Source organism: Stomoxys calcitrans, chromosome 5 (genome assembly GCF_963082655.1).
Source record: "Stomoxys calcitrans chromosome 5, idStoCalc2.1, whole genome shotgun sequence".
In the NCBI taxonomy this organism is placed as follows: Eukaryota; Metazoa; Arthropoda; class Insecta; order Diptera; family Muscidae; genus Stomoxys; species Stomoxys calcitrans.
The window spans coordinates 120,513,342-120,657,520 of NC_081556.1; the positions used below are offsets into that span (position 1 = coordinate 120,513,342).

General features: G+C 39.4%; 1 protein-coding gene across 1 annotated transcript; it reads right to left on the reverse strand.

Annotated features, from left to right (window-relative positions):
- Positions 1-25,311: 25,311 nt before the first annotated feature.
- Positions 25,312-91,852, reverse strand: LOC106087085 (protein Optix). The gene is made up of 4 exons (XM_013251991.2): positions 90,122-91,852; positions 72,509-72,627; positions 72,068-72,317; positions 25,312-26,268 (listed from the first exon to the last, which is right to left on the reverse strand). Exons 1-4 carry the CDS (start codon positions 90,412-90,414, stop codon positions 25,371-25,373), a joined length of 1,560 nt encoding a protein of 519 aa, XP_013107445.1. The 5' UTR covers positions 90,415-91,852; the 3' UTR covers positions 25,312-25,370.
- Positions 91,853-144,179: the final 52,327 nt, after the last annotated feature.

A 144,179-nucleotide genomic window follows, 5' to 3' on the forward strand; every position in this document is an offset into this window, starting at 1 on the left:
GTTGTCTTATAGACCGATCTGCCGATCTCTTGGGAATATAAGCTGCGCGTTTATTACCTGTCTATGGTTATTGGTACCCAAACTTTGGCCCGTCGAAACTTGGCATGTTTTTACTAATTTTGTTATAGCGCAAAAAATAGCTGATCAGATTTAGCAACAATAAATCTCTTATCATATTATGATTATATCCTTATGTGTACCAGCCTGATTGTTAATCTAACCACATAATTATGTCTATCCCATAGTTGGCAAGCTATAATTACCCTTTCCATATGACCTACTGTTGTAAAATGCCATACATTTTATTTTAAAACGCTTTCCTCTATGATAACAAGTGTCTCATAATGGCAACAATGAATAATTTTACCCGATGAACTTTGGCGTTTTGTGTGGACATTTGAAAAAAGGCAGACAGAAAGAATTACATGGTATACTCTTTTTACATTTGTTTGGCGAGGGGTGCATAAATTAAATTTTAGAATAAACCTTTTTACGCTTTTACTTTGTGGTTAAACTAATTGAATCGTTGAATATAAAGTTGAATCCCCAAAATAACGGAAGGGATGCTAAAACCTTATCACACCAACAGCTTCGTGGAACATGACCGTTGATATCAAAGGAGATGAGAGTAATGATGGTGATGATGATAAAACAGCAGAATTTATTCGCCTGACTTACTTAACAGACCAGTAACGAAGTGAAATGGTTAGATGCAAGCTGTTTTGATCAATGGTCCGAAATCTCAAATCACCACCCTCTATAGAAAGGAGTGCTGAGTGTGATGCAAAATATTATTCATGACATTAACCCAGCATTTACACGTGAAATAAACGATTTTTGTGACATACATACCCTGAATAAAAAAATATATATTTTTTTAAAGAATAAGTGTTCTTGTAGGTCTTGATATTCTACATCGATCTAGCCATGCCCGTCCAGCCGCCTGTTAAAATCACGTTTCCGAACGAACGACTAAGGATATCTGCTTGAAATGTTGCACCAATATTTCTTATTGATGTAAATCGTTGATGATTGAAATGAGACCAATCAGTTTCTTATTGGATATAGCTCTTGTCTTTTCAAGGATGGCTCCCGATAAGTAGCGCAACTGTTTGATGGGCCACACTTTTTCTACAAATTCATCATTTTAAACATTTTTTTAATGTGTGCAATGTTCAGTCGGCTGGAAGTTGTAATACCTGAACTTTTCATTTTTATACCCTACACCACTAATGCCACTGTGGTACAGGGTATTATAAGTTTGTGCATTTGTTTGCAACGCTAAGAAGAGAAGAGCTAGACCCAATGATTAGTATACCGATCGACTCAGAATCACTTTCTGATTCCATTTAACAATGTCCGTCTGTGAGCCCATGTCTTCTTGTAATCAAGTTACAGGTCGTATTTGTAGTCTAATCGTCACGAAATTTTGCATATATCACTTTATTGGCTCAAGGACGAACGCCTTTGGTTTTGGTGAAACTCGTTTCAGATTAAGATATAACTTTAGGTTAGGTTGAAAAGAGGGCGCAGATTAATCCGCCCCATGTCACTATGGACATACACCTAAGCCAGTAATCGGATTGTTGAGCGCTCTAAAAACTATAAAGTAACCCCTAAAAAGAAAATTTTATGTAAGGAATTTCGTGCTACTTACAAAATCCTTAATTGTTTTTAATACCACTCCCCTAAGTTGGTTCATGTCTGATATTGTGTCTCCACCTAAGTGCCGGTATCTGTTGGACGCGAAAGCCGGTCAATGACAAAGGAAATGCTCCAACGTTTCATCATCTTACCCGCATGCCCTACACTTGCCGCACCGATTTTACATAAGTGAGCTCGTAGTCATATGTGTCCCGTTATGATACCAATAGCTATACTGACCTCCTTCTTGCTTCCTTTCAGTAATAGTGTCGTCTTTTCACGATCTGGATCCCACCATAGGATTTTCGCCGTCCTACCGACCGTTTCGCTGTTCCACAATGTTGCATGCGCATTCGTCGCCCACTCCCTTAACTCGGGCTGCGTCGACCCGAAAGACTTCGTGTTAACCAAGTTTATTAACGGCATTCCTCTGGCCTTCACCGCCAAATCGTCAGCCCTTTCATTTCCCCTTACTCTGTTATGGCCCGGCACTCAAACGATGCGGATTTTGCCATCCTCAGAGAAGGCGTTAATCTCCTTCTTACACTGCAAGACTGTTTGTGACCTTACCGTCCTGGTTATATTGCCCATATGGCAATTTTACTGTCGGTAAAGATGTTCACACTCGACGTCCTCCCGTTAGCACCGCACCACTTTACGCCTTCCGTGATCGCCCGGATCTCCGCCTGCAGGACCGTATTATGGTCAGGCAGTCTAAAACAGACCTCAGTCCCTGGGTTCTCAATGTAAACCCCCAGGACCACTCTGTCCTCTAGCTTTGTTCCATCCGTTTAACATGATCTTCCAGATGGCAATACTAGGGTTCCGTCAATCCAAGACTGTGCCATCGGCGTGCCGTGAGTGCAGTGCCTCGCACTCGACTTCAAGGTTCATCTCTGGTATCCGATCGGAAACCTCTTCCCTTCCTTCCAGGTTTCCTATCGTCGCTTCGATTATACCGATTAGATATATAGATAGTTTATTAATGACTTACTCACTAAAAGATGCATTACGGCAGGCTTGGGATCTGTGGATCTAAAAAGATGGGTCAGCAGAGGAACACCACAAGGAGGTGTAATGTCTCCTCTACTTTGGAATATAGCCATTAACAATATATTATTGTCTCATGAAGAAAAATGCGTAAAAGTGGTCGCGTATGCTGATGAGGTGGCAATTGCGTTTAAAGTAAAGTTTCCCAGCACTCGAAGAGACATACTTCAGGAAGCTCTACGTGCAACAGCAAAGTGGGCTACCAAAAGAACAGACATCTCAGTCATTGTATCCATCATACGACTGTCGCAGATCTCTCAACAAAATGGCTGAACAGTTTAAAATTCACCTGTTCTGGGCACCAGGCCACAGAGATATCCCAGGGAAATGTAAAGCGGAAGGGCTTGCGAGACTAGGAACTTCTAAAACCTTCTGTGTGTGTGTCCCGCACCAGCAGTCAGAAGGAGTTCCACTTTAGGTTCTCATTTCTTTAAGAACATGTCTGATTTGGCGGATGTGAACACGCAAGTTATTGGGCTTTTTAAAGCGATCTGGATGGTTCAACAGTAGGAACTAGAAGGCATCTTTCTTCTTTTGTTTCTGTACTATCACAATGAATGAAAACGTCTAAGTGAGTCTGATAGCAGACTGTTACTTAAACGTAACCTAACCTAGATATAGCTCCCATATTTGTGTATCTCCCGATTTGTACTTATGGGGCGTAGTAACTAAAATTTTCAACCGATCTGCACAAAATTTGGCATGGATTGTTTTGTTATTGATCTTAACATATCTCCAAGATTTCATCAATATCGGCTCAGATTTGGATATAGCTCCCATATATATGTATCGCCGGACTTGTACTTATGTGGTCGTAGTAGGTGTAGGGTTTTATATAGTCGGCTCCACCTGACTTTTGCCTTTCCTTACTGGTTTGTGTCAAATTTGTTATGGATGGAAAACGCGCCAATTGAGAAAATGAAGACTTTCTGCGGATTCAAAAAATTTTACACTTTCTTCGGTTAACATATATTTTGCATTTTTGCGGGCTCAAAAGCTTTAGCGTTTCTTCGGCTAGTGTATGTTTTTTCCAGTGTATAATCTTCTTTGCTACAATTTCATCTACAACAATTGCATCTCGGAACAGATTACAATTTAAAACGTTTTTATGATTAACTAATTTTTTTCAAATATCAACAGAGCGCAGAACTCTAAGCGAAAAGTCACCTCTACACATGGTGACACAAAGCCCATTCCCATGAGATATGAAAGTGCTCAAAGTATATCCGGCCAAGTCAGTTAGTGAAAGCACAAGGCAATGAAAATTATTTCGAAATGGTGTTTTTTGTATGCCGCTTTTTTGCTTTGACATTTTCCATCACATTTAAACATATTCCTAGAAAATCTAGTGGTTTCTGTGACAATTCTATGTCTTATGGGTGATTTTCTAAGTTCGTCATTTCAACGACCTGTTTGTTTTATTGTCTGTCAGTCTGTGCTGATGTTGGTCGTCAAATTGGTATGCAATGACAACAACGACGATTAAATGTCGCCTTTTTTCCCTATTTAAATGTGTGAAAATCAATTAAATTGGATTACACAACAATAATCGGTTTGACAACTATCATTACATTCAAATTAGCGAGTGGTGATAGAAGCATTTCTCTTGGTCACAACAATTTGTGGTAGGAAGTGGGAAAATTTTGGGAAGAGAAAATAGTAGAAACAATTGTAGCCGTTCGTGGCTGGTAATGGTAAGGCGACTGATGCCTAAAACGATTCGAAGGGTAGCGGAGGGGGCCGACTGAAAGTAGTGTTCCTTACAAACAAACATTTTGATAAAAATTAAAAAAGTTGAAAAGTAACAAGAAAAACAGTACCTATTATTCCAGATAATATTTGTTTCAGTTTCCGAGATTATTATACAAGTCACAGTTTCGCCGAAATCGAGCAATAAATACGCTTATTATGGGATTAAGACCCTAAATTGGAGGAACGGTCTATATGCCAGCTTTATCTAAATATGGTCCAATTTTAACTATATTCGATTTGGATGAGGGTTGGCTTAAAACAACTCACTGCTTAAAATTTGATTAGACCAATACTTACTTACGCCTCAGTAGTTTGATGGACTGCTGTGGAGAAAAAGTGCAACATAAGGACCATGCAACAGGTGCAGAGAACATATTATCTTGGCATAGGCGGAGCGATGAGGACCACGCCCACTAGGGCACTGGAGACTATTCTAGATATCTGACCCATTGACATACAAATTAAGTGTGAGGCAGCCACAGACTTAAGGCGATGGGAGAATGGATCAAGGATGGGAGCAGCTAATACCATCCCAGTATAATCGAGGTGACGATAGGAAACCTGGAAGGAAGGGAAGAGGTTTTCGATCGAATACCAGTCTTGGATTGACGGAACCCTAATATTGCCATCTGGAAGATCATGCTATACGGATGGCTCAAAGCTAGAGGACAGAGTGGGCCTGGGAGTTTACATTGAGAACCCAGGGACTGAGATCTGTTTTAGACTGCCTTACCATAATACGGTCCTTCAGGCGGAGATCCGGGCGATCACGGAATGCGTGAAGTGGTGTGGTGCTATCGCGAGGACGTCGAGTGTAAACATCTTTACCGACAGTAAAATTGCCATAAGGGCAATAACAACCAGGACGGTAAGGTCACGAACAGTCTTGCAGTGTAAGAAGTAGATTAACGCCTTCTCTGAGGAAGGAAAAATTCGCATCGTTTGGGTGCCGGGCTATAACGGAGTAAGGGGAAATGAAAGGGCAGACGATTTGGCGGGGAAGGCCAGAGGACTGCCGTCATTAAACTCGGTTAACCCGAAGCCTTTCGGGTCGATGCAGACCGAGTGAAGGGAATGGGCGACGAATGCGCATGCAACATTGTGGAACAGCGAAACGGTCGGTAGGACGGCGAAAATCCTATGGGGGATCCAGATCGCTATTACAAGGCTATTACTGAAAGGAAGCAAGAAGGAGGTCAGTATAGCTATTGGTATCATAACGGGACACATAGGACTACGAGCTCACTTATGTAAAATTGGTGCGGCAAATGATAGCATGTGTAGGGCATGCGGGGAAGATAATGAGACGTTGGAGCATTTCCTTTGTCATTGCCCGGCTTTCGCGTCCAACAGATACCGGTACTTAGGTGGAGACACAATATCAGACATGAACCAACTTAGGGGAGTGGCATTGAAAACAATTAAGGATTTTGTAAGTAGCACGGAATTCATAACTTAAAATTTTCTTTTTAGAGGTTACTTTATAGTTTTTATAGCGCACAAAAAGCCGATTACTGGCTTAGATGTATGTCAATAGTGGCATGGGGCGGATTAATATCTGTACCCTCTTTTCAACCCAACCTAACAACTGTACTAAGTATGATTCAAGTCGGTTAATAATCTGGTATAGCTGTCATATATACTGATCTTGGATATTGACTTCTTGAGCCAATAGAGCGAGCAATTCTCATCCGAATTGTCTGAAATTTTGTATGAGGTGTTTTGTTATGACTTCCAATAACTGTGCTAAGTATGGCGCAAATCGGTAAAGAACCTGATATAACTGACACATAAATCGATCGGACTTCTTGAGCCTCTAGAGGGCGAAATTCTCATCCGATTTGACAGAAATTTTGAGAAATTTCGATCAATAGCTTGAAACAGCTCCCATATAAACCTATCTCCCCATTTTGCTACTTGAGCCCCTACAAGGCGCAATTCTTATCCGAATGAACTGAAATATTACACAATGAATTCTACAATGTTCTGCATTCATTTATGGTCCAAATCGGACTATAACTTGATATAGCTCCAATATCATAACAGTTCTTATTCAATATTCTTCGTTTGCCTAAAAAGAGATACCGCGCATAGAACTCGACAAATGCGATTCATGGTGGAGGGTATATAAGATTCGGCCCGGCCAAACTTAGCACGCTCTTACTTGTTTCTTGATTTTTTCGTGCTTTTTTCTTCCAATGTTAATTTTCCATACTACCCTCGTTTGTTGTTATTAAGTCTCCATGTACATGTCATGCAAGCATTGTTCTTTGTTTTTAGACTATGGGAACTCACTTTCAGGAGGAGTGTTTTATTTGAATAATCAAAAATTACATTCAAAATTACCACCTTAAATGCAAGAGAAAAAAAGAGCGTTGTCGTTGTACAATGACGGCGACAACAACAACAGTGGACGGTAGCAGTAGAGCGAATGAGCAATGGCAGCTTACTTTACATGGCTAATTGGGCAATGCTAAACAAATATTCACTCATTTCAAGTGGTAAACAGTCAATCCATCCATCCATCCATCCAACCAACCATTCAGCCTTCCATAGGCAGCAGTCACAGTCGTCGCCATAGCCAACACCAACTACCCAATTCATATGGGAAGGCTCAAAACAAAGGCACCCAAAATGACAAACACTCACTCAGTGGAAATTTGAACAAAACAAAGAGTCACAAACCTTCCCAAAAACAAAAGCGTCATCACTGCCACCGTTAGAGTGTGGTCGATAGAATGGAACGAAACCCCCGAAAAAAAAACATATGGAAAATGTCAAGTGAGCATTACAGAATGTATTCGAAATACGGAGTATGTCACATGTGCCTGCTGCCACCCCCTCTTGTAAGTATGGAACATTTTATCTCATCAAACACCTTAACTCAGTCACCTAGTTTCCTTCTACCATGGCATCTGTAGTTCCTGCACCTTTAATACTCTTGGCTGGGAGAGGGGTTTCTCTAATGCCGCCAAAAATACGACGTTCCCCCTCCACATATGCTGTTGGTTCTACCTTGGGTTGTACTCAACTTAGTCACAGACAAGACGCCACTCATACCCAAGCGCCTCTGGTGCGACGTGGCATTTTGTTGACGCTGTTGATATTGCCTTTGAGGGTTTCTCTTTCTTGTTTTTTTTTTTGTTACCTCCAAAAGTGTCACATCATTCGAATTGATGTGACTCTGACTGACTTGGTCATAAATGTAATGGCGTTTAAACAAAAATATTTTAAAGGTTGAGAAAAGAGGAGAGTAACATCAGATGGGTGCAAGGATGGACAGACACGGATTTTTAAAACCATACAAATGTTGTTGGCAATCATGAGGATGCTGATCGTTGTTGATGATGATAGAGACTATGAAGAGGATTCTCATGATGGTGAGAGGATGCACAGTGTCTTTTAAATCTGAAACAAAGAAAAAAAAACCGAAAACAAAATTTGTGGTGTAGAAATATAGCAAATAAATGAAAATTTCGTACCAATTTTTTGTTGTTATTAGATATTCAAAAAAAAAAAAAAAATATTATGTGAAATTAAATTTTTCGCTTTTCTTAAACAATTTTTTCGACATTGTATTTTTGAGAAAATTTCGCTCATATGTAATTTAAATGTAACTTAAGGCATATGTGACAGACTGCCCTCAGACTTAGTTAGACATTTTATACATTGTGTAGGAGAAGCAAATTGCCTTCTAGTTCCTGCCAATGAACCATCCAGATCACTTAAAAAGCCCAACCACTTGCGTATGTTTAATTCCGTTAATTAATTTAATTCCGTAAGAAATGAGAACCTAAAGTGGACTCCTTCTGACTGTCAGTGCGGGACACACACAGTAAATGTTTTATAGTCTTCTCTTCCTTGACGTCCAAACTACAATCTGACAGCAGTGACCTGTCATGACGCACATAATGAGTGAGACGTCTGTTCTAGCCAGAGATGGTAAAGTTGTAGATCTCTTTAAGTCTTAATTTGGCCACATAACCTTGGAGAGTTCACAAACCAACTTTGGGACCAAATAACATTCTTTGTCATTCGGGCTTGGAAAGTTTCGTCCAAACTGCATTTTCATGGCAAATTTCGACGAAATTTTATTTCAAAACATGATTTTCATAGAAATTTCAAAATTAAGGGGATAAATGGCCCCTTACGCTCCCCACCCCAAATTTAGATACCAAATTTTCGTTCTTAAGTAACTGTAAGAGTACAAACAAAATCGCTTCCATCGCTCCACCCTTCTCCCAGATATGGCGTTTTTGAGAATTAGGATAAGGGGTAGGGTCCGTCTCCCTTTAGATATCAAAAAATAAAGTACTCGTTTTCACCACAGGACTAAACTGCAACATCTGCAAAAATTTTTAAGAAAATCGGAGTCTATTCGAACAAACTGACAAACAAACAAACACGTATTCACTTTTGTACCTTCCATCATGGGATGGGGGGTACAATTAATCTTCGGATTAATAGTAAGACCGTTGCCAGATGCCCATAATGAATTTCTAGTCAGGTCCTTGTTTAACGGTCACACAATCATCAATTTCCGACAATGTGGTGCCGGTATATACTTGGACATCATCGGCATACATCCGAATGCAACAGTTCCTCAATGTGAGATCATTGATATACATCGAAAAGAGTAGAGATCCCAGTGTCGAACCCTGTGGCACACCTCGCCTGACAGGCCGTGACTGAGAGCACTTATCACCAATCCCAACATATTGATACCGATCGCTCAGGTAGGATAGCAGCAATCTTGCAGACGTGGCTGAGAATCCAAAAAAGTAATGTAATTTAAAACATAGCCATTCGTGATGTACCGTGTCAAACGCTTTGAGTTGTCCAAGAGAACCAAAACTACAATATTTCTCTCATCCAAGCAGTTCCGTACATCTTCGGCAACGTCTATAAGAGCTGTTGTAAAACTATTTTCCTCCCGGAAACCAGACTGCCTGCAAGACAATAAGTCATTCTCATTCAAATGTCCATTAATTTGATCCTTCAGAATTCTATCAAAAGCTTTTGAACAAAATGGCAAAATAGCTATTGGCCTGTATTCCCCATTCGTCTTCGGGATAGGCACAATCCTTGCAGTTTTCCATTGTCGGGGGTAATAACTGTTAATTATTATCTTGCTAAAAATTAATGTCAGGAATATTAGAAGTGGCCGCAATAAAATCTTGAAAAATTTTAAATGTAAACCATCTGCACCAACTGCGTTTGATTTTATTGACATAAAACTTGAGAAAACTTCCAACTCACTTACACCGATTAAGTAAAAGCGATCATCTAACATATCCAAATGAATCGTCAACATCACACATGGGAATGTCCAAAAACATACTGATAAGGCCATCAACGTCAACCATAGCATCGTCCTGTTGAGTGTTCGCCCTTCTACCAATGTCAAGCTCCGATTAAGTCGATTTAAGTCGATTTACCCTGTCCGTCCGCCTTTCCCTCTGTCGAAAGTACGTTAGCTTTCGGAGGAATAAAGCTAGTGTAAGTCGGTTTGGGATTGTAAATGGGCTATATCGGTCCATGTTTGGATATAGCTGGCATATAAAAAGATCCTGGATCTTGACTTCTTAAGCCTCTAGAGGGCGCAATATTTTTCCGCTTTGGCTGAAATTTTGCACCAAGTATTTTATGTTTTCTTCCATCATCTGTGCCAAGTATGGTTTAAATCGGTTCATAACCTTATATAGCTCCCATATAAACCGATCTCGGGTCTTGACTTCTTGAGCAGCTAGGGGGCACAATAATTTTCCGATTTGGCTGAAATTTTGCATCACGACTTCTGCTATGGCCTTTAACATACGTGTTTAATATGGTTCGAATCGGTTTGTAACCTGATATAGCTCTCATATAAACAGATTTTCTTATTTTATTTCTTGACGCCACTATAGGGCGCAATTCCTATCCGACGACATTTGCACAATGAATTCCACTTTGGTCAGCAAAATCTAGTATGGCCTCAATCGGTTCATAACTTGGTATAGCTTAAATAGCATAGCAATTCTTATCCATTATCCTTTGTTTGCCTATGAAGGGGTATCGGCCAAAGAACTTGACAAATGACATCCATGATGGCGGCTACATTAGATTCGGTTCGGCCGAACTAAGCCCGCTTTTACTTGTAAATATAAAACTAACTGAACCTGGCCCGCTCCATGGCACTTTCATTAACTCCACGCGAAAAATATGTTTCTTACTGACTACCATATGTATCTCTCCAATACAAATTGTTTCCCTATCCTAAATATCATTAATTTGTACCCTATATAGCCATTATTGGCAAATATTCACAGTTGGGGAAGGGTTAGAGCGGTCCCTTTCACTTGAACTTAATTTTTAATACCATATTTTTAATCTACTCCCGACTACCTTTCATTTTCAATTTGCCTATTTTAGGAGGTGAAGGGGACGAGGCGGCCCCCAAAATACTTGGATCCAATTTTTAATATCAAATTCGTAGTCTACTTCTGAATACCTCTCATACCAGTCCCATACTGTCGCGATCGATGTCCTTGTTTTGGGTGGGGCTTTTTCGTTAGGGGGAGGGTCCGCACCCCTTCCAATAAAAATGGATATAGCCCATTCGTAATCTACTCCCGAGGAAATTTCATTTGAGTCCCATTCTGTCATGATCTTCCATTATACCTATTTGAGTGGGTTTTGGGGTAGGGGCCCAATTTTTAATATAAAATTCGTACTCTACTCTTGAATTCCTTGCATTGTCTCGTTTGGTGTACTCTAATTTTTGGGTGGTGGTTTTGAAGTTTGATTTCAAGTATCCACATAACCCCTTAAAATAGGTTTTTTTGACGATCACGACAATGTGGAACTCAAATGAAAGGTATTCGGGAGTAGATTACGAATATAGTCCGGAAGTAGGAATAGGCTTTATAATTTATTGATATCGGAAGGGGGCGGACCCTCCACCGTTACCCCAAAAACACCAAACAAAATCTAAAGTGGACCGATACGGACAATATGGGTATCAAATGAAAAGTATGCGGGAGTAGATAACGAACCTAGCATACAAATTCATATCAAAGTATAGGGAGTCACTCCACCCCCACAAAAGCGTCCAAAATGGGCACATTAGCCAATCGCGGATATATGGGACTCGGTTTGTCTGTTCCGTATAGAGTGAAAAACGGCAGCACCGATTTTCTCGAAATTTTCACTTATTGTGTAGGTTGGTCTGGAAGGAAACATAGGCTATATAATTTTTCGGTATCGGAAGGGTGACGGACCCTCCCTCTTATGCCAAAAGCACTGCCTAATATTAAAAGTGGACCGATCGGGACAATATAGGTATCAAATGAAGATATGGGAGAGTAGAATACGAGTAAGGTATTAAAATTTGAGACTAAATACTCATCGGGCCGTCCCAATCCCAAAACTCCCCCAAACAGACATATTGGACGTTTATTTCAAAATGGGGCTCAAATGAAAGGTATTCGGGAGTAGATTACAAATATGACATTAAAATTTGCGTGTAAGTCTAAGTGGCGCTTTTCCTCCTAAAGATACGTCAAATGGGTTATTTGACCCATTATGACAATATGGGACTCAAATGAAAAGTATTTGAGAGTAGAAAACGAACTTGATATCCAATTTTGGAGCCAAGTGTTTTGGGGTTCGTCCTAAAGCACCCCCTAAACTGAACTTCATTTCCATTGGGAATAAATAACGAATTTGATATCAATATTTGAGTCGAAATGCCTGAGGTGCCATCCCTCCCATCAGGAACCGAGAAGGGGCAAATTCTCACACATCAATTAATGCTTTCCGATTCAAGTTTAAACTCAATGATAAGGGACCTTTTGAAGATAATTTTTTAAATGACTATGCATTGCAGTATACCTCGCAAATGTCGCCAACATTAAGTGGGGATACACACCGCTTTGTCCGATGTTCCCACCAGGATTCGAACGCGTTCAGCGTAGTAGGCTACAATGGCACGAATTCGATATCCGCATTCAGGGCGAAGTGCGCCCACCCTAAAAAGATATTAGAGAGTTATAGAAGGCGGAGCGGTTTTTTATATATATAAACGAGTTTATTTGGGCAAAATTTGATTTGGTATAAAAAAGACTTAAAAAAAAAATTCATCAAAAATTTGATTTTCGTAGATAAACCGGAAAAAATTCGATTTCATCGAAAATTTTACCAAAAACAGATTTTCACAAAAATTTCATATAAATCCATAAAAATTTTTGACCGTATTTTTTCTAAATTTCTTAATGCACTTTTTCCTCTTGCCCACTGTGCATTGGCAAGCTGGCGGTAATGGTGACAGCGTGAAGATGATGATGTTGGAAATTATTACGGTTGACGGTGATGCTTTCATTTGATGATAATTGCACCGAAAATTGCCTGCCGTCGCCGTCCACTGACACCATTTAAGTTTCAAATGCTAGGTAGTATCCTCTTTGTGTGTGTGTGTGTGTGTTCATGGATTCACCACTTGGAGCTGATGGTATTCTTTTGGTATTCATCACCGTCAAATAATTACTTGTCAGAGAGTGTTGTAGCTAAAAACAGGAAGAGGAGCTCCATATTGTTGTCTGTCTGTCTGTCTTTCGTCTTCATCATTGTCGAAATTTAGCCATGAATTAAGTGGCAGGAGTAATAAAAAGAAGAGGAAGATATAGAAAGACGGGAGGATGAAAATGTTGATGCATGTCATCATAGTGGCTGCTCAATGCTTCTCCCGCCATATAAATGAAAGAAACAATGACTGTCTCATCTCCACTCTTTAGGCAAGTTACCTTGTAATTTGAAACCGAAAACTTACAGCAAAATAAGTCGAAAACAAATACAAAAGCCAACGCATCACCTTATCACACCATACGAGTGTGGTGTATGAGGTGTTGGTTGGTGATGCCCCATATGCAATCATGTCATACTTTGGGAAAATAAGAAAAGCACTTAGCTACTAGAATCAGCAGTGTTAGCAGCCTTAATTCTTATATTGCTCCCCCCCTTTAGCTAGCTGGCTGGCTGGCTGGCAGGCAGACTGTCTGCCTGGGCCTCCCTAAAGATAATCGAGGCATGCTGTTGGAGAGCCTATTCCGAACCCATTCGTCAATAATTATATTGTTAAACATCAATGCGATAAGTAAAGCAAAGTGTTATGATGCTTGGGCATGTGAGTAGTAAAAGTACGTCTGGCCTGTCCTTCTGTCTGGACGCTGCTGTTGTCGTTGTCGTCATTGTCTTAGTAGTCAGTCGCCTCTTCATTTGCCAACTCATCTAATTGTCATTGATTTTAAAGTGAAGATATCCCATCCGTAGACATGTATGCCATACATACATTCAAGCATTCTTCCATCCATCCATCCATCCATCTAAGCATTCATCCGCACAATATGGTTCATATGTAGTCAGTCGTCTTCCCATCCCAGAAACCAACCAACCACTTATTATAATTATTATAATATGGACAAATGGATATGAGAACTTGGGCTTTGTTTGCCCAAGATATTCATCTTGGGATTTTCGTTTAGAAATTCAATGGATGAGTGTACATCATTGGAAATTCAGAAGCTACTGTGTGCTACCTACACCGTATAACTAACGTTGTGGATATATTAACACTATCGTGGCCATACCTTGTATGGGTATGCCAAACAAGTTAATCATACGCTACCAAGTACCTATAAATTGTAGGCTATTGCTTCTATTACTGTTTGACTCGTTGAGAGTGGTAGCCATAATTTTGGGCTTCTGGAGAATAGGAGCATTTAATAAGAAAAGTTCCCTAAAGATAGTTTTTGCATAGTTGTCGCGATGGCCTGCCGGAAATGGGTTGAGGACCAACGCATGGAAGACGGAACTGTTGCTCCTTATGCGTAGATATAAGATACCGGAGTTCAGACTCCCGTCCTTGGACGCGGTCATCCTGCGGCTGTCGAAGGAGGCGAAGTTCCTAGGCATAGTCCTCGCTTCGATACTATCCTGGAAGAAGAACCCAGAGGAAATGCGCTTTTTACTCCTGCAGGAGAATGTTCGGTAGGAAGTGAGGGTTGAATCCCAAGATGATTTATAGGATGTATATGGCCATCGTGAGACTAGTAGTGGCCTATGGAGCACTGGTATGGCGGGACGCCGTAGGGAAGAGGACGCGTGCCAAGGAGTTCGAGAAGGTCCAGAGACTGCCCTGCGTCGGGATCCCAGGGGCGCCGAGATCCGCACCGCAGGTAGGCCTTAAGGCGATGCTGGATATGCAGCCCATTGGGTCCTATATTTGGAACTGCGCCGCCAGGGTCGCTCTTAGGCTGAGAGAGCTCGGCATGCTGAAGGAGGATGGTAGCGGCCACAGTTCGATTCTGGATGTTATAGGTACGGAGATTAGACTGAGGAGGATCTCCGACTGCTTGGCACCAGTGGCAACTGGAGTGAAAGCATTCGCGATTCGTTTTCCTGAGAGGGACGAATGGAGGGCGGATGGTGTACTTGAGTAGAATGAAACCTCGATCTACACAGAGGTCTCCATGATGGAGCCTGGGGTTCGATTAGGCGTCTACTCTGATGGACTGAATATCAGTATGTCTCTGAGACTGCCGGACAAGTGTACAGGCAGGGTCTGTGCCTAACACCCTTGAAACTCAGAATTTATGTGGACAGTATAGCGGCGCTCAAGGCCTTGGGATCAAGGATGTTGAGGTCGAGATGCGTGGCGGACCGTTTGGAATCCCTGGATAGGCTCCGGGCCCACGATGTGACGCTGACGTAGGTTCCTGGCATGAGGAGATTCCAGAAAATGAGAGGGTGGACAAGTACGACAGGAGGGGTTCGTCTGCGCCGGGAGGACAAGTCATCGGTCTTGCCTACGTGCCATTTGTCGAGCCTCCTAACACAGCAGAGGGGATGGCCAGGGAGGCGTCGGTGGCGAGGTGAGACACGGTAGATGGTTGCCGGACTGCGAAGGCGCTATAGCCGGTCTTCGACCGGAGTAGGACGAGGGAATTGCTGCGTTCGATAAGAGATCGATGAGTACTTTGACAGGGGTCATAACTGGACACTGTGCCATAAGCCGCATGGCAGCGGGCATGGATCTTGACTGCTTTAGATATCAGAGGGCGCAATTCTTATCCGATTCGGCTGAAATTTTCTACGAGGTGTTTTGTTATGATTTCCACCAACTGTGCTAAGTATGGTTGAAATCTGTCCATAACCTGATATGGCTGTCATATAAACCGATCTGTGGTCTTGATTTCTTGAGCCTCTAGAGGGCGCAATTCCTATCCGATTGGGCTAAAATTTTGCATGACGTGTTTCGTTATGACTTTCAACAACTGTGCTTAGGATGGTTCAAATCGGTCAATAACCTGATGTAGCTGCCATATAAACCGATCTTGAATCTTGACTTCTTCAGCCTTTAGAGGGCGAATTTCTTCTCCGATTTAGCTGAAATTTAGCATGGCGTGTTTTGTTATGACTTCTAATAACTGTACCGAATATGGTTTAAATCGGTCCATAACCTGATATAGCTGGCGCTTTAAAGGTCGCAAATCCTATCCAATTGCGCTGAAATTTTGCATGACTTTATGACGTTATGACTTTTAACAACTGTGCAAAATATTCAAATCGGTCCACAACCTGATAAAGCTGCCATATAAACCGATTAGGGATCTTGACTTCTTGAGCCTCTGGAGCGCTCAATTATTATCCGATTTGGCTGAAATTTTGTACAACGCCTTCACCCATGACCTTCAACATACGTGTCAAATATGGTCTGAATCGGTCTATAGCCTAATACAACTCCCATATAAACCGATCTCCCTAATTTACTTCTTGAGCCCCTAAAGGGCGCAATTTTTATTCGAATTGTCTGAAATTTTACACAATGACTTCTACAATGTTCTCAAACATTCAATTTTATTACGGTCCGAATCGCACCATAACTTGAGATAGCTCTAATAGCATAGCAGTTCTTTTCTTTTATCCTTTGATTGCCATAAAAGAGAGATTGCCTGTCATATAGACCGATCCTCCGATTTAGGGTTTTATGCCCATAAAAGCCACATTTATTATCCGATTTTGCTGAATTTCGGGACAGTTAGTTGTGTTAGGCCCTTCGATATCCTTCTTCAATTTGGCTCAGATCGGTCCAGATTTGGATATAGCTGCCATATAGACTGATCCTCCGATTTAGGGTCTTAGGCTCATAACAGCAACATTTATTACCCGATTTTGCTGAAATTTGGGACAGTGAGTTGTGTTACGTCCTTCGACATCCTTTGTCAATTTGGTCCAAATCGGTCCAGATTTGGATATAGCTGCCATATAGACCGATCTCTCGGTTTTAGGTTTTGGGGCCATAAAAGGCGCGTGTCGTATATGGTTCAGATCGGTTTATTTTTAGATATAGCTACTAAAAGGCAAATATTTTGTTATACACAATTGAACAATGACTTGTATTTATTAGTATTTGGTCCAAATCGGAACATATTTCGATATAACTGCTATGGGACATAAGGTATACAATTTTCAGCGGATTTTGACAAAAGGTGGTTTACATATATACCCGAGGTGGTGGGTATCCAAAGTTCGGCCCGGACGAACTTAACGCCTTTTTACTTATTTCTATATGTCTGTCTACCCATATATCTGCGAAGAAAAAGATAGTAAAGGGATTTTATTGAAGGTTTATGGTTACCATATTGTAGTTGAAATCGTCAATTTACATTTTTAAGACGAACACAATCCCAAAGAGCCGCCAAAGCTTGGTGATAAGAAATTAGCCTCAAAACTCTTAGAAAATCGATTAGTCGAAGAAATTTTCGCAATACAACTTGAAAAACCACGCGATCTCCCGATTTGGCTTCTCGAGGACACAAAGGACATATTTGTCCGATAACGATGGGTTGGGGGTTTATAAATGTTGGGATTTTTATTGACCCACATAGGCCTTATTCGGCCTACCCTATCCTCCTAATTTATTTCTTGAGCTTCTGGAGGCCACCAATTTGCTTAATATGCCTGAATCGGTGGAGTTCTCATAATCGATGAATTTGACTTCTTTAGCATCTATATATCGCTTTTATTGTTCAAAATGATTATTAAAAATATTTTTTATGTCGTAACGATTTTTGACCCTGAGTCCATTTTTCTTTTCTTATAAGGCGCTCGATCTTGCTAACCTCGGCATATGGTTAAGTAAGTCAAAGCCTTTGTTATGTAATGTCGATTATGAAGTGAATATTTCCCATCTCCTTGAGATACAATGACTTTTACGGGGTTTTTTGCATTCTTCTCTTTTAGCCTGGTCATAACTGAACAACAACAACAATCAAAGTATTGACAGTGACATGTCATATTTTGGGTTTCTTCAGCCTGTTAAATGCGTTGCATATTCATAATTTTCAGAACAACACTAAACACAAAAAAAAAACAATACGACGTTGCAACGATATGCGTACCAGCACTCAGTTACACGTTCCATGGGCCACGTTAATCCTACACGGCAGTGATGAGGTGATATGATGATGATGCTATGCCTTCATATCCTCATCTCTGCTACCTTTGCAACACCCGCTCTCACAATGAATTGACTTCAGCTGGCGTCTTTTAATATTTTGAGGGGAGCGGGAACGTAAGCAGATATGGAATATGATCATCCGATATGATCTTTAAACAATTTTTTGTGTTTTGTTTTTAAATATTTTCTTAAGATGTTGTAACAACAACATGGTTTTGGTACATATTGTTGTTGGTGCATATAAAGCGACTTGCAGCAGTCGTCCATTCGCTCCCAAGTCGTCCGTCCATGATGCGTCCATTCAGCCGTCATCCGTATTTTCATAAGGCAGCTAAGTAAACCACTCAAGTAGGACATCATCTCGGGGAAAAATAAGCAAAAGAAACCAAAAGCCATCATAAGCATCAGCTTGACGTTGCGTTTTTTTTTAGTTGTTGTTGTTGTGGTTGTTGAGGCGTCGGTGTTGGTATTATTGCCGCAAATGCATTTGCGGTGTTGCATTTACTTTAGAGCCGGACGTGTCATCGATGGCGCCAGCGTTTTGTAGTTTTAGGAAAATTGGGCTAACAGTTGTCTTCTGTGTTTTTTTTTTTTGGTTTTTGCTGATCTTTTCCTGGGGACGGACCATTGCCAGAGTTGTAGTGGGTGTAGGAGATGAACTAGCCAGCCAACAATTGTTATTGTCATTGTCTGTCGTTTGCCTTGAGCATTGCTGTAGGTTGCCGCCTGCCTTCTGGTAGTTGTGGGCTGCTGTTGATCTTGGCCGTGTGTTTACACAGAAATTGATATTTCATATTTGGAGAACAAACACATAATGGATCGCAAAGCAAACACATGGGTGTAGATGGCGCCTGGATGAGTTGATCGAACCAGCTAACTTTCGACTTTTCGATTTGTGTTGTTTTGTGTGGTACAGGATTTCCTGGAAGTACTGAAAGATCGCTTATGGCTACAATTAATGTTTGAGTACATTTACATGGTGCACAATTTCCCTTTAGCTTTAGTTTGCTTATTGATGAGATATTGTGAGATGGTTGATGTACAGGTATACTGTTGAAAAACTTTGTTTTTCCAATATGTTCCCATTGCATAGAAACAGGCGGATGCCTTAAAAAGTACCTCTTTTAAGGTCTAAAACCTTAAATCAGAAGTTATATCAAAATATAGTCCAATTTAAACCATATGTGGGAGTGATGCTGAGGAGTTGGTCTTAAACAACTTTCTGTTCCAAATGTCATACCAGTTGGATGAAGAATTTGTCATTTAACATGTGGGCTCAAGAGCCCTAATCCGGAGACCGATCTACATAAGAGTTATATCAAAATGTTTTCCGATCGGAAGCATATCCTCAAAGAGTTTCAAGCCACCTAATACATCTCACTATTCCAAAGTTGAGCATAAACTATTAATTAATGAGGCTTTAATGAATCGGGGAATCGGTCTAAATGGCAGCTTTATCATGGTCCGTTTTGATTCGGTCAAGAATATCACCAGCGTGTTGTAGGTACGATCGATTCGATCGGATCATTACCTTGGAGCAGAAAAAGTTTTCACTTTGGCGGTGCGAGAAACATACGATCTGACACTGCACGGAAGTTGGGCGTCAATAAGCTGCAAACGATCCAATCGACTGACACGACTAAGTTGCAAGCATTTCTTATTGGCGGTATGACATAAGAACCCAACGCAACAAAGCCCCAAATGGAAAATGAAGTAAAGCCCCACATTTTTATGAATTTCATATGAAATAAAACGCCGAATTTTGAAATGAGACAAAGACCAGAAGTAAATTTTTTGGGTTTTATTTCAATTTGCTAAAATTGAGAAGTTTCTTCATACAGAGAGCAAAATATTATTTTACAGTTACCATTTATTGGGGCATTATGTTATTTAAAAATTGGGGCTTTATTTCATTTGAAATATTGGGGTTTTTTTCATTTAGTTGCGGCCTTATTTCATGTTTAATTTTGGGGTCTTATTTCATAATGATATAAAGCACCATTTTTGGGTCTTTATTTCATATTCTATTTGGGGCTTTATTGCATTGGGGCTTTACTGGATTGGGTTTTTGTTGCATTGGGGCTTTATTACGTTTATGTCTTATCACCTTCCCTGCCCTGTTGACAAAGCGGCGCAATGACGAACCAACGCCCATCCACAGAATATGCCGCAAAATCGATACTTTCGTATCAATAGCCCATGGTACGTGTGACCAGGAGTACCGAGATGCTACTGTAGCCAAGAACGCGTCGAACAGGGCAACTCCATAGTCAGTAGCAAAGCATCGGTCAAAGGAGGGGAAGCGAGAGAAGAAAGCAAGAACGCGTCGAACAGGGCAACTCCATAGTCAGTAGCAAAGCGTCGGTCAAAGGAGGGGAAGCGAGAGAAGGGAAACGAAACCACAAAAAGATAGAGGAATGAAAAAAAGAGTGCGAGCGAAACAACAGTCAGGAAAAAGTCTGAATATTCTTTCAAAGAATTTGACATCATATCAAGGATTTTGGTACAGGCAAATGTAGTAACAGAATCAAATGTAGAAACAGATGCAAATAATATGCTAAAGAAATGGAAAAAATATTCCTCCCAGCTACTGGTATCCGATAATGGGGGCTACAGAAGATTGCATAGGACTAATCACTGATGTAGGTATAATATGTCTGACTAGGTGGTAGTCAGAACGAGGTAGCAGTAACCCGGCTAAAAAACAACAAGGCAGCAGGAGCCGATGGGCAGCCAGATAAATGTTTTAAGACCGAAGGGGACATGCTGATAAGATGTATGCATCAGCTTATCTGCCGATTTGACAAGAAGAACGCATGCCCGATTATTGGAACCTCACCGTACTATGTCCTGTATGGCCTCTACAGTTTGTGCTCACTTCAAGGAAATAAGTCTCCTCTCCATCACATACAATATACTTTTATGAGTCTGTGTGGGGTATTAAAATCTAAATATAAAATTGAGCATAAAATTGAGCCCTAACAGCAAAAACATCAATGAGAGCCAGATCGAGCATTAACATATTTTCGTTGACGAAAAAGCTCCTTTCGACAGTCCTAGACGTTCACAGTATTTTAAACTATGTCTTAATTTGGTAGTGATGCTAAATTGATACGACTTTGCAGAATGACGTTAGCGGACACACGCTCCTCAGTTATAATAGCCAATCTATCCAATACTAAACGATGTTTCCGATGGCGAGGCAATGATATCATGTGATGTCTTTAATATCCGGCAGGTGGATCTTGTTTTCTGGAATGTTGGTTATGGTGGAATACTAAACTGAACTGAGAAGCCAGACGGAACCTTTGTAGAGGATATGCAGACGATATCGTCGATGGCTGGCCGGACTCTTACAGTTTGTTACCGACAACGCACAAGAGGAAGTTACGGACGTGGTACGATAAAGGTTTCAGGCCCCTTCGTTAACTACATTTGCGTTAGGATTAACGTTTATCTTACCGATGTTAGGGCTTATTTCGCTGCAAGAAATTTTAAGATATTCTTCGCTTTGTTTTCAGCCACAATTTCATGGTTGTCATGAAAAGCACCGCTGAGAGCTACTGTGTCCACAGGTTTCGGATGGTGGAATGAACCATAGTTATACTGGGATTCGAGCAGAGATCATTTTGCCTCGACACACTTCACCTGTTGTCTAACCAACATTTCATATAAAACAGTAGTCCAGAGGCTGCTGTATGGGGATAAAGGGGGAGGTATTGAAGTAAAATTATACCAAAGACTAGAGACAGGAGGCACGGCGTTGCGAGGCATGACCTGACCCACATGAAATGCGGACATGGTTACTTCCGGAAATGCATACATCGAATGGGATATGAAACATATGGAGTTTCAAGCGACACAAATTCACATTTCATTCTCTGCGACCCAGTGTCGACAGATGCGGTGAACTGGAAACAATGACTGGCTACGTTTTGCCTGGAACAATAGTCCAGTAGATGGTGGAGCATGACAGGAACGGGGAAGCTATGGTAATATACGCCAAAAAAGTACTGAGCAGAATGAAGATCAACTTGGACGTAGCAACACACAGTAGAATAGAATCCAAAAAAATTAGTAAAAAGTATGCCATTTGAGAAAGGATAGCGACCAACATGGGGCGTGAAATTTTGCACATGATCTCGATAACACCTCAGCTCCAACAATTTAAAATTTCAATGAGTGATCACGATCCATTCTCAAATGGCATATATTTCACTAGTTTTTTTTTCAAACTATGCATGAAAGTTTGTTTATAAATGGATAACACAGCGTTTATTCCATTTAAATATTAAAAAAGTTCATGCACAAATCAGTTTGAAATTATATTTTTGAGGAAAATTTTCAATTTGTCTTTTTTTAAATCATACAAGTCCAAAACGGAAAAATGTTCAAAGTCTTATTACTTTCACGAAAAGCCACATAACCTATGAACAAAATTAGGCATTGACGAAAAAATCGGTTTTCATACTTCGTTTTTATTAACAATTAAGTGAATGTACCTCATTTGGAATCATATTATGCTGAATTGCCCCTTGGGTTTTTTTATTACAGCCACTTCACTTACATTCAATTTAAGGAGGAAAAGGAATGTGCATTTGTTATTGATGTGTGTTTTCCGTTGGCTACCTGTTGGGGATGATTTTGTTACAGATGTTTTGAAAAATTTGCAACGTATACGTACTAACTCACGTAAATAGCTACCGTTACATAAGATGCGCCCATTCATAACTACCAGTTAGTAAAATATAGAACATATAGAACAGTCAAAATTCACCTGTTCTGTTATTTGTTTACTTGTCTGATTTAGTCTGGAACTGAAAAGGTCTACCGCTTTGCTGTCGCTAGCTAGAACGCCCGTTTCAGCCATTGTGTCCGTCATGACAGTTGATTGTCTGATCGGAAAACATGCCAACAGAATGGAGGTAGCTAGAAATGACTTTTGCCGAAGCTGTGAAGACGTCGAGGGAGAAACGACTATAGAACATCTGCTGTGTGTGTGTGTCCCGCACTGGAAGTCAGAAGTAGTTCCAATTTAGGTTCTCATTTCCTTGAGAACTTGTTTGATTGCGGGGATGTGAACTTTCGCAAGTTATTAGACTTTTTAAAGCGATCTGGGTGGTTCAACGTTAAGAACTAGAAGGCATATTCCTTTTCCTGTGGTTTCAGAATGGACGAAAACGTCTAAGTGAGTCTGATGGCAGACCGCCACTTTAATCTAACCTAACCTATGTGTTATGTCGGTGCGGTCTTTCCATTCTCGCCTTATATCCACTCATAGCACCGCCGTGTACAATGACATTGTTAAGAGCGGTGGTACATGAAGCTTAAAAATTAATATACTAGCATTCATACGATCGCCACTTGCATCAGTGTGCTGAGCATTACGCCGCATCAATTGTGGTTGCGATGGATATTAACATCGGATTTTTATGATCATACCGTTTACCCAACAAATACCACCATTCTCGTCTTATATCCACTCATAACACCGCCATGTACAAAGACGTTGTTCGGTGGTACACGAAGCATGAACATAAATATGCGTGTATTTATACAATCGACACTCATATCAGTGTGCTGAGCATAACACCGCATGAATTGCGGTGGTAATAGACACTATAATCGCATTTTTATGAGTATAGCGCAAATCACAAAAATGCCACCGCATGCAGTTCTCTGGTCATTTACCAATAACCATATAGAAAGAACAGTCTTTTCTCTCCAATTTCTATTTCAAAAATTACTAAAGGCCAAAGTCCCAATGCCAATTAATTTGAGAGAAGGTTGTATGAGGAATTAACTTGAATACCATTTTACTAGGGTCATTGTGGTGAAGATTTGAGGTTTGTTCAGGCCGGATCTAACATAGGTAATGAGTTGTAATGTGAGTCCTTCCATTCGCTTTTAAAATAAAACTCTTTTTCGATTATTTTAAATGTTTTCATATATATATTTATATATTTTTAACTGATTTATTTTTATTGCATTCTAATAATAAGCTTTCTATTTACTAAATATATTTTTTTTATTATTATAATTATAGATTCACGTTTCTTACGATTTCAGTTTTCCTCTTTCACTTTTATTATTATTATTATTTTTTTTTAATTTATATATTTATAATACGATAATAATCTTACAAACTATTTACAATCGAATACACTCAAAACAAAATCGATGTTTATGCTCATAAAAAATTAAAAAAAAAGAAAAAAAAAAGAAACAATAGTGAACTCTTAGATGGAGTACGAAAATTTTTCCAAGTGTTTCAGAAAATTAAAAAATAAAATAAAAATAAAAAAAAAAAGTCTTACTTTATCAAGAAGTTGAGAATAGATTCTTATTGATTAAAAATATACAAGTGCTGTGTAGGTTTTTATTTTTTTGTTTTTAAATGAATCTCATAAATAAGAGGTTTTAAAGTGCCAAAATGCTTAAGGTTTAAATTTTGGACAATATGTTATGAAAGGGTAAAGTTTAACTAGGATTGTGGGGAGGTAGAGAACTTGGGGCATACAGTGGCTCAGATTCGAAATTCAGTGTTCAAAAAGGCTGTAGTAATTTTTTTTGACGACTTGACAAGGACTTAAACCTTCTTTCCAACTATCAGTTGTACATTTTAGTAACACATTTTTCTTAACATTTCGATTCTGCTCCATTGGAGGCTATGGGTGGGGCTTTCTAGGCGATAGCAGGAGTTTTAACACAATGTTTGGTTTTAATATTTTTAGGTGCTTTATTTACTTACAAAAACTAAATAAATTGCTAATACAAAAATAATTATAAAAATTATTGGTTTATTTCAATAAAAAAATACAAAGTTGTACACAATTTTCTTTTTGTATTAGAAATAATGAAAATTTGATTGCTATTTAAAAGTATTGGTAATAAAAAAAAAAAGTTTTTTAAGGATTGGTTGCTTGCACCTGATTGTTAGATACAAAAAGACTGGGGTGGAGGGAAAGTAGTATTACTAACATCCCCTTTATTTCTGCTAAATATTGCTTTGAAGGTTTTTCTTGCTGCCTTGACGGCGATGACACGTGCGCCAAAATACAAAATTATAGGTTAGGAGCTTTTGCATTCTGGCCTTTCGGCTGAAATGAAAGATAATTGTTTTCGATTGGAACCAGAAGTTGTAGACCAAAACGTTTTTGATGTCAATTTAAATATTTCCTTTTTTCCTTTTGTTACTGTCTCTGCCCTTGCACCACCCCACCACTCTGCCCCTGTTCACCTTCTATTGACGGTTCTGGGATGTTTGAATTTTGTTGCCTAACATTTGATTGCTTTAAACTTTACGTATTTTTACATAATTACGGCAAATGGGCCGTACTGTTAAAGATTTTCTTTATACCTCAGCTATTGCGGCGCTGCCTACTGCCTGTCCCTGGACTTACTAGACCTTGGCTGTGCGTAGACATCATCATGTTATCTCAGTGGCACTGTGCTTCACAATGTCAGGCGATGTGGAGAAGGGCCGATGCAGAAATTGGGCGCCATGATGATAGGGTGTAGTCAAGGCGGTGGCCGCAGCAGCTGCCGCCGCCGCCGCTGCTGAGACCGATGTGGCAGAGGCGGTGGATGAGACACTGGTGGGGCTGCTGTTGCTGCGCTGGCTCTGAACCGTTGTTGGAGGTGGGTGTTGTTGCTGAAGCTGTTGGTGATGCTGCTGCTGGTGCTGCAGGTGCGCATGGTGTGCATGGTGGGGGTGATGGGCCACTGCCGCCGTTAATGTGGCCGCTATGCTATTCGCTGTCAGATTGAGTTTTTCCGGTGAATTGACTCTTATTTTTGGTGGATGACCCGCCGTTGTTTGGGCCGTCGAACAATCAACCACATAGGCTGCCGACGCATAATTGGGATGCAAATGATTGCCACCATTCAGACCGGCCAAGGCTTGCGGCAATTGGGGATGTGGCCGTATGACCATCGGTTGTATGGGAAATTGTTGTGTCATCTCCTTGAAGTTGGCAAAACTTTGCAAATAGCCCGCCGAGAAGAGACTTGTTGCAGCCGCATCCAGTTTGAACGAAGGCAGACACGAGGGTGGCAAAGTAGCCGTCGGATAAGCAGGTAAATTATTGGATGTCAGGGAGTTGGAAAGATCGCGTGGTTTGTCATCATCAATGCTGAGACTTTCGTCACGATCATTGGCCCCGTTCGAGGTGGAGCCAGGACTGTGTTGTAAATGCAAACTGCCCGGCACTGGGGAGTGGGTGCCCAGCGATATATCCGAATCCGAAGTGTCGGAGGGTGTGGGTGAGGGAGCACCATCGGGACGACGTCTACAACCCATACCAGAATTTTGATTGTGTTGCAACCTGGAAAGAGAAGAGAAGAAAAAACAGAAAATTAAAAATTTATTCTCAAAAAAGAGGAAGAAGAGAGAGAATTTAGATCAAATATGAGGTAGTTGATGGGGATAGGCCAATAGTGCAACTATGACAATAAATCTCTGGGTTCAAAACGAAAAATAATGACAGGTTAAAGTCGGGCGAAGCCGACCACATGCAGTTTTAACTAATATTTGCTTAATTTTTAAATGTTGAATTTCGACCAGAATCCGGACTATTTTGGGAGTTATAAAAAAGTAGTGCAAATACTGAGAAGATTGGTTAATAGAGGCTTTAAAAATGAAAATCGGGAGATACATATGTATGGGAGCTTTATCTAAATTTGAACAGATTTCTACGAAATTTACCAGTGATCAAAAGAGACATTAGAGAAACATAGTGACTTAGTTTTTTGAGAAACGGTTAGCAAATGGCCATATTATTGCAATATTAGTCAAAATCAGACGAAAATAAATATGAGAACTATTTCTAAATTTTAACAGATTTTCTCCAAATTTGGCATACATAGTGAAAATAATAGAAAAAGGCATTGAGCAAATTTTAGAGACAATCTGTTGAGGCTCTAAAAGTGAAAATCGGTTAATACATATATATGAGGACTATATCTGAATATCAACCGATTGTTATAAAATTTAACAGCAATGTCGGGAATAATAACGGAATCCATTGTATCCAATTTTTTTGAAAATCTGTTAGCAAATGACCACGTTATTGAAATATTAGTCCAAATCGGACGAATATATATATGAGAGGTATATCCAAATCTAAACGGATTTTGACCAAACTCCGCATTTTTTGTGGTAAATGTTGAGAAAAGCTGCAAAGCAAAGGTTTGAAAAGATCGGTTGATAAATGTGATTGCAAAGGCTCTTGAAGTCGGGCGTTAGATGTATATGGGAGCTATATCTGTATCTGAAACGATGTCTACCAAATTCACCAGTAATGTCGAGACCGATTGTGAGAATCGGTTCACAAATGACGATGCTAATGCAGTATTAGTCCAGATCGGACGAACATATGTATGGGAGCTATATCCAAATCTGAACCATTTTTTTCCAATGGCAATGGGATACGTCTCAAGGTCAAAAATGATGCCCGTGCCAAATCTGAAGACGATTGGATGAAAATTGCAAATTGTACTTTGTACATGAATTAACGTGGACAGACAGACGAACAGACAAACAGACATAACTAAATCAAATCAGAAAATGATTCCGAGTCTATCGGTATAGTTATGAATGGATCTAGCCCCTTTCCTTCTGGAAGAGAGCTAGATCGTCCGTTCGTCGAAAGCACGCTAACTTTTAAAGGAGTAAAGCTAGGGGGCTTGAAATTTCCACAAATATTTTTTGTTAGTGTACGTCAATTGGGATTGTAAATGGGCCAAATCTGTCCATGTTTTGATATGGCTGCCATATAAGCCGATCTTGGGTTTTGATTACTTGAGCCTGTAGGGGGCGCAATTATTATCCTATTTGACTAAAATTTTGCACGTGGTGTTTTGCTATCACTTCCAACAACTGTGCTAAGTATGGTTTAAATCGGTTCATAACCTGATATAGCTGTCAACTAAACCGATCTGGTCTTACTTTCCTCAGCCTCTAGAGAGCGCATTTCTTATTCTATTATGCATGAAGTATTTTGTTGTGACTTCCAACAACTGTGTTAAGTATGGTTCAAATCGGTTCAAAACCTGATATAGCTGTCATATAAACCGATCTGGGATCTGAACTTTTTCAGACTTTAGAGGGCGCATTTCTTACCCTATTATGCATGAAATATTTGGTTATGACTTTCAACAACTGTGGTGTATGGTCTAAATCGGTCCATAACTTGGTATAGTTGCCATATAAACCGATCTTGGATCTTGACTTCTTGAACCGCTAGAGAGCGCAATTCCAATTTGCCTGAGGTGTTTTGTTATGACTTCCAACAACTGTGCTAAGTATGGCGCAAATCGGTACATAACCTGATGTAGCTGGCATATAAACCGATCTGGGATCTTGACTTCTGAGCCTCTAGAGAGGCTCAATTTACATCCGATTTGGCAGAAATTTTATTCAACGGCTACTCCCATGACCTTGAAGGTGTCCAATATGGTCTAAATCGATCTAAAGCTTGCTACAGCTGCCATATAAACCGATCTCCCGATTTTGCTTCTTGAGACCCAACAAAGCGCAATTCTTATCCGAATGGACTGAAATGTTATACAATGACTTCTATTGTATAATGTTCAGCATTCAATTCATTTATGGTTCGAATCGGACTATAACTTGATAAAGTTCCAATAGCATAACAGTTCTTATTTATTATTCTTTGTTTGCCTAAAAAGAGATACCGCGCAGAAAACTCGACAATTCCGATCCATGGTGAAGGGAATATAAGATTAGGTCCTGCCAAACTTAGCACGCTCTAAATTGTTTATTTTTATACCCATCACCATAGGATGGGGTATACTAGTCATTCCGTTTGTAACACCTCGAAATATTGATCTGCGTCTCGACATTCTTAATCGATATAGGCATGTCGAAATCATGATAGCGGTTGAACGCGTAAAGCTAACCACTTGAAATTTTGCACAGATACTTCTTATTGATGTAGATAGTTTTGGAATGCAAATGGGCCATAACGGTCCAGGTTTGGATATAGCCCCCATATAAACCGATCAACGGATGTGACTTTTTGAGCCTCTTTAGAAGCCTTAATTTCATTCGACTTGGCTGAAATTTGGAACAAAGACTTGTGTTATGACTTCCAACTCAAAAAGAATCGATCTATAAACAGATATAGCCCCTATATTAACCGATCAACGGATTTAATTTCTTGAGCCCTTAGAAGCCTCAATTTTCATCCGATTTAGCTGAAATTTGAAACAAAGACTTGAGTTATGACTTCCAATATGTCAAGTATGATCCGAATCGGTCGAGAAACAGATATAGCTTCCATATTAACCGAACCCCGGATTTGAATTCTTGATCCCTTAGAAGCCTCAATTTTCATCCGATCGGGCTGAAATTTGAAGCAAAGACTTGTGTTATGACTTCCAGCATCCATGCCAAGTAGGATCCGAATCGGACCATAAACAGATATAACATCCATATAATCCGATTTGACTTCTCGAACCCCTAGAAGCCTTAATTTTCATCCGATTTGTCCGAAATTTGGAACAAAAACTTAGGTTATGACTTCCAACATCCATGCCAACTATGATCCGAATCAGTCTATCAACAGATATATATTTTAATTCTTGAGCCCCAAGAAGCCTCAATTTTCATCTGATTTGGCTGAAATTTGAAACAAAGATTTGAGTTGTGGCTTCCAACGTCATGCCAAGTATGACTTGAATCGGTCTATAAACAGATATAGCCTCCATACAAACCAATCCTCGGGTTTGACTATCAAAGCTTAGAAACCTAAATGTTCACCGATTTTGGTTAAATTAGACCCAAAAACCTATTTTATGACATCAGTGTCAAATTTATTCCTAATGGGTCAATATGGTGATATAGGAACCTCTAAATACCTATATCCCGATACGACTTTTTGAGACCAAAACAATTCAAATACAAACTCAGTTAAAAGGGTACATTTTTAGTGGAATTCATGGTGGTGTGTACCCAAAATCCACCGTGATCTCCGATTTTTAAACGTGATGATGCAATTACAAAAATTAGTTTTTTCTACTAGAAAATGAAAAAAAAGGACTAACCTCGATTTCCCTTCACTATTGTGTTTTATGTTTTTCCTTTTTTATACGTTGTAGCCCAAAACCCATGTGGGTGGGATTCACATTTTCTAAAAAACATTTTTTCTTTCTTTAAAAATCCTACTGGAGGAGACAATCGATAAGAAGAGGGTGGGTGGTATTTTGCTGTCTGGTTCATTGTTTCTTTGTAGTAGTATGGAATTTTGGGTTATTTTTATACGGCAGTTTCCTCCAACAATATATAGTTAACCCACCCAAATGAGTTTTAGAACACATAGAAATCTTTGGACCTGCGAAGGTTAAGGAGGCCTTTATCTGCAAAGTTCCAAAAAATATCTCTTTTCATCCTCTATTTCAATCCGCTCTAACTATTCAAAATTTCGAAGGGTTTTCACTTCCAATTCTCAAACGACTGAAGTTTTAACTGCTGATTCTAATGTACGTTGTTCAACTTGGCCATAAGGGAAAGTAGACGCCTTATCATTGAGCTGAATCTTGAATCGAACCACGCTTATGAATTGCAAAATTCTTGCGGTAGATCCTTAATGCCATGTTCGGGGGAATATTTGCCTTTGCATCAAACTACGAAAGTTAGCTTGAATTAAGTGTCAGTCACCTCGACTGGGTTATAAGTTGATACCTTGAACTACCTGTGCGGGGATCGTTATAGTAAAATTCGATATATAATACCTTCTTTTCATCAGTTATAAACAAAATATTCTTCACTGTTGCTAAGTTGATACCTTGAATTACTTGGTTACTAAGTTGATACCTTGAATTACCTGTGTGGACATCGTTCCATATAGAATACCTTCTTTTCAGCAGTTATCAAACAAAATGTTCCTCACAGTGTTATGAGTCACTTGTCCGAATCGAATTCCTTCTGTTTTGCCATTGAAAATGACTTTCCCACGGTTATTAATAGAAGTTGTTCTACAAACTCAACTTTCACAATTTAATCGCAATGTTACAGCTTATAATAATCAGGCATCTAATGTATGTATGTTGTAGCATTAAATTATGAGAAAATATTTTAAAGTAAAACAAATCTCTCGTCTCAGGCCAAGTGAAGCCTAATGCGAAATTTAATTTTAATCATAAAAGTGGTCATAGCGTTGAGCAACAAATGATGTTGTAATTTCATGTAATTTTGATTGCTGCTGACCACAATAGTTATTAGATACGCCTGGCGGAAATATTTAATGCCTATTTAAGCCACATTAAGCCTAAGAAGAGATTATGAACTTGCATCGTGGCAAAAAGGAGGAGTAGGAGAAAACTCAAAAGAAATATAACACCACATAAAATGGCAAAACACAAGAAAGTATGGCCAAAAACCAAATGCTAAGACAGACGGACAGGCGGCAGAACAGAAAATGAAGGGCTATCGACGAACATTTATAAATAAAGACCATGATCGAAAAAACACGCCTAAATGGTCGTTTTGCAACTCAATTTATTTATTTTATTTTTTTACAAATGCCATGGATAGCCACCAATCGCATACCGTTGGATGTTGTGGAAGGAAAATAACGCCTCTTACGAAGGTAGAATTTTACATTAACTTGAAACACTGAGAAAAAAACTTTCGGGGGATAAAGAAAAAGCGTGTAAAAACAGGAATAACAACATGAAATAATGCAAAGTGCTGCGATGACATATTTCACTGTTTAAAGTTAAATGAGGACAAATTTGTGATTTTTGGAGTTTAATTGTTAGAATTAAAATGGCAAAACATCAACAAATTGAAAGATGTGTTTCCTACCATATAGAGTGTATATATTCTAGATGGCAGTGTAAATCTAAACAAGTAAAAAGGCGTTAAGTTCGGCCGGGCCGAACTTTGGATACCCACCACCTCGGGTATATATGTAAACCACCTTTCATCAAAATTCGGTGAAAATTTCATACCTTATGTCCCATATCAGTTATATCAAAATAGGTTATGATTTGGACCAAATACTAATAAATATACTAGCTAAATCTAAAAATAAACCGATCTTAACTATATACGACACGGATGTCAAAAAGCCTAATGTAAGACACTGTGTCAAACTTCAGTGAAATCGGATTATAAATGCGCCTTTTATGGGACGAATACTTTAAATAGAGATATCGCTCTACATGGCAGCTATATCCAAATCTGGACCGATTTGGGTCAAGTTGCATAAAAATGTCGAAGAGCCTAATACAAAGCACTATCCCAAATTTCGGCGAAATTGGACAATAAATGCGCCTTTTATGGGGCCAAGACTTTAAATCGAGATATCGGTCTATATGGCAGCTACATCCAAATCTGGACCGATCTGTGCGATATTGCAGAAGTATGTCAAGGCCCTTAACCTAACACACTGTCCCAAATTTCGGCGACATCGGACAATAAATGAGCATTTTATGGGCCCAAAAACATAAACCAAGAAATCGGTCTATATGGCAGCTATATCCAAATCTGATCCGATCTGGATCAAGTAGAAGAAAGATGTCGAAGAGGCTAACACAACTCATTATCCCAAATTTCAGCAAAATCGGTTAATAAATGTGGCTTTAATGGGCCTACCACCATAAATCGGAGGATCGGTCTATATGGCAGCTATATCCAAATCTGGACCGATCTAAGCCAAATTCATGGAGGATGTAGATGGGCCTTACACAATTTACTGTCCCAAATTCCAGCAAAATCGGATAATAAATGTGGCTTTTATGGGCCTTAGGCCCTAAATCGGAGGATCGGTCTATATGGCAGCTATATCCAAATCTGGACCGATCTAAGCCAAATTAACGGAGAAAGTCGAAGGGCCTAACACAACTCACTGTCCCAAATTTCAGCAAAATCGGTTAATAAATGTGGCTTTTATGGGCCTAACACCATAAATCGGAGGATCGGTCTATATGGCAGCTATATCCAAATCTGAACCGACCTGGGCCAAATTAACGGAGGAAGTCGAAGGGCCTAACACAATTCACTGTCCCAAATTTCAGCAAAATCGGTTAATAAATGTGGCTTTTATGGGCCTTAGACCCTAAATCGGAGGATCGGTCTATATGGCAGCTATATCCAAATCTGGACCGATCTGAGCCAAATTGACGAAGGATGTTGAAGGGCCTAACACAACTCATTGTCCCAAATTTCAGCAAAATCGGATAATAAATGTGGCTTTTATGGGCCTAAGACCCTAAATCGGCGGATCGGTCTATATGGGAGCTATATCAAGATATAGTCCGATATAGCCCATCTTCGAACTTAACCTGCTTATGGACAAAAAAAGAATCTGTGCAAAATTTCAGCTCAATATCTCTATTTTTAAAGACTGTAGCGTGATTTCAACAGACAGACGGACAGACGGACGGACATGTCTAGATCGTCTTAGATTTTTACGCTGATCAAGAATATATATACTTTATAGGGTCGGAAATGGATATTTCGATGTGTTGCAAACGGAATGACAAAATGAATATACCCCCATCCTTCGGTGGTGGGTATAAAAAAAACATAGAAAGCAAAGCTCGGCCCCCCTTTACGTTGACGACCACCGATACCAGATTGTTTTGGTCGATCACCATTTTCATGTATCTGGAATGTCCTGACTGGGGTAATGACTTTTTGATTTTTCTTTTTTTGTTTGTTTCTCTTTGCGAGACGAGCTCAATGATCGGAGATTGCAAATGGATGACGAAAGCCAAAGATAGCAACACACACCAACCACTATGGGACTCGTTTCGTCTTTGGTTAGAAGACTTTTCTACCATATTAGATGTGATGGCTTATAGGGCCGTGCATTGGTTTGTTGTATTTGAATCGTACTAATTGCGAAAACGCATCTATGATACAATGACCACATTAACCACGCTCGACAACCCTGTCTATTAGCTGTACTTTTTCCCAATGCATGTATTTTTGTGTAATGACAGACTTTTTTTCTGTGGCAATTACACTTCTTCCGTACTACACATGATTTTGTGCATCTGTTGGAAGTTGTATAGATGGCTTCGAACGCTAGACAACGGCAATGGTACTCGCTGTTGCTTCGTTTGCCCAGGTTCGAATCCCGGCCGGGCTCCGCCGAACCCTTTCAGTTTTCAAGTTTTTTGTCTGTTAGGGTGAAGATTAAATTTTATTATTTTTGTTTGTTTCTCTTTCGAGACGAGCTCAATAATCGGACATTGCAAATGGAAAAGGAAAGCCAAAGATAGCATCTGAAAAATTATTTCAGCAGCACCAGATTCCAAAATTGAAAGATTCACACGGCCTAATGGCTGTCCCCCGATCAAAACACGAGAGACCAAATAGATCATATCATGTCATAGATGAAAGGCATTGAACCAGAATATTTGACATATAATCGATCCTAGGGAGGAACATCGATTCAAAACATTACCTTGCTACAGTAAGGTTCACACCCATCCTAGCATGGAGAGAAACCTATGATTTGAAACCGAACGGAAGGTAGACATTGGAAAGCTTCAAACACAACATGGGGCAATGGCATACTCTACTCGGCTGAACCAATTGCTTGAAGAAAGTGCTCCTTGTCCCGATAGTATGCAGCATTGCCCACTCCATAGAAAGAGCCCCAACATATGTACTTAGGAAGCACTAACTTTCCTTAAGCCTTCCCTTAAGAATGCGACATGAGAGTAACTTTACAGTCAGCAGCAACGAAGGAGAGGTATTGGGAGATAAGGAGAAACGTCTATTCGGCAAGGAAAAGAAGGAAATAAAATGAAAAGCTGCTATTCGCTAATGGTTCTACTCAGCCAATATTTGATGATGGTATAGAATGTGTACCACATAGTCAGAATGAGGTTCAAATAGAGACACTCTGATAAGACGTATGCATTATCTCATTTGCGCTATTTGGCTAGAAGAACGCATACCCGAGAAAATGAGACCAGACAGTATGTGTCAATTACAGAAGATACTAGCGAGCGTATGGAAGCCACCGTGGCATAGAGGTTAGTATGTCCCCTATGACGCCAAACGTCTGAGTTAAAATCCCGGCATGAACATCAAAAAATTTGTCAGCGGTGGTTATCTCCTTACTAATGCTGGCAACAATTGTGAGGTATCCTGCAATGTTAAAACTGCTCTACTAAGTGGTGTCGCTATGCGACACGCCGTTCGAATTCGGTTGCTTTGTGGATCGGCCACAGTCTCGCCAAAGTTAGAACGTCAGCCTATGACGTTGAAAGCTTGAGTTCGCATCCTGACGAGAACATCAGAATAAATGTTCATAGGTGGTTATCCCCTGCTAATGCTGGCGACATTGTGACGTACTTTAGCATGTAAAAACTTCACCCCAAACAGGTAATGCAATGCGTCACGCCGTTCGGACTCGGCTATAAAAAGTAGGCCACTTTTCATTGAGCTTAAACTTGAATCGGACAGATTGGCATTTAAGAAGTTTGACTCTGTTCCTTAATGGAATGTTCATGAGCAAATTGTTGCACCAGAAAAAGCAATTGCAGCCTTTGAAAGTATCAAAACAGAATTAGTGATAGTAGGTCTGGTAGTACATGGACATATGATAAAGTGGATGATATCAACACCCGCAATTCCTTGTACACTCAAGTAGATTAAGAAAATGGAGAGACTTTGATATAGTTAGCAATTTTATTTATCTCGGCACCGTAGTTAACGTAACAAATGTCACCAGTTTTGAAATGCAACGAATAAAAATGTTGGCTAACAGATGCTACATACTTTGGATTGATCAAGCAGTTCAAAATCAAAGCCACCTCTCGATTGACGAAAATTCCAGTATACAATGACAATGATAATACCCTTTGTTGTTGTTATAGCCACGCATGTGTGTGGAAGGGGGTTAGCGATTCCGGACCATGCTCTGGGAAGGCTGTATCGTTGTAGTGCATTAAAAAGTTCGCATTAAGAACTCAGCTCCGTGGCATAACAACCTGATGAGGCCCATGGCAAGACTGAAATTACGATCGTTGTAACCTGCCCTATACATTCACCACACCATATTGTCGATACTCTTTAATGAGTCTATGTTGTTTTGTTTTTCTATTTGAAATAGAAACACGTAAAAGCGTGCTAAGTTCGGCCGGGTCGAATCTTGGAAACCCACCACCATGGATTCTGCTAAAATATATGAGCTATATCTAACAAAGCGCAGTTGTTGAGAGTCATAACAGAACACTATGTGCAAAATTTCAGCCAAATCGGATAAAAATCGCGTCTTGTAAGGGCTCAAGAAGTCAAATCGGGAGATCGGTTGGCATAGGAGCTATATCATGTTCTTGACCGATTTGAAACGAAAAAATTTCAAATTTTCAGCCAAATGGGATAAAAATCGCGGCTTGTAAGGGCTCAAGAAGTCAAATCGGTAGATCGGTTTATATGGGAGCTATTTCATGTTATTGACCGATTTGAAACGTACTTAACACAGTTGTTGGGAGTCATAACAGAACACCATGTACAAAATTTCAGCCAAATGGGATGAAAACTGAGGCTTCCAGGGGCTCAAGAAGTCAAATCGAGAGATCGGTTTATATGGGAGCTATATCAAGTTATAGACTGATTTGGACGGCACTTGTCACAGTTGTTGGAAGTAATAACGTAACACTACGTGCAAAATTTCTGGAAAATCGGACAAAAATTGTGGCTTCAATGGTCTCAAGTAGTCAAATCGGGAGATAGGTTTATATAAGACCTATATCCAAATCTAAACCCATATGGCCCATTTGCAATCCCCAACGACTTACATCAATATAAAGTATCTGTGCAAAATTTCAAGCGGTTAGCTCTACGCGTTCGACCGCCATTTCGACAGACGGACCGACGGACATGGCTAGTTCGAATCAGAATTTCGAGTCAATCAAGAATATATATACGTTATGGGGTCCTAGATCAATATTTCGAGGTGTTACAAACGGAATGACTAGATTAGTATTCCCCCATGTTATGGATGATTTCAATAAAACATCCATAAAAAAATAATTTGTCTTTTTTTTCACTTTTTTTCAGTGTTTACCTCGTAAGTGTCCTCAATTTCTTCATTTGAAGTTGATCGCTGCATCTGTTCCATCTCCCATTCCAATTGTCTGTCCTAGGGGCAAATGAAGAGTTACTTCTCAATTTTCTTAGCACAAAAGGCGTATATTTCAGCGTATTTTTCCTATCCGCAGTTATAAGTGATGTTTGTACATTTGAAATGCGACTGCCATTAATCACTCAACACGTACATTAAATGCTAAATGTGCCGCTACCAAGGCGGCAAGAAAATAACGCGACGACCAACACTCGCCGCCGTCCAGCATGATGGACATCACACGAGCCTTCTCATCTACTAAATGGTCCGGGTTGACGTTTGCCTGGACAAGCGCGACGGTGCGCATCATCTCCTCACAGCCGCTATACCAAAAAACAAAATGAGTGATGGGATTTGTTGATTCATTTTGGCCACCAATCTCTCACTTGAGCTCACACGCGAACTGAAGGATCGTAACCTCAAGAAAAGTGAACAACAGATAATTATGACAATGTAAGGAATCAGCATGAAACCGCCGATACTACACATATGGCTTAGGGTACAGGCAACACAGCAAATCATTTTGGCTCAACTGGAATATCTCAGGTGAGTGTCCCACCGTGCTAGCAAGATAAATGAGCGACATTAGTAAAGTTCACAGCAAATGACCAAAAAAAGACTAATTCGAGGCAAGCAAAATGAAACGCTTCCCCAAAAACTCTTGAAACTCGCAAGACATTCACTTAGGCTAGGGCCCAGTGAACAGCGGCTAAGCCCGTAAGGTGAACGATATGAGAAGTGGTAATAGCTGCGGCAGGCAGCCTATGCCGCCAGCTCCAGCATCCGTATAGTAATATAGATCCCATGGTCTTGGGGAGCCGCTATGATGACTATATTTTCAGTTCAGCGTTCTCTTGTTTTTTTTTTGTTTTAATTGTGAAAAGTGAGATGTTAGTTGGCCCAGACTTTAAGGCGAAAGCTTGGGAGAAAAAATTTTACAACAAAAACACCAAAAACTAAAGCGTTTAACTAAACATTAGTGGTGGGCCACAAAGATCACCTCACCCCTCTAAGTATGGTTTTGTTTCTTTGATCTCGTGTTCATTTCTTCTGAAAAACCGCCAGACTTGCCGACGCTTATGAAGCTTATCATCATTTTAAACCATGAGCCAGCCATGTCCATCCTAGCCATTATTACTTGTTGCTGCGTCTTAATAATGTGTGAAACGTTAATGTTAAACGGGGTGAAAGAGATCTCAGGTATTTTTGCCGCAACTTAACGTTTCACTATGAAAACTTGCACGTTTACCAAATGACGCTAATTATTCTTCCAAAGGGATTTTATTAAATTGCCTTAATCTTATTGGGGGGAAAGGAGTCCCACAAAAGAGGGAGGTATAATTAACTGATGTTGCCATTTAATTTGGGTTTTTTCATCTATGTGACATATTAGCCAAGACAATTTAATTCTATAACGATTTTTCATAAACAAAAAAGCCCCCAACATTTTTATACAAAGTCTTATTAGAACTGCAATTGGTCAAAACTTCGTAAAAAACTCACAAAATTATCTCTAAGGACCCTAGCATAGCGAACTTCCTGAATAAGAGAATGACCAGCAGACAGTGGGGCTTGACTGACTAAGACACATTTTCTGGGTAGCCAGAATGAGGTCGATATTCGAGGTATCGTTGTATCATATCACAGCGGTTTCTCCTAGTTATCTCGCCAGGGACTTTCCTATCTTCCAGTCGGCTATAAATCGGCTAGAGTGGACGGAACCATCCCAGCGCTCGACAAATTTTCAGGCCTAGGCTTATGTGCCATGTACGATGGAGTCAGGGTGGTGTTTATCACCAACAAGACGATAAAGGACTTCTGGTCACCAGAAATAAACCAGTAATCGGTTGTGCGCTCTAAAGACTATAAAGTTACCTCTAAAAGGAAAGTTTTAAGTTAGCATTTCCGTGCTGCTTACAAAATCCCTAATTGTTTCCCATGGCACTTCCCTAAGTTGGTTCATGTCTGGTATAGTGTCTCCACCTAAGCGCCGGTAGGAGTTGGACGCGAAAGCCGAGCAATGACAAACGTCCAACGTCTCATCATCGTCCCCGCATGCCCTACACATGCTATCACTTGCCGCACGGATTTAACATAAGTGAGGTCGTAGTCTTATGTGTCCCGTTGTTATACCAATAGATATACTGACCTCCTTCTTATTTCCTTTCCGTAATAGCCTCGTCTGCTCACGATCTGGATTCCGTCCTACAGCCCAATTTGCTGTTCCACAGTGTTGCATGAGCATTCGTTGCGCACGCCCTTAACTCGGACTGCGTCCACTCGAAAAGCTTCCAGTTTACCAAGTTTATTAACGGCTGTTCTTTAGCCTTCACTGCCAAATCGTCTGATGTGTCATCCCCAGTTACTCCGCTATGGCCCGAAACACAAACTATGCGGAGCGTGCCATCTTCAGTGAAGGCGTTAATCTCCTTCTTGCATTCCAGGATTGTTCGCGCTCATACTGTCCTGGTTGTTATTGCCCTAATGGCCTGTTTACTGTCCGCAAAGATGTTCATACTCGACGTTAACACCACGCCACCTCACGCATTCCGTGATCGCCCGGATCTACGCCTGGCAGTAAGCAGTCAGACAGTCTAAACCACATCTCCATCCCTGGATTCTGAATGTAGACACCCAGGCCCACTCTGTCCTCTAGCTTTGATCCATCTGTGTAACATGATCTTCCAGATGGCAATACTAGGGTTCCGTCAATCCAAGACTGCTACTGGCAGCAGTGCCTCTCACTCGACCTCAAGGTTCATTTCAGGTATCCGATCGGAAAGCTCTTCGCTTCCTTCCAGGTTACTTCGCCTCGATTCGCGATGTTACGAGCTGTTCGCCGCAATGGTATGAGCTGCTCCCATCATCAATGCATTCTCCCATCACTTAAGTCTCATTAAACAGTGTCTGCCTCACACTTATTCTGTATGTCAAGGGGTCGGACATCTATGGGCCCTCTCAGTACGCTCCTGAATGTGACACTTTCAATTTAGTTTCCTGCCAAGATCACACCTAACAATTTGACCTTGTCAGATATCCAAATCGTCTTATTGAGGAAACGGTGCGTTAAATTGACCTACCTTCGTCTTCCTCGTTAGTAGGCATTTTTCAGTCTTCTCTGGTTGACCTGAATGTGACACTTCCAATTAAGTTTCCTGTCCAAGATCACACCTAAGTATTTGACATTGTCAGATATCGAAATCGTCTTATTGAGGATACGTGGTGCGTTAAATTGGCCTACCTTCGTCTTCCTCGAGCACAGGCATTTTTCAGTCTTCTCTGGGTTTACCTTAAGACCTCTGTGTCTAGCCCAGTCATATGCCATATGTAAGACCCTTTCGGCCCTTCTGCACAGCTGGTTCGTATACTTACCCCTTAGAAGTATTTTAACATCGTCCTTCACCATCCGTAATAGGTCATTAATGTCGGTCACCCATAGGAGTGGGGATAAATACCCCCCTGTGGCGTACCTTTTGCCACTTCTTCCCTTACATATATGTCATGGGACACACAATTCATCCATCTGTTCCTTAGCATATGGTTTATCCAGTCTCTAAGTACCGGAGCCACCCGGTACTGGTCTAAGGATTGGATCAGTGTGTCTGTCTGCACATTTTAAAAGTCCCCTCGATGTCAATGCATACCGCCAGTGTATACGTTTTGGCATCGAAGGATTTTGTATTTGAGCATTTCGCAGTACGCTATCATGGTGTCGACAATACGTTTCATGGTTTTGAGTAGGAAGGTGGTGTCGCATAACTTGCCTTGCCGGGCTTGGATATAAATACCACATTTGCCTCCTGCCTCTTTCTGTAGTAACGCCGGAAATATTTCATCAGGTCCGGGTGACTTAAATGGTTTAAAGTTGCTCAAGGATTTCTTCACCATAGATTCCGTAATTATAAACCTTCGATCAACATCATTAATCCAAAATTCCGGTGTCTCCGTGAGTCCCGTCGTATCCTGTGGAAAATGGGTTTTCATCGAAAGCCTTAACGTGTCCTCCTGATACCTCAACATGTGAACCTGATATAACTGCCATTTAAACCGATCTCCCGATTATACTTCTTGAGCTTTTAGAGGGCGCAATTCTTATCCGATTTGGCTGAAATTTTGCACATATAGTTGAGGAGCGACTTCTAAGTATGGTCAAAATCAGTCCATTACCCGATATAGCCACCATATGAACCGATCTCCCGATTAGACTTCTTGGGCTTTTAGAGGGCGCATTTCTTGTTCAATTTAGTTGAAATAATGCATATGTGGTTTTAGTAGGAAAGTTCAGTAGGAAGGAAACATAGGCTATATAATTTTCTGATATCGCGAGGGGGGCGGACCCTCCCCCTTATCCCAAAAGTACAACCCAAAAATAAAAGTGAACAATATGGGATTCAAATGAAAGGTATTTAAGAGTATAGTACGAATTTCATATTAAAAGTTGGGTCCAAGTACCTGGGGGCCGCCCCAGACCCAAAACCCCTTAAAATAGATTTATTTGACGATCATGACAGTATGGGACTCAAATGAAAGGTATTTGGGAGTAGATTACGTCAGGAAGTAGAAAAAGCCTTTATAATTTTTTGATAACGGAAGGGGGCGGACCCTCCACCGTTACCCCAAAAACACCACCCATAATCAAAAGTGGACCGATAAGGGCAATATGGCTATCAACTGAAAAGTATGCGGAAGTAGATAACGAATCTGGCATACAAATTCATGTCGAAGTATAGGGGGTCACCCCACCCCACACAAAAACGCCCAAATTGGGCACATTAGCCGACCATGGCTATTTGGGACTCAAATGAAAGGTATTAGCGAGTAGATTACGAATATTACATTAAATTTTGCGTTCAAGTCTAGGTGGCGCTTTCCTCCTAAAGATACTTCCAAATGAGTTACTTGACCCATTATGGCAATATGGGACTCAAATGAAAGGTATTTAAGAGTAGAAAACGAATTTGATATCCAATTTTGTAGCCAAGTGTTTTGGGGTACGCCGTAAAGCACTCCCTAAACTGAACTTCATTTCCATTGGGAATAAAGAACGAATTTGATATCTATTTTCAGTGCAAAGTGCCGGTGGCCGCCCCAGCCCCAAAACATCCTCCAAACGGTTCATATATACCGGCCATGGCAATATGGGGCTCAAATTTAAGAGATTTGGAGGTGCAGCACGAATTTGATATCCATATTTGAGTCGAAATGTCTATGGTGCCATCCCTCCCCTAATGAGAACATTACCCTAAGGAAGAACATAACCACCAGGAACCGAGAAGGGGCAAATTCTCAAATGAGGGCTTTCCGATTCAAGTTAAAACTCAATGATAATGGATCTTTTTTTATAGCCGAGTCCGAACGGCGTCCCGCAGTGCGACACCTCTTTGGGGAAAATTTTTTTAATGACTATCCATGGCATCGTATCTCGCCAACATTAAGAGGGGATAAACACCGCTTTGTCCGATGTTCTCGCCAGGATTCGAACGCGTTCAGCGTCATAGGCTACAATGGCACGATATCCCTAAAAAGATATTAGAGAGTTAAAGAAGGCGCAGCGGAGCTGGCCAGGTTCGACTAGTTTTTATATAAAAACAATCCAATGTTGACCGTATATGCAATAAAAAATTATATTTTACAACTAAATTTTTTTTTCAAAAATTAAAAAAAAAAATTTTAAATTTTTTTGAGCTTTTTAAGACAGACATAATTTTCAAAGCAATAAAAATGATAAAACACTTTTAAGGGAGTCCATATTGAATTTAAAATTTCTTTATTTCCCACTGCTATCTTCAACTTTTTTTTTGATTGCTCAATTATGTCTGCCTTTCCCATGGATAATTAGATGCGTTATGCCCAATTTAATTATTTTGGTGTGTGTATGTGTGTGTGTGTATGGTTGTTTGCGCGTTTGTTGATTTGTTGATTTGTTCTTTTTAATTTGTCACGGCAGGAAATCAAACCACCTTTTCATTGTTTAAATTTCATGAATAACGACGAACTGGCGATTAATTGTTTGGCAAAATATTGTGTGAATAACTTTTTGTTTGAAAAAAACTTCACAGGCTGGTGGTTAAACTATACCAATTTCAATCAAATGATTTGCAAATTAATTTGGTACATAACAAAACTCCTCCAGGGCATTATTTTCAAGCATTAATGCCCTGAAAGCCTTAATGTATGGACGAAAAAGGAAATCTAAGGATATAGGAATTCTATTTGCCATATACCGTTTGGCAAGGAATTTTAATGAAAAAATTACAAAAAAATGAGAAACTATCAAATTACCCAAATTTACTCTAAACAAGATATTATTCATAGCTGCAAACAGAAAAAAATAAAATCAGCAGCCCAAGTAAGCTATCCCAAAAGCATCGTATATATATGTACGTGTATGCCTTAAAGGGTTAGGGTAGTTGACCAGGTTGCTGTTGAACCAACACACTCGGTTAGCCAGCCATCCATGCCCAACTGCCTGCAGAGATTATTTTTGCCGCCTGATGTTGGGTTTTCATTTCTTTTGTCTGCTGTTGTTGTTGGTTTTTTTTCTCGTCATGAAATGCGCCGGGTTATAATACGGCTGACATGAGCCGATTAAGAATTTTTCTGAAGCATTGAATTTCAATGGCAAAATGTCATAAGACCAATAATAATCTGAATATGAGCCATGCAGCCCGCCGCCGTTGTTGCCAATGTCATTGCTGCTCCTGCTCCTGCTCCTGCTGCTGCTGTTACTGATGTTGGCAATAACAACAACAAAGCATATCCTCATATAATTATGTGTCACTTAAAGTAGGTGCCATTGGATCGTATTACTCTAACATACCTCTTTAATCAAACACAAATGAAGTTGGAAAAAAAATTGAGCTCCTACCACGAAGTTGGATATTCAAAGCCCCTTTTCTTTCAACTGAAAATAAGCTGGAAATCCAAAACTTAAGCTTCAAGAATGAACTGATTTTGGATGAGTCCCAAAGCAACAACACAAACAACAAAATGCCAAAGAACACGACACCACTTTAAGGAGAACAGGCAAACGATAATGTTTAGTCAATTGAGTGGAAAATCTTTTCAAGTTTATTTCATTCAAGCGTGTTTTAAGTCTTCAAGAGTACGATAACAACAAGCAACCAGATACCAAGACCTAAGCCAAAGAAAAAAAAAATCTGGAAGCCTAAACTAGCTCTCAATTAAAAAAAAAATAAAATTCATTCATATTTTATGCCAGCTCTTGATACCCCTTGGCTTGTAATATGCTTTTATGGTAAAGTTCCTTTTTTTTTGGTAAAGTGTGCTAAAGATTAAGGTAAATTGATATGTTAGCACCGTTTTTTGCCAAGGGATACTTTTTTTGTGTACCTCTTCTTGGATTATTCCCCATTTTAACCTTGAATCAGTACTGAGCAGAAGCGGCTTTCAGTCCCCCGCTGACATGTGGCAAATATTGGCAATTTGTCTGCTACCTTTTGTGTAGATATCATTTGACAATCAAGGCTCATAGATTTCAGATGAAATTGACAAAGCCACCAGTTGTTTAAAATTGGTGCCCATACATTTACTAGTATTGCAGTTGAGGCTTCAGCTTCATAAATTTCTTCTAACAAAAAATTGTGGAACAGAGATGGACTGTCAAATTGCTGCGAGAGTTTCCATTCTTCAACTTCGATAGTATGGTTAGGAAAAGGAGGAGAAAAACGGCCTACTCCACTTCAACTAAGAATTAATTTAGTGGAGATCGAGTTGCACTCTTGCCTGCTTAGGGGAAATTATATTCCCCCTGGACCAACATTGACAAATCAAAAACCAAATGTCCCGGCGGTTCTTCATCACTCCACAAGTCATGATTCATGAAGATTCAAGGCAGCTTAAGGTTAAGTTATATCTAAATATGGACCGATGTGGAAAATTTTTGATTTCGAATTTCCAAGGGCCTAGTGCAAAAGACTGTTTCTAACTTCAGCAAAATCGGTTAGTAAATGCTCCTTATATGGGATTTAGGCCTTAATTGGGAGATCGGTCCATATGACAGTTATAGCTAAATATGGTCCGACCTAAGCCATATTAGACTCGGCTATTGCGGGGCCTGTTCCAAATTACATCGAAATTGGATAATAAGTTCGTATTTTAGGGCTTAAGGCCATAAATCGAAAAAAATTTCAATATGGCAGCTATATCTATATATGGTCCCATTTGGAGAATTTTCGCTTCGGTATTCGAAATGTTCCAAATTTCAGCTAAATCTGGTATTAAATACGCCTTCTATGGGTTAAAGATGCAAATGCAAATTTGCCCATAAACATTATATTGAGGAAAACGTGCAAACTGCTCACATATCAATAAATGCTGTCCGTTTCAAGATTAAGCTGCAGTGCGACACCTATTTGGGAAGAATTTTTTACGTGGCAAATGTTGCATTAGAAGAGGGGATAAACACCGTTGGAAAGTTTTTCTGATTTTCACTACCGAGATTTGATCCCATGCGTTCAGCGTCGTAGGCGGACATGGTAACCTCGGCGCTACAGTGGTCTCTCCATGGGTTAAAGGTAAAGCTATACCTATATATACAATCGACATTTTATTTTTTGGCTGAATATCGATTGGGATTTTTTCTATCGATAAAATTGCTAAACTCATAAAAAAGGCAATCCAATCCTAAATGCATCCCAATGGAAATAGTCCTTCTTGTTAAGGAACTTATTGGCCACGAACGGATATTGGGTAGTATCCCGTTTAACTTATTTCACATGTTTATGTTTATAATAGTGACATTTTTAGTTTATCTAGCCATGTCCGTCCCTCTGCCTGACCATATGTGGAATTCACTATAGGCACAATAGTCAAAACTAATAAAGCAATTAGTTTGGAATTTTGCACATATACCTCTTGTCAGAGTCATCGGGGAATGAAAATGGTGCACTTCGGTTCATGTTTAGATATAACTACCATGTAAATGATAAGAAATTGACAATAGTATCGATACTATCGATAATTATTTTAAAATATCAAAAATATCGAATGTTGCTTTTATCGATAGTTTGCCATCTCTAGTTTAGGGACCTAAATGGGCCACCCCTGAAATTCTGATGTTCACGCTTGTGACGTTCGGCGTCACAGGCGGACATGCTAACCTCTGCACCACGGTGGCCTTCAGGCTAATAGGAAGTAGTTATGCAAAATTTTAAGGGCCTTGCTTTATTCCTTCGCTTTGCTTTACGTCAATTTGTCAAGACGATCAAGTTTATACATATATACTGTGTTGGGACTCGATCTATTACAAACGGAATGACGAAATTAGTATACCCCCATTCTATGCTGGAGGGTATAAAAACATATGCGTTGACAGAATATGAACGCACGTGAAATGGAAATGAAATGGAAATGTGTTAGTGCCGGAAATTCCGTCAGATGATGTCCATAGAAAATTTTGTCGAAATTACATTTTCTTCACAATCTAAACTTTCGAACAAAATTTCTTTAAAATTTAATTTTTACAGAAATTTGGTTTAAAAAAAATGTATGAAAATTGGCTCCCTTTTGAAAATGTTTCGTTTGCCGAACCATTTTTTTATGCCAAATCGCAGAGTGCCCAATGGCTGAGTGTCCATTTAATTACATACCATTTCACTTCCTACAAATCACAATCACTTAGAGAGTAGAGGAAGAAAAATTGCCCAACAACACGACAAATTATGTCTTACACAAAATTTACACCACATTAAAACAACTGATTAGGTGTCTTGGCATTTCAAGCAAAAAAGGCCATTCGAGACGGCAATGGAAGCGGTGGCGGCATCTATAAATATTTAATTCCACCGAGAGTTGTGTATGGAGCTGCTGAAGTTGCTGCTGGTTTCGTGATGGCGGCACTTTTTTCAATTTCAATTACTTTGGGTTGCTCGATGCGTATAAAACTCTGGGCCTATTGAGCATGACAACGAAATGACTGACAATGATACAGTAGCGGCAATTCACACGCATTTATCATTGTCAGCTTGAAAGCTGGTCATTGCTGTTCATTGTTGTCGTCGTCCTAACCAGTCGCCATCGCCATCGTCATAGCCATCATCATTACCGTTCATAGTGCTCCTTAAGTCCATTCAGTGCTCATATCATAAGTACTGCCCACATTCGTAATAAAAATCACATCAATGAAAACAAACACTTAATTTGCTGCCAAAAAGACACATTGTTTTATTGCGTGATTTTCTTTAGGTTCGTTTTGTTTTTTTTTTCTTCTTGATTTTCAGCAGAGAATCCCGCAAAATTGCTACCACGAGCCATAAGTAGCAAAATTTTAATGAAAGCCAAGCAAAACGGCAGCAAACAAAACTACTCGCCTCTGCAAACCGCCATGAACGCTCAAAACCCCGAAAGAGAACTTTGATATGTAATCTTGAAATCAGGGAGCAGCAATTGCTTGAATGAATGACTGACTGACCGACCCATTGGCAAAGTGAACGAACACGAAAGCTATTCATCCATTATGAGAGGGCACTTGAGAGTAATATGAAACTGGCTGTTCGTTCTTCTGCACACGTGGACAGATTTTCTATTTTGGTATCCAAAAAAAAAAAAAAAAGAAACACAAAAAACAAGTACCCCAAATTACCAAAACTTGGAATGGGGTGAATGGTTTTTGAATAGCGTCTTTCTTTTTGCAAATATGAAAAAAAAATTGTGTATATATTTGTCCTCACTTAGAATAGCTTAAGATACATTTTCTGCTTCCCTACAAACATTTCTCATAATTTTTGAAGAGAGTTTGTCCCCGCGATGAGTAAAACAATCTTCTAGAAGATTTTTACGCAATTATTCTTGCATATTTAGCAAAACACTCTTCTATGATATCATTGGACAATCCATTGCATATGCGGAAGTTTTAGCAACTCTTCGCGACGATTCTTTCACAACCCATTGCGTTATAATCGTCCGTATGACTCGTAAAATTTCCACTGATGGTGCATAATGATTCCGTGGTGAAAATAGGGTACTACTTTTCTTATATCTGAAGGAGGAGCGGACCCTCCCCCTTACCCTAATTTTCAGAAACGCCAGATCTCGGAGATGGGTGGTGCGATTTAAATTTTTTGTGCTCTCTTATAGTAACCTACAAACAAAAATTTGGTATTCAAATTTCGGATGGGGTACCTAGGGGGGCACACCACCCCAAAACCTAACAAATGTATATATACAGCAATCACGACAATATGGGACTCAAATGAAAGGTAATTAAGATTAGAAAACGTATCTGATATCCAATTGTCGGACCAAGTGTTTGTCCGACCTCCAAAACACCCCTAAATCGGACATATTTACCGACCATGGCAATATGGGACTCAAATGAAAGGTATTTGCGAGTAAAATACGAATCTGATATCCAAATTTTGGACAAAGTTTCTGGAGGTCAATGCCTTTCCCAAAACACCCCCAAACAAGACTTATTTACAGACCATGGCAATATGGGACTTAAATAAAAGGTATATGACTGTAAATACGAATCTGATATTCACATGTGGAGTCAAGTGTTTGGGGTGCCGCCCATCCCCCAGAACATAACCCAAAGAAGACAAATATACGACCACAGCAATATGGGACTTAAATGGAAGGTCTTTGGAAGTAAAGCACCAATATCAATGTTCGGGAAAAGTGTTTATGGGACCCCACCCCCATAACACTACCCAAATAGGAAGTATTTGCTGACCATTGCAATATGAGGCTCAAATAAGAGGTATTTTAGAGTAAAGCGCGAATCTGATATATATTTTCAGACCCAAGTCACTGAGTGTCCGCCTCATCCCCCAAAACACCCCCAAACCGGTCATGTTTGCCGACTAAGGAATAATGGAGCTCAAATGAAGGGTACTTGGGACTAGACCATTAAGCTGACATCAACCCCCAAGTAGGACGTATTTGCTCACCAAGACAATTTGGGTCTTCAAGACAGTTCAGCTTGATATTCATAGTTTTGAGGGTCCATACCCCAAACCAGATATATTTGCTGGCTTTTTCAATAAGGGGTTTAAGTGAATGGTATTTGAGATTAGAAAACGAGTTTAATATCCAATTTTGAGGCCAATGGTAATAAGGTGTTCAAATATATGAGAATATAGCACGTTCCTGATATATTTTCAGGGCTAAGTGTTTGGGGGACCATCCCACTCCCCAAAACTACCCTAATCGGGCATATTTACCGACCATGTCAATGTGGGGCTTAAATGAAAAAAATTGGGGGTAGAGCAAGAATTGATACCCACTTTCGGGACCAATTTTCTGGGGGTCAACCCCTTTCCCAAAATACCACACAAACAGCAATTTTTACTGACCATCGCAATGTGGGGCTCAAATAAAGGTATTTGGGAGTAGAACACGAATTTGATATCCTAATGTAGGACCTTGGATTTAAGGCATCACCCCTTCCCTAATACACCCCCCAAAGGGCAAAAATTTTCGACCATATTCATTCATTTGATAATCAATCTTGGGACCATATTTTTGAGGGACGCCTCATCCTGTAAACTCCCCTCAAAACCGATTGCGATATGGGGTTAAAAAAATGGTATTTGAGAGAGGAGCACGATGCTGATATTTTTTCAGGGCCAAGTGTCTGGGGGACCATCTCACCCCCGAAAATACCCCTAAATGAGACATCATACGAATATCGGGCTGAAATGAAGTATTCTAAGAATGGAGTACACCTTACATCTAATCTTAAATACGTAGACCAATAAAGATGGGATTCGGATAAAGGCACTTATATTGTTAAACAGTGTGTCAAGCGATATACTATTTTCGTAAAACATCCGTAAACAACAAAACATGCATTTATTACTCGCCCCAACGATTCTTGCGCTATTTTAAACTCTTCCAGAACTCTTCAGACTTACTCTTTAGCAACTCGTACGGAAGATTCCCGGAACACTCTTCCAGAAGATTGGTTTTGATGACAAAGCTCCTCAAGACGGGGAGCTTTAGGGAGAGTCTACGACGTTCGCGATCGTAGTCTTCTTCTAGAAGATTCGCGAAAGATTGTTTGGCGATCAAATATGTTTGCAGGGTTATTTTATGATATGTATACAATATGGCTATGTAGCCATGTGTGAGAAAATAAGTGCTAGTATTAAAAATAAAATGTTAGCAAAGTGACTAAAGTTCACTTTATTCATAGATGGCTTTAGCATTTTATACCCACCACCCTAGGATGGGGGTATACTAATGTAGACAGTCCGTAACTCGAATTATTGATCTGCAACCCCATAAAGTATAAATATTTTTGATCGTCTAGACATTCAAGGTTGATGTATGCATGTCCATCCGTTCGTAAGTATGTCGAAATTATGATAACCGTCGAGCAAATAATAATATCCGCTTGAAATTATGCACAGATGTGTCCTACTGATGGAAGTCTTTGGGGGGTTTGCAAATGGGAAACATTGGTTCAGATTTGGATATAGATCCCATATAAAATGGTTTTTCGATTTGGCTTCTTGATTTCTGAAGCTTCAATTTTTTAACTAATTTTCCTGATTTGTGCACGTCGTGGTTTATTATGATTTTCAACTCTGTATGTTATCTGGACTATGTGCATTTCAGGGTCCTTGACGACCCAGGGGCCCATTGGTGGGGCTCCAAAATATCTTTTATAGTGTCTAAGAAGTTTGACTAACAAAATTTTTTTTTAATTTTTACAGAGGCTGAATGAACACCTCAGGTATAGCCATGTCAAATTTTGTGCAGATATCTTTATCAGTACACAAATGGCAGACTTATTTTGAATAATTTTTTTCCCCTCCTACGGACACGGATGAGTCTAAATTATTGTTGTTGCAGCAGTAACGGATCGATTAGCCTTTTTGATATCTGTAGACAGTCAGACGATGCTGAATGCTCTGACGGTGGATCATGTGAGGTCAACACTGGTTAGAGAATGCATAGAGCTTCTTCCAATCGTATAGCCTGTCAGGCGTGGCATGGATCTCGGACCATCAAGGAATGATGGGAAATGAGGATCGCTGATTGTCGTAGATCCTGCTACGGAAACAGGGAGCCGGCCGCTTTTTGACGTAGAATGGGCGCACCAACTGTGGATTGCAGGCTGGCAAAGGCCCTGTGGCCAAGACATATGTCAATGGGTGAACGCGTCTTTCCGTGCTTATATTCTCTCTAGGCACTTAGACCTCTTTTCATATGGGAGTGGCCTTAATTGTTTGTTAGGTTCATTCTGTCATTGGTGAGATTTTCTTCGAGGTCCGTCTGGTTCCCCTCTTTTTATACCCTCCACCATAGGATGGGGGTATACTAATTTCGTCATTCTGTTTGTAACTCCTCGAAATATTCGTCTCAGTACCCATAGACTATATATATTCTTGATCGAAGTCTATATTGAAGTCGATCTAGCCATGTCCGTCCTTCTGTCCGTCCGTCCGTCTGTCTGTCGAAAGCACGCTATCTATCGAAGGAGTAAAGCTAGCCGCTTGAAATTTTGCACGAATACTTCTTATTAGTGTAGGTCGGTTGGGATTGTAAATAAACAATATCTGTCCATGTTCTGATATAGCCGATATCATATAAACCGATTTTGGATCTTGACTTCTTGAGCTACTACAGGGCGAAATTTTTATTCGATTTGGATGAAATTTTGCATGAGGTTTTTTTACGATTTCTACCAACTGTGCTAAGTATGGTATAAATCGGTCCATAACCTGATATAGCTGTCATATAAACCGACCTGAGGTCTTGATTTCTTGAGCCCCTAGAGGGCGCAATTCCTATCCGATATGGCTGAAATTTTGCACGACGTGTTACGTCATGACTTCCAACAACTGTGCCAAGTATGGTTCAAGTATCGGCCTATAACCTGATATAGCTGCCATATAAACCGATCTTGAATCTTGACTTCTTGAGCCGCAAGAGGACACAATTCTTATCCGATTTGGCTGAAATTTTGCATGAGGTATTTTGTTATGATTTTTTACTACTGAGCCAAGTACGGGTCAAATCGATGCATAACCTGATATAGCTGTCATATAAACCCATCTGGGATCTTGATTTCTTGAGCATTTAGAGGGCGCAAATCCTATCCAAACCGGACCATAATTTGATATAGCTCCAATATTATAGCAATTCTTTTCTTTTGTTCTTTGTTTGCCTTAAGAGAGATATCGGGAAAAGAACTCGACAAATGCGATGCATGGTGGAGGGTATATAAGATTCGGCCGAACTTAGCACGCTTTAACTTGTTTATACTCTTCGCAATAGAATGGGCGTATACCATCGGTTCAAATTTGGACATTGGTTCCTTATAAACCTATCTCCTATTTGGACTTCTTGAGTCCCTAGAAGCCGTTCGATTTGGCTGAAATTTATCACAAAAACTTCTGTTCTGACTCTCAAACTCGTAGCCGAGCCAACTACAATTGATTTGTACAAATTTTTGCCAGAACCCATGGTGGTGGGTTCTCAAGATTCGGCCCGGGCGAACTTAGCACGTTTTTGCTTGTTCTCTTCTACCTTCTTCGAGGACGAACAGAATTGACGTAAGGTTTCCTAATAAAGCTACTGGTAAACGAAAAATTTTGCATATGGATTTCTGCTATAACTTTTAACATCTGCGCGAAATATGGCCCGAATCAATTCATAACCTGGCACCGTTTGAAATGTCTTTACCTTTCTTTACTTCTGAACTTAAAGTCATTCTCCCAAGCTACCAAGCAATCATGAAGTATTGTTAACATTGGCCTACAACTACTACTGTTAAATTGATTGCCAATTTTTATTTTTGTTTAAATCCAATAACCCATTCAAGATAATCGAATAGAATTTATCCATACTCCAATTTGACCCTCGGGGGACAACAAGCCAGAGAAGCACTTCAAATCATGTTGTATATCATAAACAAGCGATGATAAAAGAGTTTGTTGCGTCTCCGACTGGACTGGACTGAGCACTATCCAAGTGTCTTTTCACCTCAAGTATTTAAAACGAAAATTTTTATATTTACACTGTGTTTATTTTCTGTCTATCACAACAGCAATGTAAGCAGCCAAGTACTACCGTATTTTTGTAAAGCAAACGAAATGTTCAATTTCAAGAGTTTAAAATGGAAGTCGAAGGGCGAAAAAGACTCCGAAAAATTATTAACACAAGTATAAACGGATGTGAATGGACGGACGGTGGGACGGACGGACATATGAATGGACGGATGAAAGGTTGTATGGAGTTTAACAAGTGTTTTGTACTGGTCTGGATACCATAAACCGTTTGAAAAAAAAAACAAAATGTTTAAAAGCCTTTGGGGAATTAACACACTTTCCTGAAAACGAAAAAAATAAACAAAACTCCTTTCGGCTAGCCTCTCACCCCCTTTTTGCCTTTTTTGTGTTTAAGTTTAAAGTATTTCAAGTTTCTAAATTTCATTTACCTACAATGGTGGCTCATATGGCCTATTTTTTGGGGGAAGTCAGACAGACTGATTGTCTGGGGGGTGTTGATACCGGATTTCATTGAAACTTCAAATCTTCCATTCATTATTCATTCATTCATAGATTCAAATGAGTGAGTGCTCTGACGAGCGTATAGGTGGCAGAAGCAGGGCACAAATACGTTACAAATGAAGCGCGAAAAATTAAATAAACAATTTGTATTTGTTGTTGTTTGCCTTTTTCGTTTCCGTTCAAGAACTTCGTTTTACTTTCTTCCAACCAAAACAGGGATGAAATTTGGAAATTTGTCGTTTGTGCTTTTGGCTCGTTTAGTGATTATATTCAAATATCATTTTGTTGTTGACAATCGTTTATTTGATTTACAAAGTCGTTGATGTCACAGAGAATTTTGTATTCGCTTTTTCCCTTTGAATGGGCAAACGACAACGAGGGGTGTTCAAAGGATGCTGCCAAGGATATGTAGCATATCAATGGTATTGAGTTCAAGTTCATTAAGGACATGCATTTTTGGTTTCTTCACCAAGAGATTGGCAGAGGGCTAAAATGTTGGTTTTCATGTCTGAGTAGTCTCAGGGTTGAATTTCAGTATTTTAGGCTTTTGTGTAAATATTTATTTATCCTATTTGTAAAAATTGTTTATATCAATTTTACTTTCCCTCATGGTAAGGTTATTTTGAATACAGCGATCTATATTAAACCAATTGTCGTCAAAACAAAAAGTAACTGCTAGCATTCACAAATGTAAAACGTTGTTCAATTTAAATAAATATACAATTGGATATCCAACGTCTGTTGTCTATCAAGTGCAAGAATATGGTTAGTATTATGTCAAGGACCAAAAAAAGAAAGGACATTAGGAAAGTATTACTTAATATCCTATAAATAAAGACAACAAGTTTTTTATGAAAATTTTTAGCATTGAAGTTCAAGGTTAGTTGCAGATTTTCTCTTATTCTTGAATAAATTCTATAATTTACATCTAAGGAACTTTTATTCTTTAGATAAAAATGCTCAAAATGGAACACTTTTCGTATTTTAAACCATGTTTACAATTGGAGCAAATGTAGATTTGTGACATTTTCAGTGTGAGCAAATTCACATTGTTTTGAGAGGGTTTGCAGCAAATCTTCAAAATTCAAATGCAATACTTTACAGCACTTTTTCTCAACATCTGACAATTCCTTATTGAAATTATAAACATTTTTAGTTAAATTTAATAAAATCTTTATACCAATTAAATTATTAACTGCTGCTGATCACAATAAAAACGCTTTGGACCTTAATTAGCACAGTTGTTGGAAGTCGTAACAGAACACCGCATGCAAAATTTCAGCCAAATCGGACAAAAATTGATGCTTGTAAGGGCTCAAAAAGTCATATCGGGAGATCAGTTTATATGGGAGCTATATCAGGTTATAGACCGATTCGGACCGAACTTGGCACAGTTGTTGAAAATCATAATAGAACACGACATGCAAAATTTCAGCCAAATCGGACAAAAATTGTTGCTTGGAAGGGCTCAAGAACTCAAACCGGGAGATCGGTTTATATGGGAGCTATATTAGGTTATAGACCGATTCGGACCGGACTTGGCACAGTTGTTGGAAATCATAACAGAACACGACATGCAAAATTTCAGCCAAATGGGACAAAAATTGCGGATTGTAAGGTCTCAAGAAGTCAAACCGGGAGATCGTTAAATATGGGAGCTATATCAGGTTATAGGACGATTCGGACCGGACTTGGCACAGTTGTTGGAAATCATAACAGAACACGACATGCAAAATTTCAGCCAAATGGGACAAAAATTGTTGCTTGTAAGGACTCAAGAAGTCAAATCGGAAGATCGGGGTATAATGGCTCTATATCAGGTTATAGACCGATTTGTACCGTACTTAGCACAGTTGTTGAAAGACACATCAGAACACTACATGCAAAATTTTTCCCATACCAGACAAAAATTGCTGCTTGTAAGAGCTCAGGAAGTCCAATCGCGAGATCGATTTATATATAGGAGCTATATCAGGTTATAGGCCGATTCGGACCGTACTTGGCACAGTTGTTGGAAGTCATAGGGGAACACCACATAAAAAATTTCACCCATATCGGACAAAAATTGCTGCTTGTAAGATCTCAAGAAGTCACATCGCGAGATTGGTTTATATGGGAGCTATATAAGGCTATAGACCGATATGGACCGTACTTGCCACAGTTGGCAAAATTTCAGCCAAATCTGACAAAAATTGCGGCTTTCAGGGGCTCAAGAAATCAAATTGGGAGATCGTTTAATATGGGACCTATATCTTAATCTGAACCGATATGGCCCATTTGCAATCCCCAACGACCTACATCAATATGAAGTATCGGTTAGAAATTTGAAGCTACTAGCTTTCCGTGTTCGATCGCTATCGTGATTTCGACAGACGGATGGACGGACGGACGGATATGGCTAGATCCACTCAGAACGTCTAGGCGATCAAGAATATATATACTTCATGGGGTCTTAGACGAATATTTCGAGGTGTTACAAATGGAATGACTAATGGTATAAAAACGCATTAAGCTTGGCCGGCCGAATTTTGGAAAAACAGCCATTCCTATCACATTATGTCCAAATCAGATAAAAATGTGCCTTTTATATAAACTCAAAAAATTTTTTTGGCAGAGGTGGGTCTATGTAACAGCTATGTTCAAATACGGTCCAATCTGGATCATATTCGGCGCGGGTTACAAAAGGTCGAATATATATCCTCGTACCACATTTCAGCGAAATGGGTTAATAAATGTCGTCCACAGACCTTAAATCGGGATGTCGGTCCTATGAGGGATTCACTCAAATATTGGCCGGCCTTGACCATATTTGGCAAAGATATTTAGATGTCTCATACAACTCACTGTTATAAATTTCTGCATCCGAACCAGGACCATAAATCGGACGTAGCGCAGAGGTTATCATGACCGTCTATGAAGCTTGGTTTAAATACTGGCAAGAACATCAGAAAACAAGTAACGTGCCAAGTTCGGCCAGGCCGAGTTTTGGGTACACACCACAATGGGTTCCGCCTAAACATGCTTTTATTAACTCAGTTCGTATTTGAGTGATTTTGTAACAACCAAATCCTGGAATCGGTTTATATGGGGATATACCACTTTATTGACCTATTCGGATCATACTCGGCAATGATGTTTAAAGTCAGAACAAAAGTCCTTGTGCCAAGGTAGGTTTATCAGTTTATAGGCCGATTCGGATCATACTCGTCACTGATGTTGGAAGTCAGAATCGGATACAAATGGTGGCTGCTATGGGTTCAAGAAGTCATATCCGTGAATAGGTTTATATGGGGGTATACCGGTTTACTCACCAATTCGGAGCATATGATGATGGATCGGCAATGATGTTGAAAGTCAGAACAAAAGCCATTGTGCCAAGTTTCAGCTAAATGAGATTCAAATTTATGCTTCTAGGGGTTCAAGAAGTCAAAACTGGGGATCGGTTCATATGGGGGTTATATCAAAATCTGAACCGATGTGGTCCATTTGCAGTGACCAACGACTTACCTTCAAGCGGATATCTCTATTTGCTCGTACGCTATCGTGGTTTCGACAGACGGAAGGACTCAGGATGTCAAGACGCTCAAGAATATTTATACTCTATAGGGTCTCAAGTGTAACCTCAGAAAGGCCTCTGGGTGGTGGGCTTTGCACCTACCAGAAAAGTTTTATCCATCGAACTTGACGCAGTGTAAATATCTAATCTATAGTGGTTTAAAGTCGCAAGGATAGGGCCCAATTATTTTGTGGACTTTAGAGTTTAATCTTTCACACAGTACGCTCGATAGTATTTTATCTGAGATGGGGAGCAGACTTATTCCTCTGTAGTTGGCATATACTGTCTTGCCCCTTTCCTGGGTACTGGAAATAGAAAGGTGTGGTTCCAAACATTACGTATGTGTTTTTCTAGCCATATTGCGCATACGAGCTTATGCACACACCTTATAAGCGTGTCGCTTCCGGTCTTAAACAATTTATCCGGCAAACCATCGGCTCCTGCTGCCTTATTGTTTTTCAGCTGGGTTTCTGCTACGTGAACCTCGTTCTGATTGGGTGGTACACATTCTATACCATTGAGAAAATTGTTCTTTCCATATCCTCAGCATGCTATCTGTATTCTGTTATAATATTTCCTTCTTTGCTATCGGTTTGATGTTTCGATTCGCTCACACTCACATCTTTCCATTTTCTTGTTCTTACGGTCAAGACATTTCTCCTCTCTCCTTTTTTCCCCCGATACTTCCCTTTAGCTTGCTGCATTTCTACTGACTATTAAGTTGCCCTGTATGTCACATTCTTGTCTTCAGCGATTCTTTTACACTCTTGATCGTACCATGGGTTCCTTGGGGCTGGTTTTTGGTACCAAGTATGGATTTTGCGGCTCTTTCCATGGAGTGGGCAATGGTTTCCATCCCGCAGCTACAATATCAGGTCAAAGAGAGCTTTTGGACCAGCCGAGTGCAGTATGCCGTTGCCACCTGTTGTTTCGTGCAGTGGCAGATCTTCCTTTTCTCGCCAAACTAAGACGGGTGCGAACCTTTGCTAAAACAAAGTTATGATGTTCGCCCCCAAATCGACCGTAACACGCTGGTTGAATTGTTTCCTCTTTGTTCGCATTAAAATCTCTCAGAACGATTGTAACATCATGGGCGGAACAGCGGTCATATTCTCCTTCTAGGTGCTCGTAGAAAATATTCTTGGTCTGTTTGTCCTTTTCTTCCGTCAGGGCATGGGTGCTGTTAAAGAATTCAGCCCTTATATGGATTGCGGCTAACCTCTTATCCACCGGATTTGAGCTGAAGGCAAGATGTTTCAGTCTCCGACTAAACACAAATCAGACACGAATTTGTCTCATTCCATGACAGTTTTAATATATAGCGTCCCCTCTCGGTGTTGTTGTGGAGGGTTTCCCGAGACATCGCGCACTTTCTGTATGGCAGTAATGTCTGCCCTGTACTTCTCCAATACATCCACCAATGTAAATTCTGCACCCTCTCTATAAAGAGTGCGAACATTCCAGGTGCATGTACTCAAGTCATGGTCCTTAAAACGTTTGCGCTGTTGTCAATTTAGGGGATATCCGATTTCAGTCTCCTTCGTTTAGATCTTTACCTACTTGTGCTGTTTTTTACCATTTTAAGAGACATAAGACGATGAGAGAACAGATTGTTCACAGATCGTTCACCGTAGCGCAGAGTTCGAATCCTGGCGAGACCATCAGAAAAAAATTTCAGCTGTGATATTCCCCTCCTAATGCTGGCAACATTTGTGAGGTACAATGCCATGCAAAACTTCTCTCCAAAGAGGTGTCGCACTGGGAACGCCGTTCGAACTCGGTTATAAAAAGGAGGCCCCTTATCATTGAGCTTAAACTTGAATCGGACTGCACTCATTGATATGTAAGATTGCCCCTGTTCCTTAGTGGAATGTCCAAAATTTGCAAAATTTGCATTTGTGGGTCGTTCACAATCGCATAAACGAGGTGACGAAAGAGCAATTTGATGAAACGGCTAAAGTATCGAATAGGGCAACGATGCCGAGGAAACTTTAGAACATCTACAGTATTTGTGTTTCGAACAGGCAAGCATTTTATAGTGGCATTTTATGAGTTGGGATGTGAACGTTGGCAAGTTTTTAGGCTTCACAAGTGATATGGTGACTATAACGGTAGGAATATCTTGCAATCGGTATCTGGACTAAATGTCTCAGTGTATCTTATTGAGGACTGCCTTTATAACCGAGCCGATTACCTAACCTAACCTATTTCTCACGGAATAGATAATTGAAATTAAAGATCTCACTTAACCGAGCATGCTCTTACAAAACTTTGCATCGATGCATTTCATGGGAAATACCTTATTTTTAGTGTGACCATGTCACCTTTTCCAAAAAAGTTATTTAATTTCCCAGAGATCTCATCCCGTTTCCCAAAAACTTCACAAGCAATTATTTCTCATCATAAATAAATGTTGGTGTATTAACTGCCTTCTTCATGTTATTTTCATTTCACATGAGATCAATGAAAATCTCAAGTGCTTTGTACAACCACCATGTTCTACCAATTCAATCAATATTCACTTGCAACAACAGCAGCATAAGCAAACAAAAGTATTGTTGATATATCCGTGAGAAAATTGCATTGCCTATCAGCAGAAGTGATATTCAATTCAAAATTATGTATAATTTAAGCCTACTCACAGCAGATCGGCTAGCTGGCTGGCTGACTATCTGCTATGGTAGGTAGGTAGGTATTGTAGGTAGGCCGATGGCTTGGCATATAGATTGAATGGCTTGTCCGGTAAGTAGTAGCCAGGTTGTTAACATTTCTTAAGTGTTTCAAGAGATGACCAGACACAGATATAATCCCCCTCCCCTCAAAATAAAATCAATGTATAAAAGAGTTATTGAGTGCTGCATAATCACCTTGTGCAATAGATGCATCGCGATGCTCTGAGTTCCAGACACCCGGCATGGATATTCCTGTAAACACTAGTCGATGAATATCATTGACTAACATTGTTGTTGTTGCTGCATTTTTTTTTTTTTTGTTCTCCTGACCATTATTAAGGTTGTAAAGCATGTACATACATGATTTTTATCAACAGCCTGAGAGAGAGAGAAAAAAGGACGGAGGTTTTTTCAGAAATCCATGCTTAGATGGCTAAAAAGGCTGTTGCTGCACACACACACACACATTTAGTTGTTGTGGAATATGGGAAAAAACGCTAAGAGATTGTGCTTGCTTTAATAATGGGATGACTGGGCGAAAAATCCCAAGACGACTGGCTAAACAAAGAAGGCAACCTCAGTGCTAGTGGCTGGCTAAAAGGCTAAACTATACTGCAGCAGGAAAACAATTTTGTTTGGTGTTAATGGCTGCTGTTATGGATGCAAACTCATGTACAAGGTTGCCAAGAGCAAAAAAAAACTACTATCTGTAACAAATAATTGCCCAACCAGTCCAGATAAAAAAGTTAAGTTCTTCACTTAAACTTCGCCTAAAATTTGTTCTTTATACAATCCAACTCGGATTTTTTTTAATCCACATTTTTTAGGTAATTTTGTCGACAGATAAATATTATCTGAAAAAATTTTTTTTAATTTTACTGTGATTTTTCGAACAGCTCCAGAATATGGTATGAAATGCAATCTTGAATTTCTTTTTATTCAAAGCATAGCATGGCAAAGAACTTGTAAAAGTTGAACAAGTGTGTGATATTATTAGAAACACTTTGACTGGCTAGTGGATCACGATTTCCGATACGCCATGTATCTTCATTAACGTCTTCTTCATTTGATTGAGTACGGTGTAGAGCCCGCTTTGTTTTGAAACAGGTCTCCATAAGTCCTCCAACCTTCCTTATAGTAGCAAGAGAAAAGAAAGTCTTACTTTCCACTATTGAATGAAGATACATGGCGTATCAGAAATCATGATCCACTAGCCAGCTATAGTGTTTTGAATAATAACACACACTTGCTCAACTTTTATAAGTTCTTTGCTATGCCATTCTTTGAACAAAAAGCATTGAATATGATCTCGAGCTGGAAGATCAAAATAAAAGAGCGCAAATAGATAAACCAAACGAACGGATCCGTCGCTGTGCTGTCAATGCGGCCTAAGCACAAAAAGCACTTGCAGGATCATTCATAGAACGTTGAAGTGCAAAACAAAAAAGAGTATGGCAATGTTGATGTGTTTGTTGTTCTTAGTTTGTATCCGATCAGTGTAAAGTAAGGATTTCTTCTCTCTTACTGCGCTAAGTAGTGTTAGGGGACTTATTCAGCCCTACTTCAAAACAAAAGCGTTATCTACACCGTAGTTAATAGTCTATGGGTTTGTAAGTCACCTTAATCAATTGGACAAAGGTGTAGATGAAGATACATGGCATATCAGAAATCATGATCCACTAGCCAGTCAAAGAGTTTTGAATAATAACAAACACTTTCTTAACTTTTATAGGTTGATTGCTAGGCTATTGTTTGAATAGATAGATCCTTAGTCCCACAATTGGATCTCGGATGCGTGGCGGTTTCGCTTAAATTGTCCCCCCACCCCCCATCTCCGAGATCTGGGTTTTTTGAAAATAGGGTAAAGGGAGGAAGGGTACGCCCATTAATGTTTTGATGCTAAATCACCTCACTCTCTTGGTTTCGGTGGAGGATCGGAGTACCCAAACCCTTTGCCCCGAAAGTGGATATCAGACTCATACTCTACTCCCAAGAACCACATTTGAGCTACATTTAACACCAAAAGACCCAAAAGAAAATTTATTTGAGTCCTGTATTGTCGTGATCAACATTTTCTGCTGTATGGCAGGACGTGACCCAGATATTTGAATTCTTATATCAACATTAGATTCAAACTCTACTGCCCTAGAACTTTCGATTAATTCCCTTACTATCCCGATCGAACTACACGTCTTATAGACGCGTATTAGATGGGGAGGACGGTTCCGGACTCTGTCCCAAATGTGTATATTAGATTCATAGTCAACTCTGAAAGACCTTTCACGTTATACCCATTTTGTGACGTTGGACATTCATGCCCGTTTTGGGGATTTGGGGTTGGAGTGGCCCCGTATACACCTTGAACCAGATTCTTATAACAGAAGTGTACTCGACTTCCAAACACCCATATTGTCCCAATCAGTACACATGTCCTGTTGAGGGGTTTTCGATGGGAGGGGGAAGTCTCAGACACCAAGGAATACATTTTTGTATCAGATTTTTATAATACTTTTAAATACCTTTGATTTGATATCCATATTGTCCCATTCGGTAAATATGTCATGCCGGGAGGGTTTTGGGGGTAGGAAGGCCCCTCAGACACCAATGAATATATTTTTATATCAGATTTGTACTCTACTTTTAAATACCTATCATTTCATACTCATATTGCGCAAAGCGGTAAAAGTGTCCTGTTGGGTGGTGTTTTTGAGGGTATGGGACCCCCCGACACTAAGGTTGACATTTTTATGCGAAGTTAGTACTCTACTCTTAAATACCTCCCATTTGATAAGCATATTGGCCACAGCGGTAAAAAGTCCTGTTGGGCGGTGTTTTTTGGGGTGGGGGACCCCCCGATATTGTCCCAGTCGGTAAACATGTCCGTTCGGGTGGATTTTGAGATCGGGCGTCCCCCCTTGTTAGTTGACCCCAAAATTTTATACCAATTTCGAGTTTTTGGGATACCATGAGGTGGCATGCAAAATTTCGCTTAAATCGGTGCACGCATCTCCAAAATCTGGGGTTTTTGAAAATTGTGGTAAGGTGGAGGGTCCGCCCCTCTTCTGATATCAAAAAATTTAATACCCTATTTTCACCGGAAGCTATACGGAACAGACAAACAAACTAACAAACCGACACAGCGCAACAATTTAATTTTTATATAATAGATTTTGTCAATATTTTTTATTAATGGAAAATGTTGTCAAAATTTTATATCTATAGAAAATTTTGTAAAAATTTTATTTCCATAGAAAATTTTGTCAAAATTTTATTTCCATAGAAAATTTTGTCTAAATTTTATTTCCATAGAAAATAATGTCAAAAATTAATTTTTTTTGAAATTGTCAAAATTTTATGTCTGTAGGACTGCGAGCTAATATATGTAAAATCGGTGATTTGAGTGCATTTTTAGTATTTAGAGCGCACCACAAGCCGATGAGCATGGGCGGATTAATATCCGCACCCTCTTTTCAATTTTCAATCTAACCCAACCTAAGTAAATAAAATAAAAAATAGTTCAAAAAATTATTTGTATATAAAATTTTGTTAAAACTTCGATTATATAGAAAAGTTTTGTTTCAAAAAAATTTTAGAATATTTTTTTAAAATTTAATTCTCTTTTAATTTTTTTTGTGTATTTGTACAATAAAACTCATACATGTTAACCCTGGTCATATAAACCACAACAAACACCACATTAAAAATTGACTCAAACAGACAGGCAGTTAGAGAAAGAACTGGTCAATCGATGGCATGATGGTCTTGGAACGCCAACTGCCGCCACCGCCATTAAATTATAATCACAATCATTACTCGACTAATGATTCGCTTCCCCTGGCTCCTATGTAACGCAACCATCATTCCTGCTCCCGTACACCAAGCAATTGAATTTTAACTGAAACCTGATGAAACCATTACAAAAGCTGGCAAAAGCCTGTATAAAAATATCTGAATCATTGCTTGGCTAAGAGCTTAGTGTAGTGGAAAGACTAAAAAAGGCTTCTGAAACAAAACGATACAAAGCTAAGAAACGAATAAAACGCCGCCACCTCTACTACTACCATCTATCCGCCGAATCAGGAGCAGGGCAGGAGGAAAAAAGGCAACTTAACTCAATAAACACCATTTCACCGTGTTGCACATCAAAGTGAACTGGTTGTGAAATGTGGACTTTTCAGCTGCTCCTCATTTTGCTTGCAAAAGAAGCCAACTCTTCTTGACAACCCTCCCCCCCACCCAAAGAGAGCCCGTATTATAGCCTCAAGTAGTTGCAGTAGTAGTGTTAGTCCCTCCGAGTAGCTGATGGTGTTCCTACAAAACACTTTTGTTGGTACCATTCCTCTTGAATGTTTGGTTGGTTCATTGCTTGCTTAATAATTGCGCATGCGCGCATACTAAAAGCAAAAATATGGAGACTGCATGGACTGCTACAACACAATGTCGTTACGCTTGTAACTGTTTGGCCAAACTCAAACAGAGGAAGACGACTAAGCAGCCTAAGAAAACGATGAGTTTTGTGCAAAGTTACATTAAATTTTGCCTTGTCATTCGAACACTTTAATGCACACATTCACCTGAATGTTGTTTTTTTTTTAACAAAAATTTTTGCAATATAAAATTATTTCATTGCTTTAATACCATTTAAAATGCCATGGAAATGCAAGTATATGACGATGGGTATACACAAGTTTTATGATATTTTAAAACTAAGTCTTATCATTGAAATTTTCATAAGTTTTTTTTAAGGGAATAGAACCACCTATTTTTTGGTAATCTTATATTTAGTGAAACTAAAAAATTCACAGATTGTGTAGGTTGGTCTGGAAGGAAACATAGGCTATATAATTGTTTGATATCGGGAGGGGGGCGGACCCTCCCCCTTACCCCAAAAGTACTACCCAATAAAAATAAAAGTGGACCGATCGGAACAATATGGGATTCAAATGAAAGTTATTCAAAAGTAGAGTACGAATTTCATAATAAAAGTTGGGTCCTAGTACCTGGGTGGCCGCCCCAGACCCTAAACCCCTTAACATAGAAATATTTGGCGATCTTGACAATATGGGACTCAAATGAAAGGCATTCGGGAGTAGATCTCGATTATGGTCAGGAAGTAGGAACAGGCTTTATAATTTATTGATAACGGAAGGAGCGGATCCTCCACCGTTACCCCAAAAACACCACCCAAAATCAAAAGTGGACCGATAAGAACAATATGGGTATCAAATGAAAAGTATGCGGAAGTAGGTAACGAAAATGGCACATTAGCCAATCACGGATATATGGGACTCGGTTTGTTTGGTCCGTATAGACTGAAAAACGGCAGAACCGATTTTCTCGAAATTTTCGTATATTGTGAATGCTGGTCTAGGCTATATAACTTTTCGTTAACGGAAGGGGGACGGACCCTCCCTCTTATGCCAAAAACATAACCCAAAATCAAAAGTGGACCGATCGGGACAGTATAGGTATCAAATGAAAAGTATTGGAGAGTAGAATACGAATATGGTATTACAATTTGAGTCTAAGTACCCATCGGCCCGCCCCAACCCCAAAACTCCCCCAAACAGACATATTGGGCGTTCATTTCAATATGGTGCTCAAATGAAAGGTATTCGAGAGTACCTACGAAATTCATCTATAATGTCGAGAGTCAAGAGAAAATCCTTCTTGCCATATTTCGAGAGAATCGATTAGCAAACGACCATTTGATTGCAATATTACTGCAAATCGGACGAACATATATATGGAAGCTATGTCTAAATCTGAACCGATTTCGAGCAAACTTTATAGACATTGTGGAAGTCGTCGAGGAAAGCGTTGTAGAAAAATTTTGGAAGATTGGTTAATAAATGCGCTTGCAGTGGGTCTAGGAGTGAAAATTGGGCGATATATATACATAAGGGCTATATCTAAATCTGAACCGATTTCCATGAAATTCAGCAGTACTGTTGAGAGTCAAGAGAAAATCCTTCCTAACAAATTTCAAGAGAATCGGTTAACAAATTACCATTTTATTGCATTATTACTGCAAATCGGACAAACATATACATGAGAGCTATATTCAAATTTGAGCCGATTTCTATGAAATTCACCTGTAATGTTGGGAGTCATAAGAAAATCCTTCCTGCCATATTTCAAGAGAGTTGGTTAACAAATTACCATTTTATTGCAGAATTAATGCAAATCGGACGAACATATATATGGGAGCTATAACCAAATCTAAACCGATTTTTTCCAATTTCAATAGGTTTCGTCTCTAGGCCGAGAAACATGCCCATACCAAATTTGAAGACAATCGGATGAAAATTGAGACCTGTAGTTTGTACACAAAGTAACATGGGAAGACGGACAAACAGACAGATGGACATGGCTAAATCGGATCAGAAAGTGATTCTGAGTCGATCGGTATACTTATCAATGGGCTAATTTATTTTCTCCAAAATATTGCCGTATATTCCATATGCCCTATTTACAGCCTCGCTAGCCGCACGTATGTTGCATAGACGCGCCTGTCATCCAATATTGCCAGTGGAGGGCGTCAACACATATTGGTACTGATCTCCTTCCTAATTTACCCCAGTATCCTCCTGGTGTTGTTTCGGTCTGGATGCCCCCATAGAATTTTTGCTCTCCTTCAGCCAGCTACCTAATTCGAGCGCTTCATGCGAAATTTCTCGCCCATATTCTTAACTCAGATCGCGTCGCCACCAAGGATCCTCAAATACCTGGCCCCAAAATTTTTACTCTTTGGGGGTGTTTGGGAAAAGGGCGGTGCCCCAAATACATGGTCCCCATTTAGATATCAGATCTAATCTACCCTCAAATATCTTTATTTGAGCCCGATATTGCGATGGTCCGTGAATAATTGCTGTTTGTGAGGCATTTTGGGGAAGGGGTAGAACCCCAGAAAATTGGTCCCAAAAGTGGTTATCAATCTCGTACTCTTCTCCCGAATATATTTAATTTGAGCTCCACATTGACGTGGTCGGTAGATATGCTCGATTTAGGAGTATTTTGAGGAGTGGGGTGGTCCCCACCAACATAGCCCTGAGAATATATCAGCACCGTTTTCTACTCCCAAATATTATTTATTTGAACTCCATATTGGCATTGGTCTCAAAATTGAATATCAAATTCGTTTTCTAATCTCAAATTCCTTTCATTTAACCCCTTATTGCGAAAGTCAGCAAATATGTCCGGTTCGTGGGATATGGCCTTTAAAACTATCAATATCAGGATCCACTCCCTTTAAGATCCAAATTGTCATGGTGAGCAAATACATCCCATTTAGGGGTTTTTATGGGAACGGAACGTCCCCTAGGCAGTTGGTCCGGAATATTGACATCAGATTCGTGGTCTACTCCCAAATACCATTCATTTGAGCCCCATATTTCAATAGACGCAATCATGACCGGTTTGGGGAGTGTTTTTGGGGGATGGGGCAGCCGTTCAGTGACTTGGCCCTGAAAATTTTTTAATCATATTGGTGTTCTACTCTAAAATACCTCTTTTTACAACCCCATATTGGAATGGTCAGCAAATACGACCGATATGGACACTTTTTCCCGAATATTGATATTAGATTCCTGCTTTACTCCCAAAGGTATTTCATTTGAGCCCCATATTGCTATGGCCGTAAATTTGTCCCCTTTTGGGGTGTTTTTGGGAGGGACGCCCCCCAAACACTTGGCCCCACATTTGGATATCAGATTCATAGTCTACACTCAAATACCTTTGATTTAAGCCCCATATTGCCATGGTCAATAAATAAGTCCTGTTTGGGGGTGTTTTGGGGAAGGGGTGGACCCCCAGAAAATTGGTCCCACTTTTGGATATCAGATTCGTATTCTACTCGCAAATATCTTTCATTTGAGTCCCATATTGCCATATTCGGTAAATATGTCCGATTTAGTGGTGTTTTGGGGGTTGGGGTGGTCTCCCTAACACTTGATCCGACATTTGGATATCAGATACGTTTTCTTATTCTAAATTGCTTTCATTTGAGTCCCATATTGTCGTGTTTGGTCTAACTACATATTTGGTGGGTTTTAGGGAGGGGCGTCCCCCTACGTACCCCACCCCAAATTTTTATTTTTAGGGTACTATAAGACAGCACACAAAATTTCGCTTAAATTGCACCACCCATAATCGATACCCGGCGTTTCTGAAAATATCATGCGGCATTCTTAAATATCATGCGGTAACTCGGTCCATGGCTCTTTTTGCAAGATTAGGGGCTATTTTATTTCTCCTTACCCGGAACCCAAATGATGAGAATTGTTTAATATGTAGCAAGGGCTAAACTCGCTCTGATAATCTTGAACTGTCTTTGACTTCAACGCCCTAGTTGCCATCGCCCCAAAAAACATCTAACTATACTTGAGCATGTTCACAATCGCAACTCCCATATATGAACAAAGCCAGTTCAAGCATTCCGTCATTGCTCGCAACACCGCCGGAATTACTGTTTCATTAACAGGCAGGCGATAGAATAGCTCGGATTCTGGATCTGCATTATAGACGCACATACTCATTCTCTCCAGCAGCTTCGAGCCATTTTGGGTTTCTCTAGTCTATCCATGCATCCCTGGTTTGTGTACACACTGGTCCATACACGCTAAAATTTTTTTGGAATTTTTTGTGCCATAAAAATTTTGACAATTTAAAAAAAATAAGTTTTGACAAAATTTTCTATGCCAATCAAATTTCGATTACAATATCTATTAAAATCCAAATTTTGGCCAAAATTTTTGCAAAACTCAAATTTCAACAAAATTCGCTTGTAATCAAGTTTTGACAGAATATTCAAAAAAAATTTTTTTTTTGTTAAAACTTTCCACGAAAATCACTATTTATCATAGGCGAATCAATCTTTTAACATTTCTATCATAAAAAAAAATTGTTTAAGGTCACCTTGAAACAGACTTTCAAAGACTTCATGCGTCAGGCGCCAGTACCATAACGCCTTCTGCATAGTATTCTATTTATATCTTTTTGATTTTGCATCCTTTCACCTCCATATCAGTTCAACTTCTTGAAGCGGTCACTGTTTTTATGTGGCTACCAGCAGCGTGCTACAATGGTTGGCGGCTTGGTCATCTAATAGACCACAAATGCGAAGGAACGAGAAATAAAACAAAATAAAAAAAAAGCGCATAAAAATTTTGTAATTTTAGACCAATAATTTTTCTAGACCAAAAAAACTTCTCCATGGGTAGAAAAAAACTCCTTGGCAAGATAAACAGAAAACCAAAAAAAAAGATACGACAACCGCTTCAATCAAGCCAAGCAACAGGGCACCGCAATCTCCAAGTGTAAAGTGAGTGTAAGTACCGGCATATGAACTATGACAATGCGGTTGCCGATCGATCGATATGCATGCGTATGCCATATGCGATTGAACGATCGGCGGTGGTGGTGGCGGCGGCGGCGGCGGCCTCAGATCAATGAAACGGAAAAGCTTGAAAAGATACCTCCTTACTACTACTACCACTACCACCCAGTGTAGCAGGAAGGGGCAGTGCAGAAACGGCTGAGGCAGATAGCTGCCACCACATCACAGCGGCAGCGACAAGGCGGCTTGTCGTTCAATTTCAAAAACTTAAGTAGAGATAGATGTGGCCGGCGATCGAGCCATATCGTGATGTCGTTGGGGAAGCTGGAGCATAAAGTGCTTGTTTAGTTTGAAATGCCAGCTCTCTAGGCAGTACATGAAAGTGAGCAGCAGAGAGAAGGCGACATGCAAATGTTTTAAAACGTTTTGACTTGATTTAGAGGCTGTAATGACTTAGCTGAAGGTATCAGTTTACCTACAAGTTAATGATATCCGGTTACAAAAACAACGCCACATAGTAAATCTTGTCCCCCCGTCCGTCCATCTGTATGTCTGTCCACTACTTGCACACATCTCAAAAGTGAGTGACGCAGAGTGTTGGTTATTATGAGGAAAATAAAAACAACAACCCAAACAATGCGTCTTACGCTGCGCCGCTTACCGCTACCGCATCGTCGTTGGTGGTGATGATGATGGTGATGGTGGTGGTGGTGGCGGCTTCATCATATGTGATACTATACATCCATCATAAGTGTATCACATGAAATTTTCATGATGATATTCCTTGCTGCCTTTTCTGTTGTTTTTGTTTGTTGCTGGAAGCAGTTCCACTCAACAAATAAATCGTCCCAATCGACAACCACACACAATTCCTAACAAACTATGCTGCGGTTTCGGTATAATTTTTTTGTTCTTCTTGAGAAGAGTTGATCACAAGTAGAAACAACAACAACAACAGTAAATAACATGGCACACAGAACACTTGTCCACCTTTAGGAAATGTGAGATGAGCGTAAATGAATGCAAGCAAATAACTAGGCAAGATGACCAACAAGCAGCCTACTACTATATGACAGGGTCATCATACCGGAGTGGGAAGAAAGCCAATGAAGCTAACTAACAAAATTAACAAAAGACATTATAAACCCCATATTTGGTTTTTAAAGAATTTTTATACGCTCCACCATAGGATGGGGGTATACTAATTTCGCCATTCTGCTTGTAACTACTCGAAATATGCGTCTGGGACCCCATAAAGAATATATATTCTTGATCGCCGTGACATTTTATGTGGATCTAGCCATGTCCGTCCGTCTGTCTGTCGAAAACAAGCTAACTTTCGAAGGAGTAAAGCTAGCCGCTTGAAATTTTGCACAAATACTTCTTATTAGTAAGTCGGTTGGGATTGTAAATGGGCCATATCGGTCCTTGTTTTGATATAGCTGCCATATAAACCGATCTTGGGTCTTGACTCCAGGAGCTTCAAGAGGGCGCAAATTTGGGGCTGAAAATTTGCACATTTTGTTTTGGTATGCAACAACTGTGCTAATTTTTGTTGAAATCGGTCCATAACCTGATATAGCTGCCATGTAAACCGATCTTGGGTCTTGACTTCTTTAGCCTCTAGAGGGCGCAATTCATATCCGATTGGAATTAAATTTTGCACGACGTGTTTCGCTATGACTTCCAATAACTGCGCTATGTTAGGTTCAAATCGATTCATAACCTGATATAGCTGCCATATATACCGATCTTGGGTCTTGACTTCTTGAGCCACTAGAGGGCACAATTCTTGTCCGATTTGAATGAAATTTTGCACGAAGTATTTTGTTATGATATCCAACAACTGTGCCAAGTATGGTTCAAATCGATCAATAGCCTGATATAGCTGCCATATAAACCGATCTGGGGTCTTGACTTCTTGAGCCACTAGAGGGCGCAATTCTTATACGATTTAAATGAAATTTTGCACGAAGTATTTTGTTGTGATATCCAACAACTGTGCCAAGTATGGTTCAAATCGATCAATAACCTGATATAGCTGCCATATAAACCGATCTGGGGTCTTGACTTCTTGAGCCACTAGAGGGCGCAATTCTTATCCGATTCGAATGAAATTTTGCACGAAGTATTTTGTTATAATATCCAACAACTGGGCCAAGTATGGTTCAAATCGGTGCATAAGCTGATATAGCTGTCATATAAACCGATCTTGGGACTTGACTTCTTGAGCTTCTAGAGGGCGCAATTCCTATCCGAGTTGGCTGAAATTTTGCATGACGTATTTTATTATGACTTTCAACACCTTTGCCAAATAAGGTTCATATCGGTGCATAATCTGATATAGCTGCCATATAAACCGATCTGGATCTTGATTTCTTGAGCCTCTAGAGGTCGCAATTATTATCCGATTTGCCTGAAATTTTGTTCGACGGATCCTCTAATGACCATCAACATACGTGTTTATTATAATCTGTATCGGCCTATAGCCTCATACAGCCATATAAATCGATCTCTATTGTACTTCTTGAGCCCCCAAAGAGCGCTAATCTTATTCGAATTGGTTGACATTTTATACAGGTTTCCAACATATAATTTAATTGTATCTTGAAATCGCTCTAATAGCAGAGCAAATCTTTTGTTTTTCCTTTTTTTTTGCCTAAGAAGAGATGCCGGGGAAAGAATTCGACAAATGCAATCCATGGTGGAGGGTATATAAGATTCGGCCCGGCCGAACTTAGCACGCTTTTACTTGTTTCTAATTTGCAGTGTATAATAACTGCTAAACCTTGCAGCAAATATAAGAACGGATCATACTGCCTAATCAAAAGTTATATCACCTAAACTTAAGCTTTTATCACTTTTCAGACACTTTTGTACAATTTTTGCACATATGAAGAAGATCCAGGAGAAAAATCAAGTTTTAGGGTCAACATTTATGTTTGCCTTAAAGGCCACTTACCGATTTTTAGCTGCCGCCGCTCTATCACGTTGACGACGATTTTTAAACCAGTTACCAACTTGCGTGGGATTCAAGCCCGTCGCCTTGGCCAATTCACGTTTTTTCGTTGGATTTGGATAGGGATCCTGTAGGTACCATTCACGTAGGAGACTTCTCGTACGTTCTTTGAAACAGTGCGTTTTCTGCTCACCATCCCAGATGGTGGGCGGTAATGGGAATTTTTTCCTTACACGATATTTATCTACGGGACCTAAAAATAAAAAAAATTATTTTAGTATTTTTTCGAATAAAAATTTAAAATTTGTTTTATTTTAGTTGTACCGCCCTAATTAGCTTGAAATACGCAGTTATTTTCCCGCATACCTATTACCACAAAAATTAGATTTGCTTCATCATTAAGCTATTTTCTAAAATAAAATTCGTTGAGATTTTTAGACTTACCCAGTGAGCGTCCTCGTAATTTTTCAGCCTCTATGTAATGGGCTTCCAGCCACATTGCCTGCAATTTTCCATATGAGGCTTTTGTAAATTTATGATTTTCAATTATTGCATAAAGTTCCCTGCGGGCAAAAAGAATCACAGAAAAAAGAGAAATTGCCAGATTAGATAATTATGCAGTTATTGTAACAAAGTTATGCGTTATTATTGTGTTAAGGAAAATTGCCCAACTTTTATGGGCCAGCCAGCCATCATACAGTTAGCGACACAAAGTATAATGACTTAAGATTAATGAGAGGAAAAAGGGGGTTGAAAAGAGCTCAGAGAAAGTTTTTTTGATACTCGTATTGTTATATAAAAACACTTTGAAGATTAGTTTTGCACTTTCATGGGGTAAAAAAATCTACAATTAAAGGTGAGAAAATAATATTAAATTATAAAAGTAAAATACTAAAAAATGAAAAAAAAAAATAATAAATACAAAATATGTGTTAATTAGAAATAAAATTTTAACAAAGTTTTCTATATAATAAAGATCTTGGCAAAATTTTCTACAGAAAAAAAATTTTGACAAAATTTTCTTTATACAATTATAACAAAAATTTCTACAGTAATGAAATTTTGACAATTTCTCTACAGAAAACACAAGAAAAAAATTTTTCAGCGGTGGTTATCGCTTCCTTATACTAGATAAAGGGGATTGAATAGAGTTGAGAGAAAATTTTTTTGATATTGAGATTAGAATGCACTTTCATCGATGAAAAATTTATGCAATTTAAGGTGTGAAAATAATATTAATTTATAAAAAAAATAATAAAACTCCAAACAACTAATATAAAATAAATATAAATAAAAATAAATTATTCCACTATTCAAATAAAATATAAAATGTTGACAAAATTTCTAATAAAAAAAAAATTTACAAATTTTTCTATGAAATAAAATTTTGAAAAAATTTGCTATGAAATAAAATTTTGACAAAATTTTGTACAAAATAATATTTCAACAAAATTTTATGCTGAAAAACAAATTTCTACAAAAACACAATTTTGGCAAAATTTTCCACAGAGCAAAACAGAAACAAAATTTTCATTTCCCCTCCTAATGCTGGCGACATTATACGGTACTATGCCGTGTAAATACTTTTCCCAAAGAGGTTTCGCGGCTTGCCGTTTGAACTCAGATATAAAAAAGGCCACTCATCACTTGAGTCGGACAGTACTTTTTGATATGTGAGAAGTTTGCCCCTGTTCCAATATTTCCTATAGAAATAAATTTTTTGTTTGTTTCTCTATCGAGACGAGCTCAATGATCGGAAAATACAAATGGAAAAAAAAGCCAGAGATAGGAACACACACCAACCACTATGGGACACGTTTCGTCTTTGGTTAGAAGACTTTTCAACCATATTAGGTGTAATGGCTTCAAGGGCCCTGCGTTGGTATATTTTATTTGAATTGTATAAATAACGAAAAATACGCTACTCCTTCTTTAACTCTCTAATATCGTTTTAGGGTGGGGACACTTCGATCTGAATGTGGATATCGAATTCGTGCCATTATAGCCTATGACGCCGAACGTGTTCGAATCCTGGCGAGAACATCGGACAAAGCGGTGTTAATCCCCTCTTAATGCTGGCTACATTTGCGTGGTACAATGTCATGCAGGGTCATTTAAAAAATTTTCCCCAAAGAGATGCGGGACGCCGTTCGGACTCGGCTATAGAAAAAGGTCCCTTATCATTGAGTTTAAACTTGAATCGGAAAGCACTCATTGATATATGAGAAAATTGCCCCTGCTCGGTTCCTGGTGTTTTTAAAAATTTGGGTAATGAGAAGCGCTTTTAAGGAGAGGTATTAACACCTCAGACATTTCGACTCAAATATGGATACTAAATTTGTGCTGCACTTCCCAATCCTTATAATTTGAGCCCCATATTGTCATGGTCGGTAAATATGAACCGTTTGAAGGGTGTTTTGGGGCTGGGGCGGCCACCGACACTTTGCACTAAAAATAGATTTCAAATTCGTTCTTATTCCCAAATACCGTTGGTTAGAGCTCCATGTTGCCATAGTAAGGGGGAGGGTCCGCCTCCATCCGACATCTAAAAATTATGTAGCCTATGTTTCCTTCCAACAAACGTACACAATCTATGAACATTTTAAGAAAATCGGTTCAGCCAAGTCTCATATTGTCACAATGAGTCTAATAGCGTTTTTGAGGGGTAACGTGACCCCCTATACATCGATCTGATTTTGTATGCCAGATTCGAAATCTACTCCCGAATACCTCTCATTTGAACCCCATATTGACATGAACGTCCAATATGTCTGTTTGGGAGAATTTGAATACCATATTCGTATCCTACTTTTGATTTTGGGTGGTGTTTTTGGCTAAGTCCCCCTTCCGATATCGAAAAATTATATAGGCTATGTCTCCTTCCAGACCAACCTACACAATATGCGAACTTTTCGAGAAAATCGGTTCTGCCGTTTTTGAGTCTATACGGAACAAACAAACCGAGTCTCATGTATCCGGAATTGGCTAATGTGCCCATTTGGACTTTTTTGTGGGGGTAGGGTGACTCCCTATAATTTGACATGAATTGTTTTGCCAGTTTCGTTATCTACTCCCGCATACTTTTTATTTTATATCTTATTGTCCTTATCGGTCCACTTTTGATTTTGGGTGGTGTTTTGGGGTAACGGCGGGGTCCGCCCCCTTCCGATATCAATAAATTCTAAAGCCTATTCCTACTTCCTGACCATATTCGTAATCTACTCCCGAATTCCTTTCATTTGAGTCCCACATTGTAATGATTATCAAATAAACCTATTTTAAGGGGTTTTGGGGCTGGGGCGACCCCCCAGGTACATGGACCCAACTTTTATTATAAAATTCGTACTCTACTCTTGAATACCTTTCATTTCAATCCCGTATTGTTTCGATCGTTCCACTTTTATTTTTGGTTAGTACTTTTGGGGTAAGGGGGAGGGTCCGCCCCCTCTCGATATCAAAAAAAAATTATAGACTATGTTTCCTTCCAGAACAACCTACACAATCTGTGGTCATTAAAAGGGAATCGGTTCAGCCGTTTTTGAGTCTATACGGAACAAAAACAAATTGAATTTTTTTTAGAGAAAATTTCGTATAAATTGTGTGTTTGGTAACATTAGCAATCTTAATTAACATGCTTCTACCTTGAGTACCTTTTGAAGGCCTATATAATTTGGAGGCAATCATTATTTTTCCATAGTTGTTAGTTTTTCGATTTCCATTCAAATTTTATTTATTTTTCTCTCTTTGTTTCAGTTTACTTCTTTCAACTTTTAATGTCATGCCCTGAATGTGGACAATCATATGCCGCCCTACTTTTTGTCGCTGCGTGTACGGTAAGGTAAGTCATTTATTGTAAAACAACCCTAATAAATCAGAAAACACTAAAAACTCACACCTCTTCAACCCCCTGTTGAGTAATAACTTCACAACGGGATGTACCCAAATAAACTTCAACATTGTACCAAACATTTAACAACAGAACTTAGGAAGCTGAAAAGGTCGTGGGTATAAAGCCAGACAGACGGACGGCAGCAAGAAATGATGAACTTTTAACATTTATGACTAAATTGGTCTAGGAAAATGGAAAGAAATCAAAAAAAAACTTTCTTTAAGGCGATGATTTGGCAAAAGGAGAGAGAGGGAGTAAGAAAACAAAGTTTATTTAGGAATATGTCAAAAACATTTGCCATGTGCGTCCACTTGAAAATCGAAAAATGAAAGAAATTTCCCCATAAATATATTATCGCCTATATTTCTAGGAATTGTTGATTTAGAAGAAAACAACAATAAATGAATTTAGTCAATTTATTTAATCCGGGTAACATGAAAACCCCACAATATTGGATCATTGTTGGGGTTTTTTATTAGGTTTTTGTTTGTTCGAATTCTTTAAACACACACACACACATACGTACCTATAAAACAAAATTTAAATTCCTTTCTTGAAATTTGATCATTTTCAAATTAAAGCATAAAAACAAATTAACGGAAGCCTTTCCGTTGTCATTTGAGTAGCAAAACAGGGCTTACTGCTGAGCTGATATCAGTCAAGTCAAGCATCCCTAATGATTTCGTCTGAAATAGAGATCATTTTTGTGGAAGATGCAAAAACGTGAAAAAAATCCCCAAAAATTCACAACATTAAGAGTTAGTTGAACGGTGTGATATGCACATAGAGAAATTATATGGGTTTTTTGGTCATGCCCTACACCACAACGCTTTGAAATATGATTTTGAATGCAGATAACCACTACAAAAAAAATAATTAGTGTGAATGTGAAGGAGACCCGTAGCCCTGAATATCTTGATAGCCACCTTCAAAATGTTTGACATAATGGGGTTGAAACAAAATCGTGATCTAGCACGATCCTGATATTACTTCAGAGTCTGCCTCCAAACTCCCATCAAACCGTTCCTGATTACCTATGGCGATAAATAATAGTTATTTGATAGCAGAAAACGAATTTTATACCAATTTTTTAGTTCAAATGTTTAGGGGTCGTGTCACCCCATAAACTTCTCCTAAACCAATGGCAATTGGAGCTCAAATAAAAGAAATTTGAGAGTAGAGCACGATGCAGATCTTGGAGATGGGGCGATTTAAGCGAAATTTAGATTGTTTATAATAACTTAAATATAGAAATTTGTATCCTTATTCCTTATATTCCAGCCAAATGGAATATAAACCAATAAGCACAATATGGGACTCAAATGAAAGGTATTTTAGACCAGAGCACGAATCTGATATATGGGGATCCGCCTCACCCCCATACCGGATATATTTACCGACCATAGCTATATAAGGCTCCAATGAAAGGTATATGGGAGAAGAGCACGAATATAACATCCACATAAAGGGTGATTTTTTTGAGGTTAGGATTTTCATGCATTAGTATTTGACAGATCACGTGGGATTTCAGACATGGTGTCAAAGAGAAAGATGCTCAGTATGCTTTGACATTTCATCATGAATAGACTTACTAACGAGCAACGCTTGCAAATCATTGAATTTTATTACCAAAATCAGTGTTCGGTTCGAAATGTGTTCATTCACCATCTGAAAGGCCGTACAGGCACCCCCAAACAGGACTTATTTCCTGGCTTGACCGCATAGGACTATAAGAGAGTGATAGAAGGCGCAGCGGTGCGGGCCCTGTCCAGCTAGTTTTTTTAACTGAATTTTGTTGAGACACTTATTACTGTGTAGTAATGCTTATGAAATTATTTCATCCGACAAAATTATGTCGATAGGCTTGAGGATGCGTGCAAGACTACCAAACATGAAATCAACTTCATTCATGGATCAATCATTTTTCAATGTTTTTAAATAATTGGTTTTTTTTTTTGCTGTTTTTGACATCTAATTTATTAATTGCCACTATATTCCGTGTCTTTACGACCAGTAAGCGCATGTTTCATGCTATTCCGTTGAATAAAATAGAAGGTTGCATCACCGCCCCGAATGGTGGCTCAGAGATAAGCATTCCTTTCTATGCCACTTAACGCCTGGGTTTGATTCCTGGTGAGAATATCAGAGATTTTTTTTAGTGGTGGTTATCGTTTCACTTATCGTAGCGACATTTGTGAGATTTTCATCCGTTTTAAACTTCTCCCTGTGTCACACCGCCCGGAGTCGGCTATGAAAAGAAAGTCCTTTGTTATTGCCTTTGTTGTAATCTGCGGAGTCGAGTAATTCTTACTCGACTCTGACTCCGGGCAGATTGCTCGATTCCGACTACAAATTATTACAATTATTATTACAGCCATTACAATCCGATTACCATATCCTTAATTGTTTTTCATACCACGCCGTGGTGTCATGCAATGACATAGGAAATGCTCCAACGTCTCATCATCTTCCGCGCTTGCCCTACACATGCTATCACTTGCCGCACCGATTTTACATAAGTCAGCTAGTATTCGTATGTGTCCTGTTATGAAACCAAAGCTATACTGACCCACTTCTCACTTATTTTCAGTAATAGTCTCGTCCTCTCACGATCTATTGTAGATCACCCCATAGGATTTTCGTCGTCCTACCGACTGTTTCGTTGTTCCACACCCTTAACTCGAACTGCATGGACCCGAAAGGCTTCGGGTACTCCAAGTTTATTGACATTAGCTATAACTATCAAATCTTCAGCCCTTTCATTCCCTCTTACTCCGTTATGGCCCGGCGGAGTAAGAAAAGGCGTAAATCTCTATCGTACACTGCATGACTGTTCGTGACCTTACCGTCCTGGTTGTTATTGCCCTTATGGCCATTTTAGCACCACGCCACCTCACGCATTCCCTGATCGCCCGGATCTCCGCCTGCAGGACCGTATTATGGTCAGGCAGTCTAAAACAGATCTCAGTCGATGGGTTCTCAATGTAGACCCCTAGGCCCACTCTGTCCCCTAGCTTTGATCCATCCGTGTAACATGATCTTCCATATGTCAATACTAGGGTTCCATCAGTCCAAGACTGTGCCGCTGGCAGCAGTTCTTTCGCACCCGACCTCAAGTGTCGGAAACCTCTTCCCTTCCTTCCAGATTTCCTGTCGTCGCCTCGATTTTACCGCGATGGTATGAGCTGCTCCCACCCTCAATCCTTTTCCCATCGCCTTAAGTCTCATAGCCGCAGTAGCTGCCTCACACTTAATCTGTATGTCAATGGGTTGGATATCTAGAATAGTCTCAAGTGCCCTAGTGGGCGTGGTCCTCAACGCTCCGCCTATGCCAAGACAACATGTTCTCTGAAACTGTTGTTTGGTCCTTATGTTACACTTTTTCTCCTTACCAGTCAACCAAGCTACTGAGGCGTAAGTAAGTGTTGGTCGAATTATGCTCCTGTAGAGCCTAGTCAGATATCGGAATCGTTTTATTGAGGAAACGTGGTGCGTCAAATTGGCCCACCTTCGTCTTCCTCGTGAACAGGAATATTTCAGTCTTCTCTGGGTTAAAATTGAGACCCTTGGGTCTAGCCCAGTCACATGCCATATGCAAGATCTTTTCGGCCCTTCTGCATAGCTGGTTCGGATCCTTACTCCAAAGAAGTATTCCAACATCGTCTACATAGCAGACGGGTTCAAATGCCTCTTCAGTCAGCATTCATAATAGGTTTTTAATGGTGGTCACCCAAAGAAGTGGCGATAAAATGCCCTCCTGTGGCGTGCACTGTGCCACTTTCTCCCTTATAATTATGTCATGGGACCTACAATTTATCCACCTGTTCCTTAGCATATGATTTATCCAGTCTCTAAGGACCGGGGGCACCGATACTGGTCTAAGGATTGGACCATCGATTTCTTGGCATCGAAGGATTCTTCTATTTATTTTATGCACAACCTAGCGCAAGGAAGTCTCCACAGACCTTCCCTTGAAATGGGCATGCTGTTTGTATTTGAGCAGTTCGCTGGATGTCCTACTGTTTATCATTGGCTTTCGGAGTATATGCAAGTCCTTGGCATGGTGTGAAAATAATGGCCAGATGAGGCGTCAGATAGTCGGCTTCCTTTTATAGTAACGCCGGAAATGTTCCATCAGATCCGGGTGACTTAAAGGGTTTGAAGCTCCTCAAGGCTTCCTTGACCATAAATTTCGTTATGATAAGCCTTCTATTAAACCTCATTATTCCAAGATTCCGGTGTCTCCGTGAGTCCCTTCATATCATGTGCATAATGCTTTTCAACAAAAGCCTCAACATGTCCTCAGGTGTCTCTGCTCTCAATCCCATGTCGTCTACTAACGTTTCAGTTTGGACATGGGTTTTTGAGAGAAACTGTTTCATCTTGGCGATACATCATTGACGCTATCGACCTGTTCGCAGAAAAGCTTCCAGGAGGCACGTTTTGCCGCTCTAGTAATCTTATTGTTTTCCTTGAGCCGTGTGTAGTACACATCCCATTAAACTTCAGCATTTTTACGACGTGCTCTATTGTAAAGTCTGCAGACCTCTTTCCCATTGTTACGAATCTCCCAAGGTTTTTCTTGGAGTGATTTCCTTTCCCAAAGAAGACAACTATCTTCGAAAGACCATTCTTGCAGTCGGAATCCTGTTCATATTTTCGTCAATGTCTTCTATGATTGGACAATCTATATTATCTTGCCCAAGTCTTCTTCTGAGTAGTCTTCCGAATTTTCTTCTATGTATGGTAAAGATTGGACCTTACGTGCATATAGCTGTCATAAATACCGATCTCGCGATTTAAGCTCTTGGGCCTCTAATAAGGGGAATTTATTATCCGACTTCGCTGAAATTTTGCATAGTGAGCTATATGAGGCTCTTCGACATCCCTGTTTAATATCACCCAAATCGGTCTAGATTTGGATACAGGTACTAAATCCACCTTTCGTCATAATCATAATCCGGTCTTTCGTCATAATCCATTATTCATTCTCTATGGCAGCTATATCTAAAAGTAGACCGACCTCCACCATATTCAGAAACGATATATATGGATCTAATACTACTCATTGTACCTAATTTCAACGAAATCGCTTAAAAATTGCGTCTTCTATGCGCCCAAGAACAAAAATCGTAATCGGATTGTAATGGAACGAATTGTCATTTCAAAAATAAAAATGGGTTACATTATATGTTTGCAGGTTTAGATATGGGCACTATATGAACCAATAACCCCATTTGACTTTTGAAGTATACCAGTTTTGACTACTCTTCATTCAAACTTCTGAACTACTTAAGAAATTTTCTAATATTTTCTGCGATAGAAAGTTTTTATCGAGAAAAATATTATTAAAAATTTTTTTTCATACATCTTAGCGCTGTGTCTGCCTGTGACGCTGACGCCTCGTTTCGAATCCTGATGAGAACATCAGAAAAAAATTTCAGTGTTGGTTATGTCTGTTGCTGGCGACATTTATGGCATTAGGCACTATGCCACGTTAAAACTTCTTCCCAAAGAGATATCGCACTGCGCTGTTCAAACTCGGATATACAAATGAGGTCCGTAATAATTGAGCTTGATCTTGAATCGGACAGCAGATTGTCCCCGTTTCTTTATGGTATGTTGCATTAGGTTAGGTAAGAATGGTAATCTACTTTTCTTGGATTTGGTTCAATTGATTGCTTCGTGTTGTTTCGAGCTCATATCACAAGGGGCAAATTGTTGTCAAAATTTCTTTGTACCAATCAATAGGAGCCTTGTTTAAAGAAGACAAGGTAAAGAAATGTTGTCACGGTAAATGAACAAGCGATATATCTTCTAGATACTTATCCTAAGAATGTGTAAGAGTTGTCAATTGCTCAGTATTATCAGTTAATGCAAATTGCAAATGCAAATTTTGCCCATGAACATTCCACTAAGCAACAGGAGCAAACTTCTCACATATCAATGGGTGCAGTCCGATTCAAGTTTAAGCTCATTGATAAGGGGCCTCCTTTTTATAGCCGAGTCCGATCGGCGTGCCGCAGTGCGACACCTCTTTGGAGAGAAGTTGTACATGGCATTGTACCTCACAAATGTTGCCAGCATTAGGAGGGGAAAACCACCGCTGGAAATGTTGTTTTTTCTGATGGTCTCGCCAGGGTTTAAACCCAGGCGTTCAGCGTCATTGGCGGACATGCTAACCTCTGCACTACGGTGGCCTCCATCAGTTAATGCACAGCTAATATTTCTTGCAAAACGATCCTAAAATTTGTTCTGGAGAAAAATACACAACATACAACTGAACAGCTATTTGTAGTTATTAATGTGGATTTTCATCATCAAAAGTCGAAATAAACTTTGCATACAAATTTTCACAGATTTTCCAATTAATTCAATCACAATAAATGACAAAGTTTTAAGTGATTTGTTGCTAAATATGCCAAACTTTCTTCAGTGTACATCTATCCATTTTATCCATTTTTTTCACCATGTAGTCGTTTATGCCAGAAGAGCATTAAATCTGCCATTGCAAATATTTTAATGTTCCAAACCAAATTTACACAATAGACAACCGGCCGACCTATGCTGTTGCTGTTTGGGCTCATTGTACTTTCTGCCATAAATGTTAATTGATAAATTAATCACATTGTTTATTAATTTAGCAAATGTTGATCGTCATCAACATCATTGTCATGTTCTTCTTCAACTCTTTGCCGTTTTTGTTGTTGATAGTTAGCATTCATTAATTTATACACATGGTTTGGTTTGTGGTCTCTCTTGTCTGAGGTCTTCCTTTTATATTCTTTTCGGTTTTTTTTTAGTTTGGTATTGTATTCTCATTATGCAAAACTCCACTTTTTCCTCATTTAAGTATCGGCCGAGTTGAGTTAAAAAAGCGAATAAGGAAAGATTCATTAAAGAGTTCACAATTTTTATATACAAAGATCATATTACACTGGATTGGGTATGCTGGCTCAGAGTTCTTCTTTTTTCTTTAGTTTTTATAATAATTTAAAGTGATTAAAAAATAATTATAATGATGGGAATGATCTTTAGTGAGAGTTAGGTATTAAGTGCACAAAGAGGAAAAGTTGCTTTTGAATGTTTTGTGGTTGTTGAAAGTTTTTTTGCTGAGAAATCACCAAATTAAAGAATTAACTTAAGTTATAGTTCAATGCATTTAGCATAACAATAAGAAATATTTATAGAGACATTTTATGTCATTCTCATTACATGTCCTTAATTTGCAGAAGATTTTAACTTCCAAAAAATTTTAATTTCCAAAATATTGTCTTTTGGAAAGCTTAACTAAATCCACCCTGCATTAACATTTCATTGATAATGACAACTTTTTACAATGAACGCCACCGAATTGAAGTTTGACACAAAGATTTATACACAACTTCGAACAACGCAAAGTGGTCTAGAATACAAATCTTTCGGCCAAAAAAGGATGATTTTTTTAAGTGTGAAATAACATGTATGAACCTAATTTTCATCATCTTTCATTTTATTATTGAAGAAATATTTTATTATGAATGTCGAAATATCCTTAAATGTTGGGTAATTGACTTTGGAAAAAGGACAGCACTGTATTTTAGTCAAAGGAAATAAGACGGCTTTACAAATACTCGAAAAGTAAAGATGTTGAGTTTATCAAGTAAAAGGGTGCTAAGATCGGCCGGGCCGAATCTTGAAGATCTACCACCATGGTTTTTCTAAAAATTTATTCTAAATTAATATAGTTGAAGGGCATAATTTTATTCTTCATACCAAACTTCTGTCAAACACCCAAAAATTCAAGCTTCAAGCAACAGAACAACGATGATCGAGAGGCCGGTTTACATGGGACCTATATCAGGTTATAGACTGATTTGGACGGTATTCGTCAGTTATTGAAAATCATAACAGAACACCGCATTGCCAAAATTGCGGCTTGTAACGACTCAAGAAGTCAAACCATGAGATCGGTTTATATCGGAGCTATATCAGGTTATAGATCGATTTGGAACATACTTAGCACAGTTGTTTAAAGTCTTATCAGAACACTACACGCAAAGTTTCAATCAAATCGGACAAAAATTACGGATGTAGTGTTTATTGACATTTGTCTTAAATCTTTGGATATCAAAGTGGGTGGGAAAACATTAGCAGGAAGTCGATTCCACATACGAACGGTTCGGGCGAAATAAGAATTTTCTCTATAATGCATTGTGCGGTCCGCTGGCTAATCAATTACAAACGGGTGTTAGTTCCTGGAATGTCTGGTATCCCTGACATACATCCTTACATCAGGAATAAGTAGACGAACACACACCATGAAAATACCGATAGAACAGCGCCAAACAACCCACTTTGCGACGATGATGAAGGGAGGCAATAGAGTTGGATTCCCCACTGTCCCCAATTAACGCCATCGCTCTCCTCTGTACACGGTTTAGTAGCTCCAGGGATGATTTTAAAGCTTCAGCCCATACATTTGAGTTGTACTCCATTTTCGGTCTTATGAAACTGGTGTAGATGTTAAAAAGATCAGACGGAGTGAAGTTATTCTTACACCGTTTAAGGAAGCCTAAACACTTGAATGCTTCTTTCGACACTTCACATACAGGTTTAGCCCAACGGACATCACTTTGTATTTTCATGCCCAGAACATCAAGAGCTTCTGATTGCTCAACATCTACACTGCAATGGGTCAGCGAATCGTTTGTGTGACAACAAGCAGCACTGAGTCTTCCGTGCATTAAAGTCTACTCGATTCCTTCGACCCCACTCAGAAATGGACAGCAAATCCTGGCAGAGTCTATCGTCCATAACCCGCCTCTTGTCCTCAATCTCTCGAAGAATCGGTCTATGGTCGAATGAGTACGAATGGCAGAGATTACTGTCATCCGCAAATGAGTAGATCGGATTCGATGTCTGACCCAACAGATCGTTGATAAAAATAAGAAAAATAGAAAGAGAAAGAACAGAGCCGTGGGGTACACCTGCGGTCAATTTGTGCTCAGTGGATAAGAACCCATCTATAACGACTCGAATAGTGCGATCTCTGAGAAAGCTCGAAATACAATAAATCGAACGAAGCCATTACCGACACAAAAAAAAAAACACGTTTTGATAGTAGTGCACCGTGGCAGACCCCATCAAATGCCTTGGAGATATTCAGAGCCATAAACTTACTTTCACCAAACTGGTGGATTGAACGATTCTAACGTTCCGACAGAAGTGTCATGAGGTCGCCCGTAGAGTGATTTCTGCGGAACCCATACTATTGGTCGCTAAGAAGGCCTTTAGAATATCGGTTGGTATTGTCAGAATGAATGAAGAAACTCCAGCTCACTGTTTCTTTATTCGACATTTCTATAAAGGAAACGTGTCAAATAAACCAATTTCAAACCTTTGTGAATACCGTTGTTACAATTTTTTGAAAACAAAAAATCAAATTGAAAGGATCATAAAACGAATACCAATCAAACAACCTTTTGTTCTACTCTAGTAAAGCGTTTATAGATAAATGTCTCCTTACAAAAATAAGTATAAACTTTTTCCACAAGTCTGGTCTAAAAATACCCAAAATCCCCTCCAGGGAAAATATTTTTGTAAAATCTGCTTTTTTAATTTGCCATCCGTACGTACAGGTCTCAATCGTGGGATGACGCCAGAAAGATTATGTAATAATTTGGGGACTAACTGAGGTAAACAACAAGTAAAAACTTGCTAAGTGCGGCCGGGCCGAATCTTCTATACCCTCCACCATGGATCACATTTGTCATATTCTTTGCCCAGTATCTCTTTATAGGCAAAACAGGTAATAAGGCATTAAGTTTGATCGGGCCGAACTTTGGATGCCCACCACCATCCAAAGTATATATGTTAACCACCTTTTGACATAATCCGGAGAAAAATACATCATTTATGAACCCACTGCAGCTATGTTTAAATATGGTCCGATTTGGACCAAACTCAGCACGGTAGTTGAATGGTTTAAGAAATACAATCACTGTTCAAGTTTTTTAAACAAAATATTGGTCAATATGGCAACTATATCAAAATATTTACCGATCTGAAGCATATAGGGCACGTATGTCGAAAATCCTAACATAGGTAACTGCACTGTGTCCAATATTTGGGTCTACAAACCAAAATCGGAAAATTTTTATATATGATAACTATTGGGTTGCCCAAAAAGTAATTGCGGATTTTTTAAAAGAAAGTAAATGCATTTTTAATAAAACTTAGAATGAACTTTAATCAAATATACTTTTTTTACACTTTTTTTCTAAAGCAAGCTAAAAGTAACAGCTGATAACTGACAGAAGAAAGAATGCAACTATAGAGTCACAAGCTGTGAAAAAATTTGTCAACGCCGACTATATGAAAAATCCGCAATTACTTTTTTGGCAACCCAATATATCCGTTCTGATCCATATATAGGGAACTTATGTCAGAAAGCCTAACATAAGTCCTTGTGCCAAAATTTCAGCGAAATCGGGTAATAAATACGCCGTTTATAGGCGCATGACCTTAAATCGGGAAATCGGTCCATTTGGCAGCTATATCCAAATATAGTCCGACTGAACCATATAGGGCACGGATGTTGAAAAGCCTAAAATAGGTCGCCAAGTCAAATTTCAGCGAAAATCGGGTAATAAATGCGCATTTCATAGGCTCACGACCCTAGATCGAGAGATCGGTCTATATGGCAGCTATGTCGAAATATAGGCCGACTAGGGCCACACGGAAAGCGGATGTTGAAGGACCTAACACAACCTACTGTGAAAATTTCTGGTAATATATGTCCCTTTTATGGGTCCAAGACAGTAAATCGGGAGATCAGTCTATATGGCAGCTGTATCCAAATATAGCCTGATCTGGACCATTCTCAGTACAAATGTCAAGGAGCCTTACGCAAAGCATTGAGCCAAATTTCAGGGAAATCGTATAATTAACGTGTCTTTAATGGGCCTAAATCCTTAAATCGGAAGATCCGTCTATATGGGGCATAGATATAGTCCGTTATAAACCATCTTCGAAATTAACTTGCCTATGGACCAAAAAAAAGAAGCTGTGCAAAGATTCAGCTAATTACCTTCATTTTTAAAGATTGTAGCGCGATTTGAACAGACAGACGGACGGACGGTTACGACTAAATCGTCTTAGATTTTTAAGACGATCAAGAATATATATATACCTAATAGGGTCAGAAATGGATATTTCGATGGTTTGCAAACGAAATCACAAAATAAATATGCCCACATCCTTTGGTGGTGGGTATAAAAAAGGACAATAGATAAGAATTGCTATGATATTGGACTATATCAGGTTATGGGCCGATTCATACTTGGGTTAGAAGTTGGAAGTCGTAGGAGAAAAAAGTCGTAGGAAAATTTCAGCCAATTGGATATGGCTCATGAAGTCAAGATCTGAGTTTGGTTTATTTGACAGCTATATGAAAATAATGACTGATATCTACAATCTACACTAATAGGAAGGATTTGTTCAAAATTGCAAGCGCCTAGCTTTACTGCTTGAAAAGTTAGCATGCTTTCGACAGACAGACAGACATACATGGCTAAATCGACTTAGAATGTCTAGACAATCAGTACTAAGACATTCGATGTGTTACAAAAGGAACGAACGGCACGAGATGTTCTGTTCTGGCTTCCGATAACTGTGTCAATATTGGTCTAAGTCGGCTCATAACCTTCAGATTTGACTTCTTGAGCATATAGAAGGCATAATTACCACTCAGTTTGGCTGAAATGTTGAACGTAAAGTTTTGCTCAAAATATTCGTCTAAGACCCCATAAAGTTTATCCATTTTGATAGTCTCAACGTTCTGAGTCGATCTAAATTACGGTAGCGGTCGAATGCGTAAAGTTAGTTGCTTGCCATTTTGCAGATTGCAAATGGGCCATATCGGTTCAGATTAAGATATAGCTCCCATATGAACCGATCTCCCGATTTGACTTCTTGAGCCTCTGGAAGCCGCAATTTTTGTCCGATTTAGCTGAAATTTTGCATATAGTGTTCTGTTCTGTGTCAAGTACGGTCCAAATCGGTTTACAATCTGATATATCTCCCGATTTGACTTCTTGAGCCCTTAATAGCCGCAATTTTTGTTCGATTTGGCCGTCTGTGTAAAGCACGGTCCAAATCGGTCTATAACCTGATATAGCTCTCATATAAATTGGTCTCCCGATTTGACTTTTGTCCGATTTGCCTGAAATTTTGCATGTAATGTCCTGTTTTGACTTCGGTCTATAACCTGATATAGCTTCCATATAAACCGATCTCCCGATTTGACTTTTCAAGTCCTTAAAAGCGTAAATTTTTGTCCGATTTGGCTGAAACATCACGTGCAAAATTTCAACCAAATCGAATAACAATTGCACAAAAGAACACAAATCGGAGATCGGTTTGTATGGGAGCTATATAAGGTTATATACCGATTTGAATTATTTTTAGCACGAATGTTGGATGTCATAACACAAATCATCATGTACAATTTTAGCGCAATCGGATAGGAATTGCGCCCTCTAGAGGCAAAGCACCGCTAGATTGGGCATTTCGGTCACTGCGCTGCTGTCAAAAGTAGGTGGCTTATCGCCATAAATTTATTTTTGTAATAAAGAAACCATCGTATGCAACAATACACTCCTATTAATTTTGAGAACAAATTTTTTTGGACTTTTTTGGATATACAAAATTGCCGACATTCGACAAGCCAATGTTCGCCCACTTTACGCCAGTCTAAATTTTATTATCCCTTTATTTCATTTCATAAAACTTTCTGATGCAGTTTACATTATGTGGTGTGGTTAATCAACTTAGCCATTTTGTTTGTAATCCATGGAAATACTAGCCATGATAAAAAATGATCTGACGATGCTTTTGACCCCTACTTTAAAACGAGTTGAACTAGCCACTTAAATACCTCCTATTGATATACATTTGTTGTTAATAAGATTAAGCTCCAATTCATACCACACTCCGGATATGACTTGTTGAGCCTGCATCGATGACAATCCCTCATTTATTTATTCTCATTATTCTCATTTATTGGAAGTTTGGTTGATGACTTCTGAAATAATTCGCAAAATTCGCCAAAATTTGTCTTGACTTGAAGAGTCCGACGACGTGCCGCAGTGAGACACCTCTTTGCGGAGAAGTTTTAGCATGGCTGCCATACCAAATGGTACAGTACCTCAGAAATGTCGCCAGCATTAGGAGGGGATAACCATCTCTGAAAAGTTTTCTGATGTTCAGTGTTCGAACCCAGTCGTTGAGCGTCATAGGCGGACATGATAACCTGTGCGCTACAGTGGCCTCCAGTCGTTCGAGTTGTTCAAGGTGTTCGTAACCCGAGTGGTGCTCATATTTATATCCTCCGCAATTTCCCCCACAGTCCTACTAAGTATAGAACAGTCCTACTAAGTAAAAGCCTTCCCGACGCTTCTTTATGGAATGGTCGTAAAGGGATATCTCTTGCACGAAATGTAGCCCTACCTCCTGCCTCTTCCAGTTAATAAAGGCCGCTTATTACAAATCTACATTGCAACTTTAATAAGAAGCTGAGCTCACATCCAAACTTTCCCTTATCTGGTAATGTAAATTAGCTTCAATACCCATAATGAGTTCTTTTTCGGCAAAAGCAGCGGTATTTCTCATTAAGCAATTTAAATCCAGGTATTGCTATTCCACGAAGAACTTCTCCGCACAAGGTTTCTTAACAAGAAAAATGTCTACTCTTCCTGCCATCGGAAGGACCTTTGAAACCGTCGGCTTTATGTTAGTGTAGATTTATTAGCCGGTATTTGAACCCAGTCGTCCGGCTTCATAGGCGGACATGGTAATCTTTGCGCCATGGTGGATTGCAAATCTTTGCGCCATGGTGAATTCCACAAAGCAAGCTAAAGAAAGTTACAAAAATCGATTCCCATGATTGTGTTGGTTTTGTACTCAGACTTTTGTTCGCTAGTGTGTATATAAACGATTTTATCGCCAGGAAGCTCTAGAAATTTCCATCTATCCGCCTTTCTTTTTGTTTATGAAATATATAAAATCGTACACTGATACTTCTTTATTCTCTTAATCAAAGCCAACCGTATTTTCTTCCAATGCCATAATGCCACAAAACTGTGCAACATACTCCATAGTTAGAGCCTAACCTGTTTTCCACTCACCTGAAATTTCCAACATGATATGCCACAACGGCACGAGCTCGCAACACCGCTTCACAATTTAATATCTCATGCATGTTGGGCAATGCCACCGGCAGACTCCAGAGAAATCTGGCCAAACGTTCAATATCGCCAGAATCTTCCAGCGTTTTGCATACAATCTCCACCTGGGCGGCGGAAAAGGCAAGCGTCGGTATAGCCAATATGGGGCTGGGTGCTATGATCTGATGGGCGGGTGCGGGTGAGAAATTTTCTGTGGGAGGTTGTTGCTTGCCCTCCGTCGGTCCAACGGCCATTTTATTCGTTGAATCCACTGTGAACAAATTCGCATACTATACACGCGGCAATGAGATGGGTAATTTTGCGGTTTTTGTTAATGTGATAATGATGTGGAAAAAATTTCAATACCGCGATTTATTTCTTTTTTAGAATATTTTTCAAGGAATTTTCTTTTTCAACGTTTCCGGATTCAACACTCGCGTTACAATTTTTTCTGTGCTTTGTTCAATACGATTATCACATGTTTATGGTGATGCTGGAACTGGTTTTGAACTTCTTTTCTATTAATTATTTCTTATTATACACTCTTCGAACCCTACATGGGGGTATTGAGATTCCCCATTTGGTAATGATTGGTTGGATATGTACGTTGACTGCCGTTGCCGTTGCTATATGATGAAGTTTCAATTTGACTTGATTAGGAGTTTCAGCGAATATTTTTCTCTTTTTTTGGTTGGTTATTGTAGTTTTTTTTTGTCTGCGCTTCGCGATTTCTGCTATGCACGGGGTATAATCACAAACTAGCCTCAAGTGGCGGCTGCAGACGACGACTACCAATGAGCAGCTGTATGGAGCGAAACTGATATTGAAATGTATATGAGAACCCCGTCACCGAATGCCGGCCCACACTCTCTCACACACAAACACACAGTCGCGCACAAATGGAGCAAATATAATTGAGTGTGTGTTGGTAGAGCAAGCTAAACCAAAAACGACCGGATAAAACGTCCAACCGACAAGCGAACGGAATGCCAACAACCAGTAAACCAAAAATTTGTTATTATAAATCCACTGTTGTTTTTTTGTTTTCTTAGTTTGAATATCCGCCGTCGCCAATATCACAAGCACTTACTGAGGACTGCACTGGATTGGATTGCTGTTGAAATTGTTGCTAGCGGGGCTGCTGCTACTGCTGTGCTAATGCCTGCTCCCATTTGCCATTGTCCGTATTGTGTTATGTATAGCAGCTTATTCCGCACTATAGTATCACTCGCGCACATATACTCGTACACACACACTCACACTCTCACAAAAACATGAAGGGATGGATGCCCTAACAACTCACACTCCCTCTTTAAGAAAAAAAAAACAACACAAAAAAGTATCGACAAAATTATGCTACGCTACGTTACGTCGCTTTGCGTTATGATAACACAGTCAAGCAAAGATTTTATTTTAGCGCATCCCAAGAAAACGCACAGCCACCGCGGAGTTATCACGGCACAATGACTGACGACAACGCGAAAGGCAGGTATCATGTACGAAACGTAATGTTGTGGCCAAGAGTGAGCACAAGATTGTTAGCTTGCCGCGACGAATAAACAACTGCCACAAACCTGTATGCGAACCAACGAGCGAATACGATTTTAAATGGAAACAGCCAACACAACGAAAGAAAAAAACAGTGTGTGCCAACGATGCGCTCAATTTTAAAATTAACTCATCACCGTTCCAATGGCAGATACAATCTGATATATCGTTAAATGGAGATGCAAGTGAAACCAGAAAAAGAAACAACAGCACAATGAATGAAGAGGCGTAGCCAATTTGCCATTGTTTGTCATGGAAGCAGAGAATAAATAACAACAACAAGTACCATGACACAAGTAAAGCATGCTATCCCTATTCTGCACAACGCCATTTGTAAAATTTTGTTCATTAAATAAAGCAGAAAACACAATTGTATAACCATCTCTTTCCAGCACCTTTTCTCATAAATTCTCTACATCATACAATGACAGGAGATGACTTGTGTTCTATCTCTCTCTGTTTCTCTTGGCAATAAGAAAACGTCTAGGCTATCGAGTACTGAGCGTACGTACTGAGGGCACCACATGCAGCCAGCCACACATTCATCTGCTGCTACCCTTGCTCGGACAAAGTTAAGTGTTAGTGGTGTGTTATTGTTGGTGCTGTTGCTTGAGTATGGGGAAGTGAATCGAGAGTAATGAATACCTTTTGCATGGGCCCATCATCTATGGTAGCGTATGGTGGTGTGTGTGCGTGTGTGTTTCTTGGGTATAGCTACTATTAAATTGGATGATATGACTAACGATGTGCTATAGCTTACGCAGTGACGTTAGTACTTTTGTTTGGTATTCATATAAATGTTGTTGTAGTTATTGTTACATTATGGTTGTTTGTTTGTTGATGCTGCTTCATGTTCCTTGTTTTCAGAGTTGTCGCATCAACTAAAATACTATAATATTCAAGAAGTGACTAACATATATAGACGAAAAAGGCAAACATTTACTAAGTTCAGATGGGCCCTATCTTATATGCCCATCACCATAGATCGCACGGATTTTTTTTATATATTTCAATTAAAATTGTTTTCTGTAGTCGCTCTAGAAGTGAAATCGAAATAACGGTTTTAAGAAAGCTTAAAAGTGCAAAATTTCAATCAAATCAGAAAATATTGCGCCCTCTAGCGTCTTAAGATATACAATCGGGAGAAAGGTTTATAGCCCTCTAGCGTCTCAAGATATACAATCGGGAGAAAGTTTTCAGTCATATCAGGTAGTCATTTCAGTCATATCAGGTAGAAAAACGAACTCTACGGGTTCTAGAAATATCATCGGGAAATTGGTTTGTAAGGGAGCTATATCAGATTATGGACATTTAAACCATATCTGACATAGATGTCGCAGCAGAAGTCATAGTGCAAAATTCTGCCAAATCGCAAAAGAGTGGCGTCCTCTAGTGTTTCAAGAAGTAAACTCGAGATATCATTTTATTTGGAAGCTATATCAAGTAAAAGACCTATTTTAATAATACTTGGCATGGATGTTGGAGAATTCAGCCCGATTGGCTAAGAAACGCAACCTATCAAGAAATAAAATGGGCATATCAGTTTTTATGGGATCAATATCTAAACAAGGACCGATTTGGCTGGTAGCCCAACACAAGAGTTCACTGACAGCCCAGTCTATTAAAAGGAAAGGGAAAGAAGTAAAACAAGTGAAAAGGCTGGGTCGAACTTTGAATGCCCACCACCTCGGGTATATATGTTAACCATCTTTCGTCATAATCTGGAGAAAAATGCATTACTTATGCATTGCAGCTATATTTAAATATGGTCCGATTTGAACCAAACTCGGCACGGACGTCGAGTCTAATAATTTCAATTCACTGTCTAATAATTTCAATTCAATGTTCAAGTTGTTAAAACAGAATATTGGTCAATATGGCAGCTATATCAAAATATAGACCGATCTGAACCATATAAGGTACGGATGTCAGAAAGCCTAACATAGGTCCTTGTGCCAAAGTTCAGCGAAATCGGGTAACAAATGTGCCTTTTATGGGTCCAAGACGCTAAATCGGAAGATCCGTATGAACGATCGGAAACATATAGGGAACTGATGTCGAAAAGCCTAATATAGGTCACTATGCAAAATTTCTTCGAAATCGGATAAATCTATATGGCAACTATGTCGAAATATTGAACACGGCTATTGAAGGGTCTAACACATCCTACTGTGCCAAATTTTAGCGAAGTCGGGTAATAAATGTTTACGTTATGGGGCCTAGACCTTAAATCGGGAGGTCAGTATACACGGCAGCTGTTTCTAAATTTAGACCGATCTGAACCATATAGAGAACGGATGTCGGAAAGCCTAACATAGATATTTGTGCCAAACTTTAGCGAAATCGGGTAATAAATGCGTCTCTTATGGGCCTTAAATCGGGAGATCAGTCTATGTGACAGCTATTTCCAAATATTGCTCGATCTTGACCATACTCAGTACGAATGTCGAGGAGCCTTTCGCAAAACATTGAGCCAAATTTCAGCGAAATTGAAAGTACGCCTGACACGAACAAATCAAGTGCTTTAATGTCAAGACAGTGGAAAGCGCCATATGGAGAGATCAGCCGGCACAGACTCTTGCTTAAATACTGAGTGTCCATGATGCTAGATTTGACAAGGCGAGTTATAGGCGCCTTTAAGTGAAGAATGGGCATAACATTTACACGGCGGTCGAGCTGGTCCACCAATAAGAACTTGAAGAGGGTGGCTACCTTCACATGCAAATATGTGGCTACAACAACATCATGTGACTGGATTCCCATATGCGTGATATAGCCTACCTAGTTGACCTTTCATCAAAAGCCAGCAGTTCCCTCATGCGCCTTTTGTCGTCATTAGACCAAAGTGTCCCCACCGACTCTGCACATGGCCAACCTCTTCACTATGTTCAAAATGCGCTTGGAGTTAACCCAGGGATTTTAAATACTCCCCCAACCCTTTCGACCTCAGTGTCCTCGAATTCAAGGCCTTGAGCGACGCCATAGTGGCTTCTAAGGCGATAATCACCTTTCCTAGTTTATTTTTGTGGTAATTACACAGATTTCACTCGTCCGGCTATCTCAGCGAAAAACTGGAAGTTTGAGCTACGACCTGTGTGGTTATCACGAATAGCTTAGCTGAGAGCTATCGGACGCTTTGACAGGTGGTGGTAAATGGAATGCTCTGTTCGGAGTAGAGCGGAGAATCTCAGGGAGAGGCCGTGCGAGTCCTGTGAAGCTCGATATGTTATTGGTGCCTTTAAATAATCAAGTACCATAATGTTCCGCGGCGACGATTCTTATGGAGAAGTTTGACGTGGATCGCTACCTCCACTGAAAATGTAGTTACAACAACAAACTACATATATACATCAAGTTTCTCGTAGTAGACCCCCAATCCTGTCTCTGACTCCATTTTCGAGTCATTTTCCTGCACCTCAACATCCGTCTCGCAAACTTCTTATTCTAAAAATCCTATTTAGTCGCGGTACCATTTAATCTGAGATCTACCCTCCTTTTTATTTTACTTAGCTCTGCAGTTGAAGTTTGGTTGAATCCCATAAAGAAAAGTTCACTCTGAAACGAGCTTTGGCTGATAGTAATATTTCAATGAGAGAAAAGGTAAGAGTGAAAAAAGAAGGATTAAGACCCATGATGTAGAGACGAATGAGACCACAGATCTAGAGGCACAAACTCTCCACTTCCACACACAAATTTTCTCATTGATGGTCACCCCTATTGAAACCATATATAAATATCTGAGCAGAACTCTCAGATTTACGTTAGCCAGATGATCAGAATACAGAAGAAGAGAGTCCCAAGTTGGGGAACCTGCCGTCCTGCAGATTTCGACATGACACAGTGACTGTGCTCGATTGTCTCACTCTTACCGTTATCAAGCCTCTTCTACATAAAATTTGCAGTAGAAGACTGATAGTACCTTAATTTTTTTTCCTGTGTATTCCTTTTCTAGATTTTAGGTGTGAAGAGGAGCTCCAGGTTTTTGAGATGTGTAAATGTCTTGCGATGATGGACTTGCCAGATGTTAGCATACACATCTTTCTCTTGCTTGCTTATTGGCCGATAAAAAAAGCTGCAGGGACGTACAGACTTAAAAGAAACGTTCTATCCATTAAATATTATTTCTTCTATTCTTCACCCTTTATCATTAAGTTTCGCGAAGGAACTAAAGCTGCAATAATCTCACTAGGATTGAAGCTTATATGAAAGAATTTTTCGATATCGTTTGACCTGATACCTCTAGCCTATTGGGGGTAATAAAGGTTGCTTGTTTTCTTTATTACAAATCTCTAGATTGCAACTGTGTTAAATTTAACGTACAGCTTTGGGCTAATAGCGATATCTACTGAAGATATATTTCCAAAATCTCTCCCACAGTCAGCGCTTAGATTTTCCATCGCTTTTACATTAGGCTATGTTATTGGAAGTTTCCTTATGCATCCAAGCGCAGTTGAGAGGGAACTGACACCGTTCTTCTTTAGAACGTTGGTCCTTTGCGTGTGGACTATTCCTCCTCAGATATTTCTTCAGCTGCAACTTTCGAAGTAAATTCGGATAAAAATCCTTTACAGATTTTCATCCAGACATTGAGTTTTATACAACCCTGAGTAAGCGACAACCTTATTCGCCATGGGCTTTCTTATTTCTCGAAACGATGTTGAGTTTTTTTGCAATACTTTATTGTCTTACCTCGCGTTAGGACGTTAACATCGTTGTGCATCTTCAGTGTTTCTACGACCACTTTAAAAATTACCAAAATAACATTATTTTAATATGCAATTAAAAAAAGGTCTTATCCGATTCTATAACAATCTTATTTTGTAAAATATTAAATGACTACTAATAACAACCTAATATAAAGTAAATTCAAAACACAATAGCGCCATCTGTAGGTTAGAGTGGCATTCTTTAAACAGACTCACTTGGACAATTTTAGTTCATTGTAAAACCGCAGTGGCGACAAACAATGACCCTAGTGAGAATCGAACCCTTGACCTCTTTTCTGGCAATTTGAGCACTATACCATCTTGGCTATCACGACGCCCAGCGCCACCTGTAGATGTCGAAGTTTGTTTTTTTGCCTATTTATAATCAATACTCAATGATCCACCTTCCACCGATGCCGATTATATAAACAAAATTCTTATTCACCATAACATCGCTATGAGCAAATTAAAATCTGTGCTAACGAAATGGCAACCCTGCATTTTATAACCTCTGTTGTTGTTATTTTAGTTTTTTTACTTATTTGTTGGTGTGGCTTCTAGTTCCTCGTGTCTTATTGAGATGTGAGAAGAGTAACAGCAATAATAACAACAACAACGACAGCGGTAGCAAACGAAACAATCTTATTTGACAGTCGTTTAGTCAGTGAGTGGTGGCGGCAGCAACAGCAACAGCAGCACAAGCAGCTACAGCTGATGTTGATGAATGGTTTGCTGTGTTTGCCTGAGTGTTTTATTGTTGCCAATGTTATTATTATTCTAGCTGTTGTTGTATATCCTTTACTTCATTTATGCATACATAAATACATATACGTACATATGATATGTATGTATACATGAGTGAATGCTTGCTCATATCGGGCATATTATATTTGCCACATTACGTTCAGCTGGGCGATATATGTATATTTACTTTTTCATTTTGATAATTCATTAATGGATTACTAATACAAGAGTGTTTGGAAATAAAACCAAAAATATATATGAAAAAAACAATTATTTAAGATACTACGTACGCAACAGTGGGATATATTCGATAGTATTTATTTTGGTAAAAATTCCATCGAAATCTGAATTGGGGGAAATCTGTCCTATAGGAAGAAGTACGCAGAAATGGAGTCAGCCTCTGACGCACAGTGGCACGATTTGAGATTTTTCGTTTTAAAAATCAAATCTTAAGAACCGAATGAAATAATTTAATTATTTAAACGGCATATGGTAGATAAATGTCAGCATATAAAATAAATGTTAAACCCTAGGATGGACGAAGATTTTTTCTACGTTGTGGTCCGGTCAGACCACAACTTTAAAAGACCTATAAAATGTTAATGGATTTTTTAAATATTATTTTTGCTTGAAAAACTGTTTTACCATTTACTCATTTTTCAATTATAATTGTTTAAAACGAAAATCAACGGCAAACAAACAAAATAATGCACCCAATTAAAAAAACGACCAATTCTGCCAAAAGAGGCAAAAATTGGAACTTCTAGGGCAGTAAAAGACTAATCAGGATATGGCATCTATATCAGCTTATAGGTAGACTCATTTATAAAAAACTTATAATGGATATTGAAATTCGTAACTATACACTCCGTTCAAAATTTCACCCAAGTCGGGTAACAATTGCGGCTTCCAATGAGAGCTATATCAGGTTCATGACCGATTTGAACCGCACTTCATAGGGTTATTGTAAGTCTCAAAAAATTGAAAAAAGAATTTAAAAAAATCTAAAAAATAACGAAAAAAGATATCTAATAGGTTTTTTTGAATTTAGCAGATAAAAGTGTCGCTAAAAAACCAAAAATTAATTCTGCCCGAATTTTTTACAAAAACCCCAAAATACCCTTTTCGGGCAAAGATGGTTTCAAAAACAAAATTTCTTAGTAAATTTGATGTGGAGGCTACAAATACTGTTGGGTGCAAAAATTTTTTTGGACTTTAGGTATAGGGGACATTTGGAGTAAAAACCTACCCTATAAGTGCAAAGTGGGAGCTATATCTAATTCTGAACCGATTTCTATGAAATGCACCAGTAACGTTAAAAGTCATGAGAAAATCCTTCCTGCCAAATGTCGAGAGAATCGGTTAACAAATGACCATTTTGTTGCATTCTTACTGCAAATAGGACGAACATATATGTAGGAACCATATTGTAGAAGTCGTCGAGGAAAGCGTTGTACAAAGTTTTGGGAAGATTGATCACTCAATAGGCTTGCAGTGGCTCTTTCAGTGGGAGTGAAAATCGGGCGATATATATATATATATATGTATATATATATATATATATATATATATATATATATATATATATATATATATATATATATATATATATATATATATATATATATATATATATATAATAAAATTGTCTTTTGTTAACCGATTCTCTCGAAATTTGGCAGAAAGGATTTTTTTATAACTCTCGACATTACTGGCGAATTTCATGAAATTGGAAAGCGTTGTACAAAGTTTTGGGAAGATTTATCAATGAATGCGCTTGCAGTACAAAGTTTTTGGTATATATACCGAGGTGACGAACTTTAGGGGCCTTCCAAAAGGCGCCCGGCCTTGAAATTTTGCAAAGGATCTCACTAACCCTTAGCTCTAACTATTCCAAATTTCAAAGAGATATCTCTACCCGATCTCACACGACATATTTTGTAATAGTTTTCTTTCGATTTTCTCCCACTGTACGACGCTAGGGTTTACACCTTGGCACTTTCCTTCTGAAGAAGTACACAGGATGAAAGTCCACATTGCTAGGATATAACCATAGGCAACATAGGGAAGATTCACATTGAGGAGCACGAGAGACACACTTGTCCATGCCATAGACGAGAAAGTGGTTGATTGTGGCTTTAGGCTGAATAATCCAGTTGCTTAGAATAAGGTCTGTAAGCTGCGAATATTGCGAGGAAGATTTTTACCATTTTCTCAAGAGAACAATATAATTGCAATAAAGCGACTTTAGCCGAAATAAAGATCTACCCAAAACATACAACGGTCACCACAGGGTGACCAAATACTTCATACGGGAACAAGTAAAACAGAGATAATCCTCAATACATTCGACTATCTCCAAGCTCTCCTATTATCCCCCACTATCAAGATTTTATCCCCATCCTAATGTGTGCCACCGATATACATATTAAACAACTTTCGTCATAATACGATGAAAAATGCATTATTATGAACCCATAGAAACTATATCTTTATATAGTCCGTTCTACACCATACTCAGGAAGTGTAAGGGTCTAACCCAACTCGTTGTACGAAATTCAAGCAAAATCATCTTTGATGGGCCTAAAATCCTAAATCGTGAACTATGTTATAATCAGACCATAAATGCGCCTTTTAGTGGCCAAAGACCTTAAATCGGGATATCGATTTTTTTTGCTGCTATACCTAAATATAAACAGATCTTGGAGATATTGGACACGATTGTCAAAGAGCCCAACTCAGCCCACTGCGTCATATTTCAGCAAAATCGAGTATTAAACGTGCTTTTATGGTCCTCAGAACTAAAATCGAGACATCGGTATATATGACATTACTATATCGAAATATATCCCGATCTTGACCATACGAATGTTCGAATGTAAAATGACCTAAGGCAACTCATTGTGCCAAATTTCAGAGAAATCGTTCAATAAATGCAGCTTTTATGGCCCTAGTACCTAAAGTGGGGAGATCGGTATATAAGGCAGCTACATCCAAATCTAGACCGTTTTAGGTCGTATTAAACTGGGATGTCGGGGGCCGAACATAAATTACTGTCCAAAATATCAGCCAAATCGGGTAATAAATGCGTCTTCTATAGGTTCATGACCTTAACCAAAACATCGGTCTATATGGCAGTTATATCGACATATAGACCGATCTTTAGCAAACTCGGCACGAATGTCGGTACGAATGCCATTGTAATTGATTCCACCGAAATCGGTTAAAAAAATTAACTTTTTGCGCCTAAAACCTGAAATCGCAAGATCGGTACGTATGGCAGCTACAATATATTAAAATCTGGATCAATCTGTCCCATATTGGGCACGAATGCCGAAGAGCCTAACACAGCCCACAGTGTATATTTTCTGCTAAATCGAGCAATGAACATGCTTTTATGGTTCCAGGAACTTAAATCGGGAGATCGGTATATATAGGGCAGCTATATCTAAATATAGCCCGATCTTGACCATGCTCTATACGAATGTAAAAAGGGCTTACACAACTCATTGTGCTAAATTTCGGCGAAATCGGTTAATAAATTCACCTTTTTGGGCCTAAAACTTAAAATGGGGAGATTGGTATATATGGCAGGTACATCCAAATCTGGACCGATCTGGGCCGTATTAAATAGATAAAAAAGGTGCCTAACACAACTTGATATCCCAAAATTTCAGCGAAATGGAGCAATAAATGCGCCTTTTATGGGCCCAATGCCTTAAACCGAGAGATCGACCTGTATGGCAGTTATATGGAAATATAGATCGATCTTAACCATACAAGGTACAAATGTCGAGGGAACTAACGTAACTCAGTAGGCCCAAATTCAGCTAAATCGGTTACTAAATTCACCTTTTATAGGCCCAAGACCTTAAATCGAGAGATCGGTCTATATGACAGCTACATCCAAATCTGAGTCATATTGAAAAAGGATGTCGAAGGGCTAAACACAACTCACTGGCCCAAATTTCGGTGAAATTGGACATTAAATGCGCCATTTATGGGCCAAGACCTTAAATCGAGAGATCGGTCTATATGTCAGCTATATCCAAATCCGGACCGATCTGTTCCAAATTGAAAAAAGATGTGGAAGGGCCTACCACAACTCCTTGTTCCAATTTTCAGCGAAATCGGACAAGAAATGGGTATTTTATGGGCTCAAGATCTTAAATCGAGAGATCGGTCTATATGGCAGTCATATCCAAATCTGGATCGATCTGGGTCAAATTAAATTAGGATGTTGAACGACCAAACTCAACTCACTGCCCGAAATTTCGGCGAAATCGAACAAGAAATGCGCCTATTATCGGCCCAGGACCTTAAATTGAGAGATCGGTCTATATGGCAGATATATCCAAATCTGGACCGATCGAGGCCAAATTGAAAAAAAAATTCGAAGGGACTAACAATACTTTCTTTCCCAAATTTCCGCGCAATCGGACAATAAATGCACCTGTTATGGTCCAAATCCTTAAATAGAGAAATCTGTTAGTTAGCTATATCCAAATCTCGTTCGAGATCTGGGACAAATTGAAGAATGGTGTCGAGTAACCTAACACAAATCACTGTCCCAAGTTTCAGCAAAATCGGATAATTAATGAGGCTTTTGTGCACCTGAGATCTAAAATCGACAGATCGGTCTATATGGCAGCTCAATCCAAATTTGGGCCGATCTGGGCCATATTGAACAAGGATGTCGAGTGACCTAACACAATAAATGCGCTTTTTATTGGCCAACACCTTAAATAAAAAAATCGGTCTATATGGCAGCTATATCCAAATCTGGACCAATCTGGGCCGTATTTAACAAGGATGTCGAGAAATCTTACACATCTTAATGTCCCAAACTTCAGCGAAATCGGATAATAAATATGGCTTAAACCGGCCTAATGAAGCCACTGTACCGCAGTGATTTGCATGTCAGCCTATGATGCTGATCTCCTGGTTTTGAATCCTGGCGAAAAGAATAAATTTTCAGAGGTGGTTTTTCCCTTCTAATGCTTGGGTCATTTGTGAGGTACTATGCCATGTTAAAACTGTTTTCCAAAAAGGTGTCGCAATGGGGTACGCCGTTCGAACTCCGCTTTAAAAAGGAGGCCCCTTTTCTTTGGGCTTAATAGTTATGGCATGGGTGTAGTATGCCATGTTGGGGGTGCGGTATGCGCCCCTAATCCTTAATGAAATGTTTATGATCGGCAGACCAGTTCATATGGGGGCTAAAGATATAGTTCGATATAGCCCGTCTTCTAAATTAACCTGCCTAGGACAAAAAAAGGTCCATAAAAGTTCATAATAACCTTCCAGCCCACTGTATTGAGAAATGTATCGTTTTGTAGCAACTATACAACAGCAACAATGACAACAACAAGAAAAAACATAACTTTTACAGAAATGTTTAACACACTGTAAGTGGTCGGGTATCGTTACCCTGTTTTGCCAGAAAATTTGACGTTGCCATTAAGGCGTTGCGCATTATCCGACCGACGACCGTACAGCACATACCATGGCCATACCAAGTTATGTCATAACTACCAAACAATCTGCAGAAGACCTCCCTCTGTCCTTTAGAGTTTCTACCAAGAACTGTGACTGATGCGAAATGAAAGGCAGAGGATAAACTTTGGAAGAAACACAACACAGGCCAAAAGCCTGAATAACAAGTTCATATTGTAGAGTTTTTTTTTTGTATCTTCTTGATATTTTGCGTAATTGATGCACACCCCACCGCCTTCAACGTTACCATTACCGCCACCACCATCATTGCAGTCATTTGCCAAAAGGAGAAAAGAACAGACGGACGGAAGAAGAAATGCTATGGATTCTATATGGCTGGCAGTGCAAGGAAACAATTCTCCCCTGATTCGCATATCCTACACTCCACTTCCCCTCGTTCTCTCTTCCTAGCACAACTAACCATTGTAAATGCGCGGCTCTATAATTTTATGAAAGCACAAAAGAAAGGGAAAAACGAAAAAAAGTTACAAAAACCATTATAAATATGAAATCACGTACCACATACAGACCATGTACTACGGACAAACAAATATACATGGCTACATAACGATCGTACGTACGTACGTATCCTTAACGTAAGGCGTACATAACGCCCGTTTCGATAGGCAGAGTGAAAGAGAAGAACCCTTCCCTGGTTACCAACAAAATGATGCCTTCCCTGTGTCATGGCTGTGGCAAAGGCAGAGAGGAGTTAATTCGTTTCTTTTTGTCCTTGTTGCCGCTGCTGTTGCCTCATTGTAAATCATCTCCTCCGTTGTTGGTTGGCATGCATTTTGTTGTTGTTGCTTGTATTCCTGTTGGTGTATTCGGTTACCACCATTAAAATTGTATGGATGATTGGATGGATGATGACTGTTTCGAGTTGGATGGATGGATGGATGTATGGCTAGATGACTAACTGCATGTATACCAGACGGATGTACTACTTGTGCAAAGGAGTAAAGAGTACCACAAATCTCAGCAAAACAGTGGTTGTATTATGGTGTTTTTTTTTTTTCTTAACATTTCGAGAGTCTTTGTATAATTTTGGTGTTGTATTTATATAATTAACAACAACAGCAATGGCAACAATAATGGAAAGAGGAATAATTTTCTGATACAAAATAACAAGGATAATGGGGAATGTTATATGGCTTTCATATCAATCATTGTTATGAAAGAGGGATTTATTAATTCCGAGTTTCACTTATTTTTATAAAAAACTGGAATTAAGCTAAACGCGTGAAGGGAATTCCTTCCCGCAAAAATGATGCAAGCGATTTTTTTTCGATTTTGGTTTTTTGATGGATATCGATAAAAGATATCGAATTACGTCACCTCTCCAAATATCGACGTCCTCGCGTTAGCACCACACCACCTCACACATTTCGTGATCGCCCGGATCTCCCCCTGCAGAACCGTATTATGGTCAGGCAGTCTAAAACAGATCTCAGTCCCTGGGTTCTTAATGTTAACTCCCAGGCCCACTCTGTCCTGTAGCTTTAATCCATCCGTGTAACATGATCTTCCAGGTGGCAATACTAGGGTATCAGATCGGAAACCTATTCCAATCCTTCCAGGTTTCCTATTGTCGCCTCGATTATACAGCAATGGTATGAGCTGCTCACACTTAATCTGTGGCTGCCTCACACTTAATCTGTATGTCAATGGGTCGGATATCTAGAATAGTCTACAGTGCCCTAGTGGGCGTGGTCCTCATCGCTTCGCCTATGCCAAGACAACATGTTCTCTGAACCTGTTGTATGGTCCTTATGTTGCACTTTTTCTCCATAGCAGTCCATCATACTAATGAGACGTAAGTATGTATTGGTCTTATCACGCTCCTGTAGAGTCAGAAGACTATCCTAGGATTCAGACCCCTTTCGAGTCTACGGCCCGTCTACATAGTGCCCAACATCTGTGAGCGTGCTCTGTGCCACTTTCTCCCTTATATTTATGCCATGGGACACACAAGCAAAGCTGTAGGCGTGCGGAGTTCCATGCTACTTCTCCCATCGGACGCCTCCCTATTTGGTGCATTGGGGAAAGCTCATCAGACATGACGGGTACCGCAGAAATATAATATGCGGGGCGAACCAACAAGTAAGTACAAGCAGGAGGTGTCCCGCTGGAACGGATACGAATACGATCACGATGGGTTCGGGCAATAGGGTCGCTAGCGGATGAGCCAAAGGAAATAGCCAACGGTGGAGCTTGCAGATCTTCAGAAGAGTCATCATCAAGAAAGCCCGGTTTAAGTGACATACGATGGCCGAAATCCGGAAGTGTGGATCTTCAAGGTGGCTACTACTTCATTTTTTCAGACAATGAAATCCACCGAATAACGGCGGTCGGTGTTATACTGCCACCGAAAGCAAAGCGAGCTCTTCTATCATACATGACGGCAAGGTTAAATTCAAAATTCCGCTGATGAATGTGAAAACTAGACAAGGAGCCGACATCGGTTGTTGTTGTTATAGCCACATTTTTATATGGTGGTGGCTATCCTCGCCAAGCTCCTGTAGGTAAGCATGTTAGTTCCGGTGCAAAGGACCAATCGCCGCGGGAACAGGTTGGTCATTGGTTATTTAAAGGCTCCAATAACTCGCCTTGTCATATCGAGCATCAGAGACACTCAGTATTTGTGCAAGAGCCGGACTCTCCCCTCGATACCGCTGATTGTCCGCGACTGCCGTTGCAGCTATTCCGTATGGAGCACAATCCGCAATCTGTGGACGCGTCAGGTAGCTCACAGATCGGACTTAAATGTTCCGGCATGTGTGGTGCTCTCAGCAATCTCTACATCAGTAGTGACCACATGCTCTCAAAAAGGACAAAGTTTAACCTCTTAAACCCAAAAGACCCCGGAACAGCGCGCGAATACAAGGCAACATTAACAAAGAAGCTGTAATGTAAAACCCATACATGGGCCGACATAACTGCAGCATATACGGATAAGCGAATATATTTTATAATGCTGGCAGGACAAGCCCAGAATGCAGCTAATTTTGGAAACATGTGTGGTGTCTACGAGTCACTAAAACAAATGAATGGCAACAATATAAGGCCAACGGATCGGAATTAAAATCACCCGAATAGCAATTACAGCGATGGTGAACTACTTTGATCAATAGTTCGACAAATGGCACGTATGCAAGATCGCTTCGCTCGCAGTGAAAGAGCCCCTTCCTTCATGTTTGTCCGATTTCTAACGGACAAGCGTTTCCCAAAGCCCAAGTTAGCGCTATGTCGTGGACCTGGAGTTTATTCAGGGATTCCAAACTACGTCACGCACTTCAATTACATTGTCTTATAACCCAAAGCCAAGAGGGCCGGAATGCTGTCCACATAAAGGCCAAACTTCGAAGGCAGTGATCTATGCCTAATTGATCGTATGGTCGTCCGGTGGTCTGACCGACATACACTTGTCGAAAATCTCAAATAGACTTCCAATCCTGTCCCTGATCCCATCTTAGAGCCATCTGAGATGACAGAGGTCTTATCTTCTTCAACATAGCATACGCCTCCCACTTCTCCCTCCCAGGAAAGCGTTTCCCGAAAATTCTATCTCGAATCTGTCTCGGTGCCAGGTATTCTAAGACCGTCCTCAGTCTACCTAGCGCATCCATATTCTCTAGAATGGAAACGTGGCCGTACCCGCTCTCTGCTTCAGCATGCCAAGTCCCTAAAGCTTAGAGTCAAAGTTCCGAAAATTGACCGCAATTGGTTGCATATCTAGCATAGATTCTAAACCTGCCTGCGGCATGGATCCTAACGCTCGAGTGATTGCGATGCAGGTCAACTTTTGACCCTTCTGGAACTCCCTGTTACTTCCTCTCAACAGCCTTTCACCATGCGAGTGCCACATATATCAGCACTGGTCTCTCAATGGTCTTGCAAATCCAGCAGTTCAACCTCTCTATTTCCAGCCGACCATCCTCCTGCACGAGCAGGAGACGCAGTTCGGCTCTCGGCTTTTTCCTCCGTATTCCTTTTCCATAACGGTTTCAAATCGAGGACTAGGCCTAGATATTTCGCCTCATACAACAACTGCAGGATGATCCCGTCCAAAAACGGTAGGCTAACATCAGGTATCTTATGTCTCTGAGTGAAGTGAACCAGTTCCGTCTCCCTGGGTGTACCCTCAATCCATTTCTGGTTACAAAACTCGACAGTTTCTCTAGTGATCTCGCAGATCGTCGATTGAAATTGGCCTCGTATCAGTAGCACAAGTGGTCCTCAGATCCATTATCTAACAACTTCAAATGAAAAGGTATTAATTCCGTCCTGCCAGGATTTGTCCTCTACCCATTTCTCGTAGCCTATCTCGACAATCTCCTCAGCAAACATTCTATAATCGGTTTAGGGCGACGACTGTATAATCTTTCTCCACGCTGTTTAATATCCCCTCATTATCCAGGAAGGCCATCTCGACTTCTGGTACCACTTCGTATAGGGCTGGCTTTAGCGACCTATCCTTGAAGTATGCATATTGTGCCCCACAGAAGTTCCCCGTCGATAGTCCCTTTCTAACGGTCAGGTTTATGAGTCTCTCCAGTGTTTTGATGAAAAACGATGACAGACTGATGGGTCTATAAAACTTTGTGGTGCTGTGTTTAGTAGTAGTAAGGTATCTTTATTCAGATAAATTCGAGAGCTTAATACAATTTACATTATTTTACATTTCTAAATTTTGTGAATATTAGTCTGAAAAAAGATTTTACGGCTGTGACAATGTTGTCGTGAGCCGGTGCTAGTAACATTACATAATTCATAATATTATCGATATTCATTTATTATAAGTTTACGATATTGAGTCGCAGACTTCAGGTATGAGATAAGTTTTGGCCAGTCATCTATTTGGTTTCCATCAAGTATTTCAATAATTTCGGTATGCGTTAGGAATGGTTTTCCAAACACTCGATCTCTGATTTCTCTCAGAATAGGACAGTTTCCAAGGAAGTGATTTAGGTTTTCCAGCTCCCGGAGATTGCAGAGTGTGCATAGTGCGTTTTCTTCAGTAGCTCCGTTTGTACTGCCGTTTAAATAAATCAAATCGCATCTCGCTTTTAAAATCCATGTTATCTCCGATTGAGTATAGCAGCCATTCATGTACGATAGGCAGCGTGTATAATCTAGATATTTGTATATCCTAGTGTCACTTTCTCTTGCCCTTTCAATATTACTGAGTTTACTTGCTTTCTTCAGTTTTAAAGTAAGGCGCATAAAGGTTGATAGCCAGGTGTGTTCCGGTGTGTCGTTGGTAATTGGAGTTTCCTCCATTTCCACCAATTGATCGTTAATTGACTTTGCCCAAAATATATTTTTTGATAATATTAATTTGGTTAGAAAATTTGGTAAACGATTACTATCGTATTTAAACATCGTGCTATATATATAGTTAAGATGCAATTGTAAGGTATACATATGGCCGCTTTCCACGTTCGTTTCAATGTCTATTGCATAATTTGGGGTGCTTTCTGGTAACTTCAGGATTCGCTTCAGGAAGTATCTTTGTAGCTTGTCCACTTCGTCAAAGCATCCAAATCCCCAAACTTGGGCTGCATATCCTTGAATTGACCGACAAACTGCTTGAAAAAGTTTCCATTTCATTTCAAGGTTTATATTATTTTTTTGAAGGAAGTTTTTCCACGTAGAATTTATCGCCGCTTTTGCTTGTGTAATTCGACTACTGACATGTCGCTTAAAGCTTAGTCTTGGGGTCAGTACAACTCCAAGGTATGTATATTCGGAGACAATCTCAATCTCTTGTCCTTTGTAGAACCATTTTTCCCTGTCTGACAATCGCCCTCCATTTCTGAAAACCATTATCTTTGACTTGGACATATTTAGTTCCATATTCCATAGTTTGCAGTATTCTTCCAGGTTGATGATCATGTTTTGAAGGGAATTTATGTCACCCGACAATATTACAATATCGTCCGCGTACATTAATACACGAACGTTTTTTCCTTCTACATCAATACCTCCTTCTAGATGTTCATGCAGGTCATTTAGGTATAAAGCAAAGAGAAGTGGCGAAAGAAGGCAGCCTTGTTTAACACCAGACACTGTTTCGAAATCCTGTGAGAGTTCTTCTCCGTTCCATATTGTGCATTTTGTGTTTTGGTAAATGGCTTCTATCATATTTATAAATTTGGATGAGACTCGGTTAAGATAAAGCTTGTATATCAATGATTTTCTGCAGACCTTGTCGAAAGCTGCTCGGAAGTCAACAAAAAATGCATAGACTTTCTTCTTTTCCGCTAATTTTAAACTTACTATTGCAACTATGTTGTACACATTGTCCGCTGTGCAGTAATTTTTCCGGAACCCTGCCTGATATTCTTCCATTATTTGGTTTTCTTCAACCCATGACGTGAGCCTATAATTCAGGATGCCCATCAGAATTTTTGCAGCTGTGTTCATAAACGATATAGCTCTATAATTACAAGGATCATTTATATTTCCTTTTTTATGAATTGGGTAAATTATAGATCTTATCAGCGACTCATCAATAATGCTGTTGTCATAGAAGTTTGTAAAAACTCGCGCCACTTCAACAAGGAATTGCTCTGATGCGTTCACATAGAACTCATATGGAATCCTGTCGTCACCAGGAGCTTTATGAGGTTTTACTCTACCTAAGACATGTTGTATATCTGTTACTGTGATTTCTCTATCTAGATATGCATCAAAAATTAGCGGTTTCGCGTACTGTATGTCTTGAGACATTTGAGTAGGATTCAGAAGGTCGCAGAAATAGTCTCTGAACATTTCTGGTGTTATAGCGTTTCCAATTCTATGTTCCTTGTTATTAATCTTTTTTGCTAAATTCCACCATTCCTTTGTGCATTTTGTCCTTTGAATTTTGATAGACAAACGGTCATAATATGCATGCTTAGCCGATAGACAAACTTCTCTTAATTTTTTCTTAGCTTGTATATATTCATTTTTATGCTGTATTGTGTTTGACTTTCGGTATTTATTTAAGCATTTATATGCTTTTCTCTGGGCCCAATAACAACTAAGATTAAACCAAGGATTTTTTTTTAAGAGTGAATGCTTTGGGGGTTTTTTTTCTGATGACGCCTTGATAATGTTATTTAGGTCTTTGATACCAACCACAGTTTCTCGCTCATTAATTCTTTCCAAATTTGCGTTAAGCTTGTTTCGATATATGTTTTTGTTTTGCTGATTCCATATTAATTGCGGGAGTAGGCTTAGCTTGCAATAATTGTGTTGTAAGGAATGTATTTTTAGCTGTAGGGCGATAGGTAAGTGATCTGACCACGGCATTTCCTCTACTCGAAAACTATCAACATTTTCCAAAATGGCGCTGGAGACCGCACAGAGATCAATGACCGAAGAGCCTACCGAATTTATAAATGTGAAATTTCCTTGTTCATCGCCTTCAGTTCGCCCATTCAGAAGAAACAAACCAATGTCATTGCAGTACTCAATGTACGCCTTCCCTTTCCAATCAGCTAATTTGTCTTTAGATTTCCGGATTTCTTTCCCAGCTGAAAACCCGCTTTCGATCTCCATATGGTTGCTTTGCTGCAATTCTCCGATTCTGGCATTGATATCTCCAATTACGATTAGATTAGTATCTTCGAGTTCATGTATATATTTTTTTAAGTTTGCAAATTCATTTGCCCAATTCGCCCCTCTGAGGTAAACTGGAATAAGAGTGATTTCTTCTTGATACCAGCTGATTTTAATAGTTAGTAGTTCATCTTGGCGGTTAAAGGAATATTTCATGCCTTTCTGGATAATTGTCCTCTTAACTCCCAACATTAGACCCCCTATTGCTCGACCAAATCTGGTACATCTTTTTGCATATAACCAACTTATATCATATCCTGGGAAAAATTTTTCGGCATTTTTTGATTTTTCCTCTATGAGGTGTGTTTCTTGGAGCAAAATAACTTCAAAAGACATCAGGTAATTGAAAAATGTTGGATACAAATATTTATTTTCAAAACCGTGTATATTATAAGAAACTATTTTCAAATTATTTAAACAATTTATTTCTGCAGCTTCTTGTACTGTCCCAGAAGCTGGCGGACTTAGTTTTTTGATCTAGCTTGGTTTAGCATTTGCTCTATGATATTGGTATTTATTTCATCTGCATAAAGATCAATTAGTATAGCTTCTGCGGGCTTGTTCCCGCTTACAAGAACGTTTTGAGAGTTCCACGAGAACCATTTGTCCATTATTTTCAATTTATCGTCTCTCACGATAACCTTGTGTTTTTTGCTCGCTTGTAATATTTGCTTCTTGAGAGCTAGCATTTTCATTTTGTTTCTGCGCCGACTGGGGTTTAAGTCTCTATAAACCGATACATCTGTGCCTATCAAGTTTCTAGTTGCTCCCAATACTTGCGCGACAGTCATATCCGAATCAAATTCTGCAATAATAGTTTGTTTGCCTTTATATTGGGCAACAGTATGCGCCGTAAGTATTTTTGGTGTTATATGTAGTTTTTCCGTACAGATCTTCAGAACAGAATCAATTGCCGTTTTTTCAAATGTTATACCTTTGAATAGCAATTTGGTGTTTTTAATTTGGTATTCCAGCCACCGTATTGTATTTGCATCTTCTTCTCTGCTGTTCCTTAACTCTTCTATTTCCTGTTTCAGTATGCTGTTTTCAGCTCTAAGGTCTGCCAATTCCGCGTTTGTTGAAGCTATGCCTGATTTGATATCTTCGATATCCTTTTTTGTTGGAAGACTTTCTAATTTTTCCTCTAACAAAGTATTCATGGTTGTTTTCATAATATACATTAGCTCTTCAACATCCATGTTACCTACGGGTTTCTTTGCCATTGTTTCAAATTCAGGAGATGTCTCAGCTAATTTTCTCTTTGTCTGTGGTGTCGAGTTTGCTGTGTATTTATTTTGCATACTCTTTTAAAGGAATAAGTTTAATCCGGCTTTTTCAAAAAACGATCACGTCTGGTAACGCCAATTTATTATTCACAATAAATAATTATCGTGGACATAAACCATAACCTATCTGTCATATAATGAATGCACAGGGTGGCAACACTTTGTTAAGATGACAGATGTCATTCGTTTGTATTGATTTGGTATTTGTTTACTTACTGCCTCGGATAATGTTGTGAAACGGTTAACATTAACAAAAAAAAAACAATATTTTACCACTTTCCAGGCAATTTGTGAAAAAAGATATGAATTTCGACTTTTAATTTGTGAAAAAAACGGTCGTCGCTGGCTATACACACTCCGCTGTGGTGGTGCTGTGTTTATTTTTTTATGTTTTGGGTGTAAAGACCACCCTGACCTCTCTATATATCCTCGTTATAATGGACAATTCCAGGCTTACTCCGAAAGTCCATTCCAGCTATTGCAGGGTAACTACAATAGACTCCTGCAGTACCATCGCCCAGGCTGGCATTTTCGCCAATAGGGTCTTCGGTAGATGCAGCTCTCGTGGGTATTTTTATATATTGATCGCTAACCTGCTCCTTGATCTTTGAAAATTGCGTCTCCATTAGTAGTTCCACCGTCTTCGGGTTGCTCATGGTGTAAGTACAGACTTCCTACCTGAGAAAGCTTGGTGTGCTGGGAGCCTTGGAAAACATTTTGCGCAACCCTAATGCCTCACTTATGTTTCTCCAAAGAACACAATTTTGGTCTCCTCATCTTCTTCGTGAGCCTATCCGGCGCTCCACTATAATCTTCCTAGCCCTCTGACTCCTACTTCCTTTCTTGTGTGCCTTAGACTCCGGTGTCCACCAAGATCGGCACGTCTTACGCGGCGGTAGCCGTTTTGGGCGTTTCCTTCGAAAGGCTTCGTTAACCCCAGACCCACTCTAAACTCCAGATCCCTTGCGTCCGATATAGGCCTCCCAGGGAATCAAAGCTTCTTCATATGTTCCATGAATATATCCCGGTTGATTTTAGTCGGACTTTTGTATCTCATTCTAACTCCAGCTTAACCTGAAAACTTATTTTGTAGTTATCCGAAAAAGCGAAGAGCGCAATCGTTATAACTATCACTTGATTTCTAATACGGTTGTAGAACATTGGGGTTTTAACCGTGTTGCAGATAACCGACGTCTTCGGGTTGCTCATGGTGTAAGTACTGACTTCCTACCTCAGAGAGCTTGGTGTGCTGGGAACCTTGGAGAGCTTTTTGCGCAACCTAGATGCTTCACTCATGATTCTCCAAAGAACACCTTTTTGGTCTCCTCGTCTTCTTCTTGAACTTGCACGGTGCTCCAGCGTGCATTAAAAAGACGTATCTGTGCCTAATTTCAGCTCAATATCTCAATTTTTGAAGGCTGATTACAACAGACAAAGGGATAGACGGACAGACACACGGACATCGTTAAATCGTCTTAGAATTTTCCGATGTGTTGCAAACGGAATGACAAAATGAATATACCCCCTATCCTACGTTGGTGGGTATAAAAATCGGGTGCAGATATTAATCTGCCCTATGCCTCTATAGACATACACCTAAGCCAGCAATCGGCTTGTTGTGCGCTCTATAAACCACTCCCCTAAGTTGATTCATGTCTGTCATCGTGTTGGTTCATGTCTGGTCATTTTCAATTAATTTTTAATTGATCCAATTAAAAAATAATCGACAATTTTTGAATATTCCAATTAATTTCTATTTTTGATACACAGATGTGTACCTAGAACATGAACTTCGGGTGCGTTGGTTGGACAAAGGTCCGTGGTCACCCGTATAACAAAATCCACATGAGGGTTCTCCAAAAAATTTCGGGTGTCAGGTAGGGGTCCCTATGGATTCGTTGATGTCACAGCAATGTATTGTGCACTGAAGCGGCAGTCCTTGGCCGCTAAAAGACTCCATCGGTTTAATCCGACACGTAGAACCGGCTGTCATGGTATTGCTATAGATCTGTCGAAATATGGGACATATTGGTCTTTGAAATCTCCTTCACTTTATAGTGAAAGTATTTTAAAATTCGATTAAAAAAATTATAGAATCAGTTAATTTTTTAATAGAAAATTGCAAAATTTTCAATCACAATTGTGATTGAAAAAATGTTTAGATTCAAGTAAAAAATTAATTGAATCAATGAATGTTTTAATTGAAAATAGCAAAAATTTCAATCATTACTATAATTGAAAAAAAAATGAACATTCAATTAAAAAATGATGGAATCAATTAATTTTTTAATTGAAAACGATTTTATTTTCCATTAAATCTTTAATTGAAAAATTGTTTGTGATTTTTTTCTGTGCAGCTGCTGCCTCATAAACAGCGGTGTGCATTGGTGTCATCTTCAAATATAAGATCGTGGCCTTTGGCTTGTATACAAGATCACAGTAAAATTTTTAGACGTTTTAGGGAATTAGTCACTAAGAATTGTCTATATGTCTGTCAGTTGTAGTCATAATATTGATTAGAAACTTTAGACATCAATACAGTCGTATAATAGTTTATTAAAAATATACCAATTAGAATAACACAGATGGGTCAGTAGAGGGATAACCTATGGAGGTGTACAGCCTCCGCTACTTTCGCTCTAAACTTGCAGTCTTTGGGGTTAAAGTATAAGACTGCGCATATCGACAGGGTTATTCTATCTCTGTAGTATACATTAAGCGGTGAACCTCGCAATTCGAGAAGTGGAGATATTATGTCTCAAATACGGTGTTATGAATATCCTCTCATATATCGTGGCCACCGTTGGAACTCTGGAGAACTTATTTTTTTATTATTATTATTATTATTTTATTCATATATATTCATTTCTCAACAAGATTGCTAAAAATTTCAAAACTTTTCTGTTATGGATGTCGGATTACAAGGGATCACTTATAAGAAACTGCTCACTGCTAGCTGCCTATCTCAATAATCAATATCCGAAAATCCCATCCAATATAATAGAACTTTCTTGTTGTCAAGCTATCATTAATCAACAATCTAATTGATATGAAGTTGAAAAGCGGAACCTTAACAATTTTAGCCACAGCCTTTATTTTCCTTTGGGTCTTTTTCCAACCACAATCGTGGCTCTCTTGTAAAGATGTATGTGTGAATAAATTTCAAAAAAAATCATTGCAACAATATCCATAATAAAAATATAAAAATCTGATTATGTAACCGTACAAATTTGATTACAACATGAAAGCAACGACGACGACAAAACACAAAAGAGTCGTTAGCCCCCCTCATCTTTGTTCTCAATGGTGCACAGGGGGCGAAAGAAAAGGTATGTGCCTCAGGCAAAATTTGGTATATTCCTCACATGAGTAGCAGCAGCGGCAGCACCAGCATATCGGGGTTTGGCTGCTACAAAAGTTTGTATGAACTCCAAGTTGAAAAAAAAACACAACTACTCCATAAGAGAAATGAATATTAAAAAATAAAAAAAGGATGCTCTGTAAAATATTCCTCCGTTGACTGTAGGACCATACTTATGCTCACATATGTGAGTACAACTTTTTGTAACAATACCATTTATTGAGCGTATAAATTTTTGTAAAAGTAATCAAATGTGCACATACAGCAGTGGGACTTTGAATGATTGAGCTTAATGTATACTACCTAAGTGGAAATCAACTATATAACTAGTAAAAAGGCATTAAGTACGGCCGAGCCGAACTTTGGATACCCCCTATCTGGGATATATATACTAACCACCCTTCATCATAATGCGGTGAAAAATGCATCATTTATGAACCCATAGCAGCTATATCGAAATATTGTCCCGTTTGGACCAAACTCGGCGCGGACATCGAGGGTCTAATACAATTCACTGTTCAAGACAGTAAAACACAATATAGATTTATATGACAGCTATATCTAAATATAGTCCGGGTCAAACACAACTCGTTGTACCAAAAAAAATCAGTTAAAAGATTCACCTTTTATCGGCCTAAGAACTTAACCCAAAAACGACGAATGGGTAGAAAAAAAAACCCAATAATAGAGCTGGAGACCACCGTGACGCAGAGGTTAGCATGCTCGCTTATGATGCCGAACGCCTGGATGCAAATCCCAGCGTGAACATCAGACAAATTTTCGGCGGTGGTTTTTCCCTCCTAATGCTGGCTACATTTGCAAGGTATTCGGACATGTTAAACTTCTGTACCAAGTGGTGTCACTATGCGACTCGCCGTTCGGACTCGCCATAAAAAAGGAGGCCCCTTTTCATTGAGCTTAAACTTTAATCGGACTGCACTCATTGATGTGAGAGAAGTATCCCCTGTTCCTAAGTGAAATGTTCATAGGAAATTTAGTAGTATAGAGCTATCTTAGAAAAATTCTAGCTCGAGTTACGAAAGAGTTATCCTTATGTAATTTGCCTTAAAGTGGATGAATGAAACTATTGTAAAAAATCCTAACCGTCATATTAAGTCCCTTTTTATAGTGCGAAAAATCTAATAAAAAATGTCGTCAAAATTCTTAGGAAAGGAATTTCTGAAAACCGTTTTAGTGTTTTGTAGAATTTAAGGGTTTTATATTAAAACTAGTAAAAATTTGTTAGGTTTGGTCGTGCCGAACTTTGGATAACTTAACCATCCTCTTTTATAACAACTCCACTACCCCACCCATAGTAGTATGCAAATGGTTGCTGGTCTGGATCATATTTAAGTCAGGCCGAGAACTCGTATACAAGTCGGAGTTTCAGCGAAATGGGGAAAGAAATCCGTTTTTTATGGGATTAAGCTCCTTAAATGGAAGAAACCGATTTTCCAGCTCTATCTAAATATAGTCTGATCTGGATCATATGCTGGTCGGAAGACGGGAGTCCAAATACAAGTCGCTGTGTCAAATTCTATCTAAATTCTATCGGGTTGTAAATGCAGCTTTATGGGTTTAAGACCCAAATCGCCAGATCGGTCTATATGGCAGCTATATATATATATATATATATATATTGGGTTGCCCAAAAAGTATTTGCGGATTTTTCATACAGTCGCCGTTGACAAATTTTTTCACAGCTTGTGACTCTGTAATTGCATTCTTTATTCTGTCAGTTATCAGCTGCTACTTTTAGAGCTTGCTTTAGAGAAAAAGTGTAAAAAAAGTATATTTGATTAAAGTTCATTCTAAGTTTTATTAAAATGCATTTACTTTCTTTTAAAAAATCCGCAATTACTTCTTGGGCAACCCAATATATATGTCGGGAGATCGGTATATACGGCAGCTATATCCCGACTTAGACCATACTCGATACGAATGTTGGGGGCCTAATACAACTCATTGTTCTACATTTCAGCGGAATTGGTTAATAAATACATTTTTTATGGGACAAAAACCTTAAATCGGAAGATCGGTATACATCCAAATATGGACCGATCTGGGCTGTATTGAAAGGGGATGTCGACACAACTCACTGTACCAAATTTCAGCTGATAATAAATGCTTGTATAATGGACCCAAGATATGGCAGTTATTTCCAAATATAGACCGATCTTGACCATACTCGGTCCGAATATTGTGGGACTTTAAACAACTCATTGTACTTAATTTCAACAACATCGGTTAATAAATTCACCTTCTATTCACCTTCTATGATAGCAATGCCTTAATTTCGACCGATTTGGGCCGTATTGAACAGGGATTTCGAGAGGCCCAACACAACCCGCTGTCCCACATTTCAGCGAAATCTGACAATAAATGGGCCAAAGACCTTAAATGGAGAGATCGGTCAATATGGCATCTATATCCAAATCTGGGCTGCATTGAACAGGGATGTCGAGGGGCTTAACAAAACTCACTGTTCCAAATTTCGTCGAAATCGGGTAATAAATTAGGCTTTAATCGGCCTAAGACCTTAAATCGTCAGTTTGGCCCATATGAGGGCTATATAAAGATGTATTCGGATAAAGTCCATCTTCGAACTTAACCTGCCTATGGACAAAATAATAATCTGTAAAAACTTTCAGCTCAATATCTCTATTTTTAAAAACTGTATCGTGTAGCGTGGTTTCAACAGACAGAAGGACAGACGGAAGGAATGATGGTCAAGAATATATATATACTTTATAGTGTCGGAAATGTATATTTCAAACGTTATGAATATACCCCCATCCTTCAGTGTTGGGTATAAAAATGAAAGTGTTGCACTTTGTTTGTATGCCACCTATAGACTCAAAAACGGCCGAACCGATTTTCATGGAATTTTCAAAGGTGGTAGAGTTTGGCGGCCCGATAGACGTAGGGTACACCATGCTTTGATAACAGAAGGGGGAGCGGACCCTCCCCTAACCCCAATTTTTAAAACACCAGATCTCGGAGATGGGTGAATCGATTTAAGCCAAATTTGGTTTGCGCACTTATGTTAACCCAAAAAAACATGAAATTGGTATAAAACTTTGGGGTTAAATAACCGTGGAGAACGGACTACCCCAAAACCCACCCAAACGGACATGTTTACTGATTGGCGCAATATGGGCAAATGAAAGGTATTGAAGAGAAGAGTACGAACCATTCCACCCAAAAAACTGGCCAAAAATTACATGTTTACCGATTGGAGCAATGCGGGTATCAAATGAAAGGTTATTGGTAGTAGAATACAAAACTTATATAAAATTTGGGGTCAAGTTCCAAGGAGGTCGCCCCACCCCAAAAACCATCCCCAAACAGACATATAGGCTGATCGATATATTGTGGGATTCAAACGAAAGTACCTTTCCTTGGAAGTAGAATACGAAACTTGGTAAACAAGTAAAAAGGCATTAAGTTCGCCTGGGTCGAACTTTGGATACCCACCACCTCGGATATATATGTTAACCAATTTTCGTCATAATCCGGAGAAAAATTTACAATTTATAAACAGGTTTATTTAAATATGGTTTGATTTAGACCAAACTCAGCACGGACGTCGAGTGGTCTAATAAATACAATTCACTCTTCAAGTTGTCAGTTGTATCAAAATATAGACCGATCTGAACCATATATAGGTCATGGATGCGAAAAACCTAACAGAGGTCACTATGCAAAATTTCAGCGAAACCGGATAATAAGTGCGTCTTTTATGGACCCAAGATCTTAAAACGGGAGATCGCTCTATATGGCAGCTATATCCAAATATATACCAATGGGGCCATATTAAATGCGGATGTCGTAGTTCCTAACACAGCTTACTGTGTTACATTTTAGCGAAATCGGATAACAAACGCTGCTTTTATGGGTACAAGGACTAAAATTGGAAGATCGGTATATATGGCAGCTATATCCAACTTTAGACCGACCTGAACCATATAGGAAACGGATGTCAGAGAGCCTAACATAGGTCCTTGTGCCAAATTACAACGAAATCGACTTATAAATGTGCCTTTTATGGGCCCAAGACCCTAAATCGGGAGATCACTCTATATTGCAGCTATATCCAAATATAGACCGATCTGAACCGTATAGGCCACTGATGTCGAAGAGCCTAACGTAGATCACTATGCCAAATTTCAGCGAAATTGGATAATAAATGCGCCTTTTATGAGCTCAAGACCTTAGATCGGGAGATCCGTCTATATGGCAGATATATCCAAATTATAACCGATGGGGCCATATTGAAAGCAAATGTCGTAAATCCATTTACAACTTCCTATGCAAAATTTCAGCGAAATCGGGTTGTAAATGCTCTTTTTTATGGGCCCAAAATATTTCGATGTGCCACAAACGGATCGACAAAATCAATCAGTATAAAAATCGGGATCAATACTCAGGCGCCCCAAAAGGACATATACACCGATCGGGACAATATGGGACTCAAACGAAAGGTATTTGGGAGTAGAATACAAGACCTTGCATAATATTTTGGGTCAATTCCAGGGGGGTCGCTCCACCTCAATATTATGCCCCAAATGGACATGTATACCAAACGGGACAATATGGGATTCTAATGAAAGGTATTTGAGAGTTAAATACGAATATAAATTTATTTAAAAGTTTGTACCATATCAAAAGGAAGCCGCGAACACTGAAGGGTGTAGCGGGCCTGCTAATTTAGAAATATAATATAACCATTTGTTATAATTAAATACCCTAATGCTGTTCTTACCACCACAAATGTGGAAACATTGTTGCAGGATTAAATTCAGGTGTGCCTCAACCGTATTAACAGAAGAACAAAATACACACACGGGGCTAAACCAGAAAAAAAATCCTGGCATTTGTCACCCCTTTTACAGACATTCATTGTTGTTCTGGGACTTTTGTTACATCAACGCCTACTAAGGCTGCCACCTTAATGATGTGATGTGATAAAAATGAAAGGACTGAATATAATCCGCATAAGCATCACAGGATGATTATTTAAATCTCTCATTACTTTGTGGCCTCGATTAAAATATTAAAATGTTACATTCATTAATCTGGTTAATTGAAAACTCCATTAAAACATTATACAGTACTTTCTGTGATAGAATATCTATCCCATATGTAGCCATCTGTGTATGAAGTCCTGCTTCATTTCGCAGTGTCATGCTTGAGTTGCAGTGCCAGAATTGCTGTAGCTTTGGGGCTTTGGGCTAATATTGCCCGCACTGTTTCTTCTCTTGGTTGGCTCTTCTTTTCGCCATTCTCAAATTGAGTTTCAATTAAAGTACGATCTAAATTACTTTTTAATTGTTTTCCAAGCCTATGGCTATGAAAAAGATTTCATAAATTTTTCTTTTCAAAGAATTTATAAGAGTTACAAAACCTAATAAAGTCACAAACAAGTGCCAGTTGGTTGTGGTTGTCATCATGGTCATGCCCATCGTCACATCGCCACCACTTCGTCATTGTTTGTTTGTTTCCCTAGCCTATTTCAGATGGGGCAGTTTGTTGTTTTAACGAGCTATACATTCCTTTGTAAGCAGTGGGGTAGAGAAATTCTTCATTAAATAAACCACTGAGCAGATGATTTGATTTTAAATTTGATTTAAAACAAAAGCCCATATTGAACTTTGTTTGTGGGAGATTCTGGGTATGTTTTTCTAGTAAACCAGTGACACAGATTGCATGCAGTTGCTTAGAATCAGCAATGGACTTTGGTAGGATCAGCAAATATGTTATGAGTAACGCAATTTTTCCAAGTACTACTCGTTCTGGTGTGAAGGGTATCTTAGCGCTGAGGTTAGCATGCCAGCCTTTGATGCTGAACGCCTGGGTTCGAATCCTGGCGAGAACATCAAAAAAAATTTTCAGCAGTGGTTGTTCCCTCCTAACGCTGGTGACATTTGTGAGGTACTATGTCATGTAAAAACTACTCCCCAAAAAATTACGCACTGTAGCACACCGTTCGACAGGACTATAGAAAAGAGGTCCCTTATCATTGATATGTGAGAAGTTTGCTCTTGTTCATGACTGTTTCACTTCCACCACAAGTTTTTCGTCTCCTTCAATGCTCCCATTCATACTTCGCAAATGTCATTTTTGCCTGAAACGGCTTGACATATAATCTCCTTTAAGGCCGCTTTGTGTTCTGGATCTAGGAATCTGGGATATATAGGATACAATGTGGTTCATTGAGGTTATCATTTCGGTCTTAAAGGTAAAGCAAGCCTTGAGAAGTTTCCAACCATTTAAGTCGCCCGTACTTGATGGCGTATTTCCGGCATTACTACAGAAGGAGGCGAACTACCTGAGGCCCCATCAGCTGCTATATTCAAAGCGTGTCTTGACATCATGCCTACGTCAAGTGAAGGTCGGTGGAGATCGCACTGCACGAAGTTGTGCATAATATAGAAGAATCCTTCGATGTCAAAACGTTCACTTTGATAGTATCAATCCAATCCTTAAACCAATACTGGGTTGAACGGAACCTTATTGACATAAACCATATGCTAAGGAATAGGAATTGTGGGTCCCATGACGTAAAGATAAGGAAGAAAGTGGTACAGGTCACGGCAAAGGGGAGCAGTTTATCGTCATTCCTATAGGCGACCACCTAACAACCTATTATGGATGCCGCTTGAGAAGGGATTTTGAACTCGACTGTTACGCAGACGATGGTCAAATTACTTTTTAGGGGTAGGATCCGAATAAGCTATGCTGAAGGACCGATAGGAAGATGACATACGACTGGACAGACATAAACCCAGATAAGATTGAGATTTTGCCTGCTTACGAGGATTTCGAAGATGTGCCAATTTAAGACGCCACAAATTCTCAACAAAACTATTTCGATTGCCGACAGGGTCAATAACTTGGAGTGATAGGAAATTGAACTGGAAACAACAGAGGCATATGGAAAAGGCTCACAGTTGACGGACACAATATAGACGAGCGATAGGCTCGAAATGGGACCTGAATCTGAGGATAGTTCGCCCGAGGGCCTGTTTGTGGACTTCAAAGTTGCTCATTTCGATCCTTAAAAATTTTGTTTTGTTCGCCAAAAAATCTAATTGCATTGTTCCGTCTGTATAAAGAAAATTTCACCTTATACATTAAATTTTGCCAACTGTACGGTAAAGAGGACTTACTGTAGATGCGTTTTAAATGTAACTTATAAAAATTATTGACTCTGGTATGAGATATGGGAAGTACAATATTGGCATTCAAAAAAAAAAAAAAAAAAAAACTGGGAAACCCCTTCAAGTTCTCAAAACGCAAAGTTAATATCACCAACTTTATAACATATTTTCATTGCCCCAAGTAGCCCCCGCGCGAAATACTCGCGGTACGGCGTTGTGTCTTTGCCAACCTACAACCCACATCACCATCTAACACCTCATTTGCGAGGCCATCGTAAATGGCGTCCACTCTATCAAAAACCTCGCACAAGCAGGGCTCACTGAGTCCGTAGCACAATCTGCGGAAAATATTGCTGACTAGCTCCCCGAAGGCCTGGCAACCTTTCCCAGACTGGGAAAGACCTTTTTTAACCAGTCTTGACCTCACATATACCGACGCCATAGCCTTTAGAGCTGCCACCGCTACCTCATCGACATAGTCTCCAGTGCCTTCAGCACCGCGAAAACTTTCGCCTGAAAGATTCTCCACTAGGTCAGAAGCCTATATGATTTCCCGTGTCCAAAGAATTCAATGTAGGCCCATTCCCATCCAACAAAATTACGTTCAACCCATCAACAAGGACTACTCCAAATTTCAGAAGCGCCAGGTAACTGACTCCCATATCTAACATACAGATACAAAGGCCTAAGATCTCCCGGGACACTCCTGGTTACTCCGGAGATCAGCTCCGCCGCGGTACCCCGTTCCATATCGATCATGCTGCGGAGAGACCAGTTGTCCAGAGCCTGATGCCACACAAAGTGAGAATCGGCCGAGCGACCGCCGTAAACATCCAGTGTACCGTCCCCGGCCTAAACCCCCAACTCCTTACTATCGAGTTGCGACGAGAGTAGAGCGCATTCTGTCCCCTTTTGAGCCTTTCCTCAGCATAACCGCCAGCAAAATGCTGCCGTTAACCATCGCTAAAAATTATTTTTGATGTTATCGCCAGTTATTGAGCATTGTAGACGACTATTCCAAACCCTGTACCATGGTGTACTCTGTTGGATAACTACAATAGTTCAAGGAATTCTACAACTACAAGTTATGTGGTATGCGTCCAGTGTTATCTGGTTGTAGGACGAGTAGGATTTGCTTTGTTTGGCTGGTGATGTGTGTCGTTTGGTCTTTGGTTAAGAGCGCTACAAATATCTTACAGATCCAAAGCAATAAGGCAGCTGCAGCTGCCTGTACATAGTTGAGTTAGAACTACTATGGTCTGTCGTGGTTGGGGAAGATTATTGGTGGAAAAATGGGCCCCAATAACTTCATTTATATAGATTCTGTATCCACCAAAGAATTAAACATCAAAACCATCGGTTTGATGTTCAATTCTTTGGTGGTATTTCCGGACTTCATTCTAGCTCCTATACGTCTCAATTCATCTTTTCGTTTCGTTTTTCTTTCTTCGGAATAGACGTTTCTCCTCTCGCCTTTTCTCCCGATACCTCTCCTTCATCTGGCGCGTTGCTACTGATTCCAGGGTTGCTCTGTATGCCACATTCTTGGGTTCAGTAACATCTCAACACTCTTGGTCATACCATGGATTTCTTGGTGGAGGGTTCCGCTAACCAAGTACGAATTTTGCGGCATTTTCCATGGATTGGGCAATAGTTTGCCACTGCGACATTATATCATCGGAACAAGGAGTTTTCATCAAGCAGTTGTTACAGTCGAGTGGAGTATGCCGTTTAAACGGCTCTGGTAGATTGCTAAATTAGAGGCCCTCTTTTGTAGCGCTGAGTTTGTTGCACTAGATCAGAGTTGGGCACATGTGCTAGTGCGCGAAATATTTCCAAGCCCATGGGCATATCATCATCGCAGTGGTCATATAGACCGACGCTGAAGGCGACAATGATGAGTGTGATTACTTCAGTGCATCACAAGAAATGTAACTCCAAGCCCGTTTACACCTTATGATATCGACAAAGGCGCGGGATTTTCTTCGATTCCAACAGTAAACTCAGTAGGCGGGATGTGACTCTCTCAAGACGTACAAAATGAGATAACAGACATTCATCTGGACGATGCAGAACAAGAGCATTGTAAGATCTTAATGGGAAACCCCCTGCTACAGGGTTTTTCAAATTTCTGGGAAAGTACGTTCGATGCCATTATGTATGGAACTCGATTTCTTTTGCATGGCCACCACGGACACGCTTGCAGAAGTCCAGACGCTGAACCCAATTTTCGAGTGTTTTCAAGCACAAATCGGCCGATACTGCTGCAATTTCACGTTCAATGTTCGTACAAATTTCATCAATCGTTGCTGGTTTCTTGGCATAGACCATAAACTTGGCGTAGTCCCACAGGAAATAGTCTAACGGCGTCAAATCGCACGACCAAGGCGGCCAATCGATTGGACCATTTTGAGAGATAACACGTTTTCCAAACTTTGTTTTCAATAAATTGATTGTGACATTGGCTTGTGGTGCCGTCCTGTTGGACCCACATGTCTTTCAAGTCCTTATCGTCCAATTGGGGCCAAAAATATTCTGTTATCATTGAACGGTAGCGATTCCCATTCGCAGTAACGTGCCAGTCTGCCGATCATCACGGAAGAAGTACGGCCCAATGACGCCGCCGACCCATAAACCGTACCAAACCTTAATTTTTTCGCGATGCAATGATGACTCATGGAGTACATGTGGATTGCTGTCTGGCCAAGAAGGCATATTTGGCTTATTGACGTAGCCATTCAGACAGAAGTGAATGGAAGAAATACGGCACAATGACGCCGCTGACCCATTAGCCGCACCAAACCTTAATTTTTTCGGGATGCAATGATGACTGACGGGATACAATGATGATGACTGGATTGCTGTCTGACCAATAAGGCATATTTTGCTTAATGCCAAAGCAATTCAGACAGAAGTGAGCCTTGGACATAGTGCTCTTAATGTTGAGGACACTAACTCCGAATTTTAGTACAAACAAACACAACAAAATTGCCCATTAACATTCCACTAAGGTACTGGGGCAAACTTCACACATATCATTGAGTGCTGTCCGATTCAAATTTTAAGCTCAATCATAAGGGACCTCCTTTTTATAGCCGAGTGCGAACGGCGTGTCGCAGTGCGACACCTTTTTGGAGAGAAGTTTTAACATGGGAAAAATATGTTATGATGTTCTCGCCAGGATTCGAACCCATGCGTTCAGCTTCATAGGCGGACATGCTAATCTCTGCGCTTCGATGGCCAAATTTTAGTAGCAAATTTTAATAACTTCGACTCGTTGTTGGCTCGTATATCTTTCCATCATGAAATGGCAAACCTTACTGAAGAGAAATCCCAAAAGAGCGGCAAAAATTATGGCACCGTTTGCTGTCCCTAACGGTCTACTTTTGTATCGTCCCTTTTGAAAACCCCTATATAAGAGGTACCAAGCCAACGAAAGTTTAGCTGTCATAATTTTCAATTAAAAAAAATTTAAAATCTATAGGCCTACAAACATGGCTATTCTCCAATGTTAAGATCAACAACTAATTCCAATCAATATTCGTCACAATCTGTAAACAATTTCATTACGTCTAGAAACCATCTTCAAACCTTTTAGTTATGCCAAGCATGCAAAACCAGAAAAATATGGCATCTACAACCGACAAACACACCTAAAATTTCAAAGTCAACATTTACTTCATGGTCTATTCCAACAATCCTGCATTCACTGGCTCAGCGACAAGTTATGCACTGGCACAGAGTCTGCGAACCGAAGAGTCCCGACTCGTCTTTGGGCCTTATTAAAACATCAAAAATAAATATTATTACTTTATTTGGCAATGGCCATAAGAATTTCAGTTATGCGCTTCATATTGAAATGCATTTCATTTCATAATTTCTGCCCATGCCGCTGAATGGTGATGAACTTTTGCATGGTCAACAGCAGATTGCGGACGGCAGACAGCAGTTATGAGTTTGATCCCATTAGGGTCTCATGATTCCGCTACTGCTGCTGCTACGCGATGAAGATCGCGTTAATGATGATGACAAGCAGCGATGATGATAAGGTTGTACCATTTGCCATGCCTTGGCAGATTGGTTGCTTTCTGTGTTTTTTTTTGCAGCTTTGGTGTCGTCTTCTTCGCGCGCATTCTTTGAATAGGGCAGACGACAAACCAAAACAAAGGCCAGGATCATGAGCATACACCACGAATGAGCAGCATTTATGCCACTGGTGTTTTATTTTTTATTTCACATATTTTTTTAGTTTTGGTCATGCTGGGATATTTAGTTTTCATCGTACGAGAAGCTGCGTGGAAGATCAAACGTCTGTGTTAATTTTTTTCGGAATTACAACACGCATGCGTAATGTGAAATGTTAAAAGGCTCACTGTCAGGCGACAGTGGCATCACCACAACATCAACAAAGCCATTGCATTCGCATCATCTGTTCACTGTTTGTAAGGTTTTAGTTAAGGTTGAGTGTTTATGAAACGTGCGGAGGGACGGACAAATGTTCAGAATACTTTGTAATATTTGGCAAAGTGGTCAACAAACAACTGCCATTTGATGGTAAGTAAATAATGGTATATGTTGATTTAAAATTCATACTACCAGAGATTGAATTTTGGAGAAAACTACCCGAACTGGGTTCGCTCTGCTGCGCCTTCTTTAACTCTCTTATATCTCTTTAGGATAGGGACATTTCGCCCTGAATGTAAATATCGAATTCGTACCATTGTAGCCTATATCCACCTATGACGCTGAACGCTTGCGTTCGAATCCTGGCAATAACAACTGACAAAATTTAAAGCGGTGGGTTTTCCCTCTTACTGCTGGCGACATTTGGGAGGTAGCAGACACTTGGCCCTCAAAATAAATATAAGCTTCGGGCTCTACATTCAAATTTATTGTATGTATGAACCCCATATTGGCATAATCGCTAAAAAAGTTCTGTTTGAGGTTGGGGGGATCCCTGGTCGTTTTTTTCTCCCAAGAACCTTTTGTTTGAGCTCTTTATTGTCGTGGTTGGTCTATCTATCCATTTGGCGGCCCCCGAGGCACCCGACCACCGCAAAAGAAACCACGTTTTGTTTTTGGTGACTGTGAGAGTGCAAAAAGGTTTCCAACGAATCGCATTGCAAATTTCCGAGATCTCTTGTTTTTATACCCTCCACCATAGGATGGGTTATACCCTCCACCATAGGATGGGGGGTATACTAATTTCGTCATTCTGTTTGTAACTACTCGAAATATTCGTCTGCGACCCCATAAAGTATATATATTCTTGATCGTCGTGACATTTTATGTCGATCTAGCCATGTCCGTCCGTCTGTCCGTCCTTGGGTCTTGACTTCTTGAGCCTCTAGAGTGCGCAATACTTATTCGATTGGAATGAAATTTTGCACGACGTGTTTTGCCAAGTATGGTTAAAATCGGTCCAAGTATGGTTAAAATCGGTCCATAACCTGATATAGCTGCCATATAAACCGATCTTGGGTCTTGACTTCTTGAGCCTCTAGAGTGCGCAATTCTTTTCCGATTGGAATGAAATTTCGCACGACGTGTTTTGTCATGATATCCAACAACTGTGCCAAGTATGGTTCAAATCGGTCCATAACCTGATATAGCTGTCATATTAACCGATCTAGGATCTTGACTTCTAGAGCCTGTAGAGGTCGCAATTATTATGCGATTTGCCTGAAATTTTGTACGACAGATCCTCTCATGACCATCAACATACGTATTTATTATGGTCTGAATCGGTCTATAGCCCGATACAGCTCCCATATAAATCGATCTCTCTATTCTACTTCTTGAGCCCCCAAAGGGCGCAATTCTTATTCGAATTGGCTGACATTTTACACAGGTCTCCAATATATAATTTTTTTGTTCTCCAAACCAGACCATATCTTGATATCGCTCTAATAGCAGAGCAAATCTTTTTTTATCCTGTTTTGCCTGAGAAGAGATGCCGGTAAAAGAACTCGACAAATGCGATCCATGGTGAAGGGTATATAAGATTCGGTTGTTGGGCCCAAATTTTAATACGATATTCGGTTTCTAGTCTCCACTTCCTGTCATTTGATACCCATATTGTGCCTATCGGTCCACTTTTGGTTTTGGGTAGTGTTTTTGGGGTAAGGTGGAGGGTCCGCCTGCATCCGATATCAAAAAATTATATAGCTCATATTTCCTTCCAAACAAACCTTAACAATCTGTGAAAATGTTAAGAAAATCTATTCAACCGTTTTTGATTCTACGCAACAAACAAACAAACCGAGTCTCATATAGTCATGATTGGTTCAAGTGTCCATTTGGGGAGTTTGTTACGGGGTAGGGTGACCCCCTATACTTCGAACTGATTTTGTATGCCAGATTTGTAATCTTCTCCCGAATACATTTCATTTTATGAACGTCCAATATGTCTTTTTGGGTGAGTTTTGGGGTTGGGCCGGCCCTATGGGTACTTAGACTCAAATTTAAATACCTTACTTTACTTTAACTGGCTATGACAGGATATTTGTTCCACTAGCAGAACGTAGAATAGCGTTCCAAGCGCCTCGATCTTCAGCGATCATTCTAAAATCTCTTACACCAAGTTTCGAGGTGTCTCCCACCACTTGATCTTTTCATCGGGCTTTTGGTCTTCCCGGTTTGCGTGTACCACCGTGTTTGCCTTCAAAAGACTTCTTTGCTGCAGCTTCTTCATCCATTGTGACAACATGACCTAGCCAACGCAGCCGTTGTATTTTGATGCGTGTAACAATGCTATCGTCGTTATACAGCTCATACAGCTCGTGGTTCATACGTCGCCTATATTCTCCATTAACGCAAACTGGTCCATATATTTTACGAAGAATCTTTCTCTCAAATACTCCCAGCACTGTCTCATCTGCTTTCACAAGTACCCATGCTTCAGAACCATATAACAGCACGGGTAGTATGATTATCTTGTAAAGTGTAATCTTCGTCTGTCGAGAGGTGGCCTTGCTTCTAAACTGCTTACTTAGTCCAAAGTAGCACCTGTTTGCCATTTTCTTTATCTGCTCGGTTGTGCAAAAATCCTTGGGAGTTGAAACCATCTATTTCGTCTTATCTTCATTGACTGCCAGACCTATTTTCACTGACTCTCTTTCGATTCTTTCAAAGGCTGCAGTTACTACTTCCGGTGACCGACCTATGATATCGATGTCTTCGCCAAAGGCGAGTAGCATGTGTTGTCTTGTGATTAGTGTGCCACATCTATTCACATCGGCATCTCGTATAATCTTCTCTAGCCGGATATTAAAGAGATCACACAACAGGCTGTCTCCTTGTCTGAAATATCGCTTGGTATTAGATGGTTCGGAGAGATTCTTTCCTATTCTTACTGAGGAATGCGTATCAGCAAGTGTCATCCTGCAGAGTCTTATTAATTTTGCAGAGATACCAAACTCAGGCATGGCTTGAAATACCTTTGAACGGAAAGGAGTATCGAAGGCGACTTTGCAGTCAACAAAGAGATGGTAGGTGTTGATTTGTCCTTCTTGGGTCTTTTCCAGACTTTGGCGCAGTGTGAATATCTGGTCCAGGCTGGATTTACCAGGCATTAAGCCGCATTGATAGGGCCCAATTATCTCATTGACTTTAGGTTTTAATCTTTCACACAGTACGCTCAAGAGTATCTTGTATGCGATGGGAAGAAGACTTATTCCTCTGTAGTTGGCACATTCCGTCTTGTCTCCTTTCTTGTGTACGGGACATAGTACGCTGACGTTCCAATAATCGGGTAGCCATAATACGCAGATAAGCTGATGCATACGCCTTATCAGCGTGTCGCCTCCGGTCTTAAATAGTTCAGCGGGTAAACCGTCGGCTCTTGCTGCCTTGTTGTTCTTTAGTCGGGTCACTGCTACTTGTATCCATTCTGACTAGGATGCATCTGGGATTGGTTCTGCGGTATCCTTTTCGCCGCCAACGTCGGACACTAGCAGTTGAGTAAAATGATCTTTCTATATCCTCAGCATGTTATCTGTGTCAGTTACCAGATTTCCTTCTTAGTCTCTGCAAGAGGATGTGCCTGTCCCAAAGCCATCGGTTTGATGTTTAATTTTTTGGTAGGATTTCCGGACTTCATTCTGACTATTGTACATCTCAATTCGCTCAATTCGATACCGCGCAAAAACACGACAAATGCGATTCATGGTGGAGGGCATATAAGATTCGGCCTGGCCGAACTTAGCACACTTTTACTTGTTAAAAATTTAATTTCTGCAGAAATTATTTATATTTTACGAAAATTTTGTTAAAAAAAAAGTTTTTTTTAGCCAAAATATTGATTTATATATTTTCGATTGCAAATGTGAATTTTTTTGTTGTTCTAGAATTGTTTGTTTAAAACAGCATTGTGTCTTTATTTGTTTGGTCCGCATTATCCTTAGAACTAAATGAGTCTTCGCGTATATCTTAGATAGTAACCAACACTCAGTATAACTAATTGTGCCTCCCTTTGGGACCTAAAGGATTTTAGGCGCAGTTATACCAGATGATGATGATGTGGTGTTCCCAATGGAGAACTGTTTCATTTTTCTGCCATTCATTGTAAACTCCCTGCTCTCCGCATCGGGGATCTTGAGTATGTTGCTCCCCTCCAGTTGTAGAAAAAACAGTCAGCATGACGACAGGCTGCCTGTAAACATGTTGCTCTTATGCCACATTGGGATACAGAGAGTAGAAAAAAAGGAAAGACAATGCGCTCCGCACACATCTCTGTTAGTTTTGCGTGACGATTACGCGCATATTAATCAGTCAACATTCACCCATTAACGCGCGCATAGTTGGTGATGTGATTGCTCCCATAAGATCTTGAGTGAGTTGGACAGACATGGAGATGGAAGGACAGACAGCCGCATACAATATGTTTGGTGATGGGAATCAACGGTGTTAAGGTATTGTTGAACTCGGCGGCTGATGATGCGGCTGCTCAATTCGCACGGGTGCATAATTCAAAACAATTTCATACCTTATATGCCATCATGATATGTGCCCATGGTGTTGTACGCATGCTGGTGTTCTTCCCTTTGAGACGATGTCTGATGATTATGATGCTGATGATAATGGGCGCATGAATTCGCTGGGGAACATCTTCGGAACAAGCTTGAACATCAGCATCATCAAAGCCTTAAAAAAAAAGGAAAGAGCCTCAGCATGAGTATGTCAGGCATAAACAACTTGTGGTATGTCTGTCCAAGTTCATCATTTTATCACGGTTTCGCGGCTTTTACTTACTGCCACTTCTTGGGATGATGGTAATGGGATTTTTTCGGCGTTCCCTTGCAGGTTTGTGCGATTGTTCATTGGTCGTTGAGCGAAATGAGCAATCCTCAAATACTAGTAGCCGTTTTTCGAAAAAAAAACCATTGAAAAACATTCTCTCTCATTGGGCATTGGGGATGATTGAAAATGCATTGCGAGCTTCAGATGGAGAGCCCCTATAAAAGGCAAACATTTTAAAAAATGCTCTATCCAAACAAAAATTTAAACAAAAAATTGTCTTAAAAAATATTTTTCAAAAAATTTATTATAAAAATAAAATTCTTGCAAATTTTGATTTGGAAATAAAATTGGAACAAAATTTTCGGAGGATAAAATTAAAAAAAAAGGCGGAGAGCCTCTTTTAAAGGCATAACATTTTAAAAAATTTTCTATTCAAATTCAAATTTTTCTAAAGAAAAAATTTGGACAATATTTTTTTACAAAAATAAAGTTTTTACAAAATTTGATTTAGAAATAAAATGTTTTTTAGGATAAAATTTTAACACAATATTCTGAAAAATTTTAAAACTTTTCTTTTAAAAATAAAATTTTGAAAAAACTAAAAAAAAAATTTAAAGTTTACAATATTTTCTATAAAAATACAGTTTTTAATTTCTTATATATAAAATACAATTTGTGTTTGTTTGTTCCGTATGGACTCAAAAACGGTTGAACCGATTACCTTAACATTTTTACAGTTTGTGTAAGTTGGTCTGAAAGCATAGGCTATATAATTTTTTGATATCGGAAGGGGGGCGGACCCTCCCCCTAATCCTAAAAGTACTACCCAAAAAAAAAGTGCATCGATCAGGACAATATGGGACTCAAATGGAAGGTATTCAGAATTTCTTATTAAGAACTAGGTCCAAGTAACTAGAGGGCCGTCCCAACCCCAAAAAGCCCTTAAAATAGGTTTATTTGATGAGCATGACAATATGGGACTCAAATGATAGGTATTCGTAAGTAGATTACGAATATGGTCATGAAGAAGGAATAGAATTAAAATTTGATGATAACGGAAAGGGCAGACCCTCCCCCGTTACGCCAAAAACACCACCTAAAATAAAAAGTGGACCCATAAGGATAATATGGATATCACATGAAAGGTATTGTGGGCTATTATACGAATGTGGTATTAAAAATTGGGGCCAAGTACCTATGAAGTCGCCCTAACCAGAAATTCACAAAACTTCTAAAAGCAGACTAATTGAACGTCTATATAAAAATTGGGCTCAAATGAAAGGTATTCGGGAATAGATTACGAATCTGTCATACAAAATCAGGTCGAGGTATAGGGGTCATCCCAACCCCCTAATGGGCTTCAGAACTATATAGGTCTCGGTTTGTTTGTTTGTTCCGTGTAGACTGAATAAAGGTAGAACCGATTTTCTTGAAATTTTCACAGATTGTATTGGTTGGTCTTTAAGGAAACACAAGCTATATAATTTTTACGATATCGGAAAGGATCGATCGGAATAATACGGGTATCAAATGAAGGTATTGGAGAGTAGAATCCGAATATGGTCTTAAAATTTTTTTTATTAGAATCTAGGGGGCCGTCCTAATGCCAAAACTTCCGCAAACAGACATATTGGAAGTTCATGTGACTATGGGACTCCAATGAAAGGCATTCGGAAATAGAATACTAAATATGGCAAAAAAAATTAAGTCCATGTAATGGGTGGTTTCCCCATCCCCAAACACCCCCAAATGAGCATATTAGCCGACCATGGGTATATGGGACTCAAGTAAAAGCAATTTGAGAGTAGATTAGGAAAATTACAGTAAAATTTGTGGTAAGGTTTCTAGGTGGCGCTTAACCTCCTGAAAACACCTCAAATAGGTTATTTGACCTATCGTGATGTATGTCTGAGGAACTTTCTCACCCCCCAAAACCCCACAGCAGGACATATGTACCGATTCGCACAATATGGGACTCAAAAGAAACGTATTTGGGAGTTGAATACGAATATGGTATTAAAAATTGTGTCCAAGTACCTAGAAGGCCCCAGGCTCCAAAACCTCCCCAAAAGTAGCGCCCAAAATAAAGAGTGGACCGATCGGAAAACATTGATCTCCAATGAAAGGCATTTGGGAGTAGAATTTGAATATGATATTTAAAATTGGGTACAAGTACCTAGCGAGCCGTCCCAAGCCCAAAACCAACCCTAAAGTACCACCAAAAATCAAAGTTTACCGATAGGGATAATATGGGACTCAAATAAAAGGCTTTTAGGAGCAGAATAAGTATATAGTGTCATAAATTTGATTCAAATACCTAGGGTGTCCCCCAACGGCCAAAACGCCCAAAATCAAAAGTGGACCGATCGGAACAATGAAAGATCTTTGGTAGTAGAGTACCAAAGATCCAATGAAAGGGTCTTTAGTAGTAGAGTACAATTTTTACCCACAAATTGGGATAGACACAGGAGGACCTGCGGATCTTTAAAAATGTGGTATCCCAAGTAGTAGCTTAGAAATATGATATTGAATGTAGATAACCAATACAAAAAATTAAGTAGACTAGATCTGAACGATACCCCTACCCGGGAATATCTTTCGGGACATTATGGACCTCAAACAAAATCTTGTTTTAGCACGATGCTGATATTATTTCAGGGTCCGCCCCTTAAACTCCCTTCAAACCGGGCATGTTTGCTTACTATGGCAATAAATAATAGGTATTTGATAGTAGAAAACGAATCCAACTTTGAGACCAAGTCTGTTTTATGGCCAAATGTTTCGGGGACGCCTCATTTTCATATGGCCACTACAGCCATATGAAGCTCAAATGTGGTTTTTGGGAGTAGAGTATGAATTTGATATCCACTTTCGGGACAAAGAGTTTGACTACTCCAATTCACCACCAGAAGTAGATCTAACATCCAATATTTTTTGGGCGGACCCTCCCCATACCATATTTTCAAAAACGTTAGATCTCGGAGTTAGGTGTGGCGATTTAAGCGAAATTTAGTTTGCTTATAATAACTTAAAAACAGAAATTTGATATCCTTATTTTGGGTGGGATTTCCAGGGGGACCGCTCCACTCCAAAGCCCGCCAAATGGAAATATTAACCAATAATTACAATATGGGGTTAAATGTAAGGTATTTAAGAATAGATCACGAATCTGAGGGCTTCACCTCACCCCCACAAATACCACCATTCCGGACATATTTGTCGACCATAGCAATATAAGGCACAAAAGAAAAAAAATTGTGAATAGAGTACCAATATGAAATCCACATTAGGGCGAAATATCTAAATTCGGGGGTGAGGTGGTCCCATCGTGCTCTTCTCTCAAATACAATTTATTTAAACCCCATATTGCCATTGGTTTCAGGGGAGTTTATAGGATGAGGCGTTGGCATCGACAGTAAATTTTTACCCTTTGGGGGGGAATGTTTTGGGGAAGGGGCGGTGCCCCAAATACATGGTCCCACGTTTAGATATCAGATTCGTATTCTACTACCAAATACTGTTTTTTGAGCCCCATATTGCGATGGTCAGTAAATAATTCCTGTTTTTGGGGTGATTTGGGAAAGGGGTAGACCCTCAGAAAATTGGTTCCGTAAGTGGGCATCAATGTCGAGCTCTACTCCTTAATACCTTTCATTTGAGCCCCACATTGACATGGTCGGTAAATATGCCCGTGTTTGGGGGACCAACGGGAATGGTCCCCCACATAAAAAATGAAAATATATCAGCACCGTGCTCTATTCTCATATCTCAAATATGTCCAGTTTGGGGTATGGGCCCTAAAAACTATCAACATCGAGCTCCACTGTTATGAAAACCCAAATTGTCTTGGTGAGCAAATACGTCCTATTTGGAGGTTGTTATGCCGGTGGGACGTCCCCTAGATAGTCGGTCCCGAATGTTGATATCAAATTCGGGTCTACTCCTAAATATCTTTCATTTAAGCCTCATTTTGCTATGGCCGTAAATTTATCCTATTTTGAGCAACGGCCCCCCAATGACTTGGTCCCACATATGAATATCAGATTATTATTCTACACTCAAATATATTTTATTTAAGACCCATATTGCCATGGTCTGTAAATAAGTCCTGTTTGGGGGGTGTTTTGGAGAAGGGAAGGATGCCCAGAGACTTGGTCCCACATTTGAATATCAGATTCGTATTCTACTTGCAAATACCTTTAATTTGAGTCCCATATTGCCATGGTCAGTAAATATGTCCGATTTAAGGGTGTTTTGGGGGTCGGGGTGCTCCCCCAAATACTTGGTCCCATATTTGGGTATCAGAGTCGTCTATTGATTGGTCTAAATATATGTTTGGTAGGTTATAGGGTGGGGCAGCCCCCCTAGGTACCCTATCCGAAATTTGGAACTAAAGGGAACACACAAACATACAAACAAACCTACAAACAAACACAAATTGATTTTTATATATAAGATTTTGTAAAAATTTTATTTTTTGTAAAAATCTTATTCACATAAAATTTTCTTTTTCTATAAAAATTGAAATTGAATTGAAATTGAAAACATTAAAAATTTTGATAAAATTTTTAAAAATAAAATTTAAAATTTTTTGAAGGAATTTAATTTTCTGACAAATTTAAATAAACACAATATATTGTCAAAATTTTCTAAATAATTAAAATTTTTTTGAAAAACAGAAATTTGACAAAAAAGTCTACAAAAATCTGAATTTTACGTTATGTTATAGAAAAAAACTTTAACCAAATTTCAGTGATAATTAAATTTTTAAAGAAATGCTCTTTGACAATCGTATTTGGACAACAGTCTTTAAATATATTTCAACTAGCTGTAGTTGATTTTGTCACTTGGACCATTTCGATAGTCGACTGTGCAAGCTGCATGAAAAACAACAAAAAATTATGATTCGTCTAAGTGCTATAGCACTTGTCCCCAGTGAATGGAACTGCCTACATGTTGTTGGTTGATTGCATTCGCTTCTCCCCGTCAAGGGGGCAGGAGGGAAAACAATCCAAGTTGTTGACTGTTTTCTGTTTTTGTTTTGCGCTAAATGTTCGTTTTATTACTGCAAGTATGAACTTTAATTAAGTCATTAGCAACCGTGCGATCTGCCACTTTTTTCTGGTGGTTTGCTGCTCGGCAGGCACCATCAGCATTGCAAGGAGCAAGCAGCTTTAATATACGATGCAGTTGTCTCCGCTGCTTGTTGGCTGTTGTCACTGACTGTGAGTCTAAATGAAACACTTTTCTCATTTAAAGAAGACAATTCAAACAGACAACCATTTAAGCAGCGATACCATGATCCTCTTAACTTGATGTGATGTTGCACGACGACACAAGACAGGATCTTTCACAAGCAAAAAAATAATAAAAACTCCACACTTCAGAAGGTTTCACACAAGGGAAAACAAGTAAAAAACATAAAAATTAAATAATAAAACAAAGACAATAAAAACAACTATAATCTTGTTTTTTTCTTTTTTAATTAATCTTTATTTACTTTTTTGTTAATAAATAACAATAGTAAAAGAAGGAGATTTTTTTCTTAATATTTGAAAGAAAAGAATCATTTCACTATTTAAGGCACTCATACGATAATTTAGTCCAAGGTATTGGTAGCATACGAATCTGACATCAAAATTTGTGGTAATTTTATCGTGTTTTGAATCAGCCTTACTTTTTGGATCTCTATAAGATTTCTTTCCAAGTCGTTCACAAGAAGCGGAGGAGGAGTACTTAAATCTGAGAAAATATAATTGGAAAACTTCGAGGAGGAACATAACTAGAGCCCTAGGATGGCTTATACAGATACTGGAGTTAGCAGAGTTTTTTGAACGAAGTCCTTTAGTAATGTCCAGAATGAGTATAGTCTCGCCCAGCTGGACTGGTAGACACCGATGCTAAAAGTATTCAAGAATGAGAATAATACACTTTTCAATATGTAAAAGAGACATAGACTGAAGCATAGAACGCCTCCATAACATCCAAGCACATGACTGAACGTGGCTTAAGTTTATATCCGCCTTCGACTCCTGGCAATCAGAAAAATGTTCAGTTTTGTGAGGTCGTATGCCATGTAAAACTTCCCACAAAGCTACGAGTATTTTATTCAGCGACACGACATTAGCTCAGCTATATAAGGCAAATTCCTTATCATTGATCAGGCTCCACTCTGTGATTTGAGAGAAATCATATCTCTGTTTCTTAGATAGCAGTTTTCGTGGATTTTTTCCATAGAAACAAACGCTGATTTCTCGGAAACGACAACATTTCAGGAAAAGAGATAGCGAACCAAGTAAGAATTCGGACCATAAATGTATGCTGAACATTGTAGAAGTCATTGTGTAATATTTCAGTTCATTCGCATAAGAATTGCGCCTTGTAGGGGCTTAAGAAACAAAATCGGGAGATTGGTTTATATGGGAGCTGTATCAAGCTGTAGGCACGCCACAGGAATCTTGTTATCACCACTTCTAAATAACCTTTTGCGGATGCTGCGGGATTTGAACTCGACTGCAGACGATGTTATAAAGGCGGAAGAAAGGGTCTTGGACATAACATACGGCTGGGCTAGATCTAGGGGACCCAATCTTCACCCTTAACCCTATGGGGCACTGTAGACTATTTAAGATATCTGACCCATTAAAATACAGATTAAGTGTGAGGCAGCCACTGCGGCTATGAGACTTAAGTCAATGGTAGAATGGAAAGAGGATAGGAGCAGGTCATACCATCGCGGTATAATCGAGGCGACGATAAGAAACCCGGGTGGATTAGAAGAGTTTTTCGACCGGATACCTGAGATGACACTTGAGGTTGAGTGCGTGACACTGCTGCCATAAACACAGTATTGGATTGTCGGAACTCTGGTATTGCCATCTGGGAGATCATTTAATTGATCAAGATTGATCAATCATAGAGTTAAGGACGTGGACAACGAACGCGCATGTAACACTGTGGAACAGCGAAACGGTCGATTGGAAGCCGATCGCGAGAAGATGAGGTTGCTTTTTATAATCAAGAGCGCACAACAAGTCGATTTCTGGCTTAGGTGTATGTTCATAGTGGCATGGGGCAGACTAGTATCCACACCCTCTTTTCAACCTAACCGAACCCTGTGGAACAACGTAGCGGTCAGTAAATGCAAATTTTGGCCATGAACATTCTACTAAGGAACAGGCCCAAACTTCTCACATATCAATGAGTGCAGTTCGATTCAAGTTTAAGTTCAATGATAGGGGTCTCCTTTTTATAGCCGAGTTCCAACAGCGTGCCCCAGATCGACACCTCTTTGGAGAGAAGTTTTAATTTTTTCTGAAATTTTTTTTCTGATAACGAAATTGTTTTATTGAGGAAACGTGGTGCATCAAATTGGCCCACCTTCGTCTTTCTCGTAAACTGACAGATTTTAGTCTTCTCTGCATAAGCATTGAGAAGCCCAGTCGTGTGAACCTTCGAGTCCCTTTTGGCCCTTCTGCATAGCTTGTTCGGATCCTTATCCCTTAAAAGTATTATAACATCGTTTGCGTAGCAGACGGGTTCAAATCCCTCATCAGCCAGCATCCGCAATAGGTCATTTATGGTGGTCACCCATGGGAGTGGCGACAAAATGCCGCCCTGTGGGGTGCCTTTTGCCATTTCCTCCTTTATATTCATGTCCTGGGACACACAATTTATCCACCTGTTCCTTGGCATATGGTGCACCCAGTCTCTAAATACCAGTTCCGAACGATACCGGTATAAGAATTGGATCAGTGTGGACCGACACAGTGTGTACGTTTTGGCTTTGAGGGATTCTTCTATTTTATGCACAACCTCATGCAGGGCAGTCTCCACCGAGCTTCCCTTGTCAGGCATGCTGTTTGTATATGAGGAGTTGCCTGGATGACCTACTATTTATCATGGTATCCACAATACTTGCCATGGTTTTGAGTACAAAGTCTTATAGGTGTGTAGGTCTTTCGAGTCGCCCAACTTGCCTTGCTGAGTTTGGGAATAAGTACCACTCTTGCCTACTGCTAGGCTGTCGGAGTATATGCAAGTTCCAAGCACGCTGTGAAAATATTGGCCATGTGTCACTCAACTTTCCTTGACGGGTTTGGGAATAAATACCATCCTTGTTTCCTGCCAGGCTTTCGGAGAATATGCAAGTTCTAGGCACGCTGCGAAAATATTGGCCAGTTGGGGCGCCAGATAGTCTGCCTACTTCTGTAGTAACGCTAGAAATATTCCATCAGGTCCGGGTGACTTAAATGATTTGAAGTTCCTCAAGAATTCCTTCACCATAAGTTCTGTAATGATAAGCTTTCGGTCAACATCATTATTCCAAGATTCCGGTCTCTCCGTGAGTCCCGTCGTATCCTGTGGAAAATGGATGTTCATCAAAAGCCTCAACATGTCCTCCGTTGTCTGTGCTCTCACTCCCATGTGGTCTACTAACGTTTCAGTTTGGACATGGGTTTTTGAGAGAAACTTTTTCATCTTAGAGGCGTCTTAACACTATCGATCTGTTCGCAGAAATTTTCCCGAAGGCACTTTTTTTAGCCCGTATTGGTAGGGTCCAACTTTCTCGTTGACTTCAGACTTTAATTTCTTACACTGTACGCTTGAAGGTATTTGGTATGTAACGAGACTTCTTCTCTGAAGTCGGCGCCCTTACTTCTCTTCACTTCTTGTATGTGGGACATTTTATGCAGAGTTTGCAAAAGTATGCTTTCTTGTAGCCAGTTCACGCATTCGAGCTGACGCACATGCGTCATCAGCGATTCCACTTTGGTCCTTAAAAGTTCGGGTGCCAATCCTTTGGCTTCTGCTGTCTTGTTGTTTTTCAGCCGGATAACCGCTACATACATAGACCTACATAGACCTGATAATGACTGACAAACATAACATATTTTAAGACATAAAAGAATGTGGTCCCGGTACACTCATACAAATTCGTCAGTCAAAATGGCAAAAATGTTTGCTGAAACAGCAGAAAGTCTGCTCAAAAATGGAACAGCAGTAATTTGTTGCTAAAACAGCAAACATTCCTCTTCTTTTCAAGTTCAATAAAGTTAAAAAAATCAAAAGTGTGGTTAAGATTTCAAAATTTTTTATACTCCATTTTGTTTTCCAACTTTTCAAGCAAATGCATTCAAATTTTTTCACATTTTTAACAATTTGCTAATTTTTGATCCAATTTTAAAATTTACAATTTTTTTTATTAGAATATAGCAAATGCCTTAATTGTTGTTTATAAGTTCGAAAATTTTAAATGGATTTATTTAAAAGTTAAAAATTTTTAATTTAAGGTCAGCAGGCAGTGTTTGCTGATATCAGCAGACTAATTTTTCTGGGAGTAGGACCAATCGACCCTTTGAAATTATTATTTATTCTGCCTATGGTGTATGCAGACACGGCTAGATCGTCTTAGAATTCCACTACAAGCAAGAATATTTTTGGACATTAAAAGGATCAGAGATCAAATATTGAGAGATTTTATAAACGAAATAACGATGACCCCCACCCTATAATCAAGGGTATAAAAATAGTTTTTAAGATTTTACCTTCTCTGGTTCAACCATATTTGTGGGCCATACTTTGGTTGCATATAATCCTATTTTGGAATTATGATTGAAAAATTTTAAAGATTTTCAAAAATTCCAAAAGGGGTGTGGGTTTAAATAAAAGCCGTGTATCCTTACCCTACCCTGCGATGGCAATTGTCGACTCCTAATCCTATTAAGGCAAAATTGTGTAAGCCCTAAAATGAATTAAGACAAAGGCATGGTTGGTTGGTTTGTTTGTTTATTTCATCGTTCATTTGTTGTCTGTTTGTTTATTTGCTTTAATACAGAATAAATTATAAAATTATACTTTATTACATATATACTTTATTTTCATATTGCATCTCCTTCAATGGGTAATGGCCTAGGAGTTGAAAGTGTTGATGGTGTTGGTGTTACTCTTCTTGCTTTAGTAGTTGTTGATGCGTTATTATTTGTTGGCAAACATTGACAATACATTTTGGTTGATTGACTGTATTTACGTGTGAGCAAATGGACCGACAGACGGATGGACGGACATGTAGTCAATGTTCCTGGTGATAGCATGATGAATTCCTAACATGTGTACCTCTCGCTGGTTACTATTATGGCCGCCCCTTCCAATTTGTGCTTAAATTGTGTGAGTCTTACAGCTGGTCCTGGCCTGGCAGATTTATTATGATGACGTTAAAGATGATGATGATTATGATGAGAATGGTTGGTTTACAAATGTAGCCATGCTTGGTTCTTGCTGCGTGCAATTGGGTGAGAAATATGAATACATTAAAATCGGAACTTCAGTGCTTTTCCCCTTCCCCTTCTCCTAATGCCTTATGCCTGCTGCTGTTGAAGAAAGACAAATAAATGAAACAGTTGTGTCTAAATTTTTCACTCCCCCCTCCACTCACACTCTAGACACCCAAGACACAAAGGACATCAGGACACCACAACAAATGATTGAGATTTCATGAATATGAATGTGAATAAGGCATGATCATGGTAGTGAGTGGGGAGGGTGGGGGGATTGCCCGGAATATTTAGGTTGCTGCAAGAAGAGAGAGAGAGAGAGAAGAGCAACAGCAAACATCTTTGGATTATGAATAATAAATGCTAAATAATAAAATAAACAAATGAAATCAAATTTAATCAAGCACAACAGTAATCATTTCAACAACTTTGACAGCAGATGTAACAGTAGCAGGTTGTTTTGGGCTCATCCACCAACTCTCTTACCATTCACTTTATTTTTTATTTTAGGGCTACACTTAATTTTTTATGGGCTAACCATTAGCTAAAACACTCCTACCCCCATCATTCCTTTTTTATTTGTAGCCAATTAGTATTTATTTATTTGAGGAGCAAGGAGGTAGATAAGAACAAAACACAAATATCTAACAATACCAATTGTAATCGAAGAAAATAATTCATATTTTGAAATTAGTTATGTAAATATTTCGTAGAAATTTGTTAAACAAACTGATTTCTAAAAATACTGCCCTGGCTAATTACATTATTTGTTTCACAAAGTCAATTAAAAGGTAAAGCAAACAGATTTTTAGCAATCATGTAATAATATTTGATAATTTGGATTTTTTTGAAATTTAATTGTTGTTGAAAATATTGTTGTTGAGTTCTATCTGTCGTATGCTTGGTTCTGTTCAATATCCAGATCCAGGAACTCTGTAACTAAGATGGAGTGCGTCCAGAGGGATATGTGTCTGAGTCGAGTAGGTCTGGCTGAGCAGTTAAACAGGTGATGTGTGTAGTGTGATACCTGGTCACAATCGGGACGTACATCCCGCTCGTTGGTATCAATCCTTGCTCTGTAGGAGTTGAGGCCGCTACATCTGCCAGATCGTAATTGAGCTAGAACTACTCTGGTTTGTCGAGGAGGTCAATTTTCTCAGGTGCAAAGGGAAGCATTCGTACTCGAAGTACTAAATTCACCCGGTAGCTATTTACCGCATCTGCTACCATGTCTCCATGAATGTTGTCCACACCCGCCTGATATGCCGTTTGATCCAGTGGTTGTTTCTTGTAGCGCTGGACCTCACGCTCTAGATCATGTAGATCTACCTTAAGGTATCTGGGGGGTCTATACCTATCCACAAGATGATGATTTGGATGGTCTCTGCCATAACAGGCCAAAAGATATTGCTTAGACATCATTTAGTTACGTCTTCGCACGGGTAGGGACTTTGCCTACTAATGGAGGTGATCCACATGAGAATTGAGGTGACAGCCCGCCGCAGTTCGAAGAACGGCATACTGACAGATCTGAGTATTATTCCACTGTATGTCACATAGCTGACGAGGCAACACATTTGACCTTATCGAAAATTGCTGTGGCATGTGGGGAAAATGTGTAAATGCTGTCTAATATACCGCAAAGTAAAGGGTGATTTTTAGCTATTATCTTTTTGGCAACACTGGTTTAACAGCTCACGTTTCGTGTTTTGTTTCACGGTCAAACATCTTCAGTTTTACTTAACCATGAATCGTCTTACAAACAAAAAATGCTTGCAAATTAAGAATGTTTATCGCGCGCTTCTACTTCTTCAGCGACAAAGCTCATTTTTGGCTCAATGGGTACGTAAATAAGCAGAATTGTCGATTTTGGAGTGCAGATCAGCCAGAAGCATTGCAAGAGTTATAAATGCATCCACAAAAAGTCCCAGTTTGGTGCGGTTTATGAGCTGGCCGCTTCATTGGACCGTACTTCTTTAAAGATGATGCGAATTGTAATGTAACTGGTAAGCGCTACCGTGACTTGATATCTAGCTTTTTTGCCCAAAATGCAAGAGCTTAACTTGCGTGGCATGTGGTTTCAACAAGACGGTGCCACATGCCACACAGCACGCGTAACAATGGACAATTGAGAGGCGAGTTCGGTTTCACGTTCCGGACCGGTCTATTGGCTGCCTAGATCGTACGATTTAACGCCTTTTAGACTATTTGTTGTGGGGCTATGTTAAAACTCATGTCTACACAGACAAGCCCGCTTCAATTGACGCATTGGCAGACAATATTGAAGCATTTATTCGTGAAATACCGTCCGAAATGTTGGAAAGAGTATGCCAAAATTGGACTAAGCGGATGGACTATTTGAGACGCAGTCACGGTCAACAGTTGCATGAAATAATCTTCAAACATTAAATTATACGGACCGTACTATCGACACAAATAAAGATTTCATGCATTTTTCTGAAATTTATGTGTTTATTTTTTAAAAATCTTAAAAAATCACCCTTGTTTTGGGACTCTTGATGATAAGAATCATTTCTCCATCGACCACCACTTCCAGCTCAGTATTCACCTCAAGCGTATTTGTAGTGAACATTGT

Bases quoted from the DNA above. Each gene is read 5' to 3' on its own strand.
- LOC106087085 (XM_013251991.2), bottom strand. From the start codon at position 90,414: ATGGCCGTTGGACCGACGGAGGGCAAGCAACAACCTCCCACAGAAAAT. The intron at 72,628-90,121 runs GTGAGTGGAAAA...TTTTGCCCGCAG, and splicing joins TATCATGTTGGAAATTTCAG to GGAACTTTATGCAATAATTG. The intron at 72,318-72,508 runs GTAAGTCTAAAA...TTTTATTTTTAG, and splicing joins ATTACGAGGACGCTCACTGG to GTCCCGTAGATAAATATCGT.